The following is a 144,179-nucleotide window of genomic DNA, read 5'->3' on the forward strand; positions in this document are numbered from 1 at the left end:
CAGGAAGGCCATAAAGATCATCAAGGACAACAACCACCCGAGCCACTGCCTGTTCACCCCGCTATCATCCAGAAGGTGAGGTCAATACAAGTGCATCAAAGCTGGGACCGAGAGACTGAAAAACAGCTTCTATCTCAAGGCCATCAGACTGTTAAACAGCCATCACTAATATTGAGTGGCTGCTGCCAACATACTGACTCAAATCTCTAGCCACTTTAATAATGAAAATGATGTAATAAATGTATCACTAGCCACTTTAAACACTGCCACTTTATATAATGTTTACATACCCTACATTACTCATCTCATATGTATATACTGTACTCTATACCATCTACTGAATCTTGCCTATGCCGTTAGGCCATCGCTCATTCATATATTTTTTATGTACATATTCTTATTCATTCCTTTACACTTGTGTGTATAAGGTAGTTGTTGTGAAATTGTTAGGTTAGATTACTTGTTAGATATTACTGTATGGTCGGAACTAGAAGCACAAGCATTTCGCTACACTCGCATTAACATCTGCTAACCATGTGTATGTGACAAATACAATTTGATTTGTTTTGACAAGTGGCATCAATAAGGGATCATAGCTTTCACCTGGATTCACTTGGTCAGTCTATGTCATGGATAGAGCAGGTGTTCATAATGTTTTGTACACTCAGTGTATCTATGAAAGGTCGTAATTTTTTGGGAGAATATACAAATCTTTGGAAAGTATTCAGATGATGTCAAATGTAAATGGAACGTTTGGAATGAGTGAAACTACTCTTCGTCTTATTCTGTCATGTTTGACAGTGTTCTGATTTTCAACATTACTGTGTACACATGTGATTTGAACACAAGCATTTTCCTCCTAAAACTGTGGTTCATGTATTGCATGGGTACATAAGTAGGTGTATTGTTAGTGAGATAAGCCAGATGGCCTGGGTGTACTAGCAGGAGATCAGCATCTCTCCCATCCTCCCCCTCTCACCCATCCTCTCTCCCCCTCTCTTCCCCCTACCTCTCTCTTTACCCCTCATCCTCTCTCTCTTTCATCCTCCCTCTCCTCTCTCTCTCACCTCATCCCGTCTCTCACCCTCCCCCATCCTCCCATCCTCCCTCCCCCCACCCTCCCTCGCTTTCTCTCATCCTCTCTCAGTGACCTGAAGCAGGAGCTGGACAAGGAGGACAGTCGCTGCTCCCTGCTCTCCCGGCAACATCGCTACATCTGCTGCTGCTCTCCCTTCACCTTCCTGGTCAACTCCATGTGCCAGTGTCTGGACTGCCAGTACAACGTCTGCAAGACCTGCCGCTCCTACAGCAAGAAAGACAAAGCCTGGGTCTGTTCCGAGTGCTGGAAGGGCAGGTCAGTGTGGAGGGGTGTGTTTCTGTCTGCAGGGGTGAGTGCTTACTTACAAGCCCAAACCAACAATGCAGTTTAAATAAATAAAAATACCAACCCAAAAAATATGAGTAACAAATAAAAGTAACAAATAATTAAAGAGCAGCAGTAAAATAACAATAGCGAGGCTATATACAGGGGGTACTGGTAAAGAGTCAATGTGCGGGAGCCCCGGTTAGTCGAGGTAATTGAGGTAATATGTACATGTAGGTAGAGTTATTAAAGTGACTATGCATAGATAATAACAGAGAGTAGCAACAGTGTAAAAGAGGTTGGGGGGGAAATGCAAATAGTCTGGGTAGGCATTTGATTATATGTTCTATGTCTTATGGCTTGGGGGTAGAAGCTGTTTAAAAGCCTCCTGAACCTAGACTTGGCACTCCGGTACCGCTTGCCGTGCAGTAGCAGAGAAAACAATCTATGACTAGAGTGGCTGGAGTCTTTAACTATTTTTAGGGCCTTCCTCTGACACCGCCTGGTATAGAGGTCCTGGATGGCAGGAAGCTTGGCCCCAGTGATGTACTGGGCCGTACATCTGTAGTGCCTTGCGGTCGAAGGTCGAGCTGTTGCCATACCAGGCAGTGATGCAACCATGCTCTCGATGGTGCAGCTGTAGAACCTTTAGAGGATCTGAGGACCCATGCCAAATCTTTTCAGTCTCCTGAGGGGGAATAGGAGTTGTCATGCCCTCTTCACGACTGTCTTGGTATGTTTGGATCATGTTAGTTTGTCAACTAGACAGAGTAATTCATTCTAGCGTTCTATTACATTATTCTGATGAGCAAGGGTTTATTTAGTTTTCTAGGGCAACATATAAAAGAGAAAGTTGACTAACAAATAGCCTACAATAATGTCTGAAATTATAACTTATCCAAAAATCTGCTCCCCCTGTCAAAATATTGTTCTGCTGTCTTTGACTGTAACCTATAGCGCATTTTCTATATTTACAGGTTAGTGTTGGGGGCGGGCCTCAGATTTTCACTTTAACACATATAGGTGGGTCGGGTGGTTGCGGATGGGTTATTAGCAATTGCAGGTAGGTGGGTGCGGGAGAACAAATAGCTGACCCGCGCACCACTAATGTTTGCAATCAGAAGAGTGAGGTCTCCCACAATAAGTTGGCAGAGATTCAACAAGGTGAGATGAGGACGTGTGTGTGTGTGTGTGCCTTGCCTTCAGGTCAAGGGACCTCTTGACTCAGAGGATGTGGTAACACACACTCAAGACCGCCATACACGCTACCCATTGTTAGTGGAGTGCACAAAATAACTTACCTGGCGCAATGTAACCTATAGAATACTCCCAAAAGTACAAACACCACCCACTGTGGGTAATAGAAATCAAGCGCAACTAAAGTAAATGAAGAAAAAACATTTTATAAGATGGTATGTCAACACTGGTCTGCTACATACACTATGTATAACTGGCATCTCAACAGTCCTCCTTTCTCTATTCTCTCTGTTCTTTCTCTATTCTCACTGTTTTCTGTCTGGTCTCTGTCTGGTCTCTGTCTGGTCTCTGTCTGGTCTCTGTCTGTTCTCTGTCTGTGTGTGTGTGTGTGTGTGTGTGTGTGTGTGTGTGTGTGTGTGTGTGTGTGTGTGTATTGTACTTTAGGGCCGTTCCACAGTGTGTATGCATACTGTATATGTATGGGTGCTTGAACATGTGCTCTAGGTTCGGTAAGTATTGCGGTATTGGGCCTCTCATGTAGAGGTCTAAAAAGTTGGACCCGTTCCGAAATTGACCTGGGGCTTTCCCACCCGGACAAATATGCAGAAATACATTTTTCAATATAGAGACCCATTCCGAACGGACCAGAGGACAACCAGTTCCGTATAGACATGGTCGGATCCAGGGGGGGGCTACTTTATTTACCAGAGCTGATAACGCGCGAGGGAGAGGACGGCTGGCTGAATGTTGAAGAGTCTTGACCAGAGACAGAAGAGGAAGCAGGTAGTCGGGACGGTTTGCAGGAAGGTATGGCAGATATTTGGAAATGGTGGAGAGTAGTGCGGCCGACGTGGAGGAAATGGAGAAAAAGTTGTAGAAGCAACGTCTGTGCTGGAATGCCAACAATATGGGTGTCAGTTCTGATGATATGGATCAGGAGGATGAGGGTCAAGGATCTGAATGGTCGGCAGTGGAAAGACATAAGAGGAAGAGAGAGCATGATACTGAAAGCAGTAGTGTCTAGTACAGAAAGCATGAAGAGGGCCAAGGTAGGAAGCAAGACTAACAATGTGTCAGAATGGAAAGTTGTGATGGTGTTTGATGAGACCACATGGCCTCATTTACACCCTATCCAATTAACCAATGCCATAGAGAAAGAGATAGCTGAAGTCAAACAAGCCCGGTTCATTGGAAATGGTAGATTGCTAATATTGTGTGGTAGCCAGGCCCAGCAAGGGAAGATTCTGCTAATGGAAAAGCATAATGGGAAGAAAATGAAAAGCCATGTCTCTGGTGCTTATGCTAGATTGAGGGCAGTCATCAATGGGGTCCCAATATCTATGTCCATAGATGAGGCCTAAAGGTTGATCAGTAGGAAAGAGGGTCAAAGACGTGAAATCTTATCAGTGCTGCTGAGGATTGAAAAGGTTTTGACTGGAAAAGTACATATAGGACTGTCAAAGGAATTTAACAATTCCTATATGCGTTCATTAACCAATTCAATTAAAATCATTCTGTCTGTTTCTAAGAATTTGTAAGATCCCTATTTGCATGAAACAGACAGAGACCAGTCTATCAAAATTAGCCAATAGTATTTATTCTCGGAGCGCGCTGCTCATAGAACCATGTACAACAGCTTCTATTTCACATATGACGTCATAGGTTATAAAAGGTATCTCCTCCTCTCGACCAGGACAAAGCAGGTTCAAAAGTTCATTCCAACTTACTAGCGCACATACATGACACACAATATATCTGGATTATCTCCTGAAGTCTCACCATAGTTTATTACCAGTTAGCAGACAGTTCCAGATACGGAAAAACCTGGAGGGGCTCTCGCTGTCTTATTTGATCGCCACAGAGTTATAGTTGAGTTGGTTCAAACATAGGTTAATGACCCTCTTTGCTTACTTTAGACACACACACACATTATAAATCAGATATAGTAAAACAGGGTAGAATACAATTAGTTATAGTTATAGTTAAATGTATACATTGTTTAGCCATTATTCATAAAATTCATAACAAGGACCCCTTTAGTTTCAGTGTATGGGCATTTGTCCCATACCCATTATTACAGTGTTTTAAGATTGGCATTTTGATTACAACGTTGTTTTAACGGAATAGCCTAGTTGCATACAACGCAGCATAGCCTATAGGCCTAGTGTTTTATTTTCATGTATTTATTCGGGTTCACAGTGCAGACCGAACCGAGGTCCCCCTACCAAACAGCTCTAATGTACACTCTTAGAAAAAAGGGTTCCAAAGGGGTTTTTTGGTTGTCGCCATAGGAGAACCCTTTGAAAAACCCTTTTTGGTTCCAGGTAGAATCCTTTTTGGTTTAAGGTAGAACTATTTTGGGTTTCTTGTAGAACCCTCTGTTGAAAGGGTTTTTACATGGAACCCAAAAGGGTTCTACCTGGAACCAAAAAGGGTTTTTCAAAGGGTTCTCCTATGGGGACAGCTGAATAACCGTTTAAGGTTCTAGACAGCACATTTTTTCTCAGAGTGTATGCGTGTGTAGGTGGGAAGGCTACGTGAATGCATCAGATATGTGCTATTATTAGTGTATGTGCTTGACAACATTGTGCATGTGTAATAATGCATTCTACCATATTCATAAAGCCTCCTAACATCCAGAACCTTCAGGGAGAGGACCGTCAGGGCTGTTTTGGCCAGGAGCTATTTGCAGTAGCAGGGGTCATCTCTCTGTCTCCTTGTCTCTCTCTCTCTCCCTGTCTCTCTCTCTCGCTCTCTCTCCCTGTCGCTCTGTCTCTCTCTCTGTCTGTCTCTCTCTGTCTCTCTCTCTCTCTCTCGCTGGACCTGATTTACCAGATGAGAGGAGGATGCTCTACCATGTTTGACGTGCTAGAGCAGAATGTTGTTATTTCTAGGTAGTCATTTCCAAGCCTTTGCTTGTAATTCAACTGTTCATTATAGGTAATCAATAGAATAATCAATCTTAAGTATCACTAATGCATAAACTCCACTGGCTCTTTGAGATTCTAATTCTTGCAGAATTTTTTTGTAGAGGCTTAAGGCGTCACTGCTGGTGTAAACTGTCATAACATGTACCTCTTACAGAGCCGTAGCACACAGAGCCGTAGCACACAGAGCCGTAGCACACAGATCCGTAGCACACAGAGCCGTAGCACACAGAGCCGTAGCACACAGAGCCATAGCACACAGAGCCATAGGCTAGTGACTCAATATGCTCGGGGACTTCTCCAAATACCACAAGAAGGAGAATGGTAGCATAGTTCTGCATAGCCAATTGGTAGCATTAAACAACAATGAATGTCAGCTCGAAGTTCAAAGTTAAGTCATCCAAAATGTGCTTTCTGGCAGTACAAAGAGGCTTGTGCTGGTGCCTGGTTAGGCTATAGGATTTGATTGAAGCATGGCGAGTGCGACTGACTGGCTTGGAACCTGGTGCATCTGTGTGTCACGACAAGACTTTGTTAGTCCACTGAGCTAAAGCCTAGGCATTAGGGCCTTAAGCAAGGTTACTCATCACGTGAGTGTGCTGAAATCTGTCAAACTACCTCTGCAGAGCACACAGAGAGCCTGGGGAAGCAGGCTGGAGGCTGCTGATTGAGTCATGCCAGGCAGCATTAAGAATGGAGGAAGAGCTGCACTGTAGATAACAGACTGCTGCTGCTGCACTACTGTCTGGATTATAGTGCCTTTAGTCCTCCTCTGTGACCTGCAGGAGAGGGTGAGAGAGAGGAGGAGAGGAGAGAGGTGGAGGAAAGAGTGTGTGTGCATGGTGTGTGGACACAGCCAGTTAGCAATAGAGTCGCTAATTTGTTCTCAAATCTAGTTCATGTCCCTCAACCACCTTCCCTTTAAAAAGGACTATAGATTACGCTACTGTTCCCCAATCTGAACTATTTATACACTGGACCTGCACAGTACAGGGATAAGGCTGATAAGGCCTGACACAAGACCCAGTAAGGCAGTTATATAACAATAAATAACCACAGCATTGTGTGCATATCTCGAGGACCTGAATAGAGCTCAAAGAAGACTGAGAATCTATGACTAGGTACAGAAAATACCCCTGCTCAGGCAAACCCCTAATTCAACTGCAATTACTCTGAGGCTACAGTATCATTGTTTAATCAAGCAATGTGTGCTCATGTAATGAGAGTATTTTTTCACTGTCATGCTCAAAATTCTTTCAACAATTATTGAGGTTTTTGAAGTGTTTCTGTGTGTTTGAATGCTCTGCATGTGCTCAGTGGGCACAAAACTGGAGAAAGAGATATGAAACAGATGATGTCCTACCTGAAGTTGTTCAATACGAAACACCCATTTTATTTTCCTCTTTCAAACTGTTTTGCTACATTGTGGCCTGCTGAACATGACCCATGCCTGTCCTGTGTGTCGTGTCTCTGTGAAGAGGGAAGCACGTAGAGGAGAGCATCGGGAATGAGGGCAGCGTCTGTAGCGACAAATACTTTTTTCCGACATAGTGAATGTAGGGTTAGGTATTTAATGTATTTTTTTCTATATACCCTACCATCCCAACACAAATTGGAGTAAATTAAAGGACAACAATACTTCTACAGCTACATACAGCTATTTTTGCTCACATTCACGGTACCAGTAGTTAAATAATTATACAGTATATACTCTACATTCCTAATCTCCTCTTACTTCAAGCATTTAATGTCTTTATTGAAGGAGCAGATCGTTTTTTGTTGGTCTGTTTGGGCTGACCAATGTAGACATTTTCAAATACAGTGCCTTGCGAAAGTATTCGGCCCCCTTGAACTTTGCTACCTTTTGCCACATTTCAGGCTTCAAACATAAAGATATAAAACTGTATTTTTTTTGTAAAGAATCAACAACAAGTGAGACACAATCATGAAGTGGAACGACATTTATTGGATATTTCAAACTTTTTTAACAAATCAAAAACTGAAAAATTGGGCGTGCAAAATTATTCAGCCCCCTTAAGTTAATACTTTGTAGCGCCACCTTTTGCTGCGATTACAGCTGTAAGTCGCTTGGGGTATGTCTCTATCAGTTTTGCACATCGAGAGACTGACATTTTTTCCCATTCCTCCTTGCAAAACAGCTCGAGCTCAGTGAGGTTGGATGGAGAGCATTTGTGAACAGCAGTTTTCAGTTCTTTCCACAGATTCTCGATTGGATTCAGGTCTGGACTTTGACTTGGCCATTCTAACACCTGGATATGTTTATTTTTGAACCATTCCATTGTAGATTTTGCTTTATGTTTTGGATCATTGTCTTGTTGGAAGACAAATCTCCGTCCCAGTCTCAGGTCTTTTGCAGACTCCATCAGGTTTTCTTCCAGAATGGTCCTGTATTTGGCTCCATCATCTTCCCATCAATTTTAACCATCTTCTCTGTCCCTGCTGAAGAAAAGCAGGCCCAAACCATGATGCTGCCACCACCATGTTTGACAGTGGGTATGGTGTGTTCAGGGTGATGAGCTGTGTTGCTTTTACGCCAAACATAACGTTTTGCATTGTTGCCAAAAAGTTCAATTTTGGTTTCATCTGACCAGAGCACCTTCTTCCACATGTTTGGTGTGTCTCCCAGGTGGCTTGTGGCAAACTTTAAACAACACTTTTTATGGATATCTTTAAGAAATGGCTTTCTTCTTGCCACTCTTCCATAAAGGCCAGATTTGTGCAATATACGACTGATTGTTGTCCTATGGACAGAGTCTCCCACCTCAGCTGTAGATCTCTGCAGTTCATCCAGAGTGATCATGGGACTCTTGGCTGCATCTCTGATCAGTCTTCTCCTTGTATGAGCTGAAAGTTTAGAGGGACGGCCAGGTCTTGGTAGATTTGCAGTGGTCTGATACTCCTTCCATTTCAATATTATCGCTTGCACAGTGCTCCTTGGGATGTTTAAAGCTTGGGAAATCTTTTTGTATCCAAATCAGGCTTTAAACTTCTTCACAACAGTATCTCGGACCTGCCTGGTGTGTTCCTTGTTCTTCATGATGCTCTCTGCGCTTTTAACGGACCTCTGAGACTATCACAGTGCAGGTGCATTTATACGGAGACTTGATTACACACAGGTGGATTGTATTTATCATCATTAGTCATTTAGGACAACATTGGATCATTCAGAGATCCTCACTGAACTTCTGGAGAGAGTTTGCTGCACTGAAAGTAAAGGGGCTGAATAATTTTGCACGCCCAATTTTTCAGTTTTTGATTTGTTAAAAAAGTTTGAAATATCCAATAAATGTCGTTCCACTTCATGATTGTGTCCCACTTGTTGTTGATTCTTCACAAAAAAATACAGTTTTATATCTTTATGTTTGAAGCCTGAAATGTGGCAAAAGGTCGCAAAGTTCAAGGGGGCCGAATACTTTCGCAAGGCACTGTACATGCATCTTAAAAGGTTTATGTCACGAAATGTAGATCAGAAATCTTTTGGACATCAGGGCAATGTTGAGGAAATCCTATTTAAGCTAGAACCTGATATTCATATGATAGGTAAGATATATACAACCTCTATCCAACTGACAATCTCTTAGAAAAAAATATTAACTATTGGAACCACGACTTAAAAAGAACAGATTTTGGCACAAGATGGAGGGAATGTTAGAACATACACTGAGTGCACAAAACATTAAGAACACCTGCTCTTTCCATGACATAGACTGACCAGGTGAATCCAGGTGAAAGCTACGATCCCTTATTGATGTCACTTGTTAAATCCACTTCAATCAGTGTAGATGAAGGGGAGGAGACAGGTTAAAGAAGGACTTTTAAGCCTTGAGACAATTGAGACATGGATTGTGTATGTGTGCCAGTCAGAGGATGAATGGGCAAGTCAAAAGATGTAAGTGCTTTAGAACAGGGTGTGGTAGTAGGTGCCAGGTGCACCGGTTTATCAAACTCCATCCATCCATCTTGACACAACTGTGGTTTGACGCATTGACGTCAACATGGGCAAGCATCTCTGTGGAACGGTTTTGACAACTTGTAGAGTCAATGCCCCGACAAATTGAGGCTGGGCGGGGGGTGTTCCTAATGTTTGGTATACTCTGTGTAGCTAACGCAATTACAGTTAACGATAAATGTAAGCTTAATTTCTATTATACCCCCTTTCCCTTTTCAGAGTACAGCATGGCAAAGACCCTCACAGTGGCACTGAGGGTGGCAGAGGAGGCCATCGACGAGGCCATCTACAAGGCAGAGGGATACACCGATAATCAGGTAACATATTCTGCGGCGGTCAGTCTGTCTGTCACTCAGATGACTCAGAGGTGATAGGGAGAAAGTAAGACTGCTGAAGATTGATTCCACTTTTCAGTACAAGCTTTGTATCCCTTCTAGTTTGCTGAAATGCAGATTAAATGTGCAGATCATTCATTTACAATTCCATTTACTTTGTAATGCCCTAATTAAAGAAACCCACTTCTATGTTATTGTTCATTGAGATATTTTAGCATGCAGTAGTACTGCAACCTCCTCAGACTAGCCGAGCAGTGACACAGTCATCTTCTGCACCTAATTACTCCTTTAATCTGTAAAACCTTGCATATTCAAAACCACTTTTTAAAAAGTTTACAGGATCTTATTATTTTATATTTATCGACTGTCTATCTGACTTCGCTGTTGTTCTCTCCAGGATATGCAGAGTGAAGCTAGGTATTTGCGGGACCACAGGAAGGAGCTGATTGAGGAGCTGGCCACAACCATCGTACAGACAGTAAGTACCATTTAATTTAATTTAAATTCAATTAAACTCAACTCAACTCAATTCCATCCTAGATCATCCGGCAGAGGAAGAACCTGGTTGAGATGAAGCCAAACTGTGACCTGGACTGGCCCCCAGGCAACCACAGTGGTGAAAAGCCTTTGGCTTCAAGCTGCCCCAGCTCCCAGCCCCAGATCACCACATCAGTCCACGCCAAGGTATGGAGCGTAAGGTGGTTCAGGGAACTACGCTTATGTGATTAGTAACCTTGCCTAGGCTTCAGTTCAGAGGGCTAACACAGTATTGTGGTGCGCAGATAACCCAGGTGGCCGAACTTCGATAGCCAGGCTTCTTCATGTTCTTTCAGAAAGCAGAGTGATAAACGAGACATGGTAACTCAAGACTATGGTTTGCCCAACACGAAGACTTGTGTTGGCTGATGACCCAAGCTTTAGCTTAGCAGGCTAACACGTTTAAAAGCCCAGTCTGTCACATAAGACCAGAACATAATACAGTATATGGAGTGTGACTTGGTTGGTTATCATTACCTCTCTTTACCCATATTTAAGTGTGTGTATTTACCTCGGCGGTCTCGCTCTGCCTCCCTTCTGGATGATAACGTTGTGATGCAGTGCTTCAGGGTTTCCCAGGACTCTCAGCAGGGGCTGAAGGAGGAGGGAGGAGCGGCAGGGTTGGCCAGCGGGAAGCGTATTGACCGCCTGGACAACTCCAGTAAGAGCCTGTTGGCCACTGCAATTTACTATTCACACACATCTTTACAAAATGTCTTTAGTACACACACCTTATGTAGTAAGTTTCAGAGTTACCTGTTGGTGATTCACTCTAGCTAGAGACTGGTGGCTAAAGGCTTCCTCCTTTGTGTGTGTGTGTGTGTGTGTGTGTGTGTGTGTGTGTTTACATGTCTGTCTGTGGTGAATTCCACACAATTCTGTGTGTGTGGTATCTATCTACCCTGGTGTGTGTGAGGTGCGTCCTCAGTGCTGAAGAGCCCTGACGGGAACTGGATCGCTTTGCAGAGCACCCAGCTCTCTCGGCCCAGCCTGCTGAACAAGTGGAAGTCGCTGGTATTCAGTGTGCTGGAGTGGGAATTCGGTGTGATATCCGCCTGCAACGAAATGGGCTCTTACGACGCTGAGGGGGCCTGGGACGCTGCCCTGCTGGAGATACGCAGGAAGATGACCTCCAGCGCCAACAACAACCAGGGGTCAGAGGCTCCAGACGCCCAGGCCTCTGCTGGCCAGCAACCCAGCATCCCATTACCCTCGCTGGGCCACCACGCCAGCACGAACACCCTCAATTTTGAGTGAGGTAGGAGAAGGTCAGGTTGGGGGTCAAGGGTCGAAGCTCCAGAAGCTTCATCTCGCCTCCCTGAAGAGAGAAAGAGATCGGGAGGAAGAGAGGTTATGGCAAATGGAGGTGGAGATGGAGGGAGGAAGAGAGGTTATGACATATGGAGGTGGAGATGGAGGGAGGAAGAGAGATTATGGCATATGGAGGTGGAGATGGAGGGAGGAATAGAGGTTATGGCATATGGAGGTGGAGATGGAGGGAGGAAGAGAGGTTATGGCATATGGAGGTGGAGATGGAGGGAGGAAGAGAGGTTATGGCATATGGAGGTGGAGATGGAGGGAGGAAGAGAGGTTATGGCATATGGAGGTGGAGATGGAGGGAGGAAGAGAGGTTATGGCATATGGAGGTGGAGATGGAGGGAGGAAGAGAGGTTATGGCATATGGAGGTGGAGATGGAGGGAGGAAGAGAGGTTATGGCATATGGAGGTGGAGATGGAGGGAGGAAGAGTGGAAGAGAATAAAGAGGAGAAGAAGACAAAGGAGAGGGAGGGATTTGGAGGAGGAGAGTCAACACTTATCAATCTGGCTAGTCAGGTCAGAGGCATAGAGTTCTCATCCACTGAAGATGAGTTGGACAGAGTGTGTAGGGGGTGGAGGAATGGGAGGAAGAGAGGATGGAGGAGAGAGCTGAAGAGAGGGAGGGAGAAGGAGGAGAGGAGCTGACCATCAAGATGCATATGCTGGCTAGCCAATTCACACAGTTGTCATCAACAGAGGACGAGCTTGACCAAGTGGGTCTCAGCGATAGAGAGATGGAGGAAAAGAGAGAGAGAGGGAGAGAGAGAAGGAAGAGCTGACATCCAAACTGTGTAGACTGGCTAGACAAGTCGATGCCACACAGTTTTCATCCACAGAGGATGATCTGGATAGAGCGGGTTTTGATGGTGGAGAGATGGAGAAAGAGAGGGAGTAGAGAGAAGGAGGAGAAGAGAGGTAAGAGATAGTCGTGGAGGCTCTGTGGGAGATGAAGGTGGAGGAACTGATCTCCAAGTTGAGAGACCTGGCCAGTCTAGTTAGCTCGTCTAACGAGGAGGAGAGAGCAGAGAGGAGTGTAGGAGACATAATTAAGTTATCAGAGAGAGTGACAGAGTTGGTCGGAGACAGATGTGGAGAAATGGGGGGAAAGTGGCATGGACCAAGACGGGGAGAAATGGAGGGAGAGAGGAGGAGGGGACAGGTGGAGAAGGAGAAGCCCTGGCACCTGGGAGTGATGATGGTGGTGGAGGGGAGGATGATGAACGAGAAGAGGCGCGATAGAATCACCGAACTAGACGTGAGACTGTTTGACTTTGAGGATGAGAGTGAGAAAGAGGGAGAGCTGCAACACGAAGAGACAGACACAAAGGTAGAGAAAGAGGAAGAGAAAGAGGGAAACGACGGTACAGAGGATGATGGAGATGATGTTTGAAGGAGGGAAGGAAGGAAAGACGCTAGGGAAAGCAGAGATAAAGGTAGAAGGTGGGGTGGGAGGACAAGAGCGAGAAAGAACAGAAAGTGTGGAGACTGTGGAAGAAGGTGTTATGTGATAACATCACTTGCAGCCTAGTGAACACACTGGGTGGAATGGAGGTAGAGATGGATGGAGAAATGGTGATGGACCTAGAAAGAGAAGAGAGGAGAGGAAAATAATAACATACAATTTGGAGAAAAATAGTTAAAGGAAGAGGTAGATTAATATCTAATGAATAAGATGCTAATGCTAGAACAGCTATCAGGCAGGTTTGGCACTTTGCATAAGCCAAGAGTCAAACCTGGAGAAAGGGTTTCCCCTGTGTTCAGGAGGAGATACTGAATGTAAGAAACAAAGGACCTAGCTTTACCTCTAGAGATAGAGTATGTGGCTATGTATTTCTTCTGACATTTCTAACCTGAAAGCAACTAACAGCTGTAACACTATGTGCTTGCTACTCTAGACCCTTTTACTTTCCCTAACTTGTCTTTTCCTTTCTCTTCCCCTGTCCTTCCTTGTTCCATTGCTTCATGTTAGGATAGTCCTAATGACAAGGGCCTAGAAAACAAACTCCAGTTCCTTTCTGCTTTGCTACAGCAGGTGACATCACAAACTAACTGATATCTTGACCTTTACCAAGAGCAACTGGGATAGCGCTATGAATCCAATTAATCAACCAATCAATCAAACCATATTTATTTCTCTTTGTTCTTTGGCTTGGTGTGTGTGTGTGTGTGTGTGTGTGTGTGTGTGTGTGTGTGTGTGTGTGTGTGTGTGTGTGTGTGTGTGTGTGTGTGTGTGTGTGTGTGTGTGTGTGTGTGTGTGTGTGTGTGTAGAGGTACTCGGAGGTGTCACTGCACAGTATCACCACTGAGGTGCTGAAGGTGTTAAACGCAACAGAAGACCGACTCCAGGGGGTGGAGGGGGATGACTGCATCCCCTCACTGTCCCCCAACACTGACACAAAGAGGCTGGACAAACAACTCAGCAGACTGGAGGATACTGTCTGTCTGTCTGTCTGTCTGTCTGTCTGTCTGTCTGTCTGTCCCTTCTTTCAGCATACAATGCATTCAGAAAGTATTCAGACCCCCCAGCTTTATTCTAAAATTGATTAAATAGTTTTCACCCTCATCAATCTAGTACACACAATATCCCACAATGACAAACCAAAAACAAGTTGTTGTTTAAATTTTTTTTTTTTAAATACACAACTGAGAAAAAATAAATTCTGACCCTTTACTCAGTACTTTGTTGAAGCACCGTTGGCGGCGATTACAGCCTTGAATCTTCTTGGGTATGATGCTTCAAGCTTGGCACACCTGTATTTGGGGAGTTTCTCCCATTTCTCTCTGCAGATCCTCTCAAGCTCTGTCAGGTTGGATGGGGAGCGTCGCTGCACAACTATTTTCATGTCTCTCCAGAGATGTTCGATCGGGTTCATGTCGGGGCTCTAGTTGGGCCACTCAAAGACATTCAGAGACTTGTCCCAAAGCCACTCCTACATTGTCTTGGCTGTGTGCTTAGGGTCTTTGTCCTGTTGTAAGGGGAACCGTTGCCCCAGTCTGAGGTCCTGAGGAAGGTTCTCCCATCTCCACAGAGGAACTCTGGAGCTCTGTTAGAGTGATCATTGGGTTCTTTGTCACCTCCCTGACCAAGGCCCTTCTCCCCCGATTGCTCAGTTTGGCCAGGCGGCCAGCTCTAAGAAGAGTCTTGGTGATTCCAAACTTCTTCCAATTAAGAATGATGGAGGCTGGGGTCTCCTGAGTGGCGCAGCGGTCCAAGGCACTGCATCGCAGTACTAGAGGCGTCACTACAGAGCGGGGTTCGATCCCGTGCTGTATCACAACAGGATTGTGTCGAGGCACAGATCTTGGGAAGGGTACCACATTTTTTTTTGCAGCATTTAAAGGTGGTTAAAAAAAACACATAAATAAATGATGGAGGCCATTGTGTTCTTGGGAACCTTCAATGCTGTAACAAAAAAAAAATCGTACACTTTGCAGATCTGTGCCAACGGACAATTTCTTCAACATCATGGCTTGGTTTTTGCTCTGATATGCATTGTCAACTGTGGGACCTTAAATAGACAGGTGTGTGCCTTTCCAAATCGTGTTCAATCAATTGAATTTACCACAGGTGGACTCCAATCAAGTTGTAGAAACATCTCAACGACGATCAATGGAAACAGGATGCACCTGAGCTCAATTTCGAGTCTCATAGCAAAGGGTCTGAATTCTTATGTAAATAAGGTATTTCTGTTTTTTAAAACCTGTCTTCACTTTGTCATTATGGGGTATTGTGTGTAGATTGATGAGGGAAAAAAAATTAATCCATTTTAGAATAAGGCTGTAACGTAACAAAATGTGGAAAAAGTCAAGGGGTCTGAATACTTTCCGAAGGCACTGTATCTTACGTTCATTGTGGGTTTAAGAATGATGTGTGATGCTAACCTTTGTTCATGTTATACAACTGAAATGACCACAGTTTGTCTGTGCAAACTGAACTGTGCCCACTAGGTGTACGTGGTGGCGGGCACGGCTTACGGTTTGGAGGCGGAGCTTGGCGACCTGGAGGACTGTGCCCGGGCAATCGGCGGTGCCACCTCAGACCTGGAGCTGTCCTACCTGGAGGAGCAGGTGGCAACGGCTTCCGCCCAGGTGCAGCAGTCTGACCTCCAGGTTTGTGTTCAAGTCTGGATTTCCTCTGTGTCTCATACGGCGCATTCAGATAGTATTCACAACATTTTGTTGTGTTACAGCCGGAATTTAAAATGGATCAAATTGAGATTGGCCTGGCCTAAACAAAATACCCCATAATGTCAAATTGGAATGTATGGAATTGTACAAATGTATTAAAAATGAAAAGCTGAAATGTCTTGGGTCAGTAAGTATTCAACCCCTTTGTCATGACAAGCCTAAATACACTACATTACTAATTTCCACAATATTAATTACAATATTTAGTTGAGGTGTAGGGTTTAGTGAATGATTTGTCCCAGATATAATGGTTTTTACTAACTGCAGCTCTTTGTTAAATGTTGCAGTCATTTCAGTCGCTGTAGTAGCTGACGTGTATAGTGTTGAGTCATCCACATACATAGACACACTGGCTTTACTCAAAGCCAGTGGTGTGTCATTAGTAAAGATTGAGAACAGTAAAGGGCCTAAACAGCTGCCCTGGGGAATTCCTGATTCTACCTGGATTATGTTGGAGAGGCAGAGGGTGTTCTGTTAGACAGGCAACTCTTTATCCACAATTCCAGCAGCAGACTATGATCGATTATGTCAAAAGCCGCACTGAAGTTTAACAAACCAGCCCCCACAATCTTTGTATCATCAATTTCTCTGCCAATGTTAAAGGAATTAAATAGCTCTATGTTTTAATACCCAATTAAAATTAAACACTCTGTCAATTCATAAGGATTTGTAAGACCCTTATTCTATAGTAATGGACAGAGCCCAGTCTTAAAGTCAAACAGCAGAGTTTATTCACGAGAGTACTGAACACGATACAGGTTACCACAGGTTATAAACTGAAAATGACGTCATTAGTTTCAGCACCAACCCGTGCCATCTCCATTCCAGTACAAAGGCTGTATCTCAAGCCTTCCCACATCCGTCTCCCTACCAATTTAATATAATTTACGAGCCAAGGCCTTCTCGTGTAGATAAGCATTCTAGCCAGTCTGAAGATATCGTTCATTCATTCCTACCAAGGAACAGACAGTCATTGTTCTACCTCTTGACGACATTCACACACATTATATTCAGTACTGGGATCAAGAAAGAAAACTCATGCATATACAGCAACATATTAGTATCTGATTAGTACATATACAGTAACATAATAGTATTCGGATTAGTACATATACAGTAACATAATAGTATTCTGATTAGTCAGTCCTGATTGAAATGTATACATAATTAGTCATCATTGATAAAAATTCCCTTAACAGCCAATCATCAGTCATTTGTGTAAGTGCCGTGCTTGTGGAATGTCCTTCCCTATAAAGCGTGCTGAAAGTCGGTTGTCAATTTGTTTACTGTAAAATAGCATTGTATCTGGTCAAACACCATTCTTTTCAGAAGTTTACTAAAGGTTGGTAACAGGCTGATTGGTCGGGTATATGAGCCAGGAAAGGGGGATTTATTATTCTTGGGTGGCGGAATGACTTTTGCTTCCCTCCAGGCCTGAGGGCACACGCACTTTCTAAAAGGTTTAAATTGAGGAAATGGCAAATAGGAGTGGCAATATCATCTGCTATTATCCTCAGTCATTTTCCATCCAGGTTGTCAGACCTCGTGGCTTGTCATTGTTGATAGACAACAATAATTGTTTCACCTCTTTCACACTCACTTTATGGAATTCAAAAGGTCAATGCTTGTTTTTCATAATTTGGTCAGATATACTGGGATGTGTAGTGTCAGCGTTTGTTGCTGTCATGTCATGCCTAAATTTGCTAATCTTGCCAATAAAAAATCATTGAAATAGTTGGCAGTATCAGATGAATGAGGCATCTGATTCAATTAATGATTCAATGAATTCAATAAAGGATGGAGCTGAGTTTGCCTTTTTTCCAAAAGTAATTTAAGGTGCTCTAAAGCTTTTTACTATAATTTATTATATCATTTATTTGTGTTTCATAGTATAGTTTTTTCCCCTTTTTATTTAGTTTAGTCACATGATTTCTCAATTTGCAGTACGTTTGACAATCGGTTGTGCAGCGAGACTTATTTGCCATTCCTTTTTCCTCATCCCTCTCAACCATGCCATTTTTTTAAATTCCTCATCAATCCAGTGGGATTTAACCATTTTTACAGTCATTTTTTTAATGGGTGAATGCTTATTAGTAACTGGAATAAGCAATTTCATGAATATGTCAAGTGCAGCGTTGTGTTACTCCTCATTACACACCACAGACCAGCAAATATTATTTACATCCTCAACATAAGAATCACTAAAAATGTATTGTATGACCTCTTATACACTATATTAGGCCCTGCCTTTGGAACTTAGATATGGCTACTATATTGTGATCACTACATCCTATGGATTTGGATACTGCTTTAAAGCTATTATCTGCAGCATTAGTAAAGATTTGAGCAATACATGTTGATGATTTATTTCCTGTGCTGTTTGTAACTACCCTGGTAGGTTGACTGACAACCTGATCCAGGTTGCAGGCACTTGTTACAGTTTGAAGTTTTTTCCTGAGTGGGCAGCTTGATGAAAGCCAGTCAATATTTAAATCACCCAGAAAATATACTTCTCTGTTGATATCACACACATTATCAAGCATTTCACACATATTATCCAGTTCCTTATCAACAAGATGACAGTGAATGTTCCTAAATGGCCAAGGACAGTTTTGATGTAAATCTACTTGAAAATTGATGGCAAGACCTGAAAATGGTTGTCTAGCAACGATCAGATTTGAAAAAAGTGTTAAACAAATCAATATTTTATATTTGAGATGATTCAAACTCTTGATTAACACTTTTAATGGTTACTACAGTACAATATGTGCCATATGTGTTATTTCATAGTTTTGTTGTCTTCACTACAATTTTACAATGTTGAATATAGTAAAAATAAAGACAAACCCTTGAATGAGTAGGTGTGTCCAAACTTCTGACTGGTACTGTACATCATAACAACTGTAGCAGTGAATAAATAAATGTCCATTGGGGTGGAGGCAGAGTGACACTTACTATAGTAATTTTGTATTTTTTTATTAATAACTTCTTGCGATTGTTTTTTATTGAACATGTGCTCTTATTAATGACAGATTGTAAAAATGAGGTGAAATCGATATACTGTACATCTTTTTTTTCTTACCCACCATGACAATTAACATTATATTACTGCCAAAGTTTTGGGTTGGTTTCCCCCAAAAATGTATCTATATTGATAAATACATAAAGAGCAATTTAAGAATCCTCTGAAGGGCCAAACTACGTCATATGCCGAATTAGGAACCACTTTGGCCACCCTGCAAACTACATGTCACAGCCATGCATTTCTGGAATTGTCCGGTATTATATGTGTGTACAGTACATGATTTTGAAATACATTTTACATAAAGTTAAATATATTGAAATGTGTTTATTTTTTCGTATAAGAGTGCAAGACTTTTGACCTGAGCCCATTGTGGCATTTCAGACTCTTTTGCTTTGAAAGAATTGAGAAAGCGGGTGATTTTACCTGGAATTGTCACGCCCTGACCTTAGAGAGCTTTTTATGTCTCTATTTTGGTTTGGTCAGGGTGTGATTTGGGGTGGGCATTCTATGTTCTTTTTTCTATGTTTTATATTTCTTTGTTTTGACCAGGTATGGTTCTCAATCAGGGACAGCTGTCTATTGTTGTCTCTGATTGGGAACCATACTTAGGTAGCTTTTTCCCACCTATGTTTTGTGGGTAGTTGTTTTCTGTTTAGTGTTCTGCACCTGACAGGACTGTTTCGGTTTCAGTTTGCACTTTGTTATTTTGTTCTAGTGTTCAGTTTTAATAAAAGTCATGAACACTTACCACGCTGCGCTTTGGTCCGATTCTTCCTCATCAGACGACGACGACCGTTACAGGGTTTTGACTTTGGGTATGGTGAAATTAGAATTAGAAAATTGTATGTGTTTGAATGTTGGTGATTGCCACACAACGAAAAATATAAAATACAATGTTTGAAAAAGAATTAGAAAGGGGTCCTTATGATTGACATAAAAACGTACACATTCAATTGTGCTTCTTAAGTCCTTTTAAGTTTATCTGAGTCAGATAATATGAATATTTCTACTTTGTTGTAGGTGTCGGAAATCGCAGACAGGATCGCAGCTCTGAAGATCGCAGGTCTCAATGTGGTCCCACAGAACCGCTTCTTTATGCTCCAAGAACAGCCTAAGGTACTGGACCGGACCAAGCCACGTAGGACTAAGACCAGGAGGTTTTCCTGGTCAGCAGTTTGGGGTCAGGAAAAACTCCTGGTCCCCACTTGTACTCACATACCTTGTGATTTTCTAACAAACTAATTAAGTGTCACATGACTCTCTGCAGCCACAAACATTGGACTCTTCACGGCAAACGAGGAGGCGGCTACCTGCTCCACCCTTGAAGGGTTAGATATACATATGTCATGTATGCCATGTATAGGTAACTGCCAAAATAAAGGAAACACCAACATAAAGTGTCTTAGTATGTCGTTGGGCCACCACGAACCAGAACAGCTTCAGTGCACCTTGTCATAGATTCCACAAGTGTCTGGAACTCTATTGTTGGGATACGACCACCATTCTTCCATGAGAAATTCCATTATTTGGTGTTTTGTTGATGGTGGTGGAAAACGCTGTCACGGGCCGCTCCAGAATCTCACATAAGTGTTCAATTGGGTTGAGATCTGGTGACTGAGATGACCATGGGACATGGCTTACATGCTCATCAAACTATTCAGTGACCACTCGTGCCCTGTGGATGGGGGCATTGTCATCCTATGGGGGCATAGCCATGATAGCCAAATAATGGCCTGCCCAGCATTTTTATACATGACCCTAAGCATGATAGGATATTAATAGCTTAATTAACTCAGGAACCACAGCTGTGTGGAAGCAACTGCTTTCAATATACTTTGTATCCCTCATTCATTCAAGTTTTTCCATTATTTTGGCAAGATAGTCACACATTTACTAGAATCACATTAGTTATTGTATTCAATAGAGTGTGTGGTCCCATGTTGTTCTGTATTTTGACCCACATGCCTTATCTCTTCTCAGATAAAGAAACCTAACTGACCGGGCATGTTGACCACTGCCATGACCCCTTGACTCCCCCCCACACCAGTGCCTTGAGCCCCTTGTCCACGGTACCATCAGTGTCCAGTAAGAGGGTTGCTACCCTGCCACCAAGACACTAGAGTACAGACTAACAGTTTTATCACTACTTCTGGCACTGTGGATAAAGACAAGAGTTGTACAATTCTTAATAATGAGAGATAGTAGCTGCATACTTTATGTAAATTTGATGTAAAAACAAAGAAGAAATGGATTAAGTTAGGAAACAAAGCAGTTTTTATAGAATATTTTTCTTAAATATGCTGTTGAGTGAAATGTCAATCATCTCTTTGTTATTGGACCTTCCAACCAATCGGTGACCAGAGCCATGTTTATATAGCTGAATGAGAATGTTGTTATGACGATGGAGATGTAACTCTAACAGAGGTGTGGCTATTGTCTGAAAGGCAAGATATGATTCATACCACTGCTTGTTTTAACATGTTTTTAACAGTTAACCTATTTGATAAATATTTATAAAAGACACTGGTCTATCATTGGTGTGGGAACAATCATTACATAAAATAGACAGTTATTGAAGTACGTGCAAAATAACATTCCTAATTTCAATTAAACAATCAGCAGTGATTTGTCTTATACTGTATTAATTATCTGTTGAATATTGGTCATACAGAATATTATACTTTCAGGTAGACAGAAAGTCTCATATGGTTGTTAGTTCTTTGGAACCTTGTGCATCTGATGTATGAATTTACATTGTAAATTATGTACAATAAAATAAAAATGGTATTACTTTTGGCTTATCATTGTGCTCCTACAGATAGATGTTTCTCTGTGTAGGCTACCTGTAGATGTCCTCCGCTATTACAATTGTATGAACAAAGTCATGAACTAAAGCCTTGAAGTAATCAATCTTGAGATTCATCCACACACAGCGCTTGCCTAACCTTACAGTTTAAGGAGTTGGAAAAATACATTTGTTTGGGTTTTTGAGCTGAGGAAGTGGCACCAGTGTCTGACATTCCTCCTGTCCTGATGGAGCCTGGGACCTGAACACAGGAGGAAGATCTCAATTGCATACTCCGCGCGTCCTCTCTCCCACCCCTCCAATGGGTTTTTGAGAAGGAGATGAGGAGAGAGGACACGAGGAGTATGTAATTGAAATCTTCCCAGGACTTCTTACTAGAGAAGTAAAGGCCATCTTTATGGAAACAGACTTCGATATTTTGTTGGCTGCATTTCGACAGGCAACCCAATTCTAATATTTTTTTTTCTCACTAAATTGGTCAATCGACCAATCAGATCAGCGCTGAAAAATATTTGATGTGAAATGATCTGATTTGATTGGACCAATTAGTGGAAAATATATCAGAATTGGGCTGACTCTCTAAACACAACCTTTATGTTCCAATGAGTGCTTCCAGGAGCATCTTCTAACATCCACTTGTTTTACCCAAACGGTGCTCTTGCCTTTGTTTTCCATAGACATTCAACAGCATTCTACCTCCACCACCTGCACTTAGGCCTGCATTTAGTAAACACGACTAAATTACCTGAGAGGTATAGGTTAATTCATCTGTCCAGTTTAATTTATTATGTGTCCTGTCCTCTGCAATCACAGCATTCTCACACAAATCACAAATGTTTCAAATGTCATGAAAATGACAGCAGGTTAAGCATATGTACAGTAGAGAATCATCAGCACATTGTTCAAGATTGTCCTGTAGCTGTCGTTGAGTTGAGTCACTCTGAGTCGGCCTGAGATTCTCCTGAGGCACTGCCATTTCCATCTCCAGTCAGCTGTAGCAGTGCGTTCCACCAGGAAAAACAAAACCTGGTCAACATGCTGATGACATTCTTAGCTTATATATTTCATTGTTTTTTAAAATCAGCTAGTTTTTCTTCCTCAGCAGCTCTGAACCTTGACGTTTGTACGTGCTAAATAAAAGGCCATCTATTAGTTCAAGGAATTCCACTTCCACGGTAGAACTGAAGAAGGCCCAAACGTGTTGGTTTAAACAAAAAATAAGCTTTTTTCCCCCACAAACTTCCATTTGTCCTCTAAGTGTCTGAATATGGTCTCTTACAAATCCAGTCTGTTCCTTTATTCATGCACTTTAGTTGGAATGCAAGGTAGCGAAAGTATATATTCTCCTTCCACAGTATAAAATACTAGTTCCTCTCCAAAGCCTCCTGAATGGTCAGGTCTGGTTAGTTTTGGCCAGGTCCGTTTAGATCCAGTCAGGTCCGGTCAGCAATGGTCTGACAGGAACCGTTCTCTTTGGTTGGGGACGATGAAGCCATCCTTGCTATCCATGAAGCTCTCCCTGCGGTCGTGGCCGGAGATGACGAAGGTGTGTTTGGGGTCGATGACCACCAGATCGTCCTTCTCCAGCCCTGGATCCTCCACCTCGGCGTACGCAGGGTTCCCTGAGCTGCGACAGAACCTCATCTTCATGGCTGGCCAGCGTGCGGGCCGCCTCTGTGGGAAGCACAGGTAGAAGAACTGAAAGGAGATTTGTGCTAAACAAAATGTATTAGAGGAGCTTCCCTAAAATGTGTAACCATATAGGCAAAAACAATGTCTGACATTGTCTGATGAAGGTCTTCAATTACCTAAATGTCACAATGTGTTAAGCCTTAACAAAATACATTAAATTAGATGTACTCTCAGTGACTTCCCTGACCAAATCAAGTTGTAAATAAAGATTTACAAATGTTTGTGAGTGCCAGCCAGGCCAGCAGGGGGCAGTAGGCCTACTTACCTCTATGAAGAACAGGCTGGCACTTGAGGTCGGGTGGTTGTACATGTACACTGTTGCTATGACGGCTGCTGCCATGGTGATCATGACCAGCGAGATGCCCACCAGGAGACCAGTCTGCAGGCGCACCTCTCTCTGCTCCTCCTCTGGCTCGTCCACCTCAGCAGCTGGAGGGGGACAAGTAACACATGTTACAGAACGTTGTAGGAATCTTCACTGTTTGCTGGGCTGTCGCCCATATCTGGGTCAAAATAATATTTGTTTTAATAAAAATGTTTTAGGTGTGTTTTATGTAGCTTGCCAGTGTCATGAAACCAATATAATAGTCTCAAAAGTGCAAATCCTGCCTATCTTGAATATCATGTATTATTCATGAGAATGTTGGAACCATGCAAGAGATTGGCAACCACTTACGCGATTCTTTTTCTGTGTGCAGGGAAATCTTAGTGTCATCTGAAAGAAAAAAATACATATGGAGGAGTGAGGGCCAAATGAAATCAAAACTGGTCACCAGCTTTCTGAGGCAAGTCAGAGGCCTGTAGTTAATGTTTATCCCAGAGCCATATAGGCATGTACTGTGTGTGTTCATAAACAGTATACGATGAGAACATACCTTCCATCCTCCCCAGACTGACATAGACAGATACCTAGTGAGAGGCATCATTCAGCAGATAAGATCCACGTGTGCAGTATGGTGCCAGTGTGTAGTATTTGTCATTGCGTTGTATAAGCAGCTGCACAATTATCTGACAGCAGGCTGGGAAATAGCTGCAGACCGGACCCTCGTCATCTCTACGTCCCTGAGCAGCTAGAGCAAACACAAACCGCAGCCCAACTCCCATTCTCCATCCTTCTACCTGAAGTGTGCATTTGTTCACTTCCAAGTGTGCACTTGTTCACTTCCCATCAAGGGTTTCAAAGCATTGGATTGTGTAAGCAGGAATGAACTAGAATGTTTCCACTATTTCTTGCACCACTTCAGACTTTTAAAATATGAAGTCATTGTAAACCCTCGAGGGCTTGGTAAATGTTAAGTCATTGTAAACCCACGAGGGCTTGGTAAATGTTAAGTCATTGTAAACCCACGAGGGCTTGGTAAATGTTAAGTCATTGTAAACCCACGAGGGCTTGGTAAATGTTAAGTTATTGTAAACCCACCAGGGCTTGGTAAATGTTAAGTAACTGTAAAATGGCTTGGTAAATGTCACTCACTCATCCCATCACACCAAATGGTAATTGTGTTTTGATCAAAAAGGCCAGGTAGTGGTACTACTACTTACCCACCGTAGGAGCACTGGTGAAGGGGAGGGCAGCGGTGACAGTGGGGCTAGGTCTGGCTCTGGATGTAGTAGTGGCAGTGGTGGTAGAGGACGTAGTTGTGGTGATGGAGGTGGTAGTCCGCTGTCGCACTGTTCTTGTCATGGCAACTGGAGTGGTTGTAGTGTGAGCGTTAGGCACATTGTAAGGTGTTGTGGTGTTGGTGTGAACCATCTGAACACAGCTCTGGTTTTTCCCCTGTGAAATCAAGACAACGTGAATTAGTTTCCAGTTTTGAATGAGTTTCCTTGAGGCAGAAGACAACAAATGAAGTGAATAGTGAACTGTTCAATACCGCTTCAGGACAGCCCTTATCTACCCAGTCCTGACGATGCCGGTCGAAGCCACTGGAACACCTGTTATAAATAACAGAACAGAACAACCATTAGGACACAACATGGCGCTGATTTGGGAGAGATAGGTTGTTACATTTCTCTTTGAACTCTTGTCACAGCGAAATTCCACTGTATGCATTCTGTACCTACAAATGGCAATAACAAACTTGACCTGGACTTTTACCTGTGCAGTCTGCTGCACCAGCTGCAGTTGAAGCCGATCTCAGATGACATACAAGGTCCACAGCTGGAGAACTGAAGACAAGCTGAGAGAAAAAAAAGCGAGATCCTAGTACACTAAAAGTTGCTCTAGCCCAGCACAAATAATTACCATAGATATAACTGTAAAGAGCCCTGTAGACTTAAGCCCTGTTTATGCCTAGTTCTAACGTGTCCTTTGCCCTGATTCTGCCAACATTTTTGGACTGGTGTAGATGGTTAAAAGACTGATTGTGATCAGATCTTCCTGAACACCTCCAAAGGTAGCCAGGGACCCACTGTGTCTGGATATCTTACAAGTGTATTCGGATCTGGAGAGTGAAACCATTCAAATCATCAATATACAGTGGGGCAAAAAAGTATTTAGTCAGCCACCAATTGTGCAAGTTCTCCCACTTAAAAAGATGTGAGGCCTGTAATTTTCATCATAGGTACACTTCAACTATGACAGACAAAATCACATTGAAGGATTTTTTATGAATTTATTTGCAAATTATGGTGGAAAATAAGTATTTGGTCACCTACAAACAAGCAAGATTTCTGGCTCTCACAGACCTGTAACTTCTCTCTTTAAGAGGCTCCTCTGTCCTCCACTCGTTACCTGTTACCTGTTTGAAGAATTGGTGGCTGACTAAATACTTTTTTGCCCCACTGTATAAGGCCCTCTAAAACCATTGACGTGGCACAATTGACTTATGGCATCAATATACAGTATGTCTTAAAATAAATAAATATTATTTTGAAAGAATATCTGTCAAATGATTTACATACAGGGAGAGACCAGGAAAGCAGGTCAAAATGTGGACACAGTGGACAGATAAGTGACACATTTTAACACTATGTGTAGACGCACGTCTGAAAATGCGGGCACAATCAGAATGTGGACAAGATCAGGACACAGGACACGTTAGAACAAGGTATAAACGGGGCTATAAACTTACTGGGCAGAGGAAGCATCTCAACTGCTGTAGAGTTGGCGATCTTGGACTTGAGGATGTCCACTTTGTGGTACTCATAGATGGTCCTCCTGCGAACATCTGGCAGAATGAGAAGGTGGTCAATGGTGATCAGACTGCAGTCAGATCTAATCTTACTGGAGGACCAGGGATGCGGGGGGGGGGGGGGGGGGGGGAGGAGGCACACAGAGACACACAGAGAGTAGTGAAGTATTATGGTACTCACTGGGTATCTGCTCAATCTCATGAAGCACCACAAATGCGTCTGAGAGGCCCACTTTGACAGGATGGTTCACTGACCTGATCTCACTGATGTCAATAGGAACCTACACACAGGACAATGAGGTATACACATTCATTACAATTAAAGCTAATGGCAAATAGCTCTACTTCTCTAGAATAAGTAATAGTTAGCGAGGAAGAGGAGCGTCACCTCTTTGTAGGCGAAGACGATGCGTCCGTCGCTGTGCAGAGCGGTCTGGAAGGTAAATGGGCCTTGACTTACACTGTCCTGTAGGTGAACCTGATCCCACTGGACTACCAAGGCTGTACCTAAAGGACAGACAGAGAAACACACACAGGTTGGTTAGAACCACCAAGGCTGTACCTAGAGGACAGACAGAGACACACACACAGGCTGGTTAGAACCACCAAGGCTTTACCTAAAGGACAGACAGAGACACACACACAGGCTGGTTAGAACCACCAAGGCTGTACCTAAAGGACAGACAGAGAAACACACACAGGCTGGTTAGAACCTCCAAGGCTGTACCTAAAGGACAGACAGAGACACACACACAGGCTGGTTAGAACCACCAAGGCTGTGCTTGATACACAAAGACAGTAGCTATGTTAATTCACTGCACATGGATAAAGTTAGTTGCCCTTGACTTTTCCTAGAAAACCTTTGATTGACTGAGCAGGGCTTAACATGTATCGAGACACAATTGCCTGTTTGGCTCTATGTCTATATGTCTTACCGTTGTCAAAGTAACTGATGGTCGAGTTTGTGGACATACTGAGGTCAAAGTTGGCCATCAGAGGGGCGATGTACTGAGTGGCCGTCAGCATCCTGTGGATGACATCGCCTGTGTAGATGAAACCTGATGGAGGGGGTGCGCGCACACACACACACACACACACACCTCTTATTTCAGGAAGTGATGGTGGAGGTCCCTTATAATGGTGGTAGTCTCTCACATATTCATTCTCATTCATCAGAGTTTGACATACCACCAGTTGCCACTGTGATTTCTCTCAGTATGTGACCATAGAACGGGAAGTCAAAGGACAGATGAACACTCTGAAAGGAGAAATGAAAGGAGAAAAACCACAAAAACAAAGATGAGTTTCAGTGACAAGACAAGGTGCCACAAGGTATGAGTGATCATCACTGATATTGTAGAAGTCATACAGGTAGCAGTCGGCTGCAGAGCTAGGCGCTGACTTGTCATGACAGTATCCACTAAACAGGAGCATGCCCTTTTCCTTGGGGGTTTGATATCCTCTGCCCTAAGGCTGCGTACCGCTGCTTGTCTGTGTGTGTTGGACAGCAGGCCGTGGATCTTCCCCTTCCCTGGGTCCAGCTGATCTATGTCCACCCACAGATATTTACCAGCAGTCTCTGTAGCCCCGTAGTAGATCTTAGATGTGTAGTAGCTATGGTTCATGTCCTGGGATAAACAACATTCATGTTAGCATTCAGTGTTTCCTGGGATAAACAACATTCATGTTAGCATTCAGTGTTTCCTGGGATAAACAACATTTATGTTAGCATTCAGTGTTTCCTGGGATAAACAACATTCATGTTAGCATTCAGTGTTTCCTGGGATAAACAACATTCATGTTAGCATTCAGTGTTTCCTGGGATAAACAATATTCATATTATAATTCAGTGTTTTCCAACCCTGTTGTAGCCCTTGACATACACACCTCTTCAGCTCATTGAGGGCTTGATGATTAGTTGACAAGTTGAATCAGGTGTGCTTGTCCAGGGTTACAATAAACGTGTACTGTTGGGGGTACTGGAGGACCAAGGTTGGGAAACACTGTGTTGGATGTTATACACTATAAGTCCTGAATATGTGCTGAACAATGAGAGATCATTTCAAGCTTGATTCTGACAGTGAGATGTAGAGTGCGTAGAGTTCTATATCATGCCGATATGACAGAACATGAAACATTATTAAACATGACAGGGTCCTGACTTTTCCTAAACACAAGACCTGTCCAGGAAACACCCTGTGGTCTAATTAACTAGGGTCCAGACTTTATTACTGTCCTGGTCATGATGTCAGGAAACACCCTGGGGTCTAATTAACTAGGGCCCAGACTTTATTACTGTCCAGGTCATGATGTCCGGAAACACCCTGGGGTCTAATTAACTAGGGCCCAGACTTTATTACTGTCCTGGTCAGGATGTCAGGAAACACCCTGGGGTCTAATTAACTAGGGCCCAGACTTTATTACTGTCCTGGTCATGATGTCAGGAAACACCCTGGGGTCTAATTAACTAGGGTCCAGACTTTATTACTGTCCTGGTCATGATGTCCGGAAACACCCTGGGATCTAATTAACTAGGGCCCAGACTTTATTACTGTCCTGGTCATGATGTCAGGAAACACCCTGGGGTCTAATTAACTAGGGCCCAGACTTTATTACTGTCCTGGTCATGATGTCAGGAAACACCCTGGGGTCTAATTAACTAGGGCCCAGACTTTATTACTGTCCTGGTCATGATGTCAGGAAACACCCTGGGGTCTAATTAACTAGGGTCCAGACTTTATTACTGTCCTGGTCATGATGTCAGGAAACACCCTGGGGTCTAATTAACTAGGGCCCAGACTTTATTACTGTCCTGGTCATGATGTCAGGAAACACCCTGGGGTCTAATTAACTAGGGCCCAGACTTTATTACTGTCCTGGTCAGGATGTCAGGAAACACCCTGGGGTCTAATTAACTAGGGCCCAGACTTTATTACTGTCCTGGTCAGGATGTCAGGAAACACCCTGGGGTCTAATTAACTAGGGCCCAGACTTTATTACTGTCCTGGTCATGATGTCAGGAAACACCCTGGGGTCTAATTAACTAGGGCCCAGACTTTATTACTGTCCTGGTCAGGATGTCAGGAAACACCCTGGCCTTTGAAATTGTTGTTGTTGTTCCTACTTCAATCTGGGAGCTATTGTCATGTCTCTCCTCAGTCAGTAGGTCATCCTGGTCCTTGTAGTGGCTGTGGCGGTCGTCACTGGCCCAGCTCGGGGCACCCGGCCTGGGGATGGCCAGCCACCTCCTCCACCTCTGGCTGGAGGATCCCTGGTCCTCAGACACACTCCCCAGACCTGGACCAAAAACACATTCAGATACATGAGGTGTGCTTGATTTAGCCTAAATCAAATGTACTTCTTACATCAGCTGATATCTCAATGTGCTGTACAGAAACCCAGCCTAAAACCCCAAACAGCAAGCAATGCAGGTGTAGAAGCACGGTGGCTGGGAAAAACTCCCTAGAAATGCCAGAAGAAACTTAGAGAGGAACCGGCTATGAGGGGTGGCCAGTCCTCTTCAGGCTGTGCCGGGTGGAGCTTATAACAGTACATGGCCAAGATGCTCAAATGTTCATAGATGACCAGCAGGGTCAAATAATAATAATCACAGTGGTTGTCGATCGGTGCAACAGGTCAGCACCTCAGGAGTAAATGTCAGTTGGCTTTTCATAGCAGATCATTCAGAGAATCTCTACTGCTCCTGCTGTCTCTAGAGAGTTGAAAACAGCAGGTCTGGGACAGGCCTTCCATTGCCTCAATACAATGGAACCAATGCAAACCACCCTGAATTCTGGTCAAGCTAAATCAAGAGTACACTTCAAAGTATTTGACACATAATGTATTTGATCCAGATCTGACTCTCATCTAGAGAGGGCCAACACCTGCACACCAGGATGGGAGACCCCTGAGGAGAGTAGAAGGGGCTCCCTGTGACATAGTGTGCTGGTTACGCTTCATCTCACCAGTGTTTGAAAAGGGCCCAGGAATCTCCCATGTGAGGTTGACAATGACTGAACGTCTTCAGTCCTTGGAACTAAACCCATCTTTATATACTAGCCTACGTCTGCCTGCCTGTCAGTGTCAACATGTGACAGACACAAACAGCATAGTAACCTCTCTTCCCTGGGAAAAACCAACATCCACCTTCCCTCAATCATCCTGCCAGGGACAGCAGTGCACCTAAACTCCCCCCTCTTTTCGCAGGAGAGAGTGAAAGGCTGCCGCACATTCTTCACACTGGCAGGCCCAACCCAGACGTTATGGGGCAGTTATGATGGAGGAAGACATGTTGTGAGTCTCATATAGTATGTCACATAGTGTTCTACTAGCATCAGCAGACGTAGAAGTGTTATTGTGGTTGGGAGACATGTAGAACACCTAAAATAAACTGGTTTAATGAGCAATCTGCAGTTGTAAACAGTAAGAAAGCGGGCACCCCGCCACTCATTTGGTAAATAGCTTAGGGATGGGGCTGGATACATGTAGCATCTGGCAAATTCTAAGACAGAGCTACAGATGCAAGGACTGGCCATCCATGAGATCAAATTTACAGTTTTAAACTTGTTTTGAGGCTATACAGTGTTTGTTTACAATTACTTTGCTTACAAACACCAGAGTAAAACAAGCTCCTAGTTTGGGTTCTGATGGAGTGTGACAATTGAACTAAGCTCATGAGGCATTTATAAATTATATTCTTCAAGAATCCATGGGTATACAAATGAATGTCGCAATTACTTATTGCCCCTTTAATGAGCCATGAACTGACACTAAAAGCAGTAACAAACCTACATGCATGTCAGCAAAGTGACATTTATGTAGCAAGTCCACTTATCTTGTTAAGTTATCTTATCTCCTCTTATCTTAGGAAAGTCACTTGGGAAGTATTCTATTCTATGCCAGAGAACTGTGTCCACTCTCTAAGGATTCAGTATGGCAGTGATGTAGCCTATCACAGCATTTTATCCTGTACTTTACTGGTCTAATGTTTACAGTAATTCCTTCAATATTTAGATTTATTTAAAAAGTAAATAACTTGCCAAAACATTAAGGCTATATAGAAATCTTAGTCCACATGGCTGAGCTTCAAAAACAAAACACATCAAAGAGAATTGAAGAACAATAATGACTTACGATAAATAAAGACTATTTTAAATAATGACTTACCACTGGCAGGCATCAATTCCACATGAGTTATTTGATACTGGAAAACTATAAATATTCCCGTGATAAATTTGACAGTCTTCGTCATCATCAGTTCTTAAGTCTCGTTATTCCCTTTTAAATTCCCAAAGCGCACTGTCAAATAAAAAACTCAGTTGGACAACTTTTCATCTGCGCAAGGTCCTTTTGGTTTGAAGTATGAAGGCGATACTATTCCGTCAGAATGTTGTCCACTTCTCAAACAAAAACGCAGAGCAAGTTATGAAATAAAATCCAGTAGTTGCATTTTTAACATAAAATACTAAACATTTCAATAGCAATACTTCCCGTCTCCGGGAAATGCCCATTTAACAAGAATTCAAATTGACTAAATCTATTAGTCTTGGAAAGGTTGTTATCACTTGATAGGGCTAAGATAATAAGTATGTTGACAATGACTTGAGTGCGATGCTGAAGTTATTATTGTCTCTCTCCCTCTTGCAGGTCATCTCCGTTTTAATAAGCTGAGAGTGGAGACAGTACATAAGCGCTGGAAACGTTGTACACACGCACCAAAACAGTGAGTCTGCCACCGTGCTGAGTAGAATAGGACCTCCGTCTCTCTCTCTCTCTCTCTCTCTCTCTCTCTCTCTCTCTCTCTCCGTCTCTCTCTCTCTCTCTTTCTCTCTCTCTCTTTCTCTCTCTCTCCCTCTCTCTCTCTCTCTCTCTCTCTCTCTCTCTCTCTCTCTCTCTCTCTCTCTCTCTCTCTCTGTGTACTGTGTGTGTGTTTTCTCACCTGCATGAGAGCGAGTTCCTGTGAGAATTCCGTGGATTGGATGAGTGTGACATGTCTCACAAGGCTAAAGGGCTTTCCAACCTCAGTGTGTGTGTGTGTGTGTGTGTGTGTGTGGGAGAGAGAGAGAGAGAGAGAGAGAGAGAGAGAGAGAGAGAGAGAGAGAGAGAGAGAGAGAGAGAGAGAGAGAGAGAGAGATTAGTCTGTGGGGCAGTGCAAGCACACTGTAGTCCACTTACTCTACTTCATTTAGTCTAATGATGTGCGAAATTAGACAGACCCATCATATTGAATTGCCACTAAAGGCATTTTATATCAGTTTATCTTCATAAGCAATACAGCTTGTTTTGCATTGACAAAATAGCCCAATGGTGTACTAATACACCCTGTGAATCATATGGTATTGATTGAGCTGGGGAAATAGTTCCTGCCGTCAGATGTTGCATCCTTGGTAACGAGGGAATGTGAGTATACTCCAGAGGCCAAGTTTCAAAGCCGTTTTTACGATACATATCGAAGCATCTGTCATTGGTTAAGGGTTCCTCTTCTTCCTCTTCTAAGCCCTGGCACACAACAGAGATTATGTTTAGTCTTAATGGAAAAGAAAGGAGGGGACCATACTGTACTTGTTCCCACAGACAAACACAGGGCCCCTTTGTTATCCTGTATCTCATTAATACTGAATTCCAACCTTATAAAGTTGTCTTATAAAGTTGTACACTAGTGTTTCTGGGCATGGACAGTCTGGCTTTATACCGTAGCTGTCAAGATAAAACATATTACATCAATATAGCTCAGTTATCCAGGCTACTATAGTGGAGTTATCGTTACCCAGGCTACTACAGTGGAGTTATCGTTACCCAGGCTACTACAGTGGAGTTATCGTTACCCAGGCTACTACAGTGGAGTTATCGTTACCCAGGCTACTACAGTGGAGTTATCGTTACCCAGGCTACTACAGTGGAGTTATCGTTACCCAGGCTACTACAGTGGAGTTATCGTTACCCAGGCTACTACAGTGGAGTTATCGTTACCCAGGCTACTACAGTGGAGTTATCGTTACCCAGGCTACTACAGTGGAGTTATCGTTACCCAGGCTACTACAGTGGAGTTATTGTTGACACTATTTTTGTTGTGACTGCCCGTTAAATACATGTGGTTCAATGTGCAGTGATAATAAAACACAAGTCCTTAATCCTCAGCCATAGTTTCCGAATCAGACAACCTACAGTAAATGTGCTTGTGCTCATCAACAATCCTTTTCCCCTCCCAGCTTGCTGTCATAAACTACAATTAATAATCTCTCTCCTTTGGCACCTCTGAATGAGTTCCTTCCCATTGACATACTACATTCCTCCTGTGTCCCCTGTCTCTGGCCTCCAGTCCTCTGTCTGGCAGAGAGAGAGAGAGACAGCGACCAGAGGAAGTCTGGGTGTTTGCTACCATGTCTGTGCTGGATGTGCTAGGGCCTGGATATACTGAGTCTTAGACTGGAGATGGCTGGACAGTGGGCTAGGGCTTGGAGAGAGGTCTGGGACTGGAGATGGATGGACAGTGGGCTGGGGCTTGGAGAGAGGTCTGGGACTGGAGATGGATGGACAGTGGGCTGGGGCTTGGAGAGAGGTCTGGGACTGGAGATGGATGGACAGTGGGCTGGGGCTTGGAGAGAGGTCTGGGACTGGAGATGGATGGACAGTGGGCTGGGGCTTGGAGAGAGGTCTGGGACTGGAGATGGATGGACAGTGGGCTGGGGCTTGGAGAGAGGTCTGGGACTGGAGATGGATGGACAGTGGGCTGGGGCTTGGAGAGAGGTCTGGGACTGGAGATGGATGGACAGTGGGCTGGGGCTTGGAGAGAGGTATGGGACTGGAGATGGATGGACAGTGGGCTGGGGCTTGGAGAGAGGTCTGGGACTGGAGATGGATGGACAGTGGGCTGGGGCTTGGAGAGAGGTCTGGGACTGGAGATGGATGGACAGTGAGCTGGGGCTTGGAGAGAGGTCTGGGACTGGAGATGGATGGACAGTGGGCTAGGGCTTGGAGAGAGGTCTGGGACTGGAGATGGATGGACAGTGGGCTGGGGCTTGGAGAGAGGTCTGGGACTGGAGATGGATGGACAGTGGGCTGGGGCTTGGAGAGAGGTCTGGGACTGGAGATGGATGGACAGTGGGCTGGGGCTTGGAGAGAGGTCTGGGACTGGAGATGGATGGACAGTGGGCTGGGGCTTGGAGAGAGGTCTGGGACTGGAGATGGATGGACAGTGGGCTGGGGCTTGGAGAGAGGTCTGGGACTGGAGATGGATGGACAGTGGGCTGGGGCTTGGAGAGAGGTCTGGGACTGGAGATGGATGGACAGTGGGCTGGGGCTTGGAGAGAGGTATGGGACTGGAGATGGATGGACAGTGGGCTGGGGCTTGGAGAGAGGTCTGGGACTGGAGATGGATGGACAGTGGGCTGGGGCTTGGAGAGAGGTCTGGGACTGGAGATGGATGGACAGTGAGCTGGGGCTTGGAGAGAGGTCTGGGACTGGAGATGGATGGACAGTGGGCTAGGGCTTGGAGAGAGGTCTGGGACTGGAGATGGATGGACAGTGGGCTGGGGCTTGAAGAGAGGTCTGGGACTGGAGATGGGGGTGTACTCTTAGAACCTGCTATCTAGAACCTAAAAAGTTTCTTTGGCTGTTCCCATAGGAGAACCCTTTGAAGAACCCTATTTGGTTCCTGGTGGATCCCTTTTGGGTTCTATGTAGAACCCTTCCCACAGAGGGTTCTACTTGAAACGCAAACGAGTTCTACCTGGAACCAAAAAGGGTTCTCCTATGGTGACAGCCAAATAACTGTTTTGGAACCCTAAGTTCTAAGTGTGTGTGTGTGTGTGGGGGGGGGGGGGGGGGGATAGGGCTTGGGATGTGGTTTGGAGAGAGGTCTGGGACTGGGAATTCAGGTAGGGGGATAAAGGGCTGCGGATGTGGCATGGAGAGAGGTCTGGGACTGGGAATGGGGGTGGGGGGATAGATGGCTGGGGATGTGGCTTGGAGAGAGGTCTGGGACTGAGGATGAGGGTGGGGGTGGGGGGGATAGATGGCTGGGGATGTGGCTTGGAGAGAGGTCTGGGACTGGGAATTCAGGTAGGGGGATAAAGGGCTGCGGATGTGGCATGGAGAGAGGTCTGGGACTGGGAATGGGGGTGGGGGGGATAGATGGCTGGGGATGTGGTTTGGAGAGAGGTCTGGGACTGGGAATTCAGGTAGGGGGATAAAGGGCTGCGGATGTGGCATGGAGAGAGGTCTGGGACTGGGAATGGGGGTGGGGGGGATAGATGGCTGGGGATGTGGCTTGGAGAGAGGTCTGGGACTGAGGATGAGGGTGGGGGTGGGGGGGATAGATGGCTGGGGATGTGGCTTGGAGAGAGGTCTGGGACTGAGGATGAGGGTGGGGGGGATAGAGGGCTGGGGAGGGGGCTTGGAGAGAGGGCTGGGACTGAGATGGGAATGGGGTGGGGGGGATAGAGGGCTGGTGATGGGGCTTGGAGAGAGGGCTGGGACTGAGATGGGAATGGGGTGGGGGGGGGTAGAGGGCTGGTGATGGGGCTTGGAGAGAGGGCTGGGGATGGGGCAAGGGATGGTTGTCTGATATCACAGGTTAGAGAGGCAAAGACTGAAGAAGAAACTTATAAATAATCGTCTGTAATGTCATTATGACTATATTGCTACGTCACAATACTATTGATCTTTATCAACATTGTCCTCTTGTCACGATGGTAAATGCAATTCCATGAGAATAAAATAATGAACTTATATCAATACATGTTTCCTAAGACTATAATAGGAATACTGTTCAAAACAAACTGTAGATAAACACTTTAGTTGACACTGTGCTTGGTAGCGTTTCATTATGAGAACGGTTTGGAGTTATTCCCCGTCGAGTCTCAGAGGTAACCACTGTCTGAGGTTACCTCTCAGAGGTAACCACTGTCTGAGGTAACCACTGTCTGAGGTTACCTCTCAGAGGTAACCACTGTCTGAGGTTACCTCTCAGAGGTAACCACTGTCTGAGGTTACCTCTCAGAGGTAACCATTCTGGACTCATTGCATTGTCTGAAGAGGGGTCATAGAAAGTGTTGAAGAATGACAGTGTTCTGAATCCCAGAAATACAAACTTGTGTATCTTTATATAGTTTTAAACAGAGCAACTTGGCCAATATGGCTCTCAAACACACGCTTTCATTATGGTAATGACAATCACTGTGGATGCCAGGCCAGGGAAAAAAAGCCATAATTACTACTGTATGTGTTGTGATAATTCATTGTTTGCTCTCTAGCCTGTTAGTTCATGTCCTCTGCCAATGTGATATATAGGCCTAAGGCCGAGACAATAATAAGACACAGTGGCAGAATAAATTCAAGTGTTTCATCACAAAACCGGAGAGCCACATCTGTCCGGTGAAGTCCACAAAGCATTTTGCATGTAACAAACAGTTAGTTACATGACCTACAGCATGGTCAAGCAAGTGAATATTTCTGACATTTTCGGACTACTAAACAACCATTGATTTAGAAGCAGGGTGTCAGGAGTGCGTAACTGGTGGCAGGGAGGTCAACCATTGATTTAGAAGCAGGGTGTCAGGAGTGCGTAACTGGTGGCAGGGAAGTCAACCATTGATTTAGAAGCAGGGTGTCAGGAGTGCGTAACTGGTGGCAGGGAGGTCAACCATTGATTTAGAAGCAGGGTGTCAGGAGTGCGTAACTGGTGGCAGGGAGGTCAACCATTGATTTAGAAGCAGGGTGTCAGGAGTGCGTAACTGGTGGCAGGGAAGTCAACCATTGATTTAGAAGCAGGGTGTCAGGGGTGAGTAACTGGTGGCAGGGAGGTCAACCATTGATTTAGAAGCAGGGAGTCAGGAGTGTGTAACTGGTGGCAGGGAGGTCAACCATTGATTTAGAAGCAGGGTGTCAGGAGTGCGTAACTGGTGGCAGGGAAGTCAACCATTGATTTAGAAGCAGGGTGTCAGGAGTGCGTAACTGGTGGCAGGGAAGTCAACCATTGATTTAGAAGCAGGGTGTCAGGGGTGAGTAACTGGTGGCAGGGAGGTCAACCATTGATTTAGAAGCAGGGAGTCAGGAGTGGGTAACTGGTGGCAGGGAGGTCAACCATTGATTTAGAAGCAGGGTGTCAGGAGTGCGTAACTGGTGGCAGGGAGGTCAACCATTGATTTAGAAGCAGGGTGGCAGGAGTGCGTAACTGGTGGCAGGGAGGTCAACCATTGATTTAGAAGCAGGGTGGCAGGAGTGGGTAACTGGTGGCAGGGAGGTCAACCATTGATTTAGAAGCAGGGAGTCAGGAGTGGGTAACTGGTGGCAGGGAGGTCAACCATTGATTTAGAAGCAGGGTGTCAGGAGTGCGTAACTGGTGGCAGGGAGGTCAACCATTGATTTAGAAGCAGGGAGTCAGGAGTGGGTAACTGGTGGCAGGGAGGTCAACCATTGATTTAGAAGCAGGGAGTCAGGAGTGGGTAACTGGTGGCAGGGAGGTCAACCATTGATTTAGAAGCAGGGTGTCAGGAGTGCGTAACTGGTGGCAGGGAGGTCAACCATTGATTTAGAAGCAGGGTGTCAGGGGTGAGTAACTGGTGGCAGGGAGGTCAACCATTGATTTAGAAGCAGGGAGTCAGGAGTGGGTAACTGGTGGCAGGGAGGTCAACCATTGATTTAGAAGCAGGGTGTCAGGAGTGTGTAACTGGTGGCAGGGAGGTCAACCCTTGATTTAGAAGCAGGGTGTCAGGAGTGCGTAACTGGTGGCAGGGAGGTCAACCATTGATTTAGAAGCAGGGTGTCAGGAGTGCGTAACTGGTGGCAGGGAGGTCAACCATTGATTTAGAAGCAGGGTGTCAGGGGTGAGTAACTGGTGGCAGGGAGGTCAACCATTGATTTAGAAGCAGGGAGTCAGGAGTGGGTAACTGGTGGCAGGGAGGTCAACCATTGATTTAGAAGCAGGGTGTCAGGAGTGTGTAACTGGTGGCAGGGAGGTCAACCCTTGATTTAGAAGCAGGGTGTCAGGGGTGAGTAACTGGGGGCAGGGAGGTCAACCCTTGATTTAGAAGCAGGGTGTCAGGGGTGAGTAACTGGGGGCAGGGAGGTCAAACGGAGGAGAACGTGATAAATAACCGGAGACGTTTAACGTACAGAACTACCGACATACAAAAATAACAAAACCCGTATCGCACCAGTCACATAAAACACACCTACTTACAATAACCAATACCCGACATGGGGGGAACAGAGGGAACATATTCAACATGCAATTAGGTCATTGAAACCAGTTGAGTGCGACAACCAGACAAAACAAATGGAACATGAAAAATAGATCGATGATGGCTAGAAGACCGCCGAACGAGGAGAGGAACCGACTTTGGCAGAAGTCGTGACACACGGCGGTCGCTCAGCCCGGCGTAGCGAAACTATGATGTGAGGGACCGGGAGCTGTTGGCTGTTGTCGGGGCTATGAAGGCGTGGAGACATTGGCTTGAGGGGGCTAGACACCCTTTCCTCATTTGGACTGACCACCGCAATCTGGAGTACATCCGGGCAGCGAGGAGACTGAACCCTCGTCAGGCAAAGTGGGCCATGTTTTTCACCCGTTTTGTTTTCACCCTATCCTACAAACCAGGTTCCCAGAACGTGAAGGCAGACACACTGTTCCGGCTGTATGACACAGAGGAGCGGTCCACGGATCCCACGCCAGTTGGGCGTCTGTACGTTCCGTCTGCTGTCCGTGACCGGTTGATCTGTTGGGCCCACACGTCACCCTCCTCTGGGCATCCGGGTATCGGTCGGACAGTGCACTGTCTCAGTGGGAAGTACTGGTGGCCCACGTTAGCCAAGGACGTGAGGGTTTATGTTTCCTCCTGTTCGGTATACGCCCAGTGCAAGCCACCTAGACACCCGCCCAGAGGGAAATTACAACCCCGACCCGTTCCACAACGGCCGTGGTCACACCTATCGGTGGATTTCGTGACGGATCTTCCCCCGTCACGGGGTAACACCACGATCCTGGTGCTATTCCAGCACTACGGGGTGCCTGAGGATATAGTTTCTGATCGGGGTCCCCAATTCACACCTAAAGTCTGGAGGGCGTTTATGGAACGCCTGGGGGTCTCGGTCAGCCTCACCTCAGGTTTTCACCCGAGAGTAACGGGCAGGTGGAGAGAGTTAACCAGGATGTGGGTAGGTTTCTGCGGTCCTATTGCCAGGACCGGCCGGGGGAGTGGGCGGTTTTCATCCCTTGGGCGGAGATGGCCCTAAACTCCCTCCACCACGCCTCCACTAACCTATCACCTTTTCAGTGTGTGCTGGGTTATCAGCCGGTTCTGGCACCGTGGCATCAGAGCCACGGTGTGGTCCGGAGGAGAGGTGCTGGGTGCCGGTGGAGGACATCCTGGATCCGTCCTTACTGCAGGAATTTCACCGTCTCCATCCGGATCACCCTGCGTCTCGTCCTCCGGGTCGTCCCCGAGGCTGGTGTCGGCCCGCTGCTGGAGCCGGGCATCAGGGGGGGGGTACTGTCACGACTTCCGCCAAAGTTGGTCCCTCTCCTTGTTCGGGCGGCGTTCGACGGTCGATGTCACTGGCTTTCTAGTTTCTAGTCGGCCATGTTTCATTTTCGTTTTGTTTTCTCTTCATTATACTCACCTGGTTTCCATTCCATAATCAGTGTTCCTTATTTAACCCTCTGGCTTCCTCTTTTGTTTTATGCGTGATTGTTTTTGTCAAGTGGTTCCGTGTACATGATCTGGATTGTTTATGTTTATCCTTGTTGGATTATTGTTGAATTTGAGTAAATATCGTGACTCATACCTGTGTCCTGCGCCTGACTCCGCCCTATTCCATTCACCTGGAACATTGACATGGCGAGTTACTGCAAGTCGTAAAGAAAACAGGAGCTGCCTCCACTATTGCAGCATCATTTCAACTTCCACATTTCAACATTATCAAATCACCTATGCTTAGTTTAAAGCTGCACTGTGCAGAAATGTGGCTGCTAAAAGTCTAATAGTTCACTACTTTCAGTTTGTCTGAGAAAACAAGCACGTACAGTGTAGAGAATCATTGCACCATCTTATCTGCTGTGAAATATCCATAATTAAAAATATTGTTTTTCAACTGTTTGAAGCTGGGATAGAAAACTAAAATTAAAAGATGCCTAAACTAAAGAACGTGGAGCATAGAAATAGAGCACATAGAACATATCTACTGCTTCTTAGACTTGCTTTCAATAAGAATGACAGAGCTATAACTCACATTTCTATGTGAATTTGGTCGGATCGCCCAAAACGTTACATATTGTAGCTTTAATACAGTGAAGATACCAAAAACAATTTAGTCCAATCAACATAAGTTAAATATAATGTGTCTGTCCATGGTGCTGATTGGTGTGTGCAAGTATAAAAAAACATGTTGACTCACACTACTTATAGAGAAATGTTAATGACATCCTCCTCTCTTTCATGTTGCCGAAACAATCCATGGCTCTGTCATACAGTACACACTTTTAGTTTTTGTTGTCCTAGGCTACCTGGATAAAATGCTTGCTCGCCTGCCTAACTTTCTTTCATGGGAAAGATGCGCCAAGCCAGGTAGTTAACATTGGCCTACTACATCTAGCTACATATTGAACTTCCTTCTTTTCAGGCCAGGGGCACGACAATGTATGAATTTATGGTTGGATCAGAATCATCGTTATAATCATTGGCCAGTATGGAGAATTAAGTAAAACCACAAGTCCAAATCCCTATATCCATCCATGCCTAATTTAGGAAAGGGACGATTTTAGATTCAGTGGCTAACTTGCCACCGGTAGTCAACTACACAATCATTCAAGTAGTTTTTTCTGTAAATTACGTTCTGGTTTTGATGTGGTGTGATTGGTGTGAAGCCAAATCCAAACTGTCTTCCCTTGACACTTTTGTTTTGGTGCACCAGGACCATTCACATTTCAGCTCACTCAGTTTACCTCAAAGCTGATTGGCTACTATTATTATTATTTTTTTATCATGGGAGGCCAAATGCTCGCTGGCTTCCCTTTTATTCAATGCTAGGGGCGGCAACAATGTCATACTCTTTTTGACCAGACAGCATCAGATAGATGAGCTACACATACTGAGAAAGAGGGAGCTGTTTCACTCGCTTGGATGCTTTCTCCGATGAGATACATTCAGCCTCTTGTGAATTGAAGGAAAATTATAAAACACAGAGAGACAAAATATACATTTGTGGGTGGGTACATTTTGGGGGGGAAGCATGGCTTCCAAGGCAGCAGCTACAGCAGCTACTCTTCCTGGGGTCCAGCAAAATTGACAGTTTATACAATTTTAAAAATATTACAATACATTCACAGATTTCACAACACACTGTGTATCCTCAGGCCCCTACTCCACCACTACCACATATCTACAGTACTAAATCCATGTGTATGTGTGTGTAGTGCGTATGTTATCATGTGTGTGTATTCATGTGTCTGTGCCTATGTTTGTGTTGCTTTCCATAAGGTGTTTTTTAAATCTAATTTTACTGCTTGCATCAGTTGCTTGATGTGGAATAGAGTTGGGGACTGTGAAGAGACCTCTGGTGGCATGTCTTGTGGGGTATTCATGGGTGTCCGAGCTGTGTGCCAGTAGTTTAGACAGACAGCTCGGTGCATTCAACAAATACCTCTCATAAATAAAAGTAGTGATGAAGTCAATCTCTCCTCCACGTTCAGCCAGGAGAGATTGACATGCAAATTATTAATATTAGCTCTCTATGTACATCCAAGGGCCAGCCGTGCTGCCCTGTTCTATGCCAATTGCAATTTTCCTAAATCCTTTTTTTGTGTAAACTGACCATACGACTAAACAGTAGTCAAGGTGCGACAAAACTAGGGCCTGTAGGACCTGCCTTGTTGATAGTGTTGTTACGTGTCACGCCCTGGCCATAGAGAGGATTTTTATTCTCTATTTTGGTTAGGCCAGTGTGTGACTAGGGGTGGGCGTTCTATGTTCTTTTTTCTATGTTTTTGTATTTCTTTGTTTTTGGCCGGGTATGGTTCTCAATCAGGGACAGCTGTCAGTCGTTGTCTCTGAATGAGAACCATACTTAGGTAGCTCTTGCCCACATGGGTTTTGTGGGTAGTTGTTTTCTGTCTTTGTGTGTCTGCACCAGACAGAACTGTTTCGGTTGTTATTTTTGTTATTCCCGTGTTCATTTAATAAATATGGACACATACCACGCTGCACCTTGGTCATCTCCTTCCAACAGCCGTTACATTATGAATGCAGAGTATCACTTCATTATAGACAGACTTCTCCCCGTCTTAGCTACTACTGCATCAATATGTTTTGACCATGACAGTTTACAATATAGGGTTAGGACATGCTTTGCTACGGTGTACCCTAACGAATATGACCTAGCCAACAGCTTGAGATGAGAAACACTAAAAACACTTAACTAAAACCAACAGGATAGAATGTGTTTAATTATTAGACCGAATAGTTTTTTTCATTCAACAAGAGAGAAACAACTGGTTCCCACAGCCTGTGTCGGCCGTTTTAAAAGAGAAGATGAGTTGAACCCAGAGATGAGAATGATAGCTTTATAAAGCTGAGAGACTAGTAAGCTTCTTCATCTGATCCATCCTCATAGTCCACCTTGAAATCCCAGCCAACATCACTGGGGACACTTCACTGCAGCACACAAGAAGTCTCACTCAGGACAACAGGAAACTAGGACCAAAGAAACTGAAAAAGACTTCCTGAATTGATCAGAGTGTTTCAATGACAACATTACTTTAGTGTGATTAGAATTCAATAGGAAGTGTGTCTACTCTCAACTTCAAATGAATAAAAGTGACAAATAAGAAAGACGTTTTGAAAATATGGTACGGCCCCTGAACCCTATCACTCTGTCCGACTGGCAAAGCACAGCTGAGCTCTGAAGTAAAGAAACAATAGAGGGAGTTATATATGGTAGTTTTGCTCCTTGATCCCTCACTGTGTTCTGATCTCTGCCAGAGGCTTTCCTAGAGATAGTGAGATGGGAATGGAGGCGGTGGGGAAAGTCAGCAGTGCGGTTGTAACCAACTGACCTAGTTGTCAGCGTTGAGTGGGGACAGTACACCAATTTTCAATGTCAAACACCTGTAAAGTTAGCTACGGTTGAATTTGAGGTCTCATGCAGACAAGAATACCCATGATGCAATGCATTCATCCCTTTTAACCTACACTGCAAAAAAAGGGTTGTTTTTATGGAAAAGTTTACAGTGATGTACTGTTAAAACCAACGTTTCTTTGGAATTTACGGTAACATACTGTACTTTGTTTTTACAGTAACTTACAGGTTACTGGTTGCCAGTAAGTTACCGTAAAAACAACAGGATTTTATTTACAGTATATATATCATCTCGCAGCTACCCTAGCAGCTTATAGACACAGAATGTAACAAATTGTTATTTCCATACTCAAGCTAGGCAACTCATTACACTTTTGACTCATACACTGGAAAGTAAAGTCAGTGATAAGATATGGTGTGTGTTGTAGATTAGTCTACTAATCATTCATATTCCACAATGAGTATACAAAACATTAAGAACACCTGCTCTTTCCATGACCAGGTGAATCCAGGTGAAATCTATGATCCCTCATGTCACTTGTTGAAACCACTTCAATCTGTGTGGATGGAGCAGAGGAGACAGGTTAAAGAAGGATTTTTAAGCCTTGAGAAATGGATTGTGTCTGTGTGCCATCCAGACGGAGAATGGGCAAGACAAAATATTTAAGTGCCTTTGAACAGGGTATGGTAATAGGTGCCAGATGCACCGGTTTGTGTCAAGAACCGCAAAGCTGCTGGGTTTTTCACGCTCAAAAGTTTCCTGTGTGTATCAAGAATGGTTCACCACCCAAAGGACATCCAGCCAACTTGACACAACTGTGGGAAGCATTGGAGTCAACATAGGCCAGCATCCCTGTGGAACGCCAAGGACACCTTGTAGAATTGAGGCTGTTCTGAGGGCAAAAGGGCAAAAAACTCAATATTAGGAAGGTGTTCCTAATGTTTGATATACTCAATGCATATACTGGTAGATTAGCATATGGACACAAAAGGGATGTGATTTGGACAGATTAAAAAAATAAAAAAATAAAAGTGACTACAAATAATTTACCATAGTAACAGTCTTTCGGTTATTGATAGATGAGCTATTAAATAACACAAATTATGTGTTACTATAGTAAGGACAGACTACTGCATTTTTTTGTCATAGCACAGTCACCATATGACATCATTAACAGTCACCTGTGCTTTATTGTGACATCACCAGGCCTCTGCCACTGACTCATCCTGCTTTGGCACAGTGAGTCAGTGGGTCATGAGGTATGGCATCTTGGAGGTTATCAAATTCATCAACAGCCCATGGTAGGTTCAGGTAATTAATAAAGAAAAACATATTGCATTACAATACCGTTGGTTATAACTACAACTTGGTAATAGTTTGATTTATGAATTTACTTTGTAGATTAATACATGTATTATTAAATAAGCTGTTTTTGTAAGATAATCAAAGTTGTGCCGTCAAAGAGACGAGGGCTACAAATCCACCATATTATTAGATTATAGTGGTAAAACATGTGGAAGCAGGCTGTTGTAGACAATTGTTTCAGTCTGAAAGAACCGAGTTGTACTCTATTTCCCTGCAAGTCTGTGGGAGGCGTAGTGGGCTCAGGAGACCATCTCTCTCCGTGGCCAGAGACTCACTGAAAGGGCTGAGGAAGGTGAGAGAGGGGAGAGGAAGGAGCGGTACTCTTGCCTGCCCCTGTCCACCAGGAACCTCTGAACCAACAGAGAAGAGAGACTCTCCCCAGCCACAGCGCGGGAGTTTGGTTGGCAACTCTGTCAGGAGACACAGGTCTCCACTAGGCACCACTAGAGAGGGGACAAGACGCTCTCCCCTTAATAGATTGGAAGCAGACTCTGTCAGGAGGCGCAGGTCTCTGTGCGGAAGGAGGAGAAACTCCTCAAGGCAGGAGGTTAGCCAACCCTATCAGGAGACACAGGTCGCAGATCGAGAGGGGCGAAGCTCCTGGGAGCCGCAGAGAGAGTGTGGAGGAGAGTGATGAGAGTGAGAATGAAGAGGAAGGAAGCAGCACTAGCAGCTCCAGCTCTGCCAGTGAAAGTGATCCATCTGGAGAGAGTGAAGGAGAAGGACAGGAAAGAGACAGTAGAAGAACCCTGGAGCAGGCCTGTTTGAAGAGATTTCAGGGCTTAGGGTCAGGGACTGTGACCCCCAGGAGAGAGAGAGTGAGGAACAACAACAACAAAAACAACAGGCGTTCCCTTACTTGTTGAGAGTGAGGACCAACAGAACGTGCAATCCTCCAAGGGAGAAGGCAAGATGCCGAGCCAGACCCAGACCCAGTAGGAGTGAACCCACCAACAAGGACTCTCCCGGTCCATCCCGAGGCAAGAACCCACGCATGAACCCTAACATCATCAAACTGAAGTCCAGAGAGAGAGAGTCAAAGCCAAGGACACGGGGGAGGAATCGCTCCCGAGTCGAAGTGAAACATCCATGAGGTCTTCTCAGAGTGATGTAGTAGGAGAACAGGTCACTACAGGCCCAACTTACACTTCTAGACTAAGAGCCAGAGCACCAGCTCCACAGAGGCAGGCTGTGACTGAGAGAGGTTGCTGCCGTTAGAGAGAAAGGGAGGAGAGGAAAAGAAAAGACCCTGAGGGGACAGAAAGATATGGAGGAGGAGGAGGAGGAGGAGGAGGAGGAGGAGGAGGAGGAGGAGGAGGAGGAGGAGGAGAAGAAGGTGGAGGAGGAAAATGAGAATGCTGTCCCCTCCACCTCGGGACTGAAGGAAGGGAGGAGAGGAGGGTTGGTGAACAACGTTAAAGGTATAAACACCAGACAGAGGAGTTGAAGGAGGGTCAGAGAGGAGAGCAGTGAGGAGTTGGAGGGTGTGGCCCAGGGAGGAGGGGAAGAGAAGTAAGAACAATAGAACCCCCAGTCTATAGAGACCCGTCGTTGTCCACCATCTAACCAGACAAACGACAAAGGAGAGCCCAGTTGAGGAACCCACTACACAACCCCCACCCCCAACTCTAGAGGACCAGAATCTTCAGACTCCAGCATGTTTAATCTTGGACCCAACCCAAGTAAGACCTGACTACACTCAGTATCAATGCAAAGGAAGAAGAATTAGCCTTGTCCCAGATGCTTTAGTGTTGTCTTTCCTTTAGCCTGACAATGACCACAGGAGACGGCAGGACAGCACAAACACATTGGGGGACCAGGCTAAATAACTAGTTCTATTATTATATGAACAGTATCTATTGAGTTTGATATTTGGTATTTGTGATGATTTGTGCTTTATTTCATGCGTAACTTTGTTACAGGCAACTTTGAGTTTCTCGACACAATGGAGAGTATGCTGGGCAAAAAGGATGTGGGTCTATGCTGCCATGTGCAAAGGTGACAGCCAACAGGTGAAGCTTATATCAGTTTGTTATGGAATTCTAATTCTGGTCATATAGTCGCAAAACTGCGTGAGATAGAAAATTCAAATGTTGTATTGCTATTTATATTTGCATGATCCAAGAAGTGAAAGCACACTAATACAGTTGAAGTCGGAAGTTTACATACACCTTAGCCAAATACATTTAAACTCAGTTTTTCACAATTCCTGACATTTAATCCTAGTACAAATTCCCTGTTTTAGGTCAGTTAGGATCACCACTTTATTTTCAGAATGTGAAATGTCAGAATAATAGTAGAGAGAATGATTTATTTCAGCATTTCTTTCTTTCATCACATTCCCAGTGGGTCAGAAGTTTACATACACTCAGTTAGTATTTGGAAGCATTGCTTTTAAATTGTTTAACTTAGGTTAAACATTTCGGGTAGCCTTCCACAAGCTTCCCACAAAAAGTTGGGTGAATTTTGGCCCATTCCTCCTGACAGAGCTGGTGTAACTCCAATACCTTGACTTTGTTGTCCTTAAGCCATTTTGCCACAACTTTGGAAGTGTGCTTGGGGTCATTGTCCACTTGGAAGACTCATTTGTGACCAAGCTTTAACTTCCTGACTGATGTATTGAGATGTTGCTTCAATATATCCACATAATTTTAAATTCCTCATGATGCCATCTATTTTGTGAAGTGCACCAGTACCTCCTGCAGCAAAGCACCCCCACAACATGATGCTGCCACCCCCGTGCTTCACGGTTGGGAAGGTATTCTTCGGCTTGCAAGCCTCCCCCTTTTTCCTCCAAACATAACGATGGTCATTATTGCCAAACAGTTCTATTTTTGTTTCATCAGACTAGAGGACATTTCTCAAAAAAGTATGATATTTGACCCCATGTGCAGTTGCAAACCGTAGTTTGTCTTTTTTTTGCCGGTTTTGGAGCAGTGGCTTCTTCCTTGCTGAGCGGCCTTTCAGGTTATGCCGATATAGGACTCGTTTTACTGCGGATATAGATACTTTTGTACCTGTTTCCTCCAGCAACTTCACAGGGTCCTTTGCTGTTGTTCTTGGATTGATTTGCACTTTTCGCACCACAGTACGTTCATCTCTAGGAGACAGAACGCATCGCCTTCCTGAGCGCTATGACGTCTGTGTGGTCCCATGGTGTCTATACTTGCGTACTATTGTTTGTACAGATGAACGTGATACCTTCAGGCGTTTGGAAATTGCTCCCAAGGATGAACCAGACTTGTGGAGGTCTACATTTTTTTTTCTGAGGTCTTAGCGGATTTTCTTTTGATTTTCCCATGATGTCAAGCAAAGAGGCACTGAGTTTGAAGGTTGGCCTTGAAATACATCCACAGGTACACCTCCAATTGACTCAAATGATGTCAATTAGCCTATCAGAAGCTTCTAAAGCCATGGCGTAATTTTCTGGAATTTTCCAAGCTGTTTAAAGGCACAGTCAACTTAGTGTATGTAAACTTCTGACCCACTGGAATTGTGATACAGTGAATTATAAGTGAAATAATCTGTCTGTAAACAATTGTTGGAACAATTACTTGTGTCATGCACAAACCGCCTAACCGACTTGCCAAAACTATAGTTTGTTAACAAGACATTTGTGGAGTGGTTGAAAAACGAGTTTTAATGACTCCAAACTAAGTGTATGTAAACTTCAAACTTCAACTGTATATGAATTTCTCATCATGTTGCTTTTTCACTCAGGTGGCCATAAAATATGTGACCAGAGGAATGGCAGAGCCATACATAAAGCTTGTAAGTAACCTGTTTCAGTTTACACAACTGCAAAGACTCTCAGGTTAAGTATACAGAAAGTCACCTTTTTTAACCTTCTTACCCCACTCTCCTCTCGATCCACTTTTCCCTCCCCTCTCACCTCCAGCCTGGGGAGCGGAGTGCTTTGTCATTGGAGGTGACCCTGGTGCAGATTGTCTCATGGCCCCCGTCCTGCTGCTACGTGCTGGGCCTGCTGGAGTGGTTTGAGGAGGCTGAGCGGTCCCTGCATGGACTTGTTTGAAGCTGGGTGGACGGGTGGACAAGTGTCTGGCCAGGAACATCAGGTGATGCTCTCGTGAAGTCCTGTGTGGCTCAGTACGTAAACGTTTGGCACAAGAAATGCCAAGGTTGTCAGTTGAATTCACACAGGGATCACATACACCTACTACAAATGTATGGATTCCCTGTTCTGTACTCTACTCTCTAGTTGCTACTAAGTCACAAACTAAGTCGCTATGGATAAGAGTGTTTGTTAAGTGGCATATATTCTGATTATGTTATTACAGGTGATGCTGGCTGTTCTATACTCTGATTATGTTATTACAGGTGATGCTGGCTGTTCTATATTATAATTATGTTATTACAGGTGATGCTGGCTGTTCTATACTATGATTATGTTATTACAGGTGATGCTGGCTGTTCTATACTCTGATTATGTTATTACAGGTGGCGCTGGCTGTTCTATACTCTGATTATGTTATTACAGGTGGTGCTGGCTGTTCTATACTCTGATTATGTTATTACAGGTAGTGCTGGCTGTTCTATACTCTGATTATATTATTACAGGTGATGATGGCTGTTCTATACTCTAATTATGTTATTACAGGTGGCGCTGGCTGTTCTATATTACGATTATGTTATTACAGGTGATGCTGGCTGTTCTATACTCTGATTATGTTATTACAGGTAGTGGTGCTGGCTGTTCAGCAAGAAAACACTCTGAAACTGACTGGGGGGATCCTGCACCGTGACTTCAAGGTTGAAAACCTGTTGGTGCAGACAGACCACCTGTGAGTCAAGCTCATCGACTTCAGCTGTGGAGACCTGCTGAGAGAATCGTCCTATAGAGACTACTCAGGTAGGAGACAACAAGGGAATCGCTGGTCAGGGTTATGTTCAGTAGGCACGAAATGGAAGAAAACGCTCTGAAACTGAGTGAAATAGGTATACGCTATCTGAACTCGTCCAGTAAGAAGCACTTTTGTTAGTGTGCCCTAATGAACATGACCCAGTTGTAAAGATCTGAAAAATGTCTCAGAAAACAGGATATTAGTCATTTACAGTAATCTCTCTGTAATGTCTCCTCCCTTCTTCCTTCCCTCAGGTAGAGAAGAGTACTGTCCTCCAGAGTGGGTGCTGAGTGGTGTGTACCAGGGTCGCCACCATCTGGTTACTGCAGGTACTGCTTTACGGCCTGGTGTGGCCGCCTGCCCTTCAACAAGGAGGCTGACATCATCGCTGGGCGCCTGTGCTTCAAAAAGGACCCGACAAAAGGTGAGGGGGTGCGCAGAGAGAGAGAAGTTTCTGTTGCTATGTATGAGTATGTTCTTGGATGTGGTTATGGATACATGAGTGGGTTAAAGGTGGGTACTAGTCTTTTTAGCTAAAATTCCACACCTGTCATTTTCCAAAGAGCTTGGACAAATGACAGGAGTGGCAAGGAGTGGAATATTAGCTAAAAGGACTGGTACTCAGACTAGATTAAAGGTGATCAAATACAAAAAAGATTGAAGAGACCCAAAGGCCAAATCTCCATCCTATTGCTGTTTCACCATGATACAGAGTGTGAGGAGTTGTTCAGCTGGTGACTGTAGCAGGATCCCACTAAGAGGCCTGTTCTGGAACAGATCCTCCTCCATGACTGGATGGCTGAGGGAGAGGTGACCCAGGGGGATGGGTGATGACAAGCTTTAGGAGAGTGGGAGACCTACCACCTGAGTCACCTTTGGTGGCTCACAAGATACAAATATGACAACAACAAAGATCATGGAAGAATTGCAAAAATAACCAGCATCTGAATAAAGAATTCCAAGAAAGAATACAAAACATATACTCTGAGTGGAATGTAGTTTTTGCAGTCAGAAAATGTCAGAAAATGAAGAAAAAAAACTCATTAGGTGGATGTTTGTTTATTATATCCAGAAAATTAATATACAGTATATCAAAAAGAATATCCCAATAAGGCATTTGGTCATTTGATCAGAAGGTAACACATTATATAAGTAACACATTATTTCCTCAATACATCTACAAATGGATTTGTCAAGAGATTATATTTTTTCTATAATTGTTGTAAATACGTTATAAAAGAGGATGCCCTCTGAGACGTGTCCAGGAACATGTGATGACATCACTACATTCCAAAGGACTTGTTCCTAGCTTGGTCCCAGATCTGTCAGTGCTGTATATTAATGCCCATAGGAGTTAGCTAAATAGGACAAATAGATCTGGAACACAGGAGGTTGGTGGCACCTTAATTGGGGAGGACAGGCTCGTGGTAGTGGCAGAGTCAGTGGAATGGTATCAAATACATCAAACACATGGTTTGATGCCATTCTATTTGATCCGTTCCAACCATTATTATAAGTCGTCCTCCCCTCAGCAGCCTCCACTGATCTGGGACCAGGTGAACTAGTTCAAGCATAATCACACACAAACTGCTCTGCATTAGAGGGAATGAAATCTTACCGCATGGTGCCATCTATCCACCATGATAGCACAAAATCTAACTCTGAAAACTGCATATTATTATTACATGTCATCGTTATGACATAAAGATGATTTAAATCTTACGATATAAGTATCTCATCTTCTTTCACAACAAAAGCACAAAATGTTTGACAAACGTTGGATTCTGATCAAATATCATAAAGCATTTTAGGACTGAGAAGGGGCCATTTGAGACAGGTCGTCGTCTGGTGTCTGCGAGCTTCCTTCAAGCGTAGAAAGGAAACCAGTTCTGGGCCCGTAATTATATAACGTCTTAGAGTAGGAGTGCTGATCTAGGATCAGGTCAACCCTGCCCTTGTAATCTTATTCATTATTATATAAAAAGCTAAACTGATCCTAGATCAGCACTTCTACTCTGAGATGCTTTATGAGTACAGGCCCAGGGGGTTATAGTGCCAGCACATCCCCTAAGAGGGTGGTCTCAGTGGCAGTCAGTCAGGTCCAGTGCAGCTCTACACAGTTTTTCTGGCTGTCAGCACTCTCACGATGGAACCCACTCCTCCAGCAGAGAGAGCCTAGAATCCCACACAGTATGAACACAGTGAATACAAATAACAACAATATAACAGGAATATGGAAATAACAGTTAATAAAGCAATCTAACAGTAAAGGGTACTTCAGTGAGCACTTCTTAATAAAAAATGTATGCATGTGCTTTATCAGTGTGTGCGTTTCACACACACCTACTACCTTGTAAGTGCTTCCAGCCATACACCAGTAAGGATAAATAAGTCTTACCTTTTCGTGCCACTGCAGCAGGGTAGCACTGCTGTTTTCAGAAGGCTTCTCAAAGCCCTTGTAGATGTACTTCATGAGCAGGTCAACTCCGTTCTTATCCAGAGACTGTACAGCTTTCTCAATGTCACTGCTCTTGAAGGCACTCAGTACTTTAAGCATCAGGGCTTCAGCACGATCCTAATCACACACACAGTGAAGGAAGTACACGCTTTTACATGCCTCAAGCTCAAAGTGTATTTTGAGGAACAAGCTAGTTTTGTTTCACATGGGACTGTTAACGCTCGACATGGTTCTATTGTGTTGTAATGAAGGCTGACCTTAACATTTTGGTTTTTGGTGTTGATGGGGGGATTCTTCAGTACAGCCTGCAAAGCTTCCATCAGGTTCCCTGTGCATCAGTGTTAAGGAAAAGATAGACAGACAAACTATACAAAAGTTTTATACTAATGAGAGAGCGCCACAGTAATTCTTGATTCACCTCTCTTCAAAAATGTTTTAGAATCTCAATGAATGACATTGATTGACTGGTGGAATTCACTTCCTACCCTCCAACTTGTCTGAACCTGCTTTGAAACAAATGACTGTCTTCAGGTCATAAATAAACTATTAGGCCTACTACTACCACCATCACCAAACCTTTACTGAATAAAACACATAATCTGACTGCAGAACCTATTCTCGTTATGAAAAGGGAAGATCGTTGGATCAATGACATGAGAGCACCACGCCCTGACTTGACGGGCGCACGCACAAGCATCGACTTTATCTGCAACATAGTAGCATCATGACTTGTCAGATGGTCTGAAATGCAACATTATAACAGAACTGTGTCGGCTTCACGTCACTCCATTAAATTCAACAGTGCACTTAGTACATCAAAGCAATGTAAAAGGATATTGTCTGATCAGCGAATCCACTTCTGCTTCATCTGGACCGACCTGACTCTCTCCATTATCCTCATCGTCCACAAATTTGTTCTCGTCGTACTCGTCAACGTCTACCTTCCTGAATTGGTTCGAATCATTATTCTTCGACATTTTGAAGAGATATTTAGTTGTTTAAAGAAGAATTAGGAAGAAAACTGCAAGCTGTCTGTGCTGCTTTACAATTTAAACATTTCTGCTTTCATTTCCTGTCTCGAGCTGACAGCTTCACTTCCGTATAGAGGGCGCTCTCTAGTGGTTGAAGTGTGCTAGGCATATACCGTCTATGGTGATATGTCTAGATGGGCCAGTACTCATACATAACAGTAGATGGTGGTATAGGTTGAGAAAAAAGCTAACTCTCTCCACAACCAAAACTGTGGCAAAGCTTTGAAAGGATCTCAATTGGACCCCTTGACTGAGTTTTGAGAAGGAAGCAAGGAGAGAAGACGCGAGGAATCAAGGAAATACAATTGAGAATCTCCAGTTATAAATGAGACTCAGACTTTTTGTGTGTGTTTGGGTTTTACTATCCTTGAGAGGACCAGAAGTGCTCACAAAGATAGTAAAACAAGGAAAATTCTGACAAATCAGCACATTTCGCTAGTACCCACAAGGAAAATTATATTTTAGGCTCAGGTGTTAGGTTTACAATTAGGGTTAGAATTAGTGTTAGGGTTTAGGTTCAGGGTCAGGGTCAGGAGTTAGGTTTAGGGATAGAGGTTAAGGTTAGGTTTAGGGAAAATAGGATTTTGAATGGAAATCAATTGTTTGGTCCCCACAAGGATAGTAAAACAAACGTGTGCATGGAAACACATATCCTCAAAGATGGACGGCAGGTGGGAGGAGGGGAGATCAGATGGGACTATTCTAGCCAATGAGAGGGCAGATACGTCTGCGAACAACAGGCACAATTTAGTAGTTTTTCCTCAAAGTTGCTTGAATGGCACGTGCATCCACTTACATCAGTACATTTGTAACAGCCTAAACATTACGAAACGTCTATTCCATCGAATAAATCTGATGTAATTCGACACTCTCATTGACCTCCATACAAAAAATCCCCACTTGGCCTATTTTTTTACATGGACAGATTTAGGGTGGAATAAATCATCCCGCTTCGCCTCTTCCTCTCTACTTAGTCAGCTAGGTTAACACATGACATGAGTCAACTGCACACTCCCGCTCTAGTTTATTCCAGTTTCTGAACGGAATACATATTGAGGGTATACAGTACTTGGTGATTCACCTAGAAAAGTGGTAGTTTGTGTTTCACCTAGACAGGTTTTGCTCGCGGTTTGAGCAAGAACATAATAACTGATTCAATTATTTAAACAAGTGCTGCCCATAAACTATGTGAATGGCCTACATGTATCAACTTTCAGAGTGAATACTTTTGTTTATATTTTGTGCATATTAATTGAATATTGACAAATGCATATATTGGGCCTATTTATTGGAACCCTTGCTGTTAATAGATCGCAAATTAAGCAGCATACAACTGACCTAAACGTTTGGAAATTATAAATTCACTTTCTCATCCATATAGCCTTAAAACGCATCTCAGGTGCAAGTGCACTGTTTAGCTTCAGACACCTTCCCTTTTTCCACATTTTGTTACATTTACAGCCTTATTCTAAAATTTATTAAATATTTGTTTGTTTTTTTCAATCTACACACAATACCCCATAATGACAAAGTGAAAAAAAGGTTTAGAATTTTTAGCAAATGTATATATATATATATATATATATAAACAGAAATACCTTATTTACATAAGTGTTCAGACCCTTTGCTATGAAACTCGAAATTGAGTCTCATAGCAAATTGAGTCTAATATATACTATACAGTCTTCAGACCCCTTGAATTTTCCCACATTTCGATACGTTTTAGACTTATTCTAAAATGCATTCAATAGTTTTTTCCCCCTCATCAATCTATACACAATACCCCAGAATGACGAAGCGTTTTTTAGAAATGTTTGCAAATGTATTCAAAATATAAAACTGAAATATCACATTTAAGGAGTTAAGGTCAGGTTTAGGGAAAATTGGATTTTGAAAGGGAATCAATTGTTTGGTCCCCACAAGGATAGTAAAACAAACGTGTGCATGGAAACACGTGTCCTCAAAGATGGACGGCAGGTGGGAGGAGGGGAGAACAGATGGGACTATTCTAGCCAATGAGAGGGCAGATACGTCTGCGAACAACAGGAAAACTATGTAGTTTTTCTCAAAGTTGCCTGAATGCCACGTGCATCCACTTAAATCAGTACATTCGTAACAGCCTAAACATAACGAAACTTCTATTCCATCGAATAAATCTGTCGTAATTCGACACTCTCATAGACATTCATACAAAAAATCCCCAGCCTCTTCCTCTCTACTTAGTCAGCTAGGTTAACACATGACATGAGTCAACTGCACACTCCCGCTCTAGTTTATTCCAGTTTCTGAATGGAATACATATTGAGGGTATACAGTAGTTGGTGATTCACCCGGACAGGTTTTGCTCGCGGTTTGAGCAAGAAATACATGTATCAACTTTCAGAGTGAATGCTTTTGTTTATGTTTTGTGCATATTGAATTGAATATTGCCAAATGCATCAGTAAAAATATTGCGCCTATTTATTGCAAAACTTGCTGTTAATAGATCGCAAATTAAGTAGCATACAACTGACCTAAACGTTTGGAAATGATAAGTTAACTTTCTCATCCATATAGCTTTAAAACGTATCTCAGGTGCAAGTGCACTATTTAGCTCACATCTGACGGCTGGGGGGGCATTTGGGACGTACGGCAGATCGCTAAAATATTCTAATGATTATGATCAGATTTCCTCATTTAAAATATTATGGCGACACTATACCAAAAATGGTTTGGTATGGTTTAGAAATTTGGGAACCAAACTCGAGTTATCACTTGGACATGTTGAAATATCTTCATGTCTATAATAAAAACATTCAGGCTTCTATAATAACTGTCAATTTATTAAAAAAATCAGAATTTGGAATTTGGCAGTTTGGAAAAAACTAATCCCGTCCGAAACGTCCTATGGAATAAAGGACGTTCTGGAGTAATAATTACATAACAAACGTTCTCTAGTAATACTAGTCCAGTACAAATAGGGGTTATGTGTTACTAATTACAGTGAGGTAAAGTACTTAAGTAAAAATACTTTAAAGTACTACTTAAGTCGTTTTTTGGGTTATCTGCACTTTACTATTTATATGTTTGACTACTTTTACCTTTACTTCACTACATTCCTAAAGAAAATTATGTACTTTTTACTCCAAACATTTTCCCTGACCCCCAAAAGTACTAGCTACAATTTGAATGCTTAGCATTACAGGAAAAAGGTACAATTCACACACTTATCAAGAGAACATCCCTGGTCATCCTTACTGCCTCTGATCTGTACTTTTACTCAAGTATAGTATTTTTTCCACCACTGTACTTAAGTACATTTAAAATCGGAGACTTTTAGACTTTTACTCAAGTATTATTTTACTGGGTTACTTTCACTTTTACTTGAGTAATTTTATATTAAGGTATCTTTACTTTTACTCAAGTATGACAATTGAGTACTTTTTCCACCTCTGACTAATTATAAACTGGGTGGTTTGAGCCCTGAATGCTGATTGTCCAAAAACCATGGTATATCAGACCATTTACCACATGTATGACAACATATATATATTTGTACTGTTCTGATTATGTTGATAACCAGTTTATAATAGCAATAAGGCACTTTGGAGGTTTGTGGTATACGGCCAATACAGCACGGCTGTGTCCAGGCACTCTGCGTTGCATCGTGCTTAAGAACAGCCCTTAGCCGTGGTATATTGGCCATATACCACAAACCCCCGAAGTGCCTTACCATTCAAAACAGAAAAAAATAAAATAAGTGAGTCGGCATGCAATTTCTACATGATGAGTGTGCGAGTCTTTGACATCTGTGCTAGTGGAAGCAAAGGAGAATACTGTAAGTAATAATTCAATGTCTAGACAGCTGGTTCACTACAGAAGAGAAGTGGAATAGAGCTGAATCATTGTCTTGAAATCTATTTTACCAAGAGCTGTATGTGTGGATTCCTTCCACTTGCATACATCGCATGTACTGTATACAATCACACAAATAAATAACCTCAATGTTCAAATGCATATTCAAAGAAACATACACATTCACAGAAAACTGGATCTATATTTCTTAACAATATTAGTGCATCAAGAATGACAATTCAATTTACATGGACTTTTTCTGTCAAAGATTTATTGCCAATGAAATTAGTTAATACACAAACACTAATTTAGAAAGCAAATAGCAGTTACATTTTTTATGTAAAAAAAGATCTCCCATTTTCTAAACACATAAATTCACACACATATTGTCCAGTCCTTGTGATGCCAATTTCTTTATCATTAATTTATACTTGTAAACAACCTGGTCTACCTGTACAACAGGAGCCCATTACTTTAATTTATATGAACCATTATCTATACATTACAGGTTTACAAAGATAGATTTCAAACACATTGAAACTGTTCATGAATCATTGCAACTCCTGGCCCACTTCTTGAATACGTCTCAGCAGGCCAGTAAACTATCATCATCTATTATACAGTGCATTCAGAAAGTATTCAGACCACTTCCCTTTTTTCACATTTTGTTATGTTACAGCCTTATTCTAAAATGGATTAAATATTTGTTTCCCCTCAATCTACACACAATACCCCATAATGACAAAGTGAAAAAAGGTTTAGAATGTTTTGAAAATGTCTAAAAAATAAATAAAACACAAATATCTTATTTACATAATTATTCAGACACTTTGACTTTTTCCAAATTTTGTTTCGTGTTAGCCTTATTCTAAAATGGATTAAATCGTTTTTTCCCCTCATCAATCTACACACAATACCCTATAATGACAAAGCAAAAACAGTTTGCAAATGTCTAAAAAATATAAAACTGAAATATCACATTTACATAAGTATTCAGACCCTTTACTCAGTACTTTGTTGAAGCACCTTTGGCAGCGATTACAGCCTCGAGTCTTCTTGGGTATGACGCTACAAGCTTGGCAAATCTGTATTTGGGGAGTCTCTCCCATTGTTCTCTGCAGATCCTCTCAAGCTCTGTCTGTTGGATGGGGTGAGTCGGTGCACAGCTATTTTCAGGTCTCTCCAGAGATATTCGATCGGGTTCAAGTCCGGGCTCTGGCTGGGCCACTCAAGGACATTCAGAGACTTGTCCCGAAGGCAGTCCTGCGTTGTCTTGGCTGTGTGCTTAGGGTCGTTGTCCTGTTGGAAGGTAAACCTTTCCCCCATTCTAAGGTTCTGAGCGCTCTGGAGCGTGTTTTCATCAAGGATATCTGTACTTTGCTCCATTCATCTTTGACGCAATCTTGACTAGTCGCCCACCATGCCACCACGTGCTTCACTGTAGGGATGGTGCCAGGTTTCCTCCAGACATGACGCTTTGCATTCAGGCAAAATACTTAAATCTTGGTTTCATCAGACCAGAGAACCTTGTTTCTCGTGGTCTGAGACTCTTTAGCTGCCTTTTGGCAAGCAGGCTGTCATGTGCCTTTTAAGGAAGAGTGGCTTCCTTCTGGCCACTCTACCATAAAGGCCTGATTGGTGGAGTGCTGCAGAGATGGTTGTCCTTCTGGAAAGTTCTCCTATATCCAGAGGAACTCTGGGTTCTTGGTCACCTCCCTGGCCAAGACCCTTCTCCCCGGATTGCTCAGTTTGGCCGGGCAGACAGCTCTAGGAAGTGTCTTGGTGGTTCCAAACTTCTTCCTTTTAAGGATGGAGGCCACTGTGTTCCTGGGGACCTTCAATGCTGCTGCAATGTTTTGGTACTCTTCCCCAGATCTGTGCCTGGACACAATCCTGTCTCAGAACTCTACAGACAATTCCTTAAATCTCATGACTTGGTTTTTGCTCTTACATGCACTGTCAACTGTGGGACCTTCTAGACATGTGTGTGCCTTTCCAAATCATGTCCAATCAATTGAATTTACCACAAGTGGACTCCAATCAAGTTGTAGAAACATGTCAAGAATGAGCAATGGAAACAGGATGCACCTGAGCTTAATTTAGAGTATCATAGCAAATAAGGTATGTTTTTTTAATTTATTAAACATGCAAAAAAAAAATGTAAACCTGTTTTCACTTTATCATTATGTGGTATTGTGTGTAGATTGATGAGGATAATTTTTTTTTAAATACATTTTTAGAATAAAGGCTGTAACGTAACATTCAGAAAATGTCAAGGGGTCTGAAAACTTTCTGAATGCACTGTAAATAAGGGGTCAACCCTTCTACAGGTATGGGTTCACTTAGTTGCATGATAGGGCTAGTGGCAGAGTAGCTACAGTGGCTTGCGAAAGTATTCACCCCCTTGGCATTTTTCCTATTTTGTTGCCAACCTGGAATTAAAATCGATTTTTTGGGAGGTTGTATCATTTGATTTACACAACATGCCTACCACTTTGAAGATGCAACATATTTTTTTATTTTGAAACAAACAAGAAGTAAGAAAAAAACTTGAGCGTGCATAACTATTCACCCCCCCAAAGTCAATTCTTTGTAGAGCCACTTTTGCAGCAATTACAGAAGTCTCTTGGGGTATGTCTCTTTAAGCTTGGCACATCTAGCAACTGGGATTTTTGCCCATTCTTCAAGGCAAAACTGTTCCAGCTCCTTCAAGTTGGATGGGTTCCGCTGGTGAACAGCAATCTTTAAGTTGTACCACAGTTTCTCAATTGGATTGAGGTCTGTGCTTTGACTAGGCCATTCCAAGACATTTAAATGTTTCCCCTTAAACCACTCGAGTGTTGCTTTAGCAGTATGCTTAGGTTATTGTCCTGCTGGAAGGTGAACCTCCGTCCCAGTCTCAAATCTCTGGAAGACTGAAACAGGTTTGCCTCAAGAATTTCCCTGTATTAAGCGCCATCCATCATTCCTTCAATTCTGACCAGTTTCCCAGTCCCTGGCGATGAAAAACATCCCCACAGCATGATGCTGCCACCACCATGCTTCACTGTGGGGATAGGTTCTCGGGTGATGAGAGGTGTTAGGTTTGTGCCAGACATAGCGTTTCCCTTGATGGCCAAAAGCTCAATTTTAGTCTCATCTGACCAGAGTACCTTCTTCCATGTTTGGGGAGTCTCCCACATGCCTTTTGGCGAATACCAAACGTGTTTGCTTATTTTTGTCTTTAAGCAATAGGCTTTTTTCTGGCCACTCTTCCGTAAATCCTAGCTCTGTCGAGTGTACGGCTTAAAGTGGTCCTATGGACATACTCTAATCCCCTCTGTGGAGCATTGCAGCTCCTTCAGGGTTATCTTTGGTCTCTTTGTTGCCTCTCTGAATAATTCCCTCCTTACCTGGTCCTTGAGTTTTGCTGGGCGGCCCTCTCTTGGCAGGTTTGTTGTGGTGCCATATTCTTTCCATTTTCTAATAATGGATTTAATGGTGCTACGTGGGATGTTCAAAGTTTCTGATATTTTTTTATAACCCAACCCTGATCTGTACTTCTCCACAACTTTGTCCCTGACCTGTTTGGAGAGCTCCTTGGTCTTCATGGTGCCGCTTGCTTGGTGGTTCCCCTTGCTTAGCGGTGTTGCAGACTCTGGGGCCTTTCAGAACAGATGTATATATACTGAGATCATGTGACAGATCATATGACACTTAAATAAAGTCCACCTGTGTGCAATCTAACTAATTATGTGACTTCTGAAGGTAATTGGTTGCACTAGACCATATTTATGGGCTTCATAGCAAAAGGAGTGAATACATATGCATGCATCACTTTTCAGATTTTTTTTTTTTTTAGATTTTTTTAAAATCAAGTCATTTTTTTCATTTCACTTCACCAATTTGGACTATTTTGTGTATGCCCATTACATGAAATCCAAATAAAAATCCATTTAAATTACAGGTTGTAATGCAACAAAATAGGAAAAACTCCAAGGGGGATGGATACTTTTGCAAAGCACTGTAAAAGCAACCCAAAGGAAGAGGATCCTTTGTGAGACACCGTCTATAGCATAGGGCCATCCCAACATGGAATGTGTGTGTAATGAACTTCCTGTGTGTTGCATGCCCATTTCAACTTGCCAGCCTCAGAGAAATTCTAGGTTTGTTCAACTCCCCACATGCCTTTTCCCCCTCACATCACGCCATTCAGCCAGGCCTTCCCCTGGAGGAGTGAGCTAACACTCCTCCCCAGACATCCCCTGCTTCTCTTCCACTGGGTAAAACAGGGGGAAAGGAGGGGAGGAGACATTCCATCATCCCTTCCCCCACTTCTCTTCTACAGTCTGGAGGAGGGAGAAGAGGAAGGAGGAATTGAGAGCCAGGTCTCCATTGTGTAAATGCTGTGAATAGCACGCTTGCCTAGGCAGAATGTGGGTGCCAATAGAATTTCACAGATTGCCTTACAGAAGGAGTGTTTTTAGAGGCGGAGCTGTGGACTTGCAAGCCTGAGCTCCTCATTAGTATAATGGTCAGTATCCCCTCCTGTCACACGGGGGCCGGGAGACCGGGGTTCAAAATCCTAGACGGGAGAGTACAGGCACAGTGTGATAAAGAAAACACGCTATTTTCCCCCATCTGCTGCAACAGAGACAATGTTGCCCTAAATCTCAGCAATGTTTCCACGATAAAGCAAAAGACCAAACACCCTTCCCCGGTATGTATGGAACAAAATACTAATAAATAGATGAAAAGGGAACAAGAGACCGGTAAAGATAGTTAGAAAGGCATAAAGAAAATATCATTGGTAAGGAGTCATTCTAATTCAACTACAGATATTTCAAGTTTGGATCTGCAGCAAATACGTGAGTCAGTAAAATCCGTTTTAGAAGTAAATGTTCATCCCTTGACAACGCCACGCCTCGACTGACCCCTGCCAGAGATACATTGCATCGCTAGGCAGGCCTTCACACAAACATGCATTCCCAGGTGTGATCTCTCCTCTCTCCTCTGCCTGCTGCATGAAGGGATGGAGTGTGTGTGTCCTTGTGTGTGTGAGAGAGTGAGCGACCCGTTTAAAGATTAACCACACCACCCCAGATGCTAGGCCAGGAATATACAGAACAAGGTGTGCTGCATCCTCTCCCAAACAATAGTCATACAGAGCTCAAAAGAAGAGGCTGCATAGTTGCTTTAAGTCACCCTGGTCTCAGATCAGTTTGTACTGTCTTTCAAACTCCCATGGCCATTGTCGTGAGTTGGCAAGAAATCACAAACAGGTCTGAGACCAGGCTAGCTTGAAGTGAGGCTTATATCCCATTCAAACAGAGATAAGCCTTGTAGCTACAAGGATAGGTTGGTTACCATTCTTATCTGTTCTTAGAGCTGTAACGTTTTGTTCTATAAAAAAACTTAACCTCCAGGTCTTGTCATGGATATAGAAAGGTGTCTCTGGTGGAGTTATATGGGAAGCTTAGCTGAGCTGACGTTCCGTTTCAAGAACTTCTTGTTTTCAATTTCATTAAGTGAGATGGAGACGGAGCAGCGTGAGGGGTTCTCCCGTCTCTGGCTGATGCTGTCCATTATCGCATCCTTGATCACCTACAGCAGTCAGAGAAGAAAGAGAGGGAGAGAGAGAAGGAGAGAGAGAAAGAGAGAGAGGGTGACAGGGAGGGAAAGAGATGGGTGAGGGGGAGAGACCAACATAAGATGATAAAGGAAACAGAACAGAGAAAATACAGCACTGAAAATACAGATCATACATCACATACTACAGGCTAATAATAAACACATGTATATCACATTGTGGCTCTCCATCACAGCAGCAGTTACACACTGTCAACAACACCAGGCTGTGGTGAGATACACAGATATTTGATGGGGAAACAAGAAAGTGACATTTTGTTCCAGAATAGTAAAAAAAAAATTGAGGACGTTCATTTGCTTCAACTCGAGTGTTCCATTTGTACATGTGCATTTGCAGGGCACAACACAAAATAAACCAAACCAAGCATCATACAAGTTAGGCCTAATGATAAATAGGCACATATTATTTTTCAGTGCGGGCCTTAAATTCAATTTTCAATTTAAATTTGTATTATTTGAGTACTCGAGTACTCTAAATAAAATAACGTGAGTACTCGCAGTCAATTTAAAAAAAATGCCCATCACTACGTGCATCACTACGTGCATTTGCTTGTTTGTGTGTGTGTGAGACGCACCTCGATGTTGTTGAGCGTGTTGAACTCCATGAGGTCGTGGAGGCGGGTGAAGGCCTGGTTGGAGTACTGGAAGTTGAACGTGGAGTATGGACTCTCGGGGTCGTCGAAGACATCAAAGTCACCAAACTCCTTCTCTTTATCCGTCTCTCGAGGGACTCCTGATGGATAATACAAAAAGAAGAGTGGTTGTTGTTATTTTAATGCACATATAATCTTTACAACTCACTCACTAAAATAGAAATCAGAAAGACAGTAAAAAACAAAAACAATGACAGAGGTGACTGGCTTATGTCAGTAAATAAATTCCAGCGTCTGTGTAGAGATGACGAAACAATGGCAGATACTGAAACGGAAAGATAGAGTGGAATTGGTAGAGGATAAAATCTCAAAGATAGTATTTTGCTGAAAGTAAGTTAAGAGACAGAGTGGGGGGAGAAGGAGAGTGGGCATCCTACATGTTTAAACAACAGTGTCCTACAATAGGTTGGAATTCTGCAATATGTGGATTTAAAAAAAATCAGATACGTAGTAAGCCATATCCCATAGAGATGGAATGAACAACGAGTCAATACCTAAAATAACATTTTTAAGTCATGAGATAAGTCTTTACAGTAATACTTAAGTTTTAAGTTGATAACAAGACAGTGAAGTTTAGGTCCGAGATGCCGTTTTATCTGATGAGCAGATACCTTGGAGGTGTAAATATGTGATGTGAGAAAGTTTAATTTTAAACAGCAGACTAAACATTTCTTTGAGACAACAGTTTAATTTGGTAACCAGTTTATGAAAGGTATAAGGCACCTTGAGGCTTTGTGGTATATGGCCAATATACCTTGGCTAAGGACTGTATCCAGGGACTCCGCAGTGCGAAACAAGCCCTTTGCCGTGGTATACTGGCCATATACCACAACCCCTTGTGCCTTATAGCTTAAACAGCCCTGCTGTCCTTTCCACGTATACTGTAGGCCTATGTCCCAATAAACAGTAGTTGTTTCCTCTTCTCATTTCCCTAGTGATAGGGAAAGATCCAAATGAAGTCACCAGTGGGATTTCACCTAGCTACCATGACAACATCCACCAATTCTGACATAAATCCCATTCATGGAATAGAGGAAGATGATGAAGCCATTGCAGTCATTAATGTAGCAATAGACAGATGGGTCGTTAAAACTTCTTATGGCTGCAGGGGCAGTATTGAGTAGCTTGGATGAAAGGTGCCCAGAGGTGCCCAGAGTAAACGGCCTGCTCCTCAGTCTCAGTTGCTAATATATGCATATTATTATTAGTATTGGATAGAAAACACTCTGACGTTTCTAAAACTGTTTGAATGATGTCTGTGAGTATAACAGACCTCATATGGCAGGCAAAAACCTGAGAAGAAATCCAAACAGGAAGTGAGAAATCTGAGGTTGGTCGATTTTCAACTCAGGCCCTATTGAATTCACATTAGGATATGAATGAAGTTGCACTTCCTAGGGCTTCCAATAGATGTCAACCGTCTTTAGAAACTTGAATGAGGCTTCTACTGTGTTGTGGGACTGAATACAAGCTGAATGAGTCAGCTTACTGGCAGAGAGCCATTTCCTGGTCATGCGCATTCCACATGATATCGCCCTGCTCCTGTAGACACAAAGGAATTCTCTGGTTGGAACTTTATTGAATATTTATGATAAAAACATCCTAATGATTGATTCTATACTTAGTTTGAAATGTTTCTTCGACCTGTAATATAACTTTTTGAAGTTTTTGTCCAAAGTTTTTGTCCAAACACACGAGCATTTGGATATGTGTACCTAACGCTAACAAAAGTAGCTACTTGGACATAAATAACAGACATTATCGAACAAATCAAGCATTTATTGTGGAACTGCGATTCCTGGGAGTGCATTCTGATGAAGATCATCAAAGGTAAGGGAATATTTATCATGTAATTTCTGGTTTCTGTTGACTCCAACATGGCGGCTAATTTGATTAATTTTCTGAGCGCCGTCTCTGTTTGCTTTTTCCGTAAAGTTTTTATGAAATCTGACACAGCGGTTGCATTAAGGAGATATCTATAACTCCATGTGTTTAACTTGTATTATCATCTACATTGATGATGAGTATTTCTGTTGAATCGATGTGGCTATGCAAAATCACTGGATGTTTTTGGAACTAGTGAACGTAACGCGCCAATGTAAACTCAGATTTTTTTATATAAATATGAACTTTATCAAACAAAACATACATGTATTGTGTAACATGAAGTCCTATGAGTGTCATCTGATGAAGATTATCAAAGGTTAGTGATTCATTTTATCTCTATTTGTGCTTTTTGTGACTCCTCTCTTTGGCTGGAAAAATGGCTGTGTTTTTCTGTGGCTTGGTGGTGACCTAACATAATCGTTTGTGGTGCTTTCACTGTAAAGCATATTTGAAATCGGACACTGTGGTGGGATTAACAACAAGATTACCTTTAAAACGGTATAAAATACATGTATGTTTGAGGAATTTTAATTATGAGATTTCTGTTGTTTTGAATTTGGCGCCCTGCACTTTCACTGGCTGCTGTCATATCATCCCGATAAATGGGATTGCAGCCCTAAGAAGTTTTAAGTAACAAAATTGATGTGTGTCGCAACCCTTGAGGCAAAACAGATGTGGTTGGCTCAATATCAAAGGATTGATGGCAACATGTAAGCTATATTTCTTCTCCAAATTTTTATAATAAACAAATACATTTGCACAATGAGCACTTGCTGTCTTTCAAATACATCGTTACAGTTGTTGGTTAGCTAGCTAATGGATTTTTGCTATTTTAGTATAGTCGTGACATGATAGCCATGAAACTGCTAAGTAGTTAATAAATAAATAGTTAACCAAATGACGACCGACCCGTAGCACTCACGTCGGTAGCACTCACGTCGGTAGCCTTGAAGTGCTTTGAAAGGCTGGTCATGGCTCACATCAACACCATTATCCCAGAAACCCTCAACCCACTCCAATTTGCATACCGCCCCAACAGATGATCCGATCTCTATTGCACACTGCCCTTTCTCACCTGGACAAAAGGAACACCTACGCACCTATGCTATTCATTGACTAAAGCTCAGCATTCAACACCGTAGTGCCCTCAAAGCTCATCACTAAGCTAAGGACCCTGGGACACCTCCCACTGCAACTGGATCCTGGACTTCCTGACAGGCCGCCCCCAGGTGGTAAGGGTAGGTAACAACACATCCACCATGCTGATCCTCAAAACGGGGGCCCTCAGGGGTGTGTGCTCAGTCCCCTCCTGTACTCCCTGTTCACTCATGACTGCATGGCCAGGCACGACTCCAACACCATCATCAAGTTTGCCGATGACACAACAGTGGTAGACCTGATCACCGACAATGATGAGACAGCCTATAGGGAGGAGGTCAGAACCCTGGCCATGTGTTGCCAGGACAACAACCTCTCCCTCAACGTGATCAAGACAAAGGAGATGATTGTGGACTACAGGAAAAGGAGGACCGAGCATACCCCCATTCTCATCGACGGGGCTGTAGTGGAGCAGCTTGAGAGCTTCAAGTTCCTTGGTGTCCACATCACCAACAAACTATCATGGTCCAAACACACTAAGACAGTCGTGAAGAGGGCACAGCAAAGCCTATTCCCCCTCAGGAGACTGAAAATATTTGGCATGGGTCCTCAGATCCTCAAAAAGTTCTACAGCTGTACCATCGAGAACAGGTTGCAACACTGCCTGGTATGGCAACTGCTCAGCCTCCGACCGCAAGGCACTACAGAGAGTAGTGCATATGGCCCACTACATCGCTGGGGCCAAGCTTCCTGCCATCCAGGACCTCTATACCAGGCAGTGTCAGAGGGAGGACCTACAAATTGTCAAAGACTCCAGCCACCCAAGTCATAGACTGCTCTCTCTGCTACCGCACGGCAAGTGGTACTGGAGCGCCAAGTCTAGGTCCAAAACACTTCTTAACAGCTTCTACCGCCAAGCCATAAGAATCCCGAACAGCTAATCAAAGGGCCAGACCCATCTTTTACGCTGCTGCTACTACTGTCTGTTTATTATCTATGCATCACTTCAACTCTACCAACACGTACATATTACCCTCAATTACCTCGACTAACCAGTGCCCCAGCACATTGACTCTGTACCGGTACCCCCTGTATATAGCCTCGCTATTGTTATTTTACTGCTGCTGTTTAATAATGTGTTACTTTTATTTTCTATTTTTTACTTAACACTTATTTTTCTTAAAACTGCATTGTTGGTTAAGGGCACGTAAGTAAGCATTTCACTGTAAGGTCTACTATACTACATCGGCGCATGTGACAAATACAATTTGGTTACCCAGACTATCTTGCACTGACTCTATGCATACTCGTAATACTATACCGAACAAAAATATAAACGCAACATGTAAAGTGTTGGTCCCATGTTTCATGAGCTAAAATAAAAGATGACAGAAATGTTTCACACACAAAAAGCATATTTCTCTCAAATTTTGTGCACAAAATTGTTTGTTTACATCCATTAGTGAGCATTTCTCCTTTGCCAAGATAATCCATTCACCTAACAGGTGTGGCATATCAAGAAGCTGATTAAACAGCATGATCATTACACGAGTGCACCTTGTGATGGGGACAATAAAAGGCCACTCTAAAATGCGCAGTTTTGTCACACAACACAATGCCACAGCGTGCAATTGGCATGCTGCCTGCAGGAATCCCTACCAGAGCTGTTGCCTGAGAATGTAATGTTGATTTCTCTACCATAAGTTGCCTCCAATGTCAATTTAGAGAATTTGGCAGTGCGTCCAACCGGCCTCACAACCACAGACCAAGTGTAACCACACCAGCCCAGGACCTCCACATCAGGCTTCTTCACCTGCGGAGACCAGCCTCCTGGAGAGCTGATAAAACTGAGGAGTATTTCTGTCTGTAATAAAGAACCTTTTGTGAGGAAAAACTCATTCTGATTGGCTGGACCTGTGTCCCAAGTGGGTGGGCCTATGCCCGCCCAAGTCCAACCATGGCTGCGCCCCTGCCCAGTCATGTGAAATCCATAGATTAGTTGAAAATTAATTTATTTCAATTGACCAATTTAATTAAATGAACTGTAACTCAGTAAAATCGATGAAACTGTTGTATGTTGCGTTGTATGTACAGTTGAAGTCGGAAGTTTACATACACTTAGGTTGGAGTCAATAAAACTTGTTTTTTAACCACCACAAATTTCTTGTTAACAAACTATAGTTTTGGCAAGTCAGGTTAGGACATCTACTTTGTGCATGACACAAGTCATTTTTTCAACAATTGATTACAGACAGATTATTTCACTTCTAATTCACTGTATCACAATTCCAGTGGGTCAGAAGTTTACATACACTAAGTTGACTGTGCCTTTAAACAGCTTGGAAAATTCCAGAAAATTATGTCATGGCTTTAGAAGATTCTGATATGCTAATTGACATCATTTGAGTCAATTGGAGGTGTACCTGTGGATGTATTTCAAGGGCTACCTTCAAACTCAGTGCCTCTTTGCTTGACATCATGGGAAAATCAAAAGAAAAAAGCCAAGACATCAGAAAAAAATGGTGGACCTTCACAAGTCTGGTACATCCTTGGGAGCAATTTCCAAATGCCTGAAGGTACCATGTTCATCTGTACAAACAATAGTACGCAAGAATAAACACCATGGGACCATGCAGCCGTCATAGCACTCAGGATTGAGACGCGTTCTGTCTCCTAGAGATGAACGTACTGTGGTGCAAAAGGTGCAAATCAATCCCAGAACAGCAAAGGACCTTGTGAAGTTGCTGGAGGAAACAGGTACAAAAGTATCTACATCCACAATAAAACAAGTCCTATATCGACAGAACCTGAGCAAGGAAGAACTCAGCAAGGAAGACGCCACTGCTCCAAAACCACCATAAAAAAATCAGACTACGGTTTGCAACTGCACATGGGGACAAATATCGTAATTTTGGGAGAAATGTCCTCTGGTCTGATGAAACAAAACTGTTTGGTCATAATGACCATCATTATGTTTGGAGTTAAAAGGGGTTGCTTGCAAGCCGAAGAACACCATCCCAACCGTGAAGCACGGGGGTGGCAGCATCATGTTGTGAGGGCGCTTTGCTGCAGGAGGGACTGGTGCACTTCACAAAATAGATGGCATCATGAGGGAGGAAAATTATGTGGATATATTGAAGCAACATCTCAAGACATCAATAAGGAAGTTAAAGCTTGGTCACAAATGGGTCTTCCAATTGGACAATGAGCCCAAGCATACTTCCAAAGTTGTGGCAAAATGGCTTAAGGACAGCAAAGTCAAGGTATTGGAGTGGCCATCACAAAGCCCTGACCTCAATCCCATAGAAAATGTGTGGGCAGAACTGAAAAAGCTACAAACCTAACTCAGTTACACCAGCTCTGTCAGGAGGAATGGGCCAAAATTCACCCAACTTATTGTGGGAAGCTTGTAGAAGGCTACCCAAAACGTTTGACCCAAGTTAAACTATTTAAAGGCAATGCTACCAAATACTAATTGAGTGTATGTAAAAGCTGAAATAAATCATACTACTATTATTCTGACATTTCAAATTATTAAAATAAAGCAGTGATCCAAACTGACCTAAGACAGGGAATTTTTACTTGGATTAAATGTCAGGAATTGTGAAAAACGGAGTATAAATGTATTTGGCTAAGGTCTATGTACACTTCCAACTTCAACTACTGTTCAAAAGTTTGGGGTCACTTAGAAATGTCCTTGTTATTGAAAGAAAAGCACATGTTTTGTCCATTAAAATAACATCAAAATGATCAGAAATACAGTGTAGACATTCTTAATATTGTAAATGACTATTGTTGCTGGAAACAAATATGTTTTTAAATAGAATATCTACATAGGCGTACAGAGACCCATTATCAGCAATCATCACTCCTGTGTTCCAATGGCACGTTGTGTTTGCTAATCCAAGTTTATCATATTAAAAAGCTAATTGATCATTAGAAAACCCTTTTGCAATTATGTTAGCACAGCTGAAAACTGTTGTCCTGATTAAAGCAATACATCTGGCCTTCTTTAGACTAGTTTAGTATCTGGAGTATCAGCATGTGTGTTTGATTACAGGCTCAAAATGGCCAGAAACAAAGAACACATGCACATAACACACACACAATATTTGATGCTGCTACTCTGTTCCTTATTTTACTCTTATTATTATTTATCCTGATGTCTAGTCACTTTAACCTGCCTTTATGTACATATCTACCTCAAATACCTCATGTCACTGCACATTGATCTGGTATTTTCTGTATATAGCTTCATTCTTGTGTATTTTATTTTGTGTGTTACTATTTTTCTATTTATAATTATTTTTTAACTCTGCATCGTTGGGAATGGCTCGTAAGCAAGCATTTCACGTTAAAGTCTACACCCGTTGTATTGAGCGCATGTGACAAATAAAATGTGTTTTGAGTTAAACACCTCAAAATAAGACATGGTATCAATAATAAGAGACAACTAGTTGAAACGAGCCGCCTACGATTTCCCGAATGGCAACTTTTTGTCATTGTGTCTAGCTAACAACAACAACACACGGCCTTCAGCATTGTTTTCAGGCAACCCGTCTATAGATCATAACTAGGACCTTCAATTTTTCCCAACCATCTAAGCTCACCATGAAAAACTCTGGGACAAAGTTATAGCCTATAACACATTATAACACATTGTAGTTTATGGGCTTTAAACCAAGGCCTAGGGTGTGTCCAAAATGGACTCCATTTCCCTGTATAGTGCGCTACCTTTGGCCAAGGGGCTCTGGTCAAAAGTAGTGCACTAATAGGATGCCATTTCAGATGCAGCCTAGTTTTCCCTGATCCTACAGCCATACAGTAGTTTCACCAGTCCTCACCGGGAGCTTTGAATTCCCTGAAGTTGATGTTGGCCAGTACAAAATGGATGACGGTGGGGCAGCACTTGTCTTCCTTGCGGGGTTTGAAGACATAACACTCCTTGAGGCCCTCACGGTCAAACACTTTGGGGTCGATCTTTGGGAAGGGAAGCTTGTTCATGCGAGCCCATTTCTCAGCTAGCAGGAGCTCCTTGACACACACACAGAACAGTAGATTGAAGAACAGACAGAAAGCAGTCAATAAACGGACACACACACACACTGTCGTAAAAAATGGTATGTCATTCAGATGTATTACATTCTCAAATGTCTTTGTAAAACAGAGTAAATATTGGTCTAAATATATTGTTGTGCAGAGCTAAAATGAGCTTGTATATCCAATCCATTTTGTATCACGTTGTATAACATGAGTCAAATGAAAGAGTCTGTTTCACATGTTGTTAATGGTTGCCGTTCATACAAGGACTTATACATAGTTAGACATGACCGCCTCGTCAACCTGATAGCTAGTGAGGTGAGACAGACAGTAACAGTGCTTATTCACAACCATTCTATTGTCAGAGGAGGCTGGTTTGATGTTGATGATGTGTTTCCTTGCAAACCAAATAAGAGATTTTGTTGTGGGGGGAGCCCCGGAGGGAGGTGCTCATTTTGCAAATGCGTTGTTCTTTTGACTCCTACATGGAGCAGGTCTTTTCTGACAAGTTGGTTATCAGTGCATTTATTAGTTATCAGTGCAGTTATCAGCCACGTACAGTGCATTTGGAAAGTATTCAGACACCTTGACTTTTTCCACATTTTGTTATGTTACAGCCTTAATGCAAAATGTATTAAAAAAACATTTTTCCTCACCAATCTACACACAATACCCCATAATGACAAAGCAAAAACTGTTTTTTAGGAATTTAGGCCAATATATAAAAAAAATATAAAAAAACAGAAATATCACATTTACATAAGTATTCCCTTTACTCAGTACATTGTTGAAGCACCTTTGGCAGCGATTACAGCCTTGAGTCTTCATGGGTATGACGCTACAAGCTTGGCACGTCTGTATTTGGGGAGTTTCTCACATTCTTCTCTGCAGGTCCTCTCAAGCTCTGTCAGGTTGAATGGGGAGCATCGCTGCACAGCTATTTTAAGATCTCTCCAGAGAGGTTAAGGTTCAAGTCTGGGCTCTGGCTGGGCCACTCAAGGACATTCAGAGACTTGTCCCAAAACCACTCCTGCGTTGTCTTGGCTGTGTGCTTAGGGTCGTTGTCCTGTTGGAAGGTGAACCTTCATCCCAGTCTGAGGTCCTGAGTGCTCTAAAACAGGTTTTCATCAAGGATCTCTGTACTTTGCTCCATTCATCTTTCCCTGACTAGTCTCCCAGTTCCTGACGCTGAAAAACATTCCCACAGCATGATGCTGCCACCACCATGCTTCACCGTAGGTATGGTGCCAGGTTTCCTTCAGAAGTGACGCTTGGCATTCAGGCCAAAGTGTTCAATCTTGGTTTCATCAGACCAGATAATCTTGTTTCTAATGGTCTGAGAGTCCTTTAGGTGCAAACTCCAAGCGGGCTGTCATGTGCCTTTTACTGAGGAGTGGCTTCCACTCTACCATAAATGCCTGATTGGTAGAGTGCTGCATAGGTGGTTGTCCTTCTGGAAGGTTCTCCCATCTCCACAGAGGAACTCTGTCAGAGTGACCATCGGGTTCTTGGTCACCTCCCTGGCCAAGGCCCTTCTCCCCGGATTGCTCAGTTTGGATGGGCGGCCAGCTCTAGGAAGAGTCTTAGTGGTTCCAAACTTCTTCCTTTTAAGAATGATGGAGGCCACTGCGCTCTTGGGGACCTTCGATGCTGCAGACATTTTTTGGCACCCGTACCCAGATATGTGTCTCGACACAATCCTGTCTCTGAGCTCTATGGACAATTCCTTCAAACTCATGGCTTGGTTTTTGCTGACATGCACTGTCAACTGTGGGACCTTATATAGACAGGTGTGTGCTTTTCCAAATCATGTCCAATCAATTGAATTTACCACAGGTGGACTCCAATCAAGTTGTAGAAACATCTCAAGGATGATCAATGGAAACAGGACGCACCTGAGATTGATTGATGAGGTCATTGTTTAAAAAAAAATCAATTTCAGAATAAGGCTGTGGAAAAAGGGCAGGGGTCTGAATACTTCCTGAATGCACTGTACATAGGCTGACAGTACGTGGCCTTCAGATTGCAGGCCTGCACAGGAAAAAGGCAAAGCAGATAGCGAGGTACTGCGCCGTGTCAGCTGTCATGGGCAGCCTTGCTGGGTGGAGAAAAACTGCTTTCTGTATCCAAAGTGTCCATATATCCATGACCTATGAAATGTTTGAATCCTTCTTGACTGTAATGTAATTTGTGGAATCAAATAAAGTATTTAAAATGTGGGTGTGTGTGCAGTATGTTTGTATATAGAGAACACATACGTGTGTGCCTGTCTGCATGTGTTTGTGTGTCTGTGTGTGTGTGCGTGCTTGAATGTGTGTGCATTGCTCACCTTAAAGGGTGGGCTGGAGTCACTGGGGCGGGCTGAGAAGTCGAAGGAGATGATGAGGTCGACGCCACGCTGCGGCCGCAGGATGAGTGGGTACGGGAGGTTATAGGTCAGACCACTGTCCACTATGTGGATCTTCTTACTCTTCACGTCCAGCGGCTCGTAGATGCGGTCAAACTCATCTGGGTCTGAGGAGGACCGCAGTAAGGGGACAATAAATAATGTCATCATCTATCAAATCAATCACCCATTCTCACAAATAGTCTATAATAGTTATTCAAAGCCTTGATTTGATAGTTGATGTATTCCTTTACCCATCTACATAGAGATGGGTTAATGGGTCTGAACAGTCTAACAGGTTTCCAATCTTAGACAATCATGGTGATAGACTTGTTACAGACTGTTAACCCTTTGGCTGTTAACCCGCTGACCCACCCACTTAAACCCCCCGTTAAACTGATCTCAGACCTGTGACGGCGTCCTGTTCCTCCTCCAGGTTGTGGTGTGTGTATGATCTGTTGTTGAAGGGGGAGAAAGGCATGGAGGAGTTGAGGTTGAGCCCCAGCATGAAGTTGTGCACCTTTCCGGCTCTGCCCTCACGGGTGTTGAAGAGGGTGGACTCCCCCACCAGGGAGGTGAACATCCTGCTGGTCCAGCTGGCCTGGGCATTACGCTGGAGCTCTTCCTCTGCCTCCTGGTTTTCTGTTCCACCCGCTGGAGGGGATGGAGGAGAGGGGGATGAGGAGAGAGGGATGAGGAGGGGAGGATGAAAGGAGGATGAGGAGAGGGGGGAAATGGGGATGTCACTACCAAAGCCCTAAGACACACAACACACCCTTTCTCTCTCGTAGACCGTACCTTTTCTTGGCTCGTCCTCATTTTCCTGCGTCTCCTCACCCACAATGTGCTGAGGCTTTATTTGCTCTGAAAAACAGTGACAACATTCATGTGAAAACCAAACCCTCACTCAGTATCCAACTTAATCGTTTCACTGTACTTTAGCATGTGACAATAAAACTTGAACTGACTCACTATCCACAGTATGAGCTTGCTGACTGGACTTCCTCATTCCCTGTGGAGTTTCACAACAACATTCAGAGTACTGTCCAGAGTACTGTACATTGGTGTGACTGTGAACTACCATGGAGTTCACAGTGAATGTGCTTACCAACAGCTAGTATTTGCAAGACATTAAAGTGCCATTATAGTTGCTTTCACATTAGGTCTGGCAGAGGAAGTTGTTATCATTTCTATCTGCTACCCAAGTGTTCTACGTGACTTTGTTTATTTGAGAAACTGTCAATCATGTAACCCTTAACCTGGCTGAAGTTAAACCGGTAAATGCTGTGTCAATGGTAAAAGGGTTCAACTTGATTAGCAACTTGATTATGACTCAATGAGCTGATATTCAGTGGAAGTAGGGTTATCCACTGCTACATCTATATTTGGACATCGAGAAACATGCACATAACGGTACGCACGCACACACACACACACACACACACTCACGCACACACACACACCACGGTTTCCATTTTCTTTTGGATAATAAATCAATTAAAATCCGATAAATAAATCTGCCGCCGGACAATTGTCCGGGAGAAGAAAAAAATCCTATCACAAAATAACGCTTTTTAGCCTATTCAACTGGTAATTGAAGCGCATTTACCATTTAAATGTACATAGGCAACAGTAGGCAGGCTTCAGCGTGTCACACACCACTTTGCAATGAGCTGAAGGCAGTATTAATTTTGAAAACATAGGGAATACTTAATTGTTTGAAACTAGGGATGCTCGATATATCGGTGAACATATCGGAATCGGCCGATATTAGCTAAAAATGACACCATCGGGATCGGCCCGATGTCTAGTTTAACGCCAATGTGCAAAACCGATGTCAAAGCTGACGTACATACCTATATAACGTAGGTACATGACGTAATGACGCCATGTAAACTTTTGGGCTACACGTGCAACACAGCATTCCTAACCTAGCCCACAATGCCTGCTGTGTGGATCGAGCAGTCAACAAGTCGAGCAGTCATTTGAAAGAGTAAGAAAATTTCAGCGAGACAACGCAAAGGCGAAATCTATTAACGCCAAGATAATGGAATTCAATGCCCTTGACAATCAACCGTTCTCAGTCATGGGTGATGTTGGCTTTCGTCAACTTTTCGAGCACCGGTACACATGTTGCACTACCGGAGTTACACAGTAATAGCGCCACTGCTATTAGCTTCACAACATACTATGAAACGCCTTTTGGATCTTTGTGTGTCAAAAATGATAAATGTCGGGCCTCCCGGGTGGCGCAGTGGTCTAGGGCACTGCATCGCAGTGCTAGCTGTGCCACCAGAGACCTAGGGTCTGTCGCAGCCGGCCGCGAGGTCCATGGAGCGACGCACAATCGGCTTAGCGTCGTCCGGGTTAGGGAGGGCCTGGCCAGTAGGGATATCCTTGCCTCATCGTGCACTAGAGACTCCTGTGGCAGGCTGGGCACAGTGCGCGCTAACCAGGTCACCAGGTGCACGGTGTTTCCTCCGACACATTGGTGCGGCTGGCTTCCGGGTTGGATGCGCGCTGTGTTAAGAAGCAGTGCGGCTTGGTTGGGTTGTGTTTCGGGGGACGCATGGCTTTCAACCTTTGTCTCTCCCGAGCCCGTGCAGGAGTTGTATCGATGAGACAAGATAGTAACTACTAACAATTGGATACCACGAAATTGGGGAGTAAAGGGGGTAAAATTTGTTTGTTTTTTTAAAAGTCAAATAATACTGTTTGACGCGTTAAATAAGCTTTTAATTTGACACGACAAATAACACAGTTCTATTATAGAATGTTGTGTGTTCTGAATTTGCACGTGTAAGCTAAGCGCCACCACTACTATTACTGCCGTACAAAAATCCTGCAAACACCAGCCACAAACGATGTGTTTACAATATGGTAATAAAACATTATTTGTTTGACCGCAACTTCTGGGGTACCTAGCTAGCGCCAAAAAAACAGCCTGAAAACAATGACCAGTAAAAACAGCAGTCATTTTCATAAGTCTTAGCAATGATTTCGGAATCCTTGTGAGTAAGTATTAGCTAGGTAGCCACTTGTTGTTTGCCTATTGAAATTGAACTTCAGGTCAAGAAAATAAATAGCTAGCCAGCTACTTTTAACCCTGTTGCCCAAAGCTAACATTATAAACAACCAGCTAGCTTCACCTGGCTAGTGAGGCTCGACCGGACCGGGTTATGTGTTGTGAAGCTAGCCACAATAAGGATTAGGCACACTAGTGGAATTTGCGGTTTGCCTTCAATATAAAAGCACCTATTTGAAAGTGATGCAGAGGTTACAATTCGTGGAATCATTCCATATTTACACTAGATGTTAAACAAGGTTTGAATGTGAAGCAATGAAATGGGGTATCAGTCTACTCGGTGACACCCACAGAACACAACTGTGAAGAGTTTGCGCTGTGACTGTGTGAAATCACCACCCCAGTCAGCATATTGTGTGTATTGACATTCATATTGCACTGTACAGCTTTCCCTAAGGACTGGGGATCAATGAAATGGAGTATCAGTCTACGCAATACCCAATATTTTTTTTCCCAACATCCTCCTCAGAGTTATCAGACTCCAAAACATCCATGCACTATTGTTTTTCCTCTGGAACAATGTTCAATACACATAGGTTGACAATAAATGTGGCTCAATTCAGTTGATTCAGAGTCCCACAATGAGAGCTACAACGCTAATGTTCTCTGGGTGTCCCTGAGTAGTAGACTGATACCCCATGTCATTGATCCACAATCCATACTTAAGGCTGTACAGTGAAATAAGTATGCCTCAATGCAATTCTAAAGTATAATACATCCTGCGTTATTTCAACAGATTTTTGTCAAATTAAAAAATGATTGTCTTTTGTTGATTTTATTAACTATTTTTGAAGGCTAACCGTAAAGTCCACTATTGTGGCTAATCCTTATTGTGGCTAACTTCTCATAGATGGATCCGACCACTATTAATCAAATAAGAACTGTCTTATAAATTAGGGTTATTTTAGATGATGACACCTAGCTATATAGTAAGCTGGCTAACTATAGCTACTGAAACAGATTATGTTGTTTTGCTATGTTTTTGGGAAAGAACATTGAGCTAGCTAGCTTTTTTTTATGACCAGCACTGTAGGTGCGCAAGACAACTTTACAAGCATCATTGCATACGTATCGATGAATCGTTGTGGCATATGAAATACGAGTGACAGAGTAATCAATGTGTAATAACTACGTAAAAAATGTATGAACGCGTAAAATTATTATGTGAAGTCATATTCAGGTCCTGATTGGTCAACAGGCTTATTTGACACATCAAATAGTGTCATTTGACATGCAAAGACCCAAACGGCGTTCCATAGTATGGGAAATCCTGGTTAAGAATGAAACGACTGAACAAATGAAGAATGAAACAGCACAGCAAGTAAATGAAAGAAATAGGTTTTTAATATGTTTTACTGGTAATGGGGCCGTTACTGTAAATGACAACAAAATAACTTTTTGGTCAGGGTGGTGTGTGTGTGTGTGTGTGTAACCTTTATTTAACTAGGCAAGTCAGAAGTTAAGAACAAATTATTTTTTTACAATAACGGCCTACCCCGGCCAAACCTGGACGACACTGGACCAATTGTGCGCTGCCCTATGGGACTCCCAATCACAGCCGGATGTGATACAGCCTGGATTCGAACCAGGGACTGTAGTGACGCCTCTTGCACTGAAATTCAGTGCCTTAGACCGCTGCGTCCATGTGTGTGTGTTAACTATTTAACTGTACTAGAATGCTTAAAGGGCTGCTCAAATTTTAAATATCGGTTATCGGTGTAGTTTTTTTGGCAAAGAAAATATCGGATATCGATATCGGCCGAAAATGTAATGTTGGTGCATCAATATTTTAAACCTGAACGTTTTACTAAATAGGCATGGCATGTCTTACCTTGCTTCAAAGTAAAATCCGACCATAGAATCATGGGAGGAAATTATTTTATAAAATACTTCTAAATGCCATTGAAACCAGTAGCCTATTCCTCTCGTTCTATTGGTTTTCAAATCAACTTTCTTTCATTGTCCAGTATCCAAAGGCACAAACCTAGTCATATTAGCAACCCATATTAGTTATTGTATCTTTAGATCTCACCTCTTTCTAATTTCGAATGGATATTTTAATCTCGGTCACATGAAACCGCTCGCACGTGCGGTGAGTTTTTGACAAGTGTTTTCCCGCTAACTACATTATGGAACGAACATTAGCACGTAGCCTACTGCCTTTTGCACATTACTGCGCTTACAAATGTGAATAAATAATAGTTTAGTAACATTTTAAGCTAAATGTTCTGATCGGTTGCATCAGCCTCATTGCTTAAAAAAAAAAAAAATGTGTAGCCTAGGCCTACTGCAGGCGTGTCAAACTCAATCCATGGAGGGCCTAGTGTCTGCAGGTTTTTGGTTTTTCCTTTCAATTAAGACCTAGACAACCAGGTGAGGGGAGTTCCATAGTAATTAGTGACCTTTAACTAATCAGGTAAGTACAAGGGAGGAGCGAAAACCCACAGACACTCAGCCCTCCATGGAATGAGTTTGATACCTGGTTGTATGAATTTGGGATCTATCATCCAAAAACTGACCCAGAGTGTTTGGAATAGGCCATTTCTTTTTCACACAGAATAACAAGCTGACCAATAGAATATGTAAACTTTACTACTATGGGAGATAGTAGATTGACATAGGTTAGTGATTTTGCTGCTTGTTACTCATCTTGTCGGTTGAGGAAAAGTATATGTGGCAGTTATTCTGCAATGTGCATCAGAATTCAGTAAGTACCCACACTGTTGTATCCTTGATTTGCATGTTCTGTTAAGATGAATTACCATAATCTAAATGTGATTTGTCATTCTGAGCACCATGGGTAGACACCCTAGTCAGGTTACACACAATGCATATAGTACATTTGTCAAATGTATGGTCAATTAAAATTCTGCCGGTCAAATGTCCTGCGCCACATTTTCCTAACAGAAAACATGACGCGCTCGTACGCACGCACAGAACATGCATTTAAAGAGACAGAGAGACAAAGGTAGGTTTTGTACAATGGTTTGTCAGAATCTTACCAAGCTCCTCTTCCATGGTGCTACCTCCAGTGGTCCCTTTGATCCCCATGACCCGGTTGAAGAGGATGGAGAAAGCACTGCCCCACACCCCTAGAAGAGACACAGCAGACAACTTTGTGTATGTAGTGAAATGCGTATCTAGTCTATGTTTGTGAGTTTGTGCTCGTGTATGTACAGTGCCTTGCGAAAGTATTCGCCCCCCTTGAACTTTGCGACCTTTTGCCACATTTCAGGCTTCAAACAAAGATATAAAACGGTATTTTTTTGTGAAGAATCAACAACAAGTGGGACACAATCATGAAGTGGAACAACATTTATTGGATATTTCAAACTTTTTTAACAAATCAAAAACTGAAAAATTGGGTGTGCAAAATTATTCAGCCCCCTTAAGTTAATAACGTCCCAGTCTCAGGTCTTTTGCAGACTCCATCAGGTTTTCTTCCAGAATGGTCCTGTATTTGGCTCCATCCATCTTCCCATCAATTTTAACCATCTTCCCTGTCCCTGCTGAAGAAAAGCAGGCCCAAACCATGATGCTGCCACCACCATGTTTGACAGTGGTGATGGTGTGTTCAGCTGTGTTGCTTTTACGCCAAACATAACGTTTTGCATTGTTGCCAAAAAGTTCAATTTTGGTTTCATCTGACCAGAGCACCTTCTTTCACATGTTTGGTGTGTCTCCCAGGTGGCTTGTGGCAAACTTTAAACGACACTTTTTATGGATATCTTTAAGAAATGGCTTTCTTCTTGCCACTCTTCCATAAAGGCCAGATTTGTGCAATATACGACTGATTGTTGTCCTATGGACAGAGTCTCCCACCTCAGCTGTAGATCTCTGCAGTTCATCCAGAGTGATTATGGGCCTCTTGGCTGCATCTCTGATCAGTCTTCTCCTTGTATGAGCTGAAAGTTTAGAGGGACAGCCAGATCTTGGTAGATTTGCAGTGGTCTGATACTCCTTCCATTTCAATATTATCGCTTGCACAGTGCTCCTTGGGATGTTTAAAGCTTGGGAAATCTTTTTGTATCCAAATCCGGCTTTAAACTTCTTCACAACAGTATCTCGGACCTGCCTGGTGTGTTCCTTGTTCTTCATGATGCTCTCTGCGCTTTTAACGGACCTCTGAGACTATCACAGTGCAGGTGCATTTATACGGAGACTTGATTACACACAGGTGGATTGTATTTATCATCATTAGTCATTTAGGTCAACATTGGATCATTCAGAGATCCTCACTGAACTTCTGGAGAGAGTTTGCTGCACTGAAAGTAAAGGGGCTGAATAATTTTGCACGCCCAATTTTTCAGTTTTTGCTTTGTTAAAAAAGTTTGAAATATCCAATAAATGTCGTTCCACTTCATGATTGTGTCCCACTTGTTGTTGATTCTTCACAAAAAAATACAGTTTTATATCTTTATGTTTGAAGCCTGAAATGTGGCAAAAGGTCGCAAAGTTCAAGGGGGCCGAATACTTTCGCAAGGCACTGTATGCCTGTATGAAAGCTCAGGTGCATATCGTACTGTGTATAGTGTCTTAATTTGATCACCTTGTTGCAGGAGAACTTTCCTGCAATGCAGGACATTTTAAAACGTAGTGTATTTGAGGTTTAAAAAGGCATCTGATGTTTATAATTTCCACTTAGAAATTTCCGACATGACATCAACCCCTACAAAAATGTCCATTAATTATAATCTGCATAATAAATCACATTTCCTGTTGCTGCATGATTATTTTCCAGGCTCAAATTAAGATCCTACATCTGTACTGAATGTGCAGCCAGTCTTACCCATGAGGAAATGCAGGGGGTTCTCCTCGTACTGTCTCACCACGCTGCCCATGAAGAACTTACTGCCAAACAGGCCCGGGGACATGAAGGTACCATACTTGGCCATGCCAATCTCGTACGGGGTAAACTCCACCCAGTCTGCTCGTCAAAACACACAATAGGAGAAATATGACACATCTATTACTAATAATGATACAGACAATAAGTGGTTTTGTACTGTGGAATTAGCCTTGTGACACCAGACTGACAGCTGTATAATCAGCTTCACTCCAATTACTGTTGGGACAGTGTTTTAGCTCAAATGGCTGCTACTGTGTATCAAGCTCACAGAAGCCTTCCAATGGTGGAAACTAGCTGAGTTAACCCAATACAAGGTTATTATAACCATATCACATTAGGGCCCTTGCTTACAATGCAAAGCAATTTACTATAATATCATAATTAATACCCAAACATTGACAGCTTTCCCATTGATGTTTAACCATACAAGAACTTTGATGAATTGAGTCCCAGTAAGGCTGGGCGATATATTGTGAATATCGGTATTCCTGTATGTACCCACATACCGATATATTTTTTTTTACAATACAGTCTATAAAATCTTATTTTTATACAGTATTAAAAACAATTGACTACTTTCACTGTCCGTTTTGTCCTCATTTAGTTGAGAACAAAACCGTCAGCATGGAAAATGCCTATTAAAATCAAATAGAATTGATTTGTTGCCATTCTAGGGTCAAGCACTAATCATTTAGAACATTTTATTTAGAAACATAAAATACAGGCATACTGTCAAAATTGCAAATAAAATATTGTGATGTGATATTTTGGCCGCAGCTCCAAGTCATATTACTTCAGGGCATTACCATTGTCATGTCTACATCCTGTACCTAAGTGTCTGTGAACCATTGAATCTTTAAGGTGTGTCCTCTCCTTTTTAGAACTAATGTCACTCACTGTTGTGTCTATTTCAGTTTCCCTTGATGACAGAGTCAGACAGAGATGGGTCAGCGTGAGTATCTGTACTAGTGAAACTGACACCGATGGGAATGTTTGCGCAATAATTCCACATGTTCCACACCCGCACACAAACACGCAAACAGTGCACACACCCACAGGCGCGTATAAACACACAGCACACAAACACAAACGTTATGACGTGACACTAGCCCTGGGTAAACACTACCATACCCTGTATTTAAATGGCTCAGACTCAAATGCAAAGATGACAATAATTACATGCATGCCTGCAGTCATTCAGAAATGAACTTGGTTCATTCATTCGTTAATTTGTTTGTACTTTCATTCATTCAAAGATTCCAAAGTCACAGCTAATTTGCTTGATGCCATGATTCCAATATTGGGTGACTAACGATACACAACAGTGCATGGTCCACAGTTTCTGTCAGAGTTAACTAGCTACATCCTTGGGTCAGTGTTTCCCAACCCTGGTCCTCCAGTTCCCCCAACTGTACACATTTGTGTTGTAGCCCTTGACAAACACACCTTGTTCAACTCATTGAGGGGTTGATGATTAGTTGCCCATGGTTACTGTTGGGGGTACTGGAGGACCAGGGTTACTGTTGGGGGTACTGGAGGACCAGGGTTACTGTTGGGGGTACTGGAGGACCAGGGTTACTGTTGGGGGTACTGGAAGACCAGGATTACTGTTGGGGGTACTGGAGGACCAGGGTTACTGTTGGGGGTACTGGAAGACCAGGGTTACTGTCGGGGGTACTGGAGGACCAGGGTTACTGTTGGGGGTCCTGGAAGACCAGGGTTACTGTTGGGGGTACTGGAGGACCAGGGTTACTGTTGGGGGTACTGGAGGACCAGGGTTGAGAAACACTGATGTAAATGGTAACCCATCAGATAAGGAGCTGTGACACATTGACAGATGGAACCAACCAACACCAAAGTCAGTTCTGTTTCACTGGGTCATTTGCATATTATCCAGGAAAGTAAACACAATTAAACAAATGCAGCCATAAACATAGTATATGTTCACATTGACACATGGCTCCACAATGGGAAGGCCATGCAGTGTACCGCTCCAAAGATGCATACTGCTTCAAAGTTGTCTGCCTATCTTTCCCTTCATTTCAGGCAGACATGAGTCCTGTAGCTGGATCTGCTCAACCGAAAGCGTGGGAGGTGACTCATCTAGGCGTTAGACCACTTTAAGAAGTGTACTTGAAAAAGATGCCTTGCTTGAACTTCCTTCCATCTGTTCTAAACTGGTAGTATGATGCATGCGTTAGAAAATAACCCATTAGTAATGCGTGGATCATTAAAATTGAGTCTTCCTTTCGGTCTTACCAGCGAACATGAGTTCTGAGACGTCTGGCTTGACGTGCAGACAGGTGAAGAGAGGCATTGGGCTCTGACCCTCGCTCACAGTCTTCTGCATGTGGCTCAGCTTGAAGTCCATCCTCTGGACAGAGAGAGAGAGGTTGTTCTTACACTCCCCAAAAAGTGAAGTGGATATAGTTGTGTATGCCTGTATTGATATAGTTGTGTATGTCTGTATGGATATAGTTGTGTATGCCTGTATGGATATAGTTGTGTATGCCTGTATGGATATAGTTTTGTATGCCTGTATGGATATAGTTGTGTATGGATTCCTACATTCCTATATCAAATGTAAGCACCTGGTCATTATTTGTGAATGGTTCTGGGTAAAATTGTAACAAAAAGGGCATATTTCCAAAACTTATATAGAGAAAACATTTAAAATAAAAAATATATACAGTATCAGTCAAAAGTTGACACACCTACACATTCAAGGATTTATTTTATTTTCTTTTATATTGTCTACATTGTAGAATAATAGTGAAGACATCAACTATGAAATAACACATATGGAATCATGTAGTAACCAAAAAAGGGTTAAACAAATCAAAATATATGTTATATGCCAAGAGTGTGCAAAGCTGTCATCAAGGCAAAGGGTGGCTATTTTGAAGAACCTCAAATTTAAAATATATTTTTGTTTAACACTTTTTTGGTTACTACATGATTCCATATGTGTAATTTAATAGTTTTGATGTCTTCACTATTATTCTATAATGTAGGAAATAGTGAAAATAAAGAAAAACGTGGAATGAGTAGGTGTCCAAACTTTTGACTGGTACTGTGTATATATATTTTTTTTTGAATCGCCCATGAATTTGAAAAAATCTAGATATGATTTTTAGGCCATATCGCTCAGCCGAAGTTCGTATACATAACATTGTGGGTTTCCCTTCTGATGGACTATTCTTCATTCGCATCTGATCAGAATATATATATATATATAAAATATAATATATATTTTAACCTTTATTTAACTAGGCAAGTCAGTTAAGAACAAATTCTTATTTACAATGACGGCCTACCCCGGCCAAACCCAGACAACGCTGCGCCAATTGTGTGCCGCCCTATGCGACTCCCAATCACGGCCAGATGTGATGCAGCCTGGATTCGGACCAGGTACTGCAGTGACACCTCTAGCACTGCGATACAGTGTCTTAGACCACTGCGCCACTCGGAAGCACAAAATCCTTCACGTCATAGATACAGTAGTAAAGCCACTGGACAGACCGTGTGTGAAACACTCAGATAATACAAGTGAACAAAGAACAAGAAGAGCCAGACAATGGCAAAGTGGTATCCCTAAATGCAACCGTCTGTCAGCGGTGCTGGATCATCTTCTGTGACAAAGTCACCGTTTTTTTCACCTTTATTTAACCAGGTAGGCCAGTTAATAACAAGTTCTCATTTACAACTGCGACCTGGCCAAGATAAAGCAAAGCAGAACAACAACACAGAGTTACACATGGGATAAACAAACGTACAGTCAGTAACACAATAGAAAAATCTGTATACAGTGTGTGCAAATGAAGTAAGGAGAAACACAGATGTAATTGACTGATAATAAAGGCTGGTTAGGACCTCGGTCAAAGGAACACAATAGCTGGTATTGAAGACGGTACACTAATATCATTACTTTGTTGATATCACATTTGCTGATATCGCACCCATATCTCACCCCGGGCATGAGCGTCTCCCCGATGAGCATGCCGAAGATGTCGGTGAAGGTGACGGGCTGCCCGGCAGCCTTCTTTCTCCACAGGGCCTTGATGTAGCGCTTGATGTTCTGGGGCAGCAGCAGCCTCAGTGGGTTACTGCTCACACACCTCATCAGCTCCTGGTTGATCTCCCCAGGACCCTTACCCTTAGGGAACTCAGGGTGGGAGTACAGCGTAGACATGTACCTGGTGGGGGGAGGGGAGAGGGGGGAGGGGGAGAGAGAGAGAGAGAGAGAGAGAGCAAGAGAAAGAAACAAGGGGGACACAATCACTTTCTGTGTATAATAACGTCATTACTTGGTCAGTTTTCGTACTAGCATAGGAATGGTAGTTATAAACAGTTGAAGTATGTTGCTTTCCAATGATCTTATAAGTACAGTGGAATGAAAGCAGTGTTCCTACTAACCAGGTAGATCCAGAAAGTCCAGCCACGTAGGTAGCGCAGTCCAGAACTCCAGACTCATACAGAGCCTTCATCACTCCAGCGAAACACACCATGGCTCTGAACCCTCCCCCTGACCCCACGATGGCGATTGTAGGGACCTGTTTAGACACACACGCGTACACAGGCACACATGCATGCACACACACATGTGCGGGCGTACAAATATGCACACAAACATACACAAAATGACAAGGCACGTGTCAGAGATCACTACTGTCATTGTGAATCATCTTAGCTGATTTTGTCTGTATATCTCCCTTTTGAATCAGCAATAAAACTCCATTCTCTATTTGACACTTGAGATACACCGAAAAATGCATAGAAGGCCTCAGTTTCTACTATGTTTATGGTCGTACCTCTCTTAATGAGGTGGGGAGGTGTTGTCCTTTCTCCATGTTGAGTAGTTTCTTGATGCCCAGCATCACCCGGTCTCTGCGTGTCTGTCTGAACAGCTTCTCCTGGTCACACAGGGCCATGCTGAACCGCAGGTCTGTGGATGAACTGGAGGAGATGAGGGAGACAAACGGATATGTCAGTAAGCTTTAGATTAAATCTCTACAAAGAGAATGACGTCAATGCTCCCGGCTAAAAATTAAAAACTAATTGAAGCACCCATTGTCAGTTATACATACCACACCTCTAACGACATCTCCAAGTACACCTTGGTTAACTGGGGAAACAAGATGTAGGAAGTTTTTGTTGAGATTGACAAGGACCGGGTTTTTAGACAGGGTTTAGTGCTGTGACACAGTATGTATTTGATGGAGGCAATGTGGACAACATCAACTGTCTTGTGCTTTCTATGCAATCTGTAAAATTGAATAAGACTGACCTACCTTGCCAATGGGGAATGGAACCACTTCTGGTTGTCCCACTTTGAGTTTAGCAATGGAGTACGAGGCCGTTCCCAGGGTCTCATCCAGGACATAGTTAGCATCCATCAATGTCAACTGAAATAGCAAATTCACAAACAATGAAATACAAAAAAAAAACATTTATCTTGATAGATGATTCCCAACATAGGGTTTCTTGAAAGCAAAAGTATAACTGAAGTTACTATCTTACTGCAAAGAAAGAATACATCATGCTTGAAGGTGTCTAGCCATAGCTTGCTGGGTTATGCAGTGTAATGTAGCTCAGTTCAAAGTGTTGTGCAATGTGTTAACCTCTAGAGTGTTTTCCTGATTGGGGTCCAGTATGAACTCAAAGGTCTCGTTCCATATGGGGTTGATGTCATTGTCAATGTGCCGCGTCCGTTTTCTTGAGTCTGGAGTGGTTGGGATGAACAACTCCACGTAGGGGTCTGGAGTGTCCACTGTTCTTAGAAATACACACACAACCACACACACAGACAGTGTGATTAAACATGAGAAAAACCATAGGCACTGAAAAAACAACATCACTTCTATGTGCATCACCTCATCTCTCAAACACACCCACAACACTGTAATGTGGACACAGTGAGTTATCTTGAACATGGAGGAACTCACAAAAGTCTCCCAGGGTAGAACCCTTGGTCACCTTCTCAGCTCGTACCACAGTCACTTTGAACTTATGGGAATACTGGTGTTCCACCTGCAGAAGCAATATAACAGAGACTTTCCAGTAAGTCATTCTGTTTCCCAGATGGGCGGCATCCAGACTGGATGCAAATGACTGGACAAAATATATCCAATAGCTCAAGCAAAACATTCATAGAATTTAACCAGCTTAAACAACAGCCTGAAGTACTAATACAGTCAGTAACACTGACGTATGTGTGTACATGTCTTCATCTATCTCTTTGATTAACTGTGTGTGACTCACTTAGCACAGTAACAATTTGATAACAGGACATACAAAATGTCAAATTATTTGTCTGTCTATAATGTCCTGACAATGACAACATGATGATGTTTACTTACCACAATGTACTGATATGGATCTATAGAAGACATATTTCAGGAGCCAATCACGGTACTTTGAGGGAATCAGGTGTCCAGTCAACCTCTAGATTTGGAAGACCCTTCTGAATAAAATTGGATAGGAAAAACATTTTACTAACACAGGACACTGACAACATCAATGTTCAGGAGAAGAAATTAAGATCACTATTGGTCAATTGCACAAGGTCCAACCAAAATTTGACTTTTAACCCAACCCCTCCGAAAGGCACAATACATATTTTTGGAGAGGTGCGGGGGAAGAGCAGGCAATTGCATCATGGATTTGATACCAGCAACGCTAAGGTTGCAAGCTCACTTTCCGCTAGATTTTTCCCATCTGACCTGGGATTTGAACTAGCAACCCTCCAGTTGCTGAGTCGCCTCGCTAACTGGTAGGCTACCTGAACATGAAATTATATTGACCTCCAGGACATGTTTCAGTTTACACCTTCAAACATTACATCATAAACATCATAAAGCTCCGCCTTATCTCAGTTCACTGGTCACAACGGCAACACCCACCCGCAGCACGCGCTCCAGCAGGTGTATCTCACTGATCATCCCTAAAGCCAAAACCTCATTTGGCCGCCTTTCCTTCCAGTTCTCTGCTGCCTGCGACTGGAACGAATTGCAAAAATCTCTGAAGTTGGAGACTTTTATCTCCGTCACTAACTTTAAACATCTGCTATCTGAGCAGCTAACCGATCACTGCAGCTGTACATAGTCCATCGGTATATAGCCCACCCAATCTACCTACCTCATCCCCATATTGTTTTTAATTTTATTTACTTTTCTGCTCTTTTGCACACCAGTATCTCTACTTCCAGTATCTCTACTCATCTGATCATTTATCACTCCAATGTTAATCTGCTAAATTGTAATTATTCACTTCCTATGGCCTATTTATTGCCTACCTTCTCATGCCTTTTGCACACAATGTATATAGATTATTTTTTTCCCCTACTATGTTATTGACTTGTTTATTGTTTACTACATGTGTAACTCTGTGTTATTGTCTGTTCACACTGCTATGCTTTATCTTGGCCAGGTCGCAGTTGCAAATGAGAACTTGTTCTCAACTAACCTACCTGGTTAAAAAAAGGTTAAATAAAATAAATAAATAAATAAAATTACAGGAGTGCTTTTGTACAATATGTAAGTCCTTGTCATGATACAGAAACGTTGAACCCATATTTGATTTGGGTCAACAAAAAAATAGGTTATAGCAATGCAATTAGTTTATTTGAACTGACTGATACATTTTCTACGTTCTCTCCATTATCACAGCCTGCCCAATTCTCAGTTAGATTTGGAGATATTGCAACACTGTGTTCAGCAGAAATTTGAAATATTTCAATGTCCTTTTTTAGACCCCATCCATACCCCAGCAAGCACTAAGACCATACATTTAGATGGTAGTTGGCCTACCTTACCATTCTAGCTCACTACCATGTAATTAACACACACCTTTTTTGTGCTGCTGACTACTATGATTTCAGTGGTGTAAAAAGTATTTAAGTAAAAATTGTTTAAAGTACTACTTAAGTAGTTTTTTAGGGCAAATGTACTTTAGTACTTATATTTTTGACTACTTTTACTTCACTATAGTCCTAATGAAAATATTGTACTTTTTACTCCATATATTTTCCTTGACACCAAAAAGTATTCGTTATATTTTGAATGCTTAGCAGAACAGGGAAATGGTCCAATTCCCACACTTAACAACAGAACATCCCTGGTCATCCCTACTGCCTCTGACCTGGTGGATCATTAACCACACATGCTTCGTTTGTAAATTATGTCTAAATGTTGGAGAGTGCCCTTGGCTATTTGTAAATTATGTCTACATGTTGGAGAGTGCCCTTGGCTATTTGTAAATTATGTCTAAATGTTGGAGAGTGCCCTTGGCTATTTGTAAATTTAAAAAACAGATAAGTGTGCCTTCTGGTATGCTTAATATTTTAACCTATTTAACTAGGCAAGTCAGTTAATTAAGAACACATTCTTATTTACAATGACTGCCTACAATGACGGCTGAAGGAATTTGAAACGACTTATGCATTTCCTTTTGATACTTAAGTATATTTTAAACCAAGTACTTTTAGACTTTTACTCAAGTATAATTTTACTGGGTGACTTTCACTTTTACTTTAAGGTATCTTTAAGTATGACAATTAGCTACTTTTTCCACCACTGTATGATTGTATTCATTATCTAGTCTAAACAAAAAAAGGCATACTACTGAATATTAGCCTGTAGTAAAAAATAAAAATAAATGCCCAATAGCCTGCAGTTGATTGACAATTTGTAAAAGTGTAGTGATGAGTTTTAAAGCATTTGGTCTATAGCCTACGTCGATTTAACTCTTTTAAAATTACTCTCAGTTTTCTATCGACTAGGCTACTCGCAGAAGCCTATTTTACACTAAAACACTGCCATAAACAAAACTTGGGCACCACTAGCACCATATAGGACGCCGTGCATCCGCGCATATACAGGGCTAGCGCACCGGCAGAACTGATGTGGACAGGTAGCCAACCAACTACTCTCACTTTTAAAAGGTAAATATTGAAGAAGTTACGAACTTCATAATGTGTTATAAATGTAGGCTATCATAATCATCATTACTTGAGTAAAGTTCTTAATCGAAATATAAACTCACCTTTAACGAATGTCAAGTCATGAGACAAGTTTACCGCATTCCTTCAAGTGCACTGCCAGTGTGAAACTGCCCTCGAGCACTGCTTGGATGTTGTGACTACATGGTAGAAAGCTACAGATGAGCTTTACCATTGAAATACCGCGAGATTTTGGACGTTTTCGGGTACGTTCGTAAACTAACTCTGGCTTTCTACTCTGATTTCAGAACACTCTTGTCAGAGGGTGTTCCAAAGCACCGAATAAAGGATGAATTTACCAACGCGCAACACTCGTTGAATATGAATGCTGTCATTAAACATCAGTAAAGAAGCGTAATTAAATTGTTGCCAGCAGCACAGTGACAGTCACGAAACGTTCTAGATAACATGAAAACACCCAGCACAGTGACAGTCACGAAACGTTCTAGATTACATGAAAACAGCCTAACGAACTCTGCTAGGGCGAGTAAAATGGTCAGAGTGAGGTGTTCTCTCAGTCATGTCTTAACTTGGTTGCTTGGCTGCCATTGTAAGTTCAGAACACGCTGCTCCCAGAACGCGTTTCGCTTTGGAATGCATGAATGACCCAGAGCGCACTCTGACACACTGTAGGCAATTATGAATTCACCCGTAGACTGGTTTTGGATTTCCCCCTGACCAATATGGCTGCGATTTAGCCTCATTCTGGAATTTTGAAGAGGATTATAACATAGCCCACCCCCCTCCCCTCTAGTAATTTAATATATCTAGGGTTTCCCCATTCATCTGTGATGACAGCTAGCTAATATCCTAATCATATGGACGTCACAGTGACATGTCAATTGGCTAAGGCCACTGCTATCAGGGAGCACGAGAAGCCAAATTGGTGAGAATGACTAATGCACCAGTGTGGTATAGAGGTGCTTCCTTCTGTGAAGCGCTTCCTTCTGGACAGCTGAATTCACGGGTTCACTGGTGGTGACCAATGTTTTCCCTACAATTATTTTATTTTGACAGTTTTTCCCCTCCCATGATTTTTTTTCGATGAGAATGCAAGTTGGTACGAATAACTAATGCACCGGTGCTGTATCGAGGTGCTTGCTGATGTAAAGTGCTTCATTCTGGGCAGCTGTAGTCACAGTGTCGCCGGTGGTATGTGGCCATTTTTTTTCTCTCCCATGGTTTTATTTCAAGAATAGTAGTAGCCTACACAAAAAATAACTCATCTAGATGTCACCTTGATACAAGAATGAACGGCAACACCGGTCAAGGGACAGTTTCTTCGCTCCTACTTGTCAAGCACTGTGGTCCCGCACCGGTGTGGGAAGTAGCTGGGCTAGTGTAGCCAATTTTAGGGTTCCAATCACGGTAACTACACGCTGCACGCATACAAACAACAGTACACCCATCATCAGTACTTTAATCGAAAAAAACTGTCGATTTAATTGACTGAAAAGGTACATATTTTGTGTTAAACTAACAGTGAAATGCAAGTCAAAACTCATCATGTAGCTTCAAATATTTTAGTCCAACTCTCGCGGTAGTTAAACTGTAAATATCGTCTATAGCTGTACCATACAAGTCAGTCAGTCACAACCAATGATTTATATATACTGAACAAAAATATAAACGCAGCAATTTCAACGATTTTTCTGAGTTACATTTAAGGAAATCAGTCAATTGAAATAAATAAATTAGGCCCTACTCTATGGATTTCACATGACTGGGCAGGGGCACAGCCATGGGAGGGCATAAACTTGGGCGCCAGGCCCACCCACTGGGGAGCCAGGCCCAAGTAAGTTTTTCCCCACAAAAGGGCTTTGTTACAGACAGAAATACTCCTTATTTTCATCAGCTGTCTGGGTGGTTGGTCTCAGACGATCCCGCAGGTGAAGATGCCGGTTGTGGAGGTCCTGGGCTGGCGTGGTTACATGTGGTCTGCGGTTGTGAGACCGGTTGGACGCACTGCCAAATTCTCTAAAACAATGTTGGAGGCGGCTTATGGTAGAGGAATTATCATTCAATTATCTAGCAACAGCTCTTGTGGACATTCTTGCTGTCAGCATGTCAATTACACTCTCCCTCAAAACTTGAGACATCTGTGGCATTGTGTTGTGTGACAAAACTGCACATTTTTGAGTGGCCTTTTGTCTCCAGCACAAGGTGCACCTGTGTAATTATCATGCCATTTATATAGCTTCTTGATATGCTACAACGGTCAGATGGATGGATTATCTTTGCTAAGTAGAAATGCTCACTAACAGGGATGTAAAAAAAATTGTGCCCAAAATTTGAGAGAATTAGGCTTTTTGTATTTCAGCTCATGAAACATGTGACCAACTCTGTACATGTTGCCATGTTGTATTTATATTTTTGTTCAGTATAGTTTTGACTTCCATGTTTTAATGTCACATTCACAAGTACAGTGAAATGCCTTTCTTGCAAGCTCTAACCCCAACAATGCAGTAATCAATAACAATGTAATACTAAAAATAAGGTAGAACAAGAACAGACAAGATAAGAACACAGTAAAGTAAGTAAGCACACTATATACAGTGTCAGTTCCAGTACCATATTTACAATGTGCAGGGATACTGGATCGATAGAGGTAGATATGTATAGGGCTAAAGTGACTAGGCATCCGGATATATGATAAACATAGTAGCAGCGTATATGATGATTGTATGTGAGTGGGTGTATGTAGAGTCAGTATAAATGTATGTGCATATTATGTGTGTGTGAGCAAATTATGGAGTGAGTGTTTGTTTGTGTGTTGGGGTATTAGTGTGCGTAGTGTGTGGGGTCCTGTGAGTGTGTATAGAAACAGTGCAAAAATAAGAATAAAATACTTGAGTCCTTAGCGATTTTTCAGGCCTTTCTTTCACATCGCCTGATATAGAGGTCCTGGATGGCAGGGAGCTCGGCCCAAGTGATGTACTGCAGTGGAGGCTGCTGAGGGGAGGACGGCTCTTAATAATGTCTGGAATTGAGTCATTGGAAGCGTATCAACCGCATGGGAACCATGTCTTTGATGTGTTTGATACAATTCCATTGACTCCATTCCAGCCATTATTATGAGCCGTCCTCCCCTCAGCAGCCTCCACTGATGTACTGGGCTGCGATCAAAGGTGGTGCTATTGCCATACGAAGCATTGATGCAGCCAGTCAAGATGCTCTCAATGGTACAACTGTATAATGTTTTGAGGATTTTAGGGCCCATGCCAAACATTTAGGCTCCTGAGGGGGAAGAGGCACTGTCTTGTGTCTGGACCATTTTAAGTTCTTAGTGATTTGGACACAAAGGAACTCTCGACCTGCTCCACCCTGTAGTCCACGGTTAGGTCCTTGGTCTTACACTAGATGATTCATAGGGGGTGCTGTGTTGAAGCTTCCATCTTGGCACTCCCTCACCATTGTAAAAAAAGAAGAAGAAAGTTATAGAAATGCATATATTAATGTCCACATTAGTTTTTGCCACATTTATTATATTACAGATTAATGCATACTTTTACATTAAATGTGAGCTAAACATAAAATATGTATACTTCTTGCGCTTCGTAGAGCAGTGCAGAGCTGTTCAGCACAGCTGTTGTGAAGGAAGTTGTCAAGGAAGTGAGTTTGTGTTTATACAGGACCTCCTGCCCCCACCTACCATCAATCAATCATGTCAATGCAGGGCTATATGGAGTCCTCCACATTGTTACAACATTTGTGAGGTTCATGGCGATGCGGTAAGGAGCTCAATTTGGCCTCTGCATGCCTCCAGAGGCTCAGAAATTGCGTCACACCCTCCATACAGAGCCTCCGACAACATTTTTGGATCAAGCATAAATTCGCTTTAGCACAGTGTGTTCTCTGAAAAAACGAGCTCAGACCACTGAGGTATTATGAACAGCTCAGACTGGGAAAAATTGTGATGTCGGAGAAGTCAGAGCTCTGATTCAGCGTTCAGGTGCTACTCGGAACTAGGAAACTCTGAATTTTCTGATTAGCTAACTGGTTGAATGGGGCACATGCAATGGTGTAGTGGATGGTATACTCCGTATACCCACTTATTTTTCAGTGGGCATTGCGTATACTCACTTCTTAATCCCCACTGATAGGTATCAAAGTAGTGTAGTGGAGGTATAAGCCATGTCAATTAATAGGGCTAATCGGAATGTTTAGCTTTACATTTTGATAAACTATTCACATTTTAGGCACAGCAAGGTACACGGTAGTAGGCCTACACGTGAATGTTTCAAAATACAATTAGCGGGAAAACACTATTCTAAAATGCGCACCGCACATGCAAGCGGTTTCATAGACAGAGATCATCATTGACGACCTGAAATGGTCCACCCACACAGACAGTGTGGTGAAGAAGGCGCAAGAGCGCCTTTTCAACCTCAGGAGGCTGAAGAAATTTGGCTTGGACCCTAAAACCCTAGAACTTTTACAGATGCACAATTGAGAGCATTCTGTCTGGCTGTATCACCTCACCGCCTGGTACGGCAACCGCACCCTCTGCAACCCAGGGCTCTTCAGAGGGTGGTGCGGTCTGCCCAACGTATCACCGGGTCGGAAAACTACCCACTTGTCCAGGCATCACTGCACCACTGGGCACATGTATAACTATAATCAGTTAGCAAGTGGAACATTTCAGTTTCCTTGTTTCAACTAGCATGTGAATGCGGCATGTTGCCCAAGTTTTAGCCTAATTCCGAGTTGGATGACTGTTCAAAACAATTTTTCCCAGTCTGAGCAGAGCTCCTTTGTTTCAGAGTTCCCAGTTGTCTTAAACGCACTGAAGTCGTAGGTCAGAGATTTCCTTGTTCCAAGTTGTCTTGAGCGTACCATTTGTTTGAGGGAGTTCACTCACTGATCTAAGGTCATTATTAGATGACACTCTTTTCACATAATTTCGCCTGGTGGGCAGTGCTATACTTCACCGTGGGCTTAGATTTCAGTGTGCAAACGGGGGCACAATGTCGAGAACAAGCCGAGCACTTGCTCAAGGCCGGATTGTGGAATCTATTCAACATACCACTAAACCATATGTAGCCTGGCGAAAGTAAACCCAGCACAGGACACAAACTCATTTGTTTTTTTTTATTCTGTCAAAGCTTAAATTTAAAATAGGATAATGTAGGAGGGAAATCACCGCAAGGTGAAGTCCCCATAAAGTAAAGTCTAAATCACAATCAAGTGAAATAAATATGTTAGTAAAGTGCATAATAACAATCTATGTACAATAAGTACAAAGTGAAATACATAAATGGTAGTGGCTCTGCTCTCTATAGAAAAACACAAGAAAATACAGAGACCACAATGTTCCACGTTAGAATGGACTTTCTAACATTTCTGGGTACAAGATGTCCAAAAACAAAATGACATTGTGTATGAAAAACAAAAATGTATGTTGTCATAAAACAATCGGAATACTTACAAACACACTGTCCACATGATACCCTAACCCCACATGGAACAGTAGATCCTCATCTGACCCATACTGCACTGGGAGAAATGTCATATCAACAGATAAGTTACAATTCAAAAACAAAATACAACACACTGAAGCTTTACAGGAAACAGAATGTAATTCTGATAATTACTCACGCTTCAAATAATGTTATCAACTCCACAACATGGTTCTGAGAGCACTGGTATTCAGCTGGCAAGAAGCTAACATCCTCGTGTCAATCTGAGAGTATCAACATGCTAACATGTCCATCTGGCATAAATATTACAAAACAAACTCTTATACATTGCAGATTATGCTAAATAAATTATATTCCGGTACAAGAGTAAGATAAAAAGCATTATTTACCCACCTAAAGTAACGACAGCTCTCTAGTCAGTGTAATTGCTTGCACTCACTCTCACACACTGCACATACGCAATCCCAATACCGCTTCCACACCTCATTTATGAATCTCTTAAAGTGCCATCTAGCGGATATATCTAGCGGATATAAATGAACACAGCTATGTGCTTTTACACACCTAGCTACACATTGGAAAGCCTAACTACAGTAATGGATGTTACTGTTTTATCAGGGAGCCACAAAGACGAAGTAAATAAATGTCATTGTTTAATTCACTTTGTTTGCAATTTCATGCAGCCACATAATAGAAAGGAACTAAAAAAAATTATATTTTATTTGAATATTGCATTGATTAAAGTATAATTCACACAAAGTAATGAGACTGCACTCTAAAAATGCTGGGTTATAAACAATCCAGCGCTAGGTAAATAGGGGACAAAACACACTTTGGGTTATTTTGACCCTGCCAGTTGGTCACGTCTTTGGGTTGAGGTGTTGCTTAGTAGCGGTGCGGCTTTCAGTTCTTTTTAGCCACCCGTGAGAGTAAATGTCATTCCGGTTCATCTGTTCTGTTGTAATTGTCATCACATATTAAGGTTGAGCAAAGGTTGTTGTTTTAAAAAAAATAATCATCACATTGGGGGAGAGAGAGAGAGGGAGAGAAGCTCACACACGTACAGCTTGCAGCAAGTCCTACTACAGGTAGGTCTACAACTCAATTTATCATTGCATTTATCATTGATCTTACTGAACTGAAGTATTGGTTTGCATTTTTTTAAAGTTCACATCACCGTCACTGAATAGGGAGGGGGGAAAGGGTAAACTCAGTTAATAGGATCGTCTTAATCTAAACGCAAATAATTCAGTGATTAACAGTATAAAGGTATTATTGCATGTTGACTAACCAATCGCGGTGAAATGCAATCTTGTTGATTAGTTTCATATATTTCATTCAAGTAAGCATAGTAGATTGTCTTGATAGTACTCGCTGAAAGGATTCTCTCTAATCAGAATCCAACGCATGGACTAGTTGTCTACATCTACTGATGATATTCATTCCAAGGAGACCTGGTACTGTAGTCTGTGACTGCGGAGGATCTTTGACTACCAGGAACCCACACCCGGGTAAAGTTATCCCCATGGTCTCTACGTCTAACCCAAGGTAACCTAGGTAAGGAATGTCCAACCCGTTAGCTGCTGTTATATTAAGCCATCCTGCTGTAGAAAGCATGTCTTCCTCTTCCCCTAATAAGTGTTCTCTGAAGAATGACTCATGGATAGTGCTGACTTGGCTCCCGGTATCCAGCAAACAGTTTACGGCAACCCCCCCACCCAAATCTTGAGATCTACAACTGGACATTTGCCCACTGCGTGCTCAAGAAACCTGTCGCGTAAGCCTACAGATTTCCCCCGAATTGCCTGGCTCTTGGCAACCGAGGATGCTAGATTTCCTGCACACTAGCAGCTTGTGTGGTATTGGACTCGTTTACTGACATGCTCTTCTTTGTGCACTGCTTGACAATGTTCCCCACCACCTTTACACTTGAAGGCAAATGGACTGACCAGCATCAAGATTGGCTTGATAGCGACAATGATGTTGTAGGTCGGCTAGCAAGCAAAACTTGACGTTACACATCGTTCACTTTTGGGAAAACTGGTTCAGCCACTTAGAAGATACCAATTGGTAACTTGGTAGATACCAATCATTAGTTCAAATAAAGCATAATTATGTACTAATATGAAAGTGCAATTGTAAACTATAATGTATAAACCCACCATAGCGATGTCGGTGAAAAAGTTATGAATGAGGTCCAAGGCGGAGGGTTCTCGGTTGAATGTGCCATAGAGATCCTATTAAATTATTATAATTCCTAATTCTATGGTCCTTGAACATTGAAACCCACGTTCACCATGACGTATAGCACTACCCATCGGGCAAAATGGCTTGAAAAGAGTGTGTCCCCATTGGGCACGTTTGAGTGGTAAGGGGAAAGCAACCGACTGCATGTGCGATAGCTGAAAGTCGGACATTAATGTGGTTTTCCAACAGCAAGGCTCAGGTCAACATGGCAGTGTTTCCATTCTTCGTAATGTTGAAACAAGATGGCCCCAACAGATATGGTCACCCTGTTCATAGCTAACTTAGCAGTATTTTGTTTTGCGTAGTGTTATTATTATTTGCTCAGAAAGATTTTTGCATTATTACCTACAGGCAAAAATAACTTTTATCAGTGGTCACTCGACCAGAAATTAGACTTTCGTGAATTGGTTCCTTTGTTTGTAGTCCTCGAGGCAATTCCACTCGTCCTAGGGGCTGCTCCAAGATGCCATCGAGAAGAGGAATACAAAGTGGGCTTTTAGTCCAACTCAGGAGGCGTGCACACCATCCACCTCTTCCGAGTATATTACTCGCTAATGTTCAGTGCCTGGACAATTAAGTAGACAAGCTCAGGGTGAGGATCTCCTTCCAGTGAGACATCAGGAACTGTAACATACTCTGTTTCACGGAATCATGGCTCTTTCCAGATATACTGTCCTTGTCCATACAGCCAGCGGGGTTCTCCATACAGAAAAATAACTCTCCAGTAAAAAGAAAGGTGGAGGTGTAGGGTTTATGATTAACTACTTGTGGTGTGGTTGTGGTAACGTACAGGAACTCAAGTCCTTTTGTTCTCCCGATCTGGAATAGCTCACCATCAAATACAGACCGCATTACCTCCCGAGAGAATTCTCTTCGGTCATCGTCACGGCCGTGTATAATCCCCCTCAAGCCGACATCGCAATGGCTCTCAAGGAACTACACTGGATTTTGTGCAAACTGTAAACCGCATATCCTGAGGCCACATTTATTGTAGCTGGGGACTTTAATAAAACAAATCTGAGAAAAACATTACCAAAGTTTTATCAACACATCTCCTGCGCCACTCGCTCATCGAGAACTCTTGACCGTTGCTACTCCCCCTTTTGGTTCGGCTAAAAGGCCCTCCCCCACCCTCCCTTTGGCAAATCAGATCTCGCCTCCATTCTGCTCCTCACCTCCTATAGGCACAAGCTTAAACAGAAAGTACCCATGGTAAGGACCATTCAACGTTGGGTTGACCAATCTGAATTTATGCTTCAAGACTGTTTCGATTAAGCGGACTGGAATAGAGTGCATTCGGAAAGTATTCAGACCCCTTGACATTTTTCACATTTTGTTACTTTACATCCTTATTCTGAAAAGTATTTAAATAAATACAAATTATGATCTACACACAATACCCCACAATAACAAAGCAAAAACAGGTTTGTAGAAATGTTAGCTAATTTATAAAAAATAAAATAAACTTAAATACTTTAGTTACATAAGTATTCAGACCCTTTTTTGAGACTCAGATGACGCCATCGCACTGCACACTCCCCTATCCCATCTGGACAAGAGGAATACCTATGTAAGAATACTGTTCAGCTCAGCCTTTAACACCATAGTGCTCTCCAAGCTCATCACTAAGCTCGGGGCCCAGGGTCTGAACCCTGCCCACTGGGCGTGACAAGGCTCTCAGAATAGGTTATGTAACACACACACTAGGCTCTCAGAATATGTCTTACTTGCTGAAGTCCCGTCATCCCTGCCTGTACCTAATTTTGTTGAAAAACAAGTGAACAATTAATAAAGATCATACACAAACAATAGGCTCCTAGAATAGGTTATATTACATGAATGTTTTGGTCAAAGCAGCCAACTAAAGTAATGTAGTTAACATAAGTTCAATCAAAGGCTGGTCTGAGCACATCAGTTTCATTCAGTTGTACAACACAATTCACATTGCATTTTATCATGGGCACAGTGGGAATTTATATCTGTGATGTTTAACTGATGTACTCTCTCACTCTGGGTGTAAGACATCACTTCCAGCAGATCTCCTTGCTGGGGGTGGCATTGATCATGGACTGCTTCTCATGGGGTGAGCCTGATGTTCGTCATGTAACTCCTCATGTCTAAAGAATGGGGAGAAGGGAACATAAAGTAAAAATGACGATGCATCTACAAATTCAGTTTTTTACACAATATTGTATCATATTTGACGAGTTACTGACCTGTCTGTAAGGCTCAATCTGCTGTAGTCTCCATAACCGTATCACACTGGCACAGGATGTCCATGCCCAGCATGGCCTGAGGGATGCACTCCTGTTGGTCTGAAAAACAAAGAGACATTTGGTCAGTGGTAGGTATTTTTCAATGCTGTATCACCATCTATATCTGGACAGAAAACACATTGTTTATCATACTCAACACCAAATCCTCATGCCTCCTTGTTTGTTATTGTTTCCCAATCAACAGTCTGGATCTTCCTCTTCTGTCATGGTGGATGAGCTACCTTTTCCGGAAAATGGCAGCTACAGACCATAGTGTTGTCACTTAGTTTCTGGTCTGCCCATCTGAAAGACACTTTTTTAATACTTTTACTATCTAGCTAAGTTGATTACTAAAATGGTAACATCTATATTAAAATGCCATAACCCACAGACTTGACTATATTAACGGTAAAATAGACTGGGCGTTGGTCTATCTGCACATCTAAAATCCTACTAAGTGGATGGGACATTTCTGCTGGGATGGAGGAATTATCTGGAATGCTCAACTAGATAATCAGGACAGTCTAAGGTAACATTTGCCCCTGAAGAGATATAGTATTGCGATGAGCTATATGACTATACTTCTGATTCTAATTCTCAAGAGGAAAGTTAAAAACCTCAGCTGTAAGGTCACTGAGGAGGCCCAACAGTGACAGGGGGATCGTCTGAATGGGAATGACATGCAAGGATGTAATATAAGCATTTTTTGGCACTGGCTAGCAGACCACAATTTCTACATTCAGGTCTTAAATCTGTGGCATGCGATGTTTGTAAAGTGAAAATTTCACTAATGTGTCAGGCACATTGTCTACTAGCCCAGTCTGAAAAGTACTAGCCTCGGGCTAGCTTAATTTCCATCCCTGCTGACACTTCTAACTGACTTCACAGGCCATTTGATTAGTCATGTACAACAGATGCACTCATGGAACAAAACTGTTTAAAAAAATCAAAAATCAAACTTTATTTTTCACATGCGCCAAATATAAGTGTAGACCTTACCGTGAAATGCTTACTTACAAGCCCTTAACCAACAGTGCAGGTCAAGAAGAGTTAAGAAAATATTTACCAAATAAACTCAAGTTTAAAAAAATAACACAATAACATAACAATAACGAGACTACATACCTGGGGTACCGGTACCGAAGTCAGTGTGCGGGGGTACAGGTTAGAGGTAATTTGTACATGTAGGTAGGGGTAAAGTGACTATGCATAGATAATAAACAGCGAGTAACAGCAGTTTACAGAACAAATGGGGAGGGGGGTCAATGTAATTGTCCGGTGGCCATTTGATGAATTGTTCAGCAGTCTTATGGCTTGGGTGTAGAAGCTGTTAAGGAGCCTTCTGGTCCTAGACTTGGCGCTCCAGTACCGCTTGCCGTGCAGTAGCAGAGAAAACAGTCTATGACTTGGGTGACTGGAGTCTCTGACAATTTTATGGACTTTCCTCTGACACCGCCTATTATATATGTCCTGGATTGCAGGATGCTTGGCCCCAGTGATGTACTGGGCCGTACACACTACCCTCTGTACCGCCTTACGGTCAGATGCCGAGCAGTTGCCATACCAGGCGGTGATGCAACCGGTCAGGATGCTCTCAATTGGTGCAGCTGTATAACTTTTTGATGATCTGGGGACCCATGCCAAATCTTTTCAGTCTCCTGAGGAGGAAAAGGTTTTGTCATGCTCTCTTCACGACTGTCTTGGTGTGATGTGGACACCAAGGCACTTGAAACTCTTGACCCGCTCCACTACAGCCCCGTTGATGTTAATGGGATCATATTTGGCCGGCCTTTTCCTGTAGTCCACGATCAGCTGCTTTGCTTTGCCACATTGAGGGAGAGGCTGTTGTCCTGGCACCACACTGCCAGTTCTCTGACCTCCTCCCTATAGGCAGTCTCATTGTTGCCCGTTGACCAGGCCTACCACTGTTGTGTCATCGGCCAACTTAATGATGGTGTTGGAGTTGTGTACCCACGCAGTCATGGGTGAACAGGGACTAAGTACACACCCGAGGGGCCCCGTGTTGAGGATCAGCATGGCAGACGCGTTGTTGCCTACCCTTACCACTTGGGGGTGGCCCGTCACGAAGTCCAGGATCCAGTTGCAGAGAGAGGTGTTTAGTCCCAGGGTCCTTACTTGATGAGCTTCGTGGGAACTATGGTGTTGAACGCTGAGCTGTAGTCAATGAACAGCATTCTCAAATAGGTGTTCCTTTTGTCCAGGTGGGAAAGGGCAGTGTGGAGTGCGATTGAGATTGCATCATCTGTGGATCTGTTGGTGCGGTATGCGAATTGGAGTGGGTCTAGTGTATCCGGGAGGATGCTGTTGATGTGAGCCATGATCAGCCTTTCAAAGCACTTCATGGCTACAGATGTGAGTGCTACAGGGCGGTAATCATTTAGACAGGTTACCTTCGCTTCCTTGGGCACAGGGACTATGGTGGTCTGCTTGAAACATGTAGGTATTACAGACTCAGTCAGGGAGATGTTGAAAATATCAGTGAAGACACTTGCCAGTTGGTCCACGCATGCTTTGAGTACACGTCCTGGTAATACATCTGGCCACGCGGCTTTGTGAATGTTGACCTGTTTGAAGGTCTTGCTCACATTGGCTACCGAGAGCGTCATCACACAGTCATCCAGAACAGCTAGTGCTCTCATGCATGCTTCAGTGTTGCTTGCCTCGAAGCGAGCGTAAAAGCATTTAGCTCGTCTGGTAGGCTTGCGTCACTGGGCAGCTTGCGTCTGGGTTTCCCTTTGTAGTCCGTAATAGTTTTCAAGCCCTGCCACATCCGACAAGGGTCAGAGCCGGTGTAGTAGGATTTAATCTTAATCCTGTATTTGACGCTTTGCTTGTTTGATGGTTCGTCTGGCATAGCAGGATTTCTTATAAGCATCCGGATAGGTATCCCACTCCTTGAAAGTGGCAGCTCTAGCCTTTAGCCCGATGTGGATGTTGCCTGTAATCCATGGCTTCTGGTTGGGATATGTACGTACTGTCACTGTGGGGACGACGTCATCGATGCGCTTATTGAAGTAGCCGATGACTGAGGTGGTATACTCCTCAATGCCATTGGATGAATCCCGGAACATATTCCAGTCTGTGCTAGCAAAACCGTCTTGTAGCGTAGCATCCGCATCATCTGACCACTTCCATATTGAGCGAGTCACTGGTACTGCCTGCTTTAGTTTTTGCTTGTAAGCAGGAATCAGGAGGATATAATTATGGTCAGATTTGCCAAATGGAGGAAGGGGGAGAGCTTTGTATGCTGCCCTACCAAGCAAAAAGGCAGTAACTTCTCATTTGGCTGAAAATTAGTTAATGTAATTTTTGCTACATTAAATACATGCTTTATCATGTGGACAAGTATCCTGCCTCTATTGTATTGTGTTTTGGAAAAATGGAGGTCACTGCAATAAGCTACTGTGAAGCCATGGTAAATAAAAGCAGTTCCACGCTATGAGCAGTTACTGCATTTTTACTTGGTAGGGCAGTATGCATCTCTGTGTGTGGAGTAAAGGTGGTCTAGAGTTTTTTTTCCCTCTGGTTGCACATGTGACATGCTGGCAAAAATTTGGTAAAACTGATTAATTTTCCCTGCATTAAAGTCCCCGGCCTCTAGGAGCGTCGCTTCTGGGTGAGCATTTTCTTGTTTGCTTATGGCGGAATACAGCTCATTCAATTCTGTCTTAGCGCCTGACCCCGTCTGTGGTGGTATGTAAACAGCTACGAAAAATACAGATGAAAACTCTATAGGTAGATGGTGTGGTCTACAGCTTATCATGATATACTCTACCTCAGGCGAGCAATAGCTTGAGACTTCCTTAGGTATCGTGCACCAGCTGTTATTTACAAAAATACAAAGTCTGTTGCCCCTTGTCTTATCAGACGCCGCTGTTCTATCCTGCCAGTACAGCGGGCAACCAGCAAGCTGTATGTTGATAGTGTCGTCGTTCAGGCACGACTCTGTGAAGCATATGGTATTACAGTTTTGAATGTCCCGTTGGTAGTTCAATCTTCTGCATAGGTCAACTATTTTATTCTCCAAAGATTGCATGTTTGCTAGTAGAATGGAAGGAAGTGTAGGTTTAATTGGCCCCTTTTTCTCTGCCTCCTCTTCATGCAAATCACGGGGATCTGGGCCTATTCCTGAGAAAGCAGTATATCATTCGCGTTGGGCTCGTCAGACTTGTTAAAGGAAAAAAAGGATTCTGCCGGTCCAGAAGTTATTTTTGGTCATAAGAGATGGTAGCAGCAACATTATGTACAAAATAACTAAAAAAAAATACGTTCCAATCAATGCAAATAAACAAACAAAAAAGCACAATCAATATATTTGAGAGATATAAGCTTTTTGTGAGTATGGAACATTTTTGGTAACTTTTATTTCAGCTCATGAAACATGGGACCAACACTTTACATGTTGCGTTCATATTTTTGTTCAATATAGATCAGGGTTTTCCAAACTCGGTCCTGCCCCCCTACACAGCGGATTCAACTAATCAAAGATTGAGGATGAGTTTGTTATTTGAATCAGTTGTGTACTGCTTGGGCAAAAAACCAAAACGTGCACCCAAGAGGGGCCCCAGTACCGAGTTTGGGAAACCCTGATCTATATTGAACAAAAATATGAACGCAACATGTAAAGTGTTGGTCCCATGTTTCATGAGCTGAAATAAAAGTTACCAAAAATGTTCCATACTCACAAAAAGCTTATATCTCTCAAATACTGTGCCCAAATTTGTTTACATGTTATTGAGCATTTCTCATTTGCCAAGATTATCCATCCACTTGACAGGTGTGGTATATCAAGAATCTGATTAAACAGAAAGGTGCACCTTGTGCTGGGGACAATTAAAAAGGCCACTCTAAAATGTACAATTTTGTCACACAACACAATGCTACAGATGTCTCAAGTTTTGAGGGAGCGTGCAATTTGCATGCTGACTGCAGGAATGTCCACCAGAGCTGTTGCCCACCCAACGCCATAAACATTGTTTTCAGGAATTTGGCGTTGTATGGGAGAGCGGTTTGCTGATGATAATGTTGTGAACAGAGTGCCCCAAGGTTGCGGTGGGGTTATGGTATGGGCAGGCATAAGCTACAACACATTTTATCAAAGACAATTTGAATACACAGAAATAAGGTGAAGAGATCCTGAGGCCCATTGTGAGGCAACGTTTTTTAAAGGTATCTGTTACCATCAGATGCATATCTGTATTCCCAGTCATGTGAAATCCATAGATTAGGGCCTAATTTATTTATTTCAATTGACTGATTTCCTTATATGCACTGTAACTCAGTAAAATCTTTGAAATTGTTGCATGTTGCGTTTAGTTAATATTTCACTCATAAACAAGTGTTACTAACTCTTGCAAGTACGTATTCAAATAACTAAGAATAACATAACAACATAAAATAGGTTAGCTATTAAGGACGTAAAAGACAAATGACATCGGTAATTACAACACCATGACACATTTGGCCACATGTTGGCGCCAAATGACAATAAATTCTTCCCGCCGTCCATATATAGTTTGCATGAACAACGATCGCCTTAATTTACTGGTAATTGCTTTGGAAGACTGTCCCTATTGCTTGTGGAGATATGCTCTGATGAAGGTCGACTGAACGAAAGCTTTTTTGTAAGAAATTAATATCTGACAAGAAGTGTGTGGAGACGTTTTCCTGTTTTTGTTTTGCCTGCTGCGCCTTCACTAATCGATTTTGGATTAGTCTTTAGAAAATGTGTTACTTTTTTATCAATCTTTATACAATATAATAAAAAAAAGAAGACAACCTGATGTTGGCTACAGTGATTGAATACACTGTAAATACAGAAACGTGTATTGTATTGTTTTAAATGACCACACTGTGTGGATGTCAATGTTAACTGGATGCAGAATAGACCAAATGCCTCCATGAGGAAGATGATTGGTCCAATTTTTCCGCTCACCTCTGGTCCTGGCCGGTTCCCTGACTTTATTAGCGTAATAGTTTGCGTAAGAGCTTGGGATGAGCATCGTACATAAATATGGAGCAGGCATCCAAGAATTTCAGAATCACTGTCACGAGGAGTGAGCTGTAGTTGGCTGGAATTTTACACCGGATTGCGATTCAATAGAATCTTTCGGAATGAATAAAGTAATCTGCGTTGTTTTGCTCTCTAACGTCTGGATCTATTTCTGCGAAGGAGGTGAGAATATTTATTTTGAGAGTCTTATAAATATATTATATTGTGAAAATATTGTATATGGCTTATTAATAATAGTTTAGAATTATACTTTTACATAAACGTGTCGATTTATCTGAATTGCTGTAATACAAATTCGAATGTTTGTAATGGAAAAAAGAGATGAATGGATACAATAATACAACTTTGTATAGCATTCTAAACTTTTGCAATAAATTTTCAGTGGACCCTTGCTGTGCACAACCATGTGAAAATAGGGGTTTATGTAATTCAAAAGGCTTCGACGACTATGAGTGCGAATGCACAAGAACTGGATATTATGGAAAGAACTGCACAACTCGTAAGTGAAACATTTTTAGGAGGTCTAATACAAATTCCATCGATATTATGTATATCATTATTCACGAGGAGTATTCGATATTGTTATTATAAATATTTCCTATTCCCTCTCCACTCTGCAGCTGAATTCCTAACATGGATAAAGATATCATTGAAACCAGCCCCGAACACTGTGCACTACTTCCTTACACACTACAAAGGGGTGTGGAATGTCATCAACAAGATCAGTTTTGTGAGAAATGCTATCATGAGCTATGTCTTGACATGTAAGTTGAAATAATATCACATTTTTGATAGATCATGAATGAAAGACTGTTGAGTCAACGTATTATTTGGATATACCTGTATGATATTTACTGATATGGGAAGGGTGGGGAAAAAGAAAGAAATTAACGAAATATGAGTGAAAAAATACATGATAAATATTTTTCAGTCAGAAGTCTTACATTAAATTTAATAGATTACATTATTAGCTCACTTTCTGAACAAATTAAATAATGTTGCTCTCTGCCTCTCTATTTCATAGCCCGCTCACATTTGGTGGACAGCCCACCGACTTACAATTCTGATTATGGCTACAAGAGCTGGGAAGCTTACTCCAACCTGTCTTACTATACACGGACCCTTCCCCCATTGCCAAAGGGCTGTCCTACACCTATGGGAACTGCAGGTAAGTGAGCTCCCTCCTAACCAGTCTTTTGGGATTCCTTTTCTAAGACCATGGAAGCCTTAGAAATTAACTTCAGACCTGTTTCTAAATAATTCACACCAGTCAAAAGTCACAGCCCTCAGAAGTTTCCAAAATGAGTCTGAATGATATGGCAGTCAAATTAACATAATAATAACTGTCGTTAGTAACCAAATAAGTATTTTGTTGAGGTAGGACCCCAAGTATTTTGCTAACATCGCTCCTTCTCCTTATAGGAAGAGCCGTGCTTCCAGATGCCAAGCTTGTGGTGGAGAAGGTTATGTTGAGGAAGCGGTTCATTCCGGATCCTCAGGGTTCCAATCTCATGTTCGCCTTCTTCGCCCAGCACTTCACCCACCAGTTTTTCAAATCAGACTTCAAGAAAGGACCAGCTTTCACCAAAGCCTTGGGCCATGGCGTAAGTCTAATTTACAATACACAACAAATAGTGGGCCTGTCATATGAAAATAGTTTTCCAATTTGTTTCATGGTTGACTTTAACTTCTAGGTTTGGAGTGTATGTTTGGACTCACTCTTTACCTCTGTGTTTCAGGTGGACTTACACCATGTCTATGGAGACACTCTGGAGAGACAGCACAAGCTGAGGCAGTTCAAGAATGGCAAACTAAAGTATCAGGTTGTGAATGGCGAGGTCTACCCCCCATTGGTAAGGGAGGTTGGGGTCGAGATGCACTATCCACCCCACGTGATCGAGGAGCACCGCTTCGCTGTGGGCCACGAGCTTTTCGGCCTGGTCCCCGGTCTCATGATGTATGCCACCATCTGGCTGAGAGAGCACAACCGCGTCTGTGACGTCATGATGCAGGAGCATCCCGAATGGGACGACGAACGCATTTTCCAGACCACACGCCTCATCCTAATTGGTGAGTTATCAGTACTAAAACTGGATACACCTACTGTGCCTACTGTACTGTCTTAGATCCTTCAGGTCCTTATAATGGTAATCATATATGATCAAAGTGAGGCAATGTTTGAGTGTTTTAGAAACCGTACAATGCATACAGATTAAAACAGCTCTGTGAAAAACAGATCAAAACACTATATTTAGTGGGTGTCAGATATTTATTGAGCAATATCTCACTAACCTCATCTCTTCCTTCCTTCCTTCCTTCCTTCCTTCCTTCCTTCCTTCCTTCCTTCCTTCCTTTCTTCCTTCCTTCCTTCCTTCCTTGCAGGCGAGACCATAAAGATCGTGATCGAGGACTACGTCCAGCACCTGAGTGGCTACCACTTCCAGCTCAAGTTCGACCCGGAGCTCCTGTTCAACCAGCGCTTCCAGTACCAGAACCGTATTGCAGCTGAGTTCAATACCCTGTACCACTGGCACCCACTAATGCCTGACACCTTCAACATCGAGGGCCGCGCCTACACCTACCCCCAGTTTGTCTTCAACAACTCCCTGGTTACAGAGCACGGCATCAACAACCTGGTGGAGTCCTTCACCAAGCAGATCGCTGGAAGGGTGAGTTGTCTAGTGTACATTGGGGTCCCATGGGAAGCAGTGGTGGAAAAAGTACCCAATTGTCATACTTGAGTAAAAGTAAAGATACCTTAATAGAAAATGACTCAAGTAAAAGTGAAAATAACGCAGTAAAATTCTACTTGAGTAAAAGTCTAAAAGTATTTGGTTTTAAATATACTTAAGTATCAAAAGTAAATGTAATTGCTAAATTGAACTTAAGTATCAAAAGTACAAATATTTTCAAATGTATTATATTAAGCAAACCAGACAGCACCATTTTCTTGTTTTTTTAAATTCACTGACAGCCAGGGGCACACTCCAACACTCAGACATCATTTACAAATTAAGCATGTGTTTAGTGAGTCAACCAGATCAGAGGCAGTAGGGATGACCAGGGATGTTCTCTTGATAAGTGTGTGAATTAGACCATTTTCCTGTCCTGCTGGGCATTCAAAATATGAAGAGTACATTTGGGGTTTAGGGGAAATGTATGGAGTAAAAAGTACATACTTTTCTTTAGGAATGTATTGAAGTAAAAATTGTCAAAAATATAAATAGTAAAGTACAGATACCCCAAAAAAACTACTTAAGTAGGACTTTTAAGTATTTTTATTTAAGTACTTTACACTACTGATGGGGAGTAGTGGGAATGGGGGGGGGGGGGGGGGGGGGGGGGGGTGGCACTCCACACTGGAACATCCTTACAGCAATGGTATTTCATTGAGGCCTAAGTGACAACTGTTTTGTCACAAATAAACAGAGCTGGTTGGGGAATGGTGTGTTTTCAATCTCAGTATACATCCAATGTCAAATGTTAGACGTGGTAGTCCTTCCTAAGTGAACAATTCCCAAACTTCTGATACAGCTCCACTAATGAATCTTGATTCCTATTGGTTCCCAGGTGGCTGGTGGGCGTAACCTGCCTCCTTCAGTAGTGGGCGTGGCAGCTAAGGCCCTGGAGCACAGCAGAGACATGCGTTACCAGTCCCTCAACGCCTACAGGAAACGCTTCAACATGAGGGCCTACTCCTCTTTCGAGGATCTCACAGGTGAGACACACATCTTAAAGGGATAGTTTGGGATTTTGTCAATGAAGCCCTGCATCTACTTTCCCAGAGTCAGATGAACGAACCCGTGGATACCATTTTCCAGAGACATAAAATGGTATCCCCATGAGTTCATCTGACTCATAAAGGTCTTAATTGCCAAAATCCTGAAGTGTCCCTTTAATATTGCTATTTATTTATCCTCAATCTAACTAGGTGAAAGGTTTTATTTAATAAGCACAGGTGCATGGCAACTGAAGTAGTGCCTGGAAAAAGCGACAGGATTGGTTCAGTTGTTTTGTTATTGGCATGGTTACTACCTACATGGCAGCTGCTGATATAGAGGGTGGGCAGGGAGTGGCTGCCGCCTATTATACCCTGCGGGTGTATTATTAAAGTCTGCACATGTCAATCACATACACATTTACACTCTCACGTGAGATTCACACAAGGTTCAACTGTACTGTGTCTATACTTGCATCATTGAGTTCCTATAAAGACCAAAACACAGACTTGTCATAGCATGCACCTTTCCACTGGCCCCACCTGGTTGAATCCAAGTTGTTTTCACGTAAGTTCAATGAAATTACGTTGAACCAATGTTGAATTGACGTCTGTGCCCAGTGGGTTGTTCGTTTACTTTTTATTTTGTGAGTGAAGGATTTAATAGACGTGTGTGACTAGCAATGACTTATATATACACTAGATGACTGATAGTGCCAATATGGCCGGCTGGTGGCTTCAAAACCTTACAATGGCCAATACATAGCTTCAGCAATCCAGGGTTTATTTACATCATTGGTGACTAGCAGGCTAGATTTATTAACCCTTTGTTGTTCTGTGGGTGTTGCAGGAGAGAAAGAGCTGGCTGCAGAGCTGGAGAGTCTATATGGAGAAGTGGATGCTGTGGAGCTGTACCCAGGCCTTCTGGTGGAGCGCCCCAGACCTAACTCTGTCTTCGGGGAGACTATGATTGAAATGGGCTCCCCTTATTCCCTGAAAGGTCTCCTGGGAAACCCCATTTGCTCGCCGGAATACTGGATGCCCAGCACGTTCGGAGGGATTGTGGGCTTTGACATCGTCAACACTGCTTCATTGGAGAGGCTGGTGTGCAGCAATGTCAAAGGTCCTTGTCCTATGGTGTCTTTTCAAGTGCCAGATTTTTTTAGAGTGTTTGAGCAGGCATCAGCCAACGCAAGTGAGACACACCCGAGTGATGTGAACCCAGGTGTTCTGCTGAAAGAAAGGACTTCCGAGCTTTAAAGAACTAAAGCAATAGGTTTTATTCAAATACACATAGCAGTGTCTAGTGTTCTAAAGTTGCTCTCATTTTAGGTCGTTTTGCTGTATTTAAGATTTTATTGTGATATTTGCAAGCAAAAGGGCTTTATTTTGCTGCAGCAATTATGACATTTAGCATGGCAATATGCAATTATTTTGTCCAATTTGTTGCAAAACTGCACTGACGAGAGAGAACATTTGTTGACATTTGGCTAAATTGAACCATATTATGCTGTAAATGTGCGTGATTATCTGAAATTGCCAGGCCTCTTTTTGTACTGCAGTGTTGGATAATTTGTATGCAATAATATTTCGATGATTTAACTGTTTTATGAGGAAATAGTGCAGTGATGGGACAAATGTATCAATATTATAATTTGGGATTGCGGAATCCTTGAGGGACTTATTTAGTTATTTATTGTTTATTAATTTATGTATTTAATATTTATTAGTGTATTGTTGATTATTTAGTTATGATTATGTTTTTAAATATGAAAACTGTTTACTCATTTGTAATGCTTAACATGAACAAAAGTAAGTTAGTTTTCTCTGTATACACTGTGAAACTTGAAGGAGTTACATGGGGCTGTTAAGAGCATTGGGCCAATAACTGAAAGGTCGCTGGTTCAAGTCCCCGAGCTGGCAAGGTGGAAAATCAGTCGTTATTCTGCCCTTGAGAAAGGCAGTTAACCCCCAACAACTACTCCCCGGGTGCCGATGATGTAGAAGTCAATTTAGGCAACTCTCTGATTCCAAAGGGTTGGGTTAAATGCGGAAGACATTTCAGTTGAATGCATTCAGTTGTGCAACTGTCTAGGTATCTCCTTGCTTAAAGCAAAGACCTATCCGAAATACTTTTATGTTGTTTATTGTCTGTCTAGAACTTGAACTACCGCATGGAAAATCAGCTGGGGTGTATTTGTCAGTCCTTTTTTTGGGTCAAATATAATGTTATTGCAAATGGAGGAAGTGAATATTTGTGAGACTGTATTATTACAGAGTGAAATGAATGAATGCAAATTAATCACACTAATACAATTCTTGGTAAATTGATTGTCTTTTAATGCTTTCTTAAGTGCCATACCATTTTAATTGGAATGTAAATTGTGACTTTACTGTTATAAAAGGGGCAATCTGCAGTTCAAACAACAACAAAGTGGACACCCTGCCCCAGTTTTTGGTAAACAGCTGAGGGATGGGGCTGGATAAGTATAACCAGTTTTAAATTCATAGATAAAGCTATAGATGCAAGGACTGACCATCCATGAGATCAAAATGATAGTTTTAACCATGTTTTGAGGCTAGATACTGTTATTACATTGTTAACAAGCAATGCAACAAATTAAACATGCTTACAGATGAGGTTTGGTAATTGAACAAAGCTCATGAGGAATTAATAAGTTATATTCTTCAAGAATCAATGTGTACATATCATTAATAAAACATTTAAGAATGGACGTAGGAATCACAGATTTCCCCTTTAACATGGTTGCATATAAAAAATAATTTGCCCTTCTGCCTGTGAATAAAACAAGCTAAATTTGACATTGCATTTATTATAGTGCTTTATTTATTAAGAACCATTAGTCCTTCTGGGCTAATATTCTTGGGATTGTAGACACAAAACTATACAATACAATAGAAAAAAATCAACATTGTAATGAGTGGTCTTCTCATACCCAGACCACTCTAATGAAACTAGCTAGAATGATGCTGTTGCTTAATAGATTTAGAAGGGAACAGAGAACATCCCTTTCACTTTAATGTAGTCTGTCATTCTTACTCATTTCAAACTTTCCTTTACTCATACAGGGATTCACTTTAAAGTCTGAAAGGCGTTTGCCCATCTGACAAGTCAGGAGTATTTTTTGGGTTGGCTGAAGATTGCTTGTCCAAAAATGTGAAATGCTTTTTACTGGCAGAAGTGCCATATATTGCCTGGCGTTCACCTATACATACAGTAGGGGAGGAATCAGAAAGATAAGTACTGGATCAGTACTGGATAAACTTGCACAATTACCATAAATGGTTTGTCTTTCACTTAAACAATGGGAGGAACCAGAAATATACGTTTTAGGCTACTGGAATTATTTGCAGTTTGGCTGTTTTAACTATAATTGTTTTATCACCGGCCAAATGGGGCAATCTCAGAACGGGCTCAACTGCTCAGTTGACTTGCCCCAGCCAATAGGGCAACGCTTAATGTCAATCCCTGCTTATATCAGTAACTTGCAACTTGGATTCTAGTTTATGAAGTTTTGGCTCAGCCACTGAGACTGGGTGCCAACAAACCGTTGGACAAAGGAAATTAATACACAGCCACATGCCAAGTTAAATAGTGTGAGCAGCCATAAAGGAAAATGTGAACAATCCAAATCCATTAGCAACAAGGACTTCATTATAATCCTGAGAATTTTATATGGGAATTTATTGGCATTTTATTTAATTTGTGTTACTTTGATATTGGTCAAATGGAGGTAAAGGTTTTGTGGGTGGTTTTGCTATGTTATGGTATGAAACCAAGTCTATCAATCATGACAGGTCTATTTATTGTGCTTGAAACCCATCACAGTGACCATATACTATCACAATAGTGGCATGAGAAATAATGTCAGTACTGAAGATGTCTTGAAAGTTAAGGAGCCTGTAGTCATTTTAGAAGGGGAAAGAAATGTGTAGGAGTAACAGTAGCCTGGGTCCAATATCTGCTTGTACTCTTGCCAACTCCATTGCTGTCATTAACATGACAATTCCATAAGGAGTTATCAAAAGAGATACAAACTGGCACCCAGGCTAGCCTAATGGTAGTTTGTACACAACATGACACAAAAAAAATGTATTGTGATGACATACTGTGTGCATTGGGACAGAAGCCTAACGCCTAGCTTACCTGTCACACATTAAGTCACGATGCCGAACTTTCTGGGTATACAAGGAGCAGAACATAGGCATCCTATTCAGTGTTTAATAGATTGTCTATGGTATCACCTGATTTGCCCAATTAGTGCTTGCGTTGCGTAATTAGTGCTTGGTTTGGTTGGTGCATAGTTTTGGATCATAAATTCTCTGCTGACCCAACTGGGAGGCTGCAGACTGCTGCCAGCTATTTGTGTGGGCAGCTGTATCTGGTCTCAGAGCATTTTGTATTATTCTGTACGTAAATCTGAGACACTCCTTTTTAGTATGATATGTTATGTATGTTATGTATTAATTTATGGATGTCCATCACCCATTTTGTATTACATGTTACAAATGTGCAAAAATCTATGATATTTTACAAATTCTAGCTAGGTTGCTAACATTAGCTAGCTTGCTAACGTTAGCTAGGCTAGGATTTAGGGTTAGGGTTAAGGTTGGGGCTAAGTTTAGGAGTTCGGTTAAATGGTTAAGGTTAGGGGAAGAGTTAGTTAAAAGGGTTAAGGTTAGGGTTAGGGTTAACTAACGTGCTAGGTAGTTGCAAAGTAGCTAAAAAGTAGTAAGTAGTTGAAAAGTTCCTAATTATCTAAAATGCTAAAGTTGTCCATGATGACATTCGAATTCGCAACCTTTGGTAACCCTCTGTCTTATGTAACCATACCAAAAGCAACATATCATACTAATTTGAGTATGCCGGATTTACATTTACTATGTTACTTCTAGTCTATGAGACAAGGCTGGGCAGCTGCAGCCGCCACTGGTTACTTCTACTATCAGAAGGCCCAGAAGACCATCAAACCCAAGGAAGAGGTCCAGGTGATTTACAATGAGAATAGTAAGCGCCGACAGAGATGGCCGCCTCGCTTCACGTTCCTAGGAAACTATGCAGTATTTTTTTTTTTTTTTACGTGTTATTTCTTACATTGTTACCCCAGGTAATCTTAGGTTTTATTACATACAGTCGGGAGGAACTACTGGATATAAGAGCAACGTCAACTCACCATCATTACGACCAGGAATACAACTTTCCCGAAGCGGATCCTCTGTTTTGCCCACCACCCAGAACAACGGATTGGATCCCAGCCGGCAAACCAAAACAACAACGCAGTAAAAGGGGCAGACGAAGCAGTCTTCTGGTCAGGCTCCGGAGACGGGCTCATCGCACACCGCTCCCGAGCATACTACTCGCCAATGTCCAGTCTCTTGACAACAAGGTTGATGAAATCCGAGCAAGGGTAGCATTCCAGAGAGACATAAGAGACTAACGTTCTTTGCTTCACTGAAACATGGTCGTTACAGCCACCTGGTTTCTTCACGCATCGCGCCAACAGAAACAAGCATCTTTCTGGTAAGAAGAGGGGCGGGGGGGGGGGGTATGCCTTATGATTAACGTGGTGTGATCATAACAACATACAGGAACTCAAGTCCTTATGTTCACCTGACCTAGAATTCCTCACAATCAAATGTCGACCAAGAGAATTCTCTTCGATTATAATCACAGCCGCATATATCCCCCCCCCCCCCCCCCCCCCAAAGCAGACACATCGATGGCCCTGAACAAACTTTATTTGACTCTATGTAAACTGGAAATCACATGTCCTGAGGCTGCATTCATTGTAGCTGGGGATTTTAACAAGGCTAATCTGAAAACAAGACTCCCTAAATTCTATCAGCATATCGATTGTGCTACCAGGGCTGGTAAAACACTAGATCATTGTTATTCTAACTTCCGCGACGCATATAAGGCCCTCCCCCACCCTCCTTTCGGAAAAGCTGACCACGACTCCATTTTGTTGCTCCCTGCCTATAGACAGAGACTAAAACAGGAAGCTCCCGCGCTCAGGTCTGTTCAACGCTGGTCCGACCAATCTGATTACACGCTTCAAGATTGCTTCGATCACGTGGATTGGGATATGTTCCGCATTGCGTCAAACAACATTGACAAATACGCTGATTCGGTGAGCGAGTTTATTAGCAAGTGCATCGGCGATGTCGTACCCACAGCAACTATTAAAACATTCCCAAACCAGAAACCGTGGATTGATGGCAGCATTCCCGCGAAACTAGAAACATGACCGAATACAAACAGTGTAGCTATTCCCTCCGCAAGGAAATCAAACAAGCTAAGCGTCAGTATAGAGACAAAGTAGAGTCGCAATTCAACGGCTCAGACACAAGAGGTATGCGGCAGGGTCTACAGTCAATCACAGATTACAAAAAGAATACCAGCCCAGTCGCGGACCAGGATGTCTTGCTCCCAGACAGACAAAACAACTTCTTTGCTCGATTTAAAGACAATACAGTGCCACTGACACGGCCCGCTACCAAAACCTACGGACTCTCCTTCACTGCAGCCGACATGAGTAAAATATTTAAACGTGTTAACCCTCCCAAGGCTGCAGGCCCAGACGGCATCCCCAGCCGCGTCCTCAGAGCATGCGCAGACCAGCTGGCTGGTGTGTTTACGGACATATTCAATCAATCCTTATCCCAGTATGCTGTTCCCACATGCTTCAAGAGGGCCACCATTGTTCCTGTTACCAAGAAAGCTAAGGTAATTGAGCTAAACGACTACCGCCCCGTAGCACTCACTTCCGTCATCATGAAGTGCTTTGAGAGACTAGTCAAGGACTATATCACCTCCACCCTACCTGACACCCTAGACCCACTCCAATTTGCTTACCGCCCCAATAGGTCCACAGACGACGCAATCACCACCACACTGCACACTGCCCTAACCCATCTGGACTAACCCATCTGGACAGCTCAGCATTTAACACCATTAGTACCCTCCAAACTCGTCATCAAGCTCGAGACCCTGGGTCTCGACCCCGCCCTGTGCAACTGGGTACTGGACTTCCTGATGGGCCGCCCCCAGGTGGTGAGGGTAGGTAACAACATCTCCACCCCGCTGATCCTCAACACTGGTGCCCCACAAGGGTGCGTTCTGAACCCTCTCCTGTACTCCCTGTTCACCCACGACTGCGTGGCCATGCACGCCTCCAACTCAATCATCAAGTTTGCAGACAACACTACAGTGGTAGGCTTGATTACCAACAACGATGAGACGGCCTACAGGGAGGAGGTGAGGGTCCTCGGAGTGTGGTGTCAGGAAAATAACCTCACACTCAACGTCAACAAAACAAAGGAGATTATCGTAGACTTCAGGAAACAGCAGAGGGAGCACCCCCCTTGAATGGACACTCCAATTCAAAGCAATGCACCATGAGATGTGGATTGGCAGCAGCCATGTGGGATGGAACATTGCTTCAGTGAGTTTCAGAACATGATGTCTCCCTTCCTCTTCATCTCAGATTGCCTGGCAGAATGTGGAGCACTTATGCGCACACAGCTTTAGAAGTTACAGGTCTGTGAGAGCCAGAAAACGTGCTTGTCTGTAGGTGACCAAATACTTATTTTCCACCATAATTTGCAAATAAATAAATTAAAAATCGTACAATGTGAGTTTCTGGATTTTTTTTCTCATTTCGTCTGTCATAGTTGAAGTGTACCTATGATGAAAATTACAGGCCTCCCTCATCTTTTTAAGTGGGAGAACTTGCACAATTGGTGGCTGACTAAATACTTTTTGCCCCACTGTAGCTCTTCCCTTGACTTCTTCCTCTAGCATCACACTGACTGATGTCATATTTTACATGTCAACTCTCAGGTGGAAAAAAGGCTGCATTGCAGTACATGTGCATCGTCAGGGGCAACAAGACACACCTGTGCTAGGCCATGCACACAAAAAGGTCCATGCTGTGACTCAATGGAGTATAACTACGACCGGAAGTGACTTTCCATAGCAGATTCGGATAGCACTAACCCTAACCCTAGTGCTATCCGAACTAACCCTTTTCCTAACCTTAACCTAATTTTCCTAAACTTCTGTGTTAGCTCTCCTAACCTGCTACGTAAATTCTCCTAACCTGCTACGTTAATTCTCCTAACCTGCTACGTTAGTCCTCCTAACCTGCTACGTTAGTTCTCCTACAAAAAAAAAGTTACTTCCGGTCGTAGCTGTATACCACCTAGTCAAAACCCACTGGATGAGTCTGTAGGAGCAAAGACTCCTACCCCTTCAAAGATGTCACTATTATTTGAGATAAGCAACTCTATACAGTCAAAGATGTCCCTCTTATAGGAGATAACCAACTCTACACATACCTTAAGAGCAAAGCTAACACTCTCATAGGATTACAAACTCTACACCATAAATCAGGGACGGATAACTGGCTTATTTTTATTTTAGGAACTCTCAAATTACTGTTGAGTGTAAGAATTGTAGAATACTTAAGGTGCAATTTCTAAATTTGGTTGTGCATCAGCAGTTTATCTCTTGTTATGTCAGCCACTCATTTAGCCCATGTCAGCTAAAACATTTTTTGATCGGTAAGATGGCCAGACTATCTAAACTTTTAATAATCATGGTCGAAATACAGACCGGGGGGCCCCCATTGATTTTGTTAGTCACTCTCACTCAGATATCATATGCTGGCCTACTAGGCAGAGTTGCTCTGTCCACTGTCTGTGTTCGTTTGCCCATCTTAATATTTTATTGGCCAGTCTGAGATATGGCTTTTTCTTTGCTACTCTGCCTAGAAGGCCAGCATCCCGGAGTCGATTCTTCACTGTTGATGTTGAGACTGGTGTTTTGCAGGTACTATTTAATGAAGCTGCCAGTTGAGGACTTGTGAGGCGTCTTTTTCACAAACTAGACACTCTAATGTACTTGTAGTCTTGCTCAGTAGTGCACCGGGGCCTCCCACTCCTCTTTCTATTCTGGTTAGAGACAGTTTGCGCTGTTCTGTGAAGGGAGTAGTACACAGCGTTGTATGAAGTCTTCAAAATATTTCTCGCATGGAATAGCCTTCATTTCTCAGAAGACGAATAGACTGACGAGTTTCAGAAGAAAGTCCTTTGTTTCTGGCCATTTTGAGCCTGTAATCAAACCCACAAATGATGATGCTCCAGATACTCAACTAGTCTAAAGAAGGACAGTTGTATTGCTTCTTTAATCAGAACAACAGTTTTCAGCTGTGCTAACATAATTGCAAAAGGGTTTTCTAATGATCAATTAGCATTTTAATTAGCATTCCAGCTTCAAATGGACAAATGGGCTCCTGAGTGGCGCAGCGGTCTTAGGCACTGCATCTCAGTGCTAAATGCATCACTACAGACCCTGGTTCGATTCCAGGATGTATCACAACCGGCCGTCATTGGGAATCCCATAGGGCGTCGCACAATTGGCCCAGTGCTGTCATTGTAAATAAGAAATGACTTGCCTAGTTAAAAAGGTTAAATAACATAAAATGTTTATTAAAAAATTGTTGGTGGAAGGTCATGATCATTACTCTGAAATGTTTTTGGCTGCTATTCTTTTCAATATTCAATAGGGTTCAATCATTTTGGTTGAATAGGTTGGCTATGGTAGAAAACCAGGCTTCCTAGATGTGACAACATCGTGATTTTGGAGGTATGGCTACGCAAGACTAATAGTAGCGTAATCTTTCTCACTGGACTTACAGTTAAAGTCGGAAGTTGACATACACCTTAGCCAAATACATTTAAACTCAGTTTTTCACAATTCGTGACATTTAAAGCCAGTAAAAATTCCCTGTATTAGGTCAGTTAAGGATCACCACTTTATTTTAAGAATGTGAAATGTCAGAATAATAGTAGACAATTTATTTCAGCTTTTATTTTTTTCATCACATTCCCAGTGGGTCAGAAGTTTACATACACTCAATTTGTATTTGGTAGCATTGCCTTTAAATTGTTTAACTTGGGTCAACCGTTTCGGGTAGCCTTCCACAAGCTTCCCACAATAATTTGGGTGAATTTTGGCCCATTCCTCCAGACAGAGCTGGTGTAACTGAGTCAGGTTTGTAGGCCTCCTTGCTCTCACACACTTTTTCTGTTCTGCCCACAAATTTTCTATGAGATTGAGATCAGGGCTTTGTGATGACCACTCCAATACCTTGACTTTGTTGTCCTTAAGCCATTTTGCCACAACTTTGGAAGTATGCTTGGGGTCATTGTCCATTTGGAAGACCCAATTGCAACCAAGCTTTAACTTCCTGACTGATGTCTTGAGATTTTGCTTTAATATATCCACATCATTTTCCTACCTCAGTTGCCATCTATTTTGTGAAGTGCACCAGTCCCTCCTGCAGCAAAGCACCCCCACAACATACTGCCACACCCGTGCTTCACGGTAGGGATGGTGTTCTTCGGCTTGCAAGCCTCCCCCTTTTTCCTCCAAACATAACGATGGTCATTATGGCCAAACAGTTCTATTTTTGTTTCATCAGACTAGAGGACATTTCTCCAAAAAGTACGATCTTTGTCCCCATGTGCAGTTGCAAACCGTAGTCTGGCTTTTTCATGGCGGTTTTGGAGCAGTGGCTTCTTCCTTGCTGAGCGGCCTTTCAGGTTATGTTGATATAGGACTCGTTTTACTGTGGATATAGATACTTTTGTACCTGTTTCCTCCAGCATCTTCACAAGGTCCTTTGCTGTTGTTCTGGGATTAATTTGCACTTTTCGCACCAAAGTACGTTCATCTCTAGGAGACAGAACGCGTCTCCTTCCTGAGCGGTATAATGGCTGCTTGTCCCATGGTGTTTATACTTGCGTACTATTGTTTGTACAGATGAAGGTGGTACCTTCGGGCGTTTGGAAATTACTCCCAAGGATAAACCAGACTTGTGGAGGTCTACAATGTTTTTTCTGAGGTCTTGACTGATTTATTTTTGTTTATGTTTTTTTTTTTTTTCCCATGATGTCAAGCAAAGAGGCACTAAGTTTGAAGGTAGGCCTTGAAATGCATCCACAGATACACCTCCAATCGACTCAAATGATGTCAATTAGCCTATCAATTAGCCTATTAGCCATGACATAATTTTCTGGAATTTTCCAAGCTGTTTAAAAGGCACAGTCAACTTAGTGTATGTAAACTTCTGACCCACTGGAATTGTGATACAGTGAATTATAAGTGAAATAATCTGTCTGTAAATAATTGTTGGGAAAATTAGTTGTGTCATGCACAAAGTAGATGTCCTAACCAACTTGCCAAAACGATAGTTTGTCAACAAGAAATTTGTGGAGTGGTTGAAAAACAAGTTTTAATGCCTCCAACCTAAATGTTCCGACTTCAACTGTACATGGACAACTGAGCTGTCTATCTGTACGAGAACCTGTCTGTAATGTCTTTTTTGTTGTGTTGGAACCCCTGGAAGACTTGCTGTCATCATGAAATGGGGATCCTAGTAAAATAAAATCTAAACCAGCAGTGTAAAGTGAAGGATAAGAAGAATGTGAGTCTTTTTGGACTTTCCCTCGTCTGTGATGTAAAGAAAACATGTGGTGTCGGAATGTCAGATGTGCTTCCAGGCACGAAACCACCTGATACAGGCATGTTGGAAATGAATGGGAGGAGTCATGTACTGGAAAGAGCTCTGCAGGGTAGTTATGCCTCCAATAACAGACCTGGAAAAACCCAACTCAATGTGTGTGTGTGTGTGTTTTTGTTGTGGGTGGGTGTGTGGGTGTGTGTTCGCGCGTGTCAACGAGCCTCACAGTCCACTTACAGGCAGCCCTTCTGGGAAAGTTGTACTAAGCATCTCTGAACGCATTAGTAGAGGCATTTCCACGTCATTTCATTGAAATGACGTGGAAACAACATTGATTCAACCAGTGGGTAAGGACCCAGTGCTGGAAGTGTGTAGCCTGTAAACAAGACAAGTAAAATTATAAACTTGTAATAATATGTAAAGTCTGCATTTAGTAATGGTCTTTTGTGAAATGGTATGTGGTCACAAAAATTAAATTCATAATTTACCTAAGATGTTGGAGCCACCTTATCAATGTCATGTAATATAGGTCTAATGGTTGAGTATGCCTACTGGCACAGCACATTTAGTACAAGGACAGTAGGTTTTGACCACAACAAAACATTTAGAGTAGTTGCTAATGCCTCTTTGTTGTAGGGGAAATGTTTTTTTTCGCTCTCCCATCACATTCATTTAGGATGCTGGAACGCATCCCTTTGGGCAAAAACTGGTTGAATCAACATTGTTTCCATGTCATTTCAACAAAAAAATTCAATATGGTGATGTTGAATCAACGGGGGAAAATGATTAGATTTGAAATTAAAATCATCAAGGTAAGGGAATTTCATATTACTTTCACCCAACTTTTAAACTTAATTCAAGAATATGGTGCCATTTTTTTGGCTGATTTCACATTGAATTCATGTTAGTTGACAACTCAACCAAATGTAAATCAAAACTAGATGTTGAACTGAAGTCTGTGCCCAGTGGGATGACAACATGACCTACCGTGGCACAGACGTGTGCAGTCAAAAGACTCTCCTGTCTCTTCTTAAGAACTTCTCAACTGGAAAGGATCTGACTAAGAAAAGGAAATAATCTTCTTAATCATCAATCAGAAAAACATCCTTACAGAGGCATGCCTGCGCACACTCACACACAAACTCACGAAGGGCGGGTTCAACATTACAGCAGACTTTAAAGGCGAGGCAAGACTGACGGATCTACAAATCATCTTACATCATAAATAACTACTCAATATAATATGTAGATCAGTTACCCATGAAATATCACGGTTTTGGTGCTCTCGAACACAGCCAAAGACTCGCGTGTGAAGGGATAGTCAGGGCTGACTGACTTGGCTAAGGAGGGGGATTAGTGGAATGGGAAATTGACTGTCCAGCAACCAACAGTCAAATTAAATTAAATTGTATTTGTCACATATGATGAATACAACGGGTGTAGACTTTACCATGAAATGCTTTCCCTTCCCAACAATGCAGTGTAAAAAAGAACTTGGAACACGGCAGAATAAAATACACAAGAATGAAGCTATATACAAGGAGTACCAGTACCAGATCAATATGCAAGGGTACGAGGTATTTGAGGTAAATGTGTACATAAAGGCAGGGTAAAGTGACTAAACATCAGGATAGATAAGAGTCAAATAAAACATGCGCCGTGACTAACATAAGAATAGGGAATGACAGAGGAATTAAAAGGAATTAAAGGATGAAAGGAGGGGTAGCAAAAAAGTCATGTTGTTACAAGAAGAGGGAATAGGGGATCAAACCTGCTGCACAATATGTCATGAGTCACAGACTCACACGAAGGCCATAATGGCTATGCAGCTTAGATCTCCCAAACTAGGAGCGGCACCATGCAATTCAACCATGTGAATTACACTCAGTGGTGGAAAAAGTACTAAATTGTCATACTTGAGTAAAAGTAAAGATACTTTTACTTGAGTAATTTTCTATTAAGGTAAGTCACAAAAAAAATACTACTTGAGTAAAAGTCTAAAAGTATTTGGTTTTAAATAAGATTGGCAAATTCGCCACTGGCGCCCTGTGCTCTTCACAGATGAAAGCAGGTTCACACTGAGCATGTGGAGACGCCGTGGAGAATGTTCTGCTGCCTGCAACATCCTCCAGCATGACCGGTTTGGCGGTGGGTCAGTCATGGTGTGGGGTGGCATTTCTTTGGGGGGCCGCACAGACCTCCATGTGCTCGCCAGAGGTAGCCTGACTGCCATTAGGTACCAAGATGAGATCCCCAGACCCCTTGTGAGACCATATGCTGGTGCGGTTGGCCCTGGGTTCCTCCTAATGCAAGACAATGCTAGACTTCATGTGGCTGGAGTGTGTCAGCAGTTCCTGCAAGAGGAAGGCATTGATGCTATAGACTGGCCTGCCCGTTCCCCAGACCTGAATCCAATTGAGCACATCTGGGACATCATGTCTCGCTCCATCCACCAACGCCACGCTGCACCACAGACTGTCCAGGAGTTGGCAGATGCTTTAGTCCAGGTCTGGGAGGAGATCCCTCAGGAGACCATCCGCCACCTCATCAGGAGCATGCCCAGGCATTGTAGGGAGGTCATACAGGCACGTGGAGGCCACACACACGACTGAGCCTCATTTTGACTTGTTTTAAGGACATTACATCAAAGTTGGATCAGCCTGTAGTGTGGTTTTCCACTTTAATTTTGAGTGTGACTCCAAATCCATGGGTTGATAAATTTGATTTCCATTGATAATTTTGTTGTGATTTTGTTGTCAGCACATTCAACTATGTAAAGAAAAAAGTATTTAATAAGAATATTTCATTCATTCAGATCTAGGATGTGTTATTTTAGTGTTCCCTTAATTTTTTTGAGCAGTGTACATTCTTTAGACCCTAATCTATGAATTTCACATGACTGGGAATAGAGAAATGCATCTGTTGGTCACAGATACCTTGAAAAAAAAAATGGGGCGTGAATCAGAAAACCAGTCAGTATCTGGTGTGACCACGATTTGCCTCATGCAGCGCAACACATCTCCTTCACATAGAGTTTCTGTTGATTGTGGCCTGTGGAATGTTGTCCCACTCCTCTTCAATGGCTGTACAAAGTTGCAGTATATTGGCGGGAAGTGGAACACACTGTTGTACACGTCGATCCAGAACTGGGACTTTTTCAGCTTTCAGGAATTGTGTACAGATCCTTGCAACATGGGGCCGTGCATTATCATGATGAAACATGAGGTGTTGGCGGCAGATGAATGGCACAACAATGGGCCTCAGGATCTCGTCACGGCATCTCTGTGTATTCAAATTGCCATTGATAAAATGGAGAAAAAAACGGATGTGGCAGTCCTCGGCCAGTTGGACGTACTGCCAAATTCTCTCAAACGAGGTTGGAGGCAGCTTATGTTAGAAATTAACATTAAATTCTATGGAAACAGTTCTGGTGGACATTCCTGCATTCAGCATGCCAACTGCACACTTCCTCAAAACTTGAGACATCTGTGGCATTGTTCTGTGTGACAAAACTGCATATTTTAGAGTGACCTTTTATTGTCCCCAGCACAAGGTGCACCTGTCTAATGATCATGCTGTTTAATCAGCTTCTTGATATGCCACACCTGTCAGGTGGGTGGATTATTTTGGCAAAGGAGAAATGCTCACTAACAGAGATATAAACAAATGTGTGCACAAAATGAGAGAAATAAGTTTTGTGTGCGTTTGGAACATTTCTGGGATCTTTTATTTCAGCTCATGAAACCAACACTTTATATGTTGCGTTTATATTTTTCTTCAGTATACATCATCCATACACATGCATTATGTAATAATCTAATGAACACTTTCACTGAGATTGTAAATAGTATAGGATACATCAACCAAAACTATTTTAAACTTAGGGCAAATTGGCCAGTTTTCTTTTTGGCATTCTGTACATATCTACTATTTTTTTTCTCTCTACTTACTTACATTCAGAATATCTGCAGTCAAGTTGGATTACCAATGACAGAGAGCAGGGTTTCTGGGTTGATGTGTTCAAATCTGTCAGGCTCCAAACTCTCTTGCATTTAAAGAAAGTGGAACAAGGATGTTGACAGTGAAGTCATTCATCTGGAGAAAAAAAAATGTGAGCAATTTAAATGGTTCAGATAATGATTGGATAAGGGGAGAGGAAGAATAATTAACTACAAAGCGTCATTGTAGAATGCCAGGTGCCGTGTGCAGTAGACCAGTTCTCTAAGTCAGCGCATTGCAAATAGTTGGGGCCAGGTTAAGGGTTGTGAGGAGGCAGTGGAGCCAATGTAATGGGGGCCACATTAAGGGGAGCTAGGATAGTGATGGGGTTTGGACCAGAGAAAGAGACTGGGGATGGTGCTGCTGTACTGCCGAAATTAGGAGCCTGGCAAATGGGCTGGGCCAGGGCCAATGTAGTGCAGAGAATATGGGTTAAAGGAGGCACAAGCTGGGTGTAAGAAAGCTAACTTGGTGCTTCCTTACTTGTCTTCTGTAATTTATATTAAATGTTTACAAATTACTTAGCACAGATCAAACACAGGTGACACACTCAACCAAAGGTAATATTTGGTGAGGTGACCAAGCAATTAAATCCCCATGTACACTGTGAAATGGGACTAATCAGATGAAGTGCATTAGTTATGTTGCTCGTTTAAAGCGGTATTTACAAATGTTTCTGTGTGAGATCTGTCTTGTAGCATGTGGATGGGCGTGGCCAACAAGCACACAGGTGACATGTGACATGTGCACACGGTTTGCTCATTAAGAAAACACATACCATTACTAATTGGAGGGAAAGAGAAAACACACTCCATTACTAATTGGAGGGAAAGAGAAAACACACTCCATTACTAATTGGAGGGAAAGAGAAAACACACTCCATTACTAATTGGAGGGAAAGAGAAAACACACTCCATTACTAATTGGAGGGAAAGAGAAACACACTCCATTACTAATTGGAGGGAAAGAGAAAACACACTCCATTACTAATTGGAGGAAAGAGAAAACACACTCCATTACTAATTGGATGGAAAGAGAAAACACACTCCATTACTAATTGGAGGAAAGAGAAAACACACTCCATTACTAATTGGAGGGAAAGAGAAAACACACTCCATTACTAATTGGAGGGAAGAGAAAACACACTCCATTACTAATTGGAGGGAAAGAGAAAACACACTCCATTACTAATTGGAGGGAAAGAGAAAACACACTCCATTACTAATTGGAGGGAAGAGAAAACACACTCCATTACTAATTGGAGGGAAAGAGAAAACACACTCCATTACTAATTGGAGGGAAAGAGAAAGCACACTCCATTACTAATTGGAAGGAAAGAGAAAACACACTCCATTACTAATTGGAGGGAAAGATTTTCTGCTCTAGTCCAGCTCTTTATAAGTATTCTACATATGCTTGTATCGTACAGGTTATAGTATCTAAACAGTTATTGTAGAGTTGTTTACTTTGTTAATTATTTATTGGCTTAGTTTGACAAAGTGTTTTCTATTAATATAAGTGTTTTTTGTTTCCGTCCACCTGGTCTCTGCAAAGGTATGAAATGCTCAGGTGTAGCGCTTTATGATTAAGATTAAGATGGCAGTCTGTCTCTACAGGGGTTAGTTAGGGTTGTTCTGAGCTCTAGGGGCTAGTCAGACTGTTCTTCAGCCTTTTTAATTCTTAGGGCTAGGCCCCTTTTTTCTCCACTTCCTGTCTGAATGACATGCCCAAAGTAAACTGCATGTAGCTCAGGCACTGAATCCAGGATATGCATATAATTGGTACCATTGGAAAGAAAACACTTTGAAGTTTGTAGAAATGTAAAATAATTTAGGAGAATATAACACAATAGACATGAAAGGAGAAAATCCAAAGAAAAACCAACCAGATTTTCTTTCGAGAGACCATCCTCTTAGAATTGCAAGAGAAAGGTCATATTGAACATTTCCACAGGGTGTCAGCAGTCTATGCTCAAGGTTTGAGGCTTGTAACTTCAAAAACGAATAAGAAATATCAGTTTTAGTAGAGGGACACAGTCTTGGAAATTCGTGTTTGCGTGCACCATGAAGACATTACGCACCTGCTTCCTATTGAACACACTTCTTTCCGAAATAAATATTATAGTTTGATTACATTTTAGGGTATCTGAAGGGTAAATAGAAACGTATTTTGAAACAAAGTTTAGGGGTAGATTTTCAGACTCCTTTCTCTGCATGTTGAACGAGTGGATTACTCAAATCGATGGCGCCAACTAAACTGACTTTTTGGGATATAAAGAAGGATTTTATCTAACAAAATGACACTACATGTTATAGCTGGGACCCTTTGGACGACAAATCAGAGGAAGATTTTCAAAAAATAAGTGAATATTGAATTTTTATTTGTGAAAGTATGAAACCTGATCATATACCTGATTATCTAGCTGGTTAATGATAGTGGGAAAATATTTTGATGTGGGGCGCCGTCCTCAAACAATTGCATGGCATGTTTTTCGCTGTAATAGCTACTGTAAATCAAAACAGTGCAGTTAGATTACCAAGAATTTAAGCTTTCGGCCGATATAAGACATTTATATGTACATAAATGTTTAAAATCCATAATATTTATTTATTTATAATATTTATGTATTGATTATTTATTTGAATTGCGCGCCCTCCAGTTTCACCGGAAGTTGTCCCTAAGAGGTTTTAATCAGTTTATCATTTACTTTGAGCCTGGTCCAGCATCTTGTTGGATGATTTGTATATTTTGTAAATACCTGCATCTGCTCCAATAACCTTTAAATAAAAACCTTTCACTGGATATTCTGCTTCCTGCCTCTCTTTGTTCACCAACAGTAAACAGACAGCTCGAACTATCCAGGGCAACTAAGGGGCCTACCATCCACCCTTACACTGCGGTTTATATGGGGGTAACTAGATACAGTTGGTCCTCAGGCTGAGATAATAGTTTGACCTAAAAAAGGTTGGAGGATTTGCGTAAGCAGTGAGGGGGTGTTGAATGTGGGGGTGGTAGGTGAATCATGTCTAACCCAGATGAAGACCAGTTAGACCACCCATCCCATATACCATATCTGTCTGTGAATCAGGAACCACATTGAGTTTCCATGGCGATGGCACACATTCACAAACCTGACCAATTACTGGAACTTTCCATGATGATGCATTCACTCCCTGACCAATCACCTCTCCTTAACATGGACACACATTAGAGGAGTGTTTAATGTGTTTAAATGACTTTTCACTTTGCATATACCTGATTATCTAGCTGGTTAATGATAGTGATTTAACATTACACCATTATATCATTTGATAACACAGTGAGCAATGGTTCCGTGGTTACCACGGAGCCGTGAGTTCGCCTAGGTAGAGAGCTACTGTACATTTTGTAAATATTTAACAATTTTGAAGTGTGTTTTTGTTAAATGTTTTAATCAATTTGTTTGTTGATAACTCTGTTTTGATCACATAAATATGGTGGTCTTCAATGTCAAAGTTACAAGACCTTGATGTTAAATCTGTTTGTTTTTCCTTGGCTAGCTAGCTAGCTGGATGGCTAATGTTTTCATTTAAATAAGACAGCAGCAGCTCAGGCTTTTTATTTTCACCTGCTGTTTGGAAGGTGGAGACTGATGTGTCTGAGATATCAGAGAGGCAGAAGGACTGTTCCTCTCCACTGCTGATGTGTGGTTGAATTTCTGGTGCTTTACTGCAGCTGATGCATCACTCAGTAGGGTGTTACACTGCCGACAATAGAGGATTAGCTAGCTACCCACGGATGAGCGGCTACTATGGAGTAGCTGGGTACGTCAGACAAAGAGATGGGCCTTGATGAAGAACTACTGGCTTGTCTGACAGGCTTACTTTCTCCCTGGCTGTAATGTACCAGCGATGCACCCTCCGCTCAAGCCATACTGACTTTTCCAAACTGCATCAACTCCATTAGTTTTTCATATTTAATTTGTTCATTGATGGATTATGTATTTTGTTAATTAGGACCACAATGGAAAAACTTGTCCAAACTTGTGTTATCTTCTGATTTGTAAATGCTGATGTATCCATGTGTGTGGTTGTATTGTACATATCATATAATCTCTCTTTTCTCATTCAATGAACTTGAACGTTTCCTTTCCTCATTTGTAATTCCTGGAGTCACAAGTTGTCAAAAGGTCTGATGTTATTAGGATACTACTGTGTCATACCGTATGATATTTCTGTATTAAGTGTGTGACCTTTGATGATTGTTTACATAAGCTTACTTGTGTAAGGAATCTACAGCTCTTCTGGGTGGCACACCTGTGGTTTTCTTACAGGAGACCTGTGGCCTATGTAAATGGTTTGTGAAGTATTGTTATAGCATCTACGTAGTGCTTTCCCAGGGTCCGGATGCAAACAGGTCAGCTGCCTTATATGGCAGTGGAAGGAAGTAGAGGGAGGTGCTTACACTAGCAATTAGGTAGTGGCACAGAAAGCAGTTAGGCAATGACACAAAAACATCAACAGCGGGGGTCTGTCTTGACATGCTGTAAATAGGAAAGACAGCTGTGATCTGTGTTTACTTCATGTACAAGTCACAGCTGTGTTTGAAATAAGAAGAGAAAGGGAGAGAGAGAATGGTAGAGAGAGCGAAAGAGATGGGACAAACACCAAATTGAGACTGCATGCAGAATTCTGCAAAAATATCCTCTGTGTACAATGTAAAACACCAAATAATGCAGGCAGAACAGAATTGGCCAATACCAGCTAATGATCAAAATCCAGAAAAGAGACGTTAAATTCTACAACCACCTAAAAGGAAGCGATTCCCAAACTTTCCATAACAAAGCCATCACCTACAGAGGTGGAGAAGAGTCCCCTAAGCAAGCTGTTCATGGAGCTCTGTTCAAAAACACAAACAAACCCCACAGATCCCCAGGACAGCAACACAATTAGACCCTACCAAATCATGACAAAACGAAAAGATAATTACTTGACACATTGGAAAGAATTAACAAAAAACAGAACTGGAATGTTATTTGGCACTAAACCGAGAGTACACAGTGGTAGAATACCTGACCACCGTGACTGACACAAACCTAAGGAAAGTTTTGACTATGTACAGACTTAGTGGGCATAGCCTTGCTATTGAGAAAGGCCACCGTAGGCAGACCTGTCTCTCAAGAGAAGACAAGCTGTGTGCACACTGCCAACAAAATGAGGTGGAATCTGAGCTGCACTTCCTAACCTCCTGCCAAATGTATGACCATGCATATTTCCCTCAGATTACACAGATCCACAAAGAATTTGAAAACAAACCCAATTTTGATAAACTCCTGGGTGAAATACCACAATGTGTCATCGCAGCAGCAAGATTTATGAGTGAGAGATATGGGTAGAAAGAAAGATTCCCACTGAGATAAGTGACTCTGCCTTGCTGCCCTATCAGCAGTTCATACAATGTGTGTGTGTGTGTGTGTGTGTACACCCAGGTCTGAAAGTCCCAAGACAGCATGAAACCATCGCTAGTGTCAGAATGATCAATATTCACACAGCGATTCATGTTTGACAGCAGTATTGGGTTTGGTTTGAATTGATGCCAAATATATATATTTATTTCAATTCATTTCTGTGCCTGAGGATTACATCTCGTCTTAGTCATGATGTAATCGTCATCGATTCGACGACCATATAAACGTGCATCCCTTTCACTAGGATAGAGCTGTGTGAGTCACAGAAAATGTGAGGGCAAAAGTTTAAACTAACAGAAAAATGTATGACAATATTAGAGACACATATTTCCCTCAGATTACACAGATGCACAAAGAATTTGAAAACAAACCCAATTTTGATAAACTCCCATATCTACCAGGTGAAATACCAGTGTGTCATCACAGCAGCAAGATTTATGACCTGTTGCTACAAGAAAAGTACAACCAGTGAAGAACAAACTCCATTGTAAATACAACCCATATTTATGTTTATTTATTTTCCCTTTTATACTTTAACTATTTGCACATATGACATTTGAAATTATTGTATTATTTTGGAACTTTGTGAGTGTAATGTTTACTGTTATTTTTTATTTTTTATTTCACTTTTGTTTATTATCTACTTCACTTGCTTTGGCAATGTTAACATATGATTCCCTTGCCAATAAAGCCCTTAAATGTAATTGAATTGAGAGAAAGAGAGAGGGTGAGAGATATGGGTAGAAAGAAAGATCCCCAGAGATATGTGACTCTGCCTTGCTGCCCTATTAGCAGATCATCAGCAGTTCATACAATGAGTGTGCAGGATTTCAATGACAGCGAGGGTGGCACCTATACTTCAGACAGTAGACACCTGTATGGAGTAGGTGACAGGATGGGGACATGATGGTGACAGTTTAAGGTAACCAGGCTACTCTGGTCAGTACAAAACATCAACAAAGAGATACGTTAAGGTTGTGAATGTGAGGTTACAGTGTGTATCCTGAAAATCACTCATCAACCAGGAAGTGACAGAATAAAACATGTGTTACTGTATGACATCAGTGTATCAGAAACATGTATACTTTCAAGACAATCTGAAGTCCTCGTTCAGGTAGACTAAAACTGAACCTGACACACAATTCGTTCAGACAGAGAAAAGTATGATAAGAACTGGTTAGTATCATCAAAGACGGAACAATCAGTTAAAATATATATATTGACCACAAGACAACTGGATTCTCAACTGTGACCCTGATAAGTTTGTGTTACAGGCATAAACAATGGATGAAAGGGACAAAGATACACAACAAGATGAAAACAGTATACATTTAGTCTCTTCCTCTTTACATCTAATCGATGCCACTCCTTTCAGGAAGTGCAAAGGACTGAGTGACAACCTAAAACAAATACTCAGTTACTATAATGTAAGCAACATGACATTGAGGGTTGTTATAAGGACAATGAGCTCTTTATTATATAGAAGTAGGGATTGACATTAAGGGTTTCCTTATTGCCTGGGGAAAGTGAACTGAGCAGTTGCACAAGTTGAGCATGCTCTGAGGTTGCTCCATTGGGCCACATGTGCTTTAAACAACCAAACTGCAAATAATTCCAGGGGACTAAACAGATCTTTCTGGTTCCTCCCTTTTGTTTAAGTGAAAGACAAACAATTTATGGTATTTATGGCAGTCGGGCAAGTTGAGCCGGCTCTGAGATTTTTTTTTACTGATAACAACCGAATTAAAGAATTCCAGTACTGATCTTTCTGATTATTCCTATATGTGTAGGTGAAATGCAGGCCATATATGGCACTTCTGAATGTAAAAAGCTAATTACAATTTTTGGGCAAGTGATCATAATCTTTGGGTAACAAAACAATTATCCTGACTTGCCCAATGGTCAAATGCCTTTCAGACTTTAATGTCAATCCCTTAGAAAATCAGAATGTGTTCCCACTAAAATAATATGATGAAGAAGTACAGTGGCAAGAAAAAGTATATGAACCCTTTGGAATTACTATTCTGTTGTTAATTTACTTCTGTGTTTTGGGTCGCTGTCCTGTTGCATTACCCAACTTCTGTTGAGCTTCAATTGGCAGACAGATAGCCTTATCCTTATATTCTCCTGCAAAATGTATTGATAAACTTGGGAATTAATTTTTCCGTCGATGATAGCAAGCTGTCCAGGCCCTGAGGCAGCAAATAGCTCCAAACCATGATGCTCACTCCACCATATATTACAGTTGGGATGAGGTTTTGATGTTGGTGTGCTGTGCCTTTTTTCCTCCACACATAGTGTTGTGTTCCTTCCAAACAAGTCAACTTTAATTTAATCTGTCCACAGAATATTTTGCCAGTAGCGCTGTGGAACATCCAGGTGCTCTTTTGCAAACTTCAGATGTGCAGCAAAGTTTTTTTGGACAGCAGTGGCTTCTTCTGTGGTGTCCTCCCATGAACACCATTCTTGTTTAGTGTTTTACATATCGTAGACTCGTCAACTGAGATGTTAGCATGTTCCAGATATTTCTGTAAATCTTTAGCTGACACTCTAGGATTCTTCTTAACCTCATTGAGCATTCTGCGCTGTGCTCTTGCAGTCATCTTTGCAGGACGGCCACTCCTAGTGAGTAGCAACAGTGCTGAACTTTCTCCATTTATAGACAATTTGTCTTTCCGTGGACTGATGAACATCAAGGCTTTTAGATATACTTTTGTAAACATTTCCAGCTTCATGCAAGTCAACAATTTTTAATCTTAGGTCTTCTGAGATCTCTTTTGTTCGAGGCATGGTTCAAATCAGGCAATGCTTCTTGTGAATAGCAAACTAAAAATGTATGAATGTTTTTTATAGGGCAGGGCAGCTCTAACCAACATCTCCAATCTGGTCTCAATGACTGTACTCCAGGTTAGCTGACTCCTGACTCCAATTAGATTTTGGAGAAGTCATTAGCCTAGGGGATCGCATACTTTTTCCAACCTACACTGTGAATGTTTAAATGATGTATTCAATATAGTCAAGAAAAATACAATAACGTGTGTGTTATTAGTTTAAGTAGACTATGTTTGTCTGTTGTGACTTAGACGAAGACCAGAACTAATTTTCGGACCAATTTATGCAGAAATCCAGACAACTCCAAAGGGTTCACCTACTTTTTCTTGCCACTGTAATTTACTCATTTAACATTGAATTGTAATATAAAACATTATATAAACAGTTGAGCTTGGCTTCCAATGAGAATGTTTGTAACTTTCCACCCGCCTCTATCCACATCTGTTTCAGATATTATAACAGCAACTTGCCGGAAAGCAATCATCCTGTATGAAAAAAATCTGTCAATCTGCCATGCATATACAGAAGTATGCCCTGGTCTGAAAGTCCCAAGACAGCATTAAACCATCGATAGTGTCAGAATGATCAATATTCACACAGCTATTCATGTTTGGCAGCAGTATTGGGTTTGGTTTAAATTGATGCCAAATACACATTTTTATTTCAATTCATTTCTGTGCCTGAGGATTACGTCTCGTCTTAGTCATGATGTAATCCTCATCGCTTCGACAACCATATACACGTACATCCCTTTCACTAGGATAGAGCTCTGTGAGTCACAGAAAAAGTGAGGGCAAGCGTTTAAACCAACAGAATCACAAATATTGTAAATATGACTGTGTGGGAATTAGGGAATCCCTGTTATGAATCATGCTGTCTAGGAAGGAAATTCAGTCTGAATTCAGATTTGTTAATTCATCATAGAACAGTCTATGCTATTGGTTTTGCCCTGCAATGTATGCGTGATAATGTGATTTCAAGAATTATTGGAAAATCTTTTTCAGAGGCCTACTGACTGAATATATAATTATTCTATTCTAATAAAGAATTCATGTTTCCCATGATACACAATCATGTCTAGTCACACATGCAGTCAATCACAGTCCCAAAGAGGAAACTGCTCTTTTCATTTTAAAATCTTTCCATTATCATTCTCTTCAATAGATTTCAATAGAAAAAGATTAAACAAAAGTCTAGCAGCATCCCTGCACCACTGGTTCCCCCGTCCAATAGTCAATTATGCCATGTGCAAATTCTGTCTCATTTTAACCATTCATAACCTCTGTCACCTTGTTAGGTTATGATAATCCATACAGACTTTTAAAAAATAATGAAACATTTGGACAGTCTTCTCTTGCCCAGCTTCCCAGATTCAGCATGTGTTATGCTTGGAGTTGGGCACTCTGCTGGCACTATGAGGGGCCCCTAAAATGTCCATGTTGCATGTTCTGAGAAATTGTTAAAATTGGTTAGAAAACTGATGTTGCCATTGTGATTGTGTAGCTTTTTTGCCATGTCGAATATGTGACTGAATCAAACTAGCTACACTTTAATGAGTTACCAGATTGAATAATCATGGTATTATTTACCCAAATTTCCCAACGTGAAAACAATGGCCAGTAAGAGACTAGCAGGTCTAATCATGTTAGCTTGATCCCAGATCTGTTTGTGCCGTCTGGCCCACCCCTATGGTAAACTCACAATGAACATTGGAGTTGACAAGACAGTACAAACAGTTTTGGAACCTATCTTGCCCTTGCACTGTCCAGAGAACACTTTTAGGATGTGGTCTGACTCTGCGTGCATCTCAGATGTTGTTTACAGAATGTTTGCTTACTTTACATCAACAGTGATACAGTGACACATCCACAGAGGATTATTTGGTGATGCATGTTTAACAGATGAAAATAAACTATGTGACTCATCCAGTTAGGGGCTGTGTTGCTGATATTATGCTTTCAGAACACACTCCTGAGTCGAAGCTACGCATGAGAACATATCCTGGTCTTCTATGACTGACCTAAGGCACTGGTGGCAAGCTTTCCCTTTCAAGGCCCTGGCAAGTTAGGTCTTGACTCTGTGTGTATGTAATATTGCCATAGCAACAGGAAGGGAAAATATTACAAGCCCGAAGAACAAATAAAAGATTGACATAACTTTTGTTTTGCTTTACCTCCTGAGCATGCTGTACAGTCGTGGCCAAAAGTTTTGAGAATGACACAAATATACATTTTCATAAATTCTGCTGCCTCAGTTTGTATGATGGCAATTTGCATATACTCCAGAATGTTATCAAGAGTGATCAGATGAATTGCAATTAATTGCAAAGTCCCCCTTTGCCATGCAAATGAACTGAATCCCCCAAAAACATTTCCACTGCATTTCAGCCCTGCCACAAAAGGACCAGCTAACATTATGTCAGTGATTCTCTCATTAACTCAGGTGAGTGTTCACGAGGACAAGGCTGGAGATCACTCTGTCATGCTGATTGAGTTTGAATAACAGACTGGAAGCTTCAAAAGGAGGGTGGTGCTTGGAATCATTGTTCTTCCTCTGTCAACCATGGTAAACACGTGCCGTCGTCATTGCTTTGCACAAAAAGGGCTTCACAGGCAAGGATATTGCTGCCAGTAAGATTGCACCTAAATCAACCATTTATCGGATCATCAAGAACTTCAAGGAGAGTGGTTCAATTGTTGTGAAGAAGGCTTCAGGGCGCCCAAGAAAGTCCAGCAAGCGCCAGGACCGTCTCCGAAAGTTGATTCAGCTGCGGGATTGGGGCACCACCAGTACAGAGCTTGCTCAGGAATGGCAGCGGGCAGGTGTGAGTTCATCTGCACGCACAGTGAGGTGAAGACTTTTGGAGAATGGCCTGGTGTCAAAAAGGGCAGCAAGGAAGCCACTTCTCTCCAGGAAAAACATCAGGGACAGACTGATATTCTGCAAAAGGTACAGGGATTGGACTGCTGAGGACAAGGGTAAAGTAATTTTCTCTGATGAATCCCCTTTCCGATTGTTTGGGGCTTGTCCGGAGAAGACAAGGTGAGCACTACCATCAGTCCTGTGTCATGCCAACAGTAAAGCATCCTGAGACCATTCATGTGTGGGATTGCTTCTCATGAGCGGTTTGTGGCTGGTTAAAAATTTCAACAAGCATGTCTATTCTGGGCTCAGTTTTTGATAGTGCAACACTGAGGTCATGCTCAGCATTGACACCGTTTATTTGCTTGAGAACCCTGACTTGCATATGTATGTGGTGCCAAACTGGATCAGAACATCTACTGCTTTCTCAGTCAGGCAGGAGACCGCTTCCTGCTGTAGATGAACAGCCCAGAACTGTGTGAGTGTTTGTCTAAAAAAAACATCTTGCTTCAATCAGTTTATTCCAGTTCAGAATAAAAAATATTACTTGTATTTAAACAGCAACAGTTCCGACCTAGACGTGTTTTCAACAAACATTTCTACAGTTAAATGTACAGTAGGCCTGAATGTTTCATCTGTACTGTTTCTTAGGGTTGCACTATCAGTAGCTAGTTAGCTTGCTTTGGCTAACGTTAGCTATTAGCTGTGTAACGTTAAAAGGCCAGGGGATTGTTTGAAAGAGAAACTCACATCTACTACTATGAGAGATAGTACTCCCTTATTTCTGCATATACCTGTTATAAAATGACAACAATGCCTTGCTAGTTGACTGACTTTTCCACTTTAGAAGCACTGTTTCCTGAAGCATTCTGCCCTGTTCTGAAAGAACTCCCTTGGTTTACCGTCATGTTGTGCCTAGATGTTTGTTCAGGACGTGTCGTTTTATTAATTTGTTCGTTTTGAGAGACTCATTACTAAGCACTTCCCCACACAAAACACATTGTGGGCGCTCCTCGTTATTTCTCGAAGTTTCTATGAAAGAGACAAAAAGTCATCACTGTTTTTGCGTTTCATGACTATTGAGCTCAGTCAGAACTTGTGGCTAACATGAGTCCATTTCATGACAGCGGTGAGTGATGGCGAGTGGGAATAACAAGTCAGTGGCTTGAATGACAGCGCTGCAGCGTGTGGGTCGCGGAGTGATCTTCAACAAAACTGCAGAGAAAAGATCCGGTAAACCGCGAAGCACACGGTCATCTCCCTCTCCAACTCGCGCAGCTACCAAACTGAGCAGAGCGCGTACTGAACCGAAAGCGCAGTCGCACTTGGCCAAATAAATTCCAGTAATTAATGAAATAATTATACATTTACGTCGCGACCCACCATTAACAGGTCCGCGACCCATACTTTAAGAAACGCTGCTTAAGGAGCTTAGTTCAACTGTCGTACCCCATCATAACTCAATATACAAGCCGGTTTTACGTCATTGTTTGTAAACAATGAAATTGTAAACAAACCCTATATAGCCTCAAAACATGGTTAAAAATATAATTTTGATATAATGGATAGTCAATCCTTGCACCCATAGCTCTTTCTATTGAATTGAGAATGGTTAAATTTGTCCCGCAACATCCATCAAAGTTTTACTAAAAGGTGGAAGGGCTTTGTTATTGTTTGAGCTGCAGATTTTCCCTTTATAGGTTTATGGTTTTACAGTGTACTGTGCGTCACTGTGTTCTGACAGGTGTACTAAAGACCATGTTTCATGTCTCTGGGATTAGAATGCACATTCAGATGGTTAAAATACGTTAATCTGCAACCCATCATTTCAGATAACCAGCGCAATAGTCCGCACTAGATGGAGCAATAAAAAACGACATCAGGCCATATCATAATTTATGCTCAACATTATTGAAATCCATATAAAGACTATTCTGTAATTTACTGCAGGATAGCACACATTTGAGGGACAGTGCCTAGAGCACTGGAACGTCACCTTGGACACAATGATGATGTACAAGACAAACCAAAATACATTGACACACTGTACACATTTATTAAGAATCTAGCAAGTTGTGTTGGCAGCGTTATCATCAAAGATAATGTTTTATTTTCAGCTCTGTAGAAGCTTTATGGTTTATGGTTGCCCTAGGGGGGCAAAGTAGCTTTTCAAATTTAGCGACAGAGATCAAATGAGAAAGGTTTCAGGTTAATTTGAGATGTTGTATTGTAGTTGCTCTAACACTGGAGATGGAGATGGAGAGATTTTGGGGGGAGGGTGTGTATATCACAAGGATTGGCATGGTCCAGATTAGTAAGGTTTAGGTTTGAGGCATTTTTTTGAGCAGGCCTATGAATGCTGTCATTACTCAGACTTAGCCGCATCATGTCTAAACAAGCTGCTGTTGTAATCACCTCTTTAGATGCTCCACCTGAAGAGTTGTATTGGCTCCCTGATCTTATGCTTAGTGGTTTAGGGGGTCTGTATAGGTCATACAAATAATACATGCCACATTGTTATCTTTATCTCCAAGCAGCATTTTACACACGTAGTCCCACGCAGACCCATGAATTAACTCTGTTTTAGAAAACCCTGAATATTAGACATAATCTTAATCTGATAATACAGCATCATCCTGGCTCCCTCTGAATGTCTCTGACAGTTTCAACATGCTGCATACAGCACACAAGCCAGGCACACCTACGAACCAATGTGATGCTACAATGCTGCCAAGGCGACAACTTTGTTACAAGCCAGTCTCTTTGAGGAAGTGGTGATAAGAAAATGGTTTTCATTGATAAACTGTATTTTGTCTCTTCATTCAGAAAGTTCATTATGTCAAGCCCAGGTGAAGATAAGGTGCCAGCAATCCAAACAGGTGACAGACAAATCATCAACTAATATCAACCCTTCTAGTGACCTGACTATAGGTCTACACGGTTTACAATCCAAACCTCACATGAAATGAGAGTGAATTCTGTACAAACGGTCTTTCTGATGCAGACTTTTTTCTCTGTAAAACTCGGCTCTTGTTTTCACCTATTGATGGACCCCTCTCAACCCATATAATTACATATAGAACCCCGTCTCAACTACTTTGTGGTTTATCTACAAGGCCCCAAGGGTGTGATCAATGACTGGAGGAAGTTCAAGTGTGAGGACCAGGACACCCCTCCCAGCAAGAAGGAGCTCCTCAGACAGATGTCCAACCCCCAGAGCGATGACATCCCAGACAGACTCAACCGCAAGGTCAGTCAGTGTTCAACCACAACCACACGGTCAGTCAGTGTTCAAACACACGGAGAGACTGTAAGTGACTCGACCACAGAGGGAGACACAAGTGTTACAAGCTCCTGTGAGAATCATAACATCTTTACTTTACCTATTTTAACCCATAGAAATAAAATGACTAGACCCTCCATTCAAGTCAATTATATTTCTGTTTCAGACCCCTATACATCCTAGACATGAGCCTTGACTCAGCTTCCATCACCCCATTTGTCTCCATACAGATGAGTGTCCAGGAGTTTGAAATGATCGCAGAGGAGGATGAGAAGTGCCTGCGCAAGAATCGACAGCAGTGCATGAAGGAGATGCACAAGCGTCTCAGCTTTGGCCCTACGTTCGACAGTGTGTGCTATTAGAACACATATTATATTATTTGGAGGGAACTTGTCAACGACCAGCAGGCGAGTCATTCATCTTCTGGGTTTCCCTAGACTGGGTGGTGTGGGTTTGAGAGGGGGGGGGGGGTAACACAAACCAAGAGACCATAGGTTCAAATGGAATAAAGAAGAACCTGCATCTTATCACAGACCTGCTTAACACAAGCCAGACCACTGCTCTGCTGATAGGGAGCTCCAGACCAGACGCACCCTCCCTCCAGGCCAGACACTCCCGCTCTCTCCCTCCCTGCAGACCAGACCCCCCCCCCTCCCCCCCTCTGTCTCTGTCTCTCTGTCTATCTCAACCAGACTCTCTCTCTCTCTCTCTCTCTCGACCAGACCCCCCCCTCTCGCTCTCTCTCTCTCGATCAGACCCCTCTCTCTCTTTCCCTCTCCCTCTCCCTCTCTCTCTCTCTCTCTCTCTCAGACCCTATCTCTCTCTCTCTCGCTCTCTCTCTCGACCAGACCCTATCTCCCTGTCACAGGGCCCTGACGAAGCCCAGTCTCCCCAGTCATGGCTTTGCGCCCTCTGCTCTGGTGTAGACGGTGATAGGAGAAGTATGGGGCAGGGTGGCCGGCCGGAGAGGAAAGGCTCCACCAGGGCATCCCATGCTCGGCACAGCGGCTCTGTGGAAAATGTTCTTCACTTTGTGGTCCAAACAGAGAGTTGCAAGGGTTATCTTGACCAAATGAGCTCCTCAGTTCCCCCTCCATAGCCCAATACAAACACACCTTCTTCCCCTGCATGTTTATTTACTGCTTATGTATGTGTTATGAATGTGTTATGTATGGGTTATGAATGTGTTATGTATGAATATTGAATGTGTTAGGTATGGGTTATGAATGTGTTATGTATGGGTTATGAATGTGTTATGTATGGGTTATGAATGTGTTATGTATGGGTTATGAATGTGTTAGGTATGGGTTATGTATGGGTCATGAATGTGTTAGGTATGGGTTATGTATGGGTTATGAATGTCTTAGGTGTGGGTTATGAATGTGCTATGTATGGGTTATGAATGTCTTAGGTGTGGGTTATGAATGTGTTAGGTAAGGTTTAAAAATGTGTTAGGTAAGGGTTATGAATGTGTTAGGTAAGGGTTATGAATGTTTTACATATGGGTTATGAATGTCTTAGGTATGGGTTATGAATGTCTTAGGTATGGGTTATGTATGGGTTATGAATGTCTTAGGTATGGGTTATGTATGGGTTATGATTGTCTTAGGTATGGGTTATGAATGTCTTAGGTATGGGTTATGAATGTAAGTATGACCACAAGTAGCTACGAAACAAGTGTTACCACTATGGCCAGTCCAGTCCAGTCCCAACTCTAACCACAACACCAACCCCAGCTCCAACCCTATACCCCAGCTCCAATCCTATACCCCAGCTCCAATCCTATACCGCAGCTCCATCCCTATACCCCAGCTCCAATCCTATACCCCAGCTCAAGCCCTATACCCCAGCTCCAACTCCAGCTCCAATTCTATACCACAGCTCCAATCCTATACCCCAGCTCCATCCCTATACCCCAGCTCCAATCCTATACCCCAGCTCAAGCCCTATACCCCAGCTCCAACTCCAGCTCCAATTCTATACCCCAGCTCCATCCCTATACCCCAGCTCCAATCCTATAGCCCAGCTCCTGCCCTATACCCCAGCTCCAACTCCAGCTACACTGCTATACCCCAGCTCCAGCCATATACCCCAGCTCCAACTCCAACTCCAATCCTATATCCCAGCTCCAATCTAATAACCCAGCTCCAATCCTATACCCCAACTCCAACCCTATACCCCAGCTCCAATCCTATACCCCAGCTACATCCCTATATCCCAGCTCCAATCCCATACTCCAGCTCCAATACTATACCCCAGCTCCATCCCTATACCCCAGCTAAAATCCTATACACCAGCTCCAGCCCTATACCCCAGCTCCAACTCCAGCTCCAATCCAATAACCCAGCTCCAATCCTATACCTCAGCTCCAGCTCCAACTCCAGCTCCAATTCTATAACCCAGCTCCATTCCTATACCCCAGCTCCAATCCTATAGCCCAGCTCCAGCCCTATATCCCAGCTCCAACTCCAGCTCCAATCCTATACCCCAGCTCCTGACCTATACCCCAGCTCCAACTCCAGCTCCAAACCTATCCCCCAGCTCCATCTCCAACTCCAGCTCAAGCCCTATACCCCAGCTCCAATTCTATACCCCAGCTCCAATTCTATACCCCATCTCCAATCCTACTCCAGCTCCATCCCTATACTGCAGCTCCAATCCTATACCCCAGCTCCAGCCCTATACCCCAGCTCCAATTCCAGCTCTAAACTAATAACCCAGCTCCAATCCTATACCCCAACTCCAACCCTATACCCCAGCTCCAATCCAATAGCCCAGCTCCAATCCTATCTCCCAGCTCCAATCCTATACCCCAGCTCCATCCCTATACCCCAGCTCCAATCCTATACCCCACCTCCAATCCTATACCCCAGCTCCAATCCCATATCCCAGCTCCAATCCCATACTCCAGCTCCAATCCTATACCCCAGCTCCATCCCTATACCCCAGCTCCAATCCTATACACCAGCTCCAGCCCTATATCCCAGCTCCAACTCCAATCCAATACCCCAGCTCCAATCCTATACCTCAGCTCCAACTCCAGCTTTAATTCTATACCCCAGCTCCAGTCCTATACCCCAGCTCCAATCCTATAGCCCAGCTCCAGCCCTATATCCCAGCTCCAACTCCAGCTCCAATCTTATACCCTAGCTCCTGCCCTATACCCCAGCTCCAACACCAGCTCCAAACCTATACCCCAGCTCCAGCTCCAACTCCAGCTCAAGCCCTATACCCCAGCTCCAATCTAATAACCCAGCTCCAATCCTATACCCCAACTCCAACCCTATACCCCAGCTCCAATCCAATACCCCAGCTCCAATCCTATACCCCAGCTCCAATCCTATACCCCAGCTCGAGCCCTATACCCCAGCTCCAATCCTATACCCCAGCTCCAATCCCATATCCCAGCTCCAATCCTATACCTCAGCTCCAATCCTATACCCCAGCTCCATCCCTATATCCCAACTCCAATCCCATATCCCAGATCCAATCCTATGCCCCAGCTCCATCCCTATATCCCAGCTCCAGCCCTATACCCCAGCTCCAATCCTATACCCCATCTCCAACTCCAGCTCCAATCCTATACTGCAGCTCCAATCATATAGCCCAGCTCCAGCCCTATACCCCAGCTCAAACTCCAGCTCCAATTCTATACCCCAGCTCCAATCTTATACCCCAGCTCCATCCCTATTCCCAGCTCCAATCCTATACCCCAGCTCCAGCCCTATACCCCAGCTCCAACTCCAGCTCCAATTCTATATCCCAGCTCCAATCCTATACTCCAGCTCCATCCC

The 144,179-nt window shown here is 42.5% G+C and overlaps 5 protein-coding genes, 1 long non-coding RNA gene and 1 pseudogene across 8 annotated transcripts in view; 3 read left to right on the top strand and 4 right to left on the bottom strand.

Annotated features, from left to right (window-relative positions):
• Positions 1–21,143, top strand: part of LOC139376872 (rab effector MyRIP-like) — a 57,757-nt gene extending 36,614 nt beyond the window's left edge. The window contains exons 2-13 of the mRNA XM_071119842.1: positions 1,148–1,368; positions 9,677–9,774; positions 10,190–10,270; positions 10,333–10,476; positions 10,828–10,990; positions 11,258–11,582; positions 12,734–12,974; positions 13,916–14,083; positions 15,596–15,757; positions 19,881–19,976; positions 20,128–20,188; positions 20,841–21,143. Of these exons, the coding sequence (XP_070975943.1) occupies positions 1,254–1,368; positions 9,677–9,774; positions 10,190–10,270; positions 10,333–10,476; positions 10,828–10,990; positions 11,258–11,582; positions 12,734–12,974; positions 13,916–14,083; positions 15,596–15,757; positions 19,881–19,976; positions 20,128–20,188; positions 20,841–20,854 (1,668 nt within the window). The 5' untranslated portion in view covers positions 1,148–1,253 and the 3' untranslated portion in view covers positions 20,855–21,143. The remainder of the gene's footprint in view (positions 1–1,147; positions 1,369–9,676; positions 9,775–10,189; positions 10,271–10,332; positions 10,477–10,827; positions 10,991–11,257; positions 11,583–12,733; positions 12,975–13,915; positions 14,084–15,595; positions 15,758–19,880; positions 19,977–20,127; positions 20,189–20,840) is intronic.
• Positions 21,144–23,109: 1,966 nt separating this feature from the next.
• LOC139376876 (plexin domain-containing protein 2-like) lies at positions 23,110–31,671 on the bottom strand. The gene is made up of 15 exons (XM_071119848.1): positions 31,659–31,671; positions 29,617–29,789; positions 27,974–28,120; positions 27,681–27,750; positions 27,428–27,550; positions 26,881–26,999; positions 26,674–26,773; positions 26,433–26,528; positions 25,457–25,538; positions 25,233–25,293; positions 24,905–25,135; positions 24,234–24,267; positions 24,035–24,073; positions 23,624–23,787; positions 23,110–23,340 (listed from the first exon to the last, which is right to left on the bottom strand). The coding sequence occupies exons 1-15, from the start codon at positions 31,669–31,671 to the stop codon at positions 23,110–23,112; spliced, it is 1,683 nt and encodes a 560-aa protein (XP_070975949.1).
• A 19,165-nt stretch (positions 31,672–50,836) lies between these two features.
• LOC139375972 (actin-related protein 2/3 complex subunit 5-like) lies at positions 50,837–53,345 on the bottom strand. The gene is made up of 4 exons (XM_071117960.1): positions 53,088–53,345; positions 52,509–52,580; positions 52,192–52,368; positions 50,837–51,968 (listed from the first exon to the last, which is right to left on the bottom strand). The coding sequence occupies exons 1-4, from the start codon at positions 53,226–53,228 to the stop codon at positions 51,906–51,908; spliced, it is 453 nt and encodes a 150-aa protein (XP_070974061.1). The 5' UTR covers positions 53,229–53,345; the 3' UTR covers positions 50,837–51,905.
• A 7,596-nt stretch (positions 53,346–60,941) lies between these two features.
• Positions 60,942–90,882, bottom strand: LOC139375973 (cytosolic phospholipase A2-like). 3 transcript variants are annotated; one of them, XM_071117961.1, is made up of 18 exons: positions 90,785–90,882; positions 88,102–88,205; positions 87,688–87,772; positions 87,364–87,512; positions 87,034–87,147; positions 86,830–86,867; positions 86,554–86,698; positions 86,159–86,295; positions 85,713–85,938; positions 84,002–84,116; positions 81,683–81,820; positions 79,896–79,985; positions 74,607–74,672; positions 74,217–74,462; positions 73,752–73,936; positions 71,227–71,416; positions 63,320–63,477; positions 60,942–62,699 (listed from the first exon to the last, which is right to left on the bottom strand). In XM_071117961.1, the coding sequence occupies exons 2-18, from the start codon at positions 88,132–88,134 to the stop codon at positions 62,559–62,561; spliced, it is 2,256 nt and encodes a 751-aa protein (XP_070974062.1). In that variant the 5' UTR covers positions 88,135–88,205; positions 90,785–90,882; the 3' UTR covers positions 60,942–62,558. The 3 variants fall into 3 exon arrangements, with proteins under 3 accessions (XP_070974062.1, XP_070974063.1, XP_070974064.1); XM_071117962.1 differs by having other exon boundaries at positions 88,102–88,202; positions 90,785–90,878; XM_071117963.1 differs by having other exon boundaries at positions 87,364–87,517; positions 90,785–90,861.
• Positions 90,883–92,156: 1,274 nt separating this feature from the next.
• Positions 92,157–96,427, bottom strand: LOC139375974 (uncharacterized). Its single transcript, XR_011627868.1, has 3 exons — positions 96,339–96,427; positions 96,169–96,236; positions 92,157–94,146 (listed from the first exon to the last, which is right to left on the bottom strand). It is a non-coding gene; the product is annotated as an uncharacterized lncRNA (long non-coding RNA).
• A 10,119-nt stretch (positions 96,428–106,546) lies between these two features.
• Positions 106,547–112,745, top strand: LOC139375975 (prostaglandin G/H synthase 2-like). The gene is made up of 9 exons (XM_071117965.1): positions 106,547–106,858; positions 107,079–107,195; positions 107,317–107,460; positions 107,721–107,864; positions 108,119–108,300; positions 108,436–108,766; positions 109,079–109,365; positions 110,267–110,414; positions 111,265–112,745. The coding sequence occupies exons 1-9, from the start codon at positions 106,798–106,800 to the stop codon at positions 111,672–111,674; spliced, it is 1,824 nt and encodes a 607-aa protein (XP_070974066.1). The 5' UTR covers positions 106,547–106,797; the 3' UTR covers positions 111,675–112,745.
• Positions 112,746–140,226: 27,481 nt separating this feature from the next.
• LOC139376879 (phosducin-like) overlaps positions 140,227–144,179 on the top strand; it is a 6,258-nt pseudogene continuing 2,305 nt past the window's right edge.

This window comes from Oncorhynchus clarkii, chromosome 20 (genome assembly GCF_045791955.1).
Source record: "Oncorhynchus clarkii lewisi isolate Uvic-CL-2024 chromosome 20, UVic_Ocla_1.0, whole genome shotgun sequence".
Lineage (NCBI taxonomy): Eukaryota > Metazoa > Chordata > Actinopteri > Salmoniformes > Salmonidae > Oncorhynchus > Oncorhynchus clarkii.

Excerpts from the sequence above, each read along its gene's own strand:
- LOC139375972 (XM_071117960.1), bottom strand. The coding sequence starts at position 53,228 with ATGTCGAAGAATAATGATTCGAACCAATTCAGGAAGGTAGACGTTGAC. Across the intron at positions 52,581-53,087 it reads TGGATTCGCTGATCAGACAA|GGGAACCTGATGGAAGCTTT; the intron begins TATCCTTTTACA and ends CACTGATGCACA. Across the intron at positions 51,969-52,191 it reads TGCTGCAGTGGCACGAAAAG|GCTCTCTCTGCTGGAGGAGT; the intron begins GTAAGACTTATT and ends GTGGGATTCTAG.
- LOC139376876 (XM_071119848.1), bottom strand. Across the intron at positions 27,000-27,427 it reads CATCAGTTACTTTGACAACG|GTACAGCCTTGGTAGTCCAG; the intron begins GTAAGACATATA and ends TCTGTCCTTTAG. Across the intron at positions 23,788-24,034 it reads GCACACAGAAAAAGAATCGC|CTGCTGAGGTGGACGAGCCA; the intron begins GTAAGTGGTTGC and ends GTCCCCCTCCAG.
- LOC139375975 (XM_071117965.1), top strand. The coding sequence starts at position 106,798 with ATGAATAAAGTAATCTGCGTTGTTTTGCTCTCTAACGTCTGGATCTAT. Across the intron at positions 107,461-107,720 it reads CATGAGCTATGTCTTGACAT|CCCGCTCACATTTGGTGGAC; the intron begins GTAAGTTGAAAT and ends TCTATTTCATAG. Across the intron at positions 107,865-108,118 it reads TACACCTATGGGAACTGCAG|GAAGAGCCGTGCTTCCAGAT; the intron begins GTAAGTGAGCTC and ends TTCTCCTTATAG.
- LOC139375973 (XM_071117961.1), bottom strand. The coding sequence starts at position 88,134 with ATGTCTTCTATAGATCCATATCAGTACATTGTG. Across the intron at positions 81,821-84,001 it reads CTCAGAACTCATGTTCGCTG|ACTGGGTGGAGTTTACCCCG; the intron begins GTAAGACCGAAA and ends TTTGACGAGCAG. Across the intron at positions 63,478-71,226 it reads CAGGGAATTCAAAGCTCCCG|GAGTCCCTCGAGAGACGGAT; the intron begins GTGAGGACTGGT and ends ATTATCCATCAG.